Below are 144179 nucleotides of genomic sequence, written 5' to 3'. Positions count from 1 at the left end.
TGTTTGGTAACCTGGGGGTTTCTGAATTGTACAGTTTGAACTGACAGCCTTCAGAAAACAGAATGCTCCTGGACTGAAGAAGACCTCCCGTCTGTCTGCCTGCTCCCATCTCTTTCTCACAAGCCTCTGAATCCACTGAAGACGCATGAACCCCAAGAGAGAAAAGTCTCCAACAGCGAACGAGGTTTAAAAAGAACACTGGGCCCAAACGAAAAGCAAGATCTACCTACAATCAAGGACTCTACAGTGAACTCGAAGAACCGTAACAAAATCTCTTCAGATATTCCCTCAAACTCTTCCACTTTATTTTTCTTCTGCTCTTTTCTGTCACTATTTGCATGTGTATATCACGTATGCATGCTAACGTGGGTGCGTCGTGTATCCGTAGGTGTTAACCGAATTAGAGTTTAAGTTTAATAAATTTCAACCTTTAAACCTCAGAAAGCCTGTTTTTGCTGGTTTCTTTGCCTTATAATTGGAAAGCGGTGAACAAGGATTCACCAAGGGGGAGCTAAAAACACGGTGTGTTTAAAAATAAAAACCTGTTACAGTAAGACCAGGTGAAGGCTGAAAGGGAACCCTGGACCTCTTTCTCACCTGGTCGTAACACGATGCTTATCATTCCTGCAATTTCGTGTTTCGTGATTATGCCCCTATCACAGCACAAAATGTCTCTAACTAATGTCGTAAACAACATTGTCTGTTACCGTGCAAGTGTGGCATTATTCCCCCCTTGTCGTCCCCAATCTCTCTGCAACCTTTAAAATGGAGGATTACATCTTCCTCCAGCATCTCTGCTCCGTTGTCCAGCTCAGTGGACTGCCCTCACCTGGTTCCACTCTTACCTATCTGATCAAAACCAGCACATGTGCAGCAATGGCTTCTCTCCCTGCCAGCAGAGTTATTCCAGAGTCTCTGAAATATTTATCCTTGTTCCCCTCCACAATTCTAACTGATATCACATGCTGTCCCTTGACAATAGCTTCCGAAGACATAAGGTCAGCTTCCATATATACGCTGATAACTCCCTGCCCTACCTCTCCACCATCTTTCTCTATCCTTCCACCACCTCTGTATTTTCAGACTGCTTATTGAAGCCATCGTCTTCAGCTTCCGTCACAAACTCTGTACTTTTGCCACTTCTGCACTGACTTTATCCTCCTCCCTGGCCACTATCTCATACTGAACCAAACTATTTGCAACCTTGGCATCCTACTCGATCCAGAGGGAAGCTTCTAACACCATATCCTCTCCAACACAAAGATCATCTACTTTCACCGCTGTGCCATTACACACCTTTGTTCTGTTGAAACTTTCATCCATGCCTTGGTGACCTTTAGATGTGACCTTCAATGATCTCCTGGCCAGACTCCCATTCTTGACTCTCTAAAATTCAGCGAATCCAAAACTCTTTTGGCTATATTGCACAAACCCTTGCTCAGCGATCACGCCTGACTGTACTCACTGACTTATATTGGCTCCTGGTCACACAAAGTCTCAAATTTAAACAATGACTTGTATTTATAAAGCACCTTTAAGGTAATAAAACATTCCAAGGTGCTTCCCAAAAGCATTTTGAAGCAAAATTTAACACCGAGCCACTTAAAGCAATATTAATGCATATCGCCAATAGTTTCATAGAAACATAGGAGCAGGAGTAGGCCATTCAGCCCATCAAGCCTGCTTCACCATTCAATACGATCATGGCTGATCATCCACTTCAATGCCTTTTCCAACACTATCCCCATAACCCCTTCTGTCATTTGTATTTAGAAATCTGTCAATCTCTGCTTCAAACATATCCAATGACTGAGCTTTCACAGCCCTCTGGGGTAGAGAATTCCAAATATTCACAACCCTCTGAGTAAAGACATTTCTCCTCATCTTGATTCTAAGTGGCTTCCCCCTTATTTTGAAATTGTGTCCCCTGGTTCTAGACTCCCCAACCAGGGGAAACATCATACCTGCATCAACCCCATCTATCCTTTTAAGTATTTTGTAGGTTTTAATGAGATCACCTCTCACTCTTCGAAACTCTAGAGAATATAAGCCCAGTTTCCACAATCTCTCTTTAATTTTGCTAACCAACCTCTTGTGGGGGATTTTATCAAAAGCCTTCTGAAAATCCAAGTATATCACATCCACTGAGACTCCCCTTTATCAATTCAGTTAGTAACATCCTGAAAAAACTCCAACAGGGTTGTCAAACATGATTTCCTATTCATAAATCCATGTTTACTATGCCCAATCAGATCATCAAAGAGCTAAGTTTTAAGGAGCATCTTAAAGGAGGAAAGAGAGGTAGAGGGGTTTAGGGAGGGAATTCCAGAGCTTAGTATCTTGGCAGCTGAAGGCACCATCACCAATGGTGCAGTGATTAAAATCAGCCAGAATTAGAGAAACACAAATATCTGAGAGGGTTGTGGGGCTGGAGGAAATTACAAGATTAGGGAGGGACAAGGCTGTACAGGTATTTGAAAACAAGGATGAACATTTTAAAACTGAGGCTTCGCTTAACTGGTAGCCAATGCAGGTTGACGAGCACAGGTGTGGTGGGTGAATGTGGCTTAGGGCAAGTAAGGACAAAGGCAGCAGTGGTTTGGATCACCTTAAGTTTACAGACAGTAGAATGTGGGTAGCTGGCCAGGAGTGCATTAGAATAGCCAAGTGTAGACATAATAAAGACATGGATGAGGGTTTCGGTAGCAGATGAGCTGAGGCATGGGCAGAGTCAGGTGATGTTACAGAGATGGAAATAGGTGGTCTTAGTTATGGCACGATAAGTGAGTCGGAAGCTCATATTAGAGTCCAACAGTCTGTTCAGCCTCAGACAGTTGCCAGGGAGACAGATGGAGTTGGTGGCTAGGTAATGAAGTTTGTAGCAGGGACCAAAGACAATGGCGTTGGTCTTCCTAATATTTAATTGGAGGAAATTTCTGTTTGTCCAGTACTGGACAATAAGCAAATCTTATTGACGTTTTAGAGAGTGTTAAACTTATTTACTTGTAAAACAGACCACCTTAAGAGCTATAAGTTGTCACCAGAGGAAGTGATGTCCCATCACACATGACCAGAGAGTTGCGGGTGAAACCCGACAGAGTGAGTTGTCTTTAGATGTGGCTCGTGCAGTAACTGTTTGTATATATATGTTCTAGGTTCGTTTTCTTTGGATATTAATTGTAGTCCTGTGAGTCTTACAATCAATCATACACCAAAGTAATATTACACCAAGCTCTGCACAAAGCATTGTCCCAAGTTAGTGCCTGATGCCACCATGCTCCTTGACATTGAACACAGGCCTTCCCAATGCACAAAGCATTTCATTGTGCATACCCATCAGCCTTCTTTAGTACACTGCCCCATCAAAGTGCTCATCTGCATCAGAACTCATGTGTGACCTTACCCTCTAGCAAGCTGACACCTATGCTACACTTGCCCCCTGCCATGGCTGCAGCGTGCTTGAGCCTGGTGCCTTACAATGCGAAGATTACCATTAGGTTTAGAAACTGGAACCATTCCTGAACACCACTGTGTAGGTTCAGTGACAGGAGAAATGACTCCCATCCTGGTCAGCTCTTCTAGCTGAAGAAGGACATGCTTCATTAGTGGGTGTGGTATCTTCCGAGGTGTGAAAATATATTTTGGTTTAGCATCTTTTCGCAAAGTAATACTATATTCAGTCTTCAGTATTCCCAGACCAGTAAATAATTTTGGGAAGTCTTTTCGGAAGTGACTCTTGTATGCTTGTTACTTAATTTCTTGCACTTTTCTTATAAGATGTAGGTCAGTACAAGCTCTTCTACTTAAGAGAGAGAATTTCTGATTCTGTTGAAAATACAGTGTTTCTAATATCTGCTTTCCCTAGTACTGGAGTGTTGCCTGTAGCTTATTATTGACTTTCAGTTCAATCCATCCTGGGCGATGCAACTGAGTTTCTGTTGGTTGCAGGTAATGCATTGATAACCATGGTTCTTTGTTTGATAAGAGCATTACACTTGCTCGAGTGTTTAGTTTAAAATTGGTGATATGTCCGTTGACACATATATCTGCAGATCAAAATGCCTGATTAGGATCATTGATTTCACCAAGGAAGTTTTCTGATTTTTCACCTGATGGGGATTGTTCAACTTCATTAACAACTCTATGCTTGAAGACCTTTTCTTTCGAACTTGTGGGACTGGAGATCTTACTTTGGCATGTCTTCCCAAAATGGCTTATTTTCTTACAATGAAAGCATTCTGCTTTGTTTGCAGGACACTGTTTGCGCCTGTGGGTCTTTTTGATGGCACTGCACTGGCAGAGTTACATACGAACATACAAACATACGAATTAGTAGCAGGAGTAGGCCACTCGGCCCTTTGAGCCTGCTCCGCCATTCAATAAGTTCATGGCTGTACTGGTTACTCCACATTTCCACCTACCCCCAATAACCTTCCACCTCCTTGCTTATCAAGAATCTACCTACCTCTGCCTTAAAAATATTCAAAGACTCTGCTTCCACTGCCTTTTGAGGAAGAGAATTCCAAAGACTCACGACCCTCTGAGAGAAGAAATTTCACCTCATCTCTGTCTTAAAAGGGTGACCCCTTATTTTTAAACAGTGATCCCTAGTTCTAGATTCTCCCACAAGGGGAAACATCCTTTCCGCATCCACCCTGTCAAGACCCCTCAGGATCTTATATGTTTCAATCAAGTCGCCTCTTACTCTTCTAAATTCCAGTGGATACAAGCCTAGCCAATCCAATCTTTCCTTGCAAGATAGCCCGCCCACTCCAGGTATTAGTCTAGTAAATCTTCTCTGTACTGCCTCCAACATATTTACATCCTTCCTTAACTAAGAAAACACAGTACTCCAGATGTGGTCTCACCAATACCCTGTATAGCTGAAGCATAACCTTCCTACTTTTGTATTCAATTCCCTTCACGATAAAGGTTAACATTCTATTAGCTTTCCTAATTACATGCTGAACCTGCATACTAACCTTTTGCGATTAATGCACTAGGACACCCAGATCCCTCTGCATCTCAGAGCTCTGCAATCTCTCACCATTTAGATAATATGCTTCTTTATTCTTCCTGCCAAAGTGGACAATTTCCCACTTTCCCACATTATACTCCATTTTCCAGGTCTTTGCCCACTCACTTAACCTATCTATATCCCTTTGTAGCCCCTTATGTCCTCTTCACAAGTTACTTTCCTACCTATCTTTGTGTCATCAGCAGATTTAGTAACCATACCTTCAGTTCCTTCATCTAAGTCATTTATATGAGTTGTAAAAAGTTGAGGCCCCAGCGCAGATCCCTGTGGCACACCACTCATTACATCTTGCCAACCAGAAAATGACCCATTAACGCTGACTCTGTTTCCTGTTAGCTAGCCAATCTTCTATCTGTGCCAATATGTTACCCCTACACCAAGAGTTTTTGCTTTCCGCAATAAGCTTTGATGTGGTACCTGAGCAAATGCCTATGGATATCTAAGTACAATACACTCACCAGTTCCCCTTTATCCACAGCACATGTTACTTTGTCAAAGAACTCCAATAAATTGGTTAACCATGATTTCCCTTTCACAAAACCATGTTGACTCTGCCTGATTACCTTGAATTTTTCTAAGTGCCCTGCTAAAATGCCTTTAATAATAGCTTCTAACATTTTTCCTAAGTAAGTCTTAAGCTAATTGGCCTGTATTTTCCTACTTTCTGTCTCCCTCCCTTTTTCAATAAAGGAGTTACATTGGATATTTTCCAATCTAATGGGAACCTTCCCCGAATCTAGGGAATTTTGGAAAATTAAAACCAACGCATCAACTATCTCACTAGCCACTTCTTTTAAGATCCTAGGATGAAGTCCATCAGGACCTGGGGACTTGTCAGTCCGCATCTCCAACAATTTGTTCAGTACCACTTCCCTGGTGATTGTAATTTTCTTGAGTTCCTCCCTCCCTTTCATTTCCTGACTTACAGCAAATACTGGGATGTTACTTGTATCCTCTATAGTGAAGACCGATGCAAAATATCTGTTCAGTTCATCTGCCATCTCCTTATTATCCATTATTAATTCCCTAGACTCACTTTCTATAAGACCAATGCTCAATTTGTTAACTCTTTTCTTCCTTAAATATCTATAGAAACTCTTACTATCTGTCTTTATATTTCTAGCTAGCTTTCTCTCGTACTCTAATCTTACCTTCCTTCTCAATCTTTGAGCCATTCTTTGCTGTTTTTTATATTCTGTCCAATCTTCTGACCTGCCTCCCATCTTTGCGCAATTATAGACTTTTTCTTTAAGTTTGATACTATCTTTAACTGTTTTAGTTAACCACGGAATGAAATGTACCTATTCTGTGTAGTCTGAAATATCCCCTTAAAAGTCTGCCACTGCATCTCTATTGACCTATCCCTTAACCTGATTTGCCAGTTCACTTGAGCTAACTCTGCTTTCATGCCCTCATAATTGCCCTTATTTAAGTTTAAAATACTCTTCTTGGATCCAATCTTCTCTCCCTCAAACTGAATGTAAAATTCAATCATATTATGATTGCTGCAGCTTAGGGGCTCCTTAACTTTGAGGTCATTAATTAATCCTATCTCATGGCACAATACCAGATCGAGTGTAGTCTGCTCTCTGGTTTGCTCCAGAATGTATTGTTCCAAGAAATTATCCCGAAAACATTTTCATCCAGGCTACCTCTGCCCATCTGATTTTTCCAGTCTATATGTAGGTTAAAATCCCCCATAATTATCACTGTACCTTTCTGACAAGCTGCCATTATTTCTTCCTTTATACCCCATCCTAGTGTAGTTAATATTAGGTGGCCTGTACTCTACTCCCACAAGTGAATTCTTGCCATTATGATTTCTCATCTCTACCCAAACTGCTTCTACATCCTGTCTCCTGAACTTAGGTCATCCCTCGCTATTGCACTCATACCATCATTAATTAACAGAGCTACCCTTCCACATTTTCCTAGCTTTCTGTCCTTCCTAAATGTCATGTACCCTTCAATATTCAGGTCCCAATCTATGTCATCCTGCAGCCATGTCTCTGTAATGGCTATCAGATCGTACTTACTTATTTTTATTTGCATTCTCAATTCATCTGTTTTATTTCAAATGCTACGTGCATTCAGATATCATAGCATCATGCATGTCTTCGACCACCACCCACACCCCCCCCCCCCCCCCACCCCACCCCAACCCCAGTGTACCTTCTTTTCTGTGCTTATTTTACAGTCCTCTGATTAAAGTACTGTATGGTGGCTTGAGGTTTCCTGAAAAAAGGTCTTTCTTCACCTCTCAGGATTGATCTGTTCTTCTGGACCTCTGTTTGTCTCATCAGTTGAATTGTTTTGTCTAGGGTGAGGTCTTCTTTAGACAGCAATAAATTGAATAGGGATTCATCAGCAATCCCTACAACAATGCGGCCTCTTATTAATTCTGCTTTTAGGTCTCCATATTCACATCCTTCAGCTAGTCTGTAAAGGTCTTTATTAAAAGCATCAAATGTTTCACCTGGTTTCCGGACCCTGATGTTAAATCTTGCCCTTTCCAGAATCTTATTTATCCTCAGGTTGAGATATCTATCAAAAGCTTTTAAAACTTCTTCAAACTTATTTGCTGTCTCATTAATGCCTTGTCTGCTATTGCCCCAGTGGAATGCAGCAATGTGTTAACTTGCTCTGCTTCAGACTGGCTGTCTAACTTGGAAGCAATTCTATGGGCTGGTTTTTACCTTAGGCGGACAGCCACCGATGTGAAAGTTGCTGGAAAACCCGCTTCCACCTAGCCCAGGGATCCATCCCGCATTTTACAGGTCCCCGGGCTTTAATTGTCCTGAGGCAGGACTTCCACCCACTTGAGGGAGGAGGTCCTGCCTCATTGAGCTGCCAGCTAATTAGCAGGCCGGCAGCTCTTAGTCCCAGCAGCGCCACCTGGAGCGGTGGCCACTGCTGGGACTGCAGCCCAGCCGACACCATGGATCCAGAAGGGAAGGTAAGTAGGGATTGCCTCACCAGGGGGATCGGTCCTTCCTTGGTGAGGCTGGAGTGTACATTTGGGGGGGGGGCGGGGCGTCTTGGGTCCCGAGTGTGGGTTGGGAGGCAGGGGTAGCCCTCAATCGGGCACCTTGTGCCTGACTACCAGGGACCGCCGCCCCCCCCCCACCCCGGGGCACAGAAAGGCCAGCAGCTCTCGCTGGGCGGCCTTTCACGTCCCCAGCATGCCAGCTTGCCACGGCTAAAATACCCGTGGAGGCGGGCGAGGGCCCTTAAGTGGCTGTTAAGTGGCCACTTAAGGGCCTTGATTGGCCTCGGGCGGGCGGGCCATTTCCCACCCCCCGCCCGATGCCGTAAACTTGACCGGAGGCGCAAGTGGGGCAGGTAGGCCTCCTGGAGCCTCCTGCTCAATTTTATGCCGCCTCCACGCCACCATCCGACCTGCTGGGGCGACGTAAATTTCAGCCCTATATCTCAAAAGTCTTTTTCGCCAGCATGACCAATTTTGAGTTTGATTTTGTCCTCCCCTGTGTCCAAACTTCTCTGGTATTGTGAATTTAAGATCCATGGTTTTCTACTTTCTTTTTTAAAATGTTCCCTCCAGTATCGGAAGTTTCCTATGCTTTTCAGCCTCGCACTGACTCCCGCTATGGTCATCGTTTCTCTCTGTGATATCTTGCCGCTAGACTTTGGATTTATCCCCTTCTTTCTTTACATGCAGGTTTGTAGTGTTTCTGCTATACTCTATTTCACTCTCTTCGCATAGAGTATTGAGTATTTTCAGCCTCTTTTTATAAATCACTCGCTCCAGTTCCACAGATCTGCCCTCACTAAGGACCTTTGGTTTTCCTGGGGCTGCCTGCCTAGTGCCGTTAGGAACAAATTTTTTTTACCAGCTTTACGAGTTGCTCATTAGATCTCCGATCATTGCTTGGTTTTCTGACTCAAAGTCTGCAATCGCTGGACCAGATTTTTTTCCCAGACTACCCACTGTGGTGCAGCCTGAATGCTTCTACAAGCCGATTCCCCAACTCTCCGTGCCTCCTTTGTCCATGGAGCAGCTCTGGAGCTTTTTCTCAAGTTCTGCTGTGTTAGCGCTTTTTTCAAGTCAGCCTTCTTCAAAGTATTTCTTCAAATTCTTCTTCTGGATGTTGCACAGTAAGCACCACCATTGTTCACCATCCCACCACTGATCACTACGTTGTATGTTTGGTTTGTCTGCTACCACATTAATATACTTAGTTAGTCTAACTTTAGAGAGATTACTGAGTCGTCTGTACTTTGAACATTAACTCTCTGTTATATTCTAACTATGTACAGCTTCACACCAGTCTGTGTGACTCCTCTGAAGCCATGCTGCATCTCTCTCCAGTCTCTTTCACATGTTATCTCTTACATCATCATGATGGGAGATATTCCTTATACTGTCTCAACATTAATACTTTAAGACCCTTATACTACAGAAGGAAATAGACTTGCAGGGCTCTGGGGATCGAGTGGGGGATTGGGACTGACTGACTGAATAGCTCCATGGAGAGCCAGCACGGACTCGGTGGGCCGAATGGCCTCCTTCAGTGCCGCACGCCCAAGAGCCACCGCAATCCTTTGCATGGAGTTTCATTTAAATAGCTGGGGCAGCTCGTCCCCACAATCTTGTGGAGGAGTCGGGCTGTCCGTCCCCGGTAATGGCGTCAGCTGCCTGTGCACAGATGCGGACGCCATTTTTAAAGGGCAGTCAGCCCTGCCGTGTTATTTCAATTTTTAAAGAGCTATTCCCCCAGAATTACATAAATAAAATTTCAACGCCCCTTTCCCACCCCCCCATAACAATTACATTAACTATTTGCCGTTTTGCCCCCAAAATACTTACCTTTAACACCTGACCTTCCCCCCACAAACTGCACAAAGTTTAAAGTACAACCCTTCCCACCATCCCTTGCATCCATGACATTTATTTGACCCTGCTCCCCCGCCTCCCCACACTGATAAACTTACCTCCTGCCCCCTCCCCACCAGTGTCGCTCCTCATTTCCCTGGACAGGGATCTGAAGGTGCAGGAGTGCCAGCCACCATGCTGAAGATCGCGGTGAGCCCTCAAGATTTTGAGTATATTTAAATTAATTAATTTTATTGATTTAAATATTCAAATTGTGGTCCCAATGCCCAGTGGCAGGGGAGCTGCCATGGAGTCTCTCCACCGCCAAGAGAATCAGGCTGGACCCTGCCGGCGTCGAGGTCCGTGGCAGGCCTCATCCTAAGCCACCTTCATGTGCACACTGCACTTCCTTGGCACGATAATAGTAGAAACTGGATCCTCCCTCACATGCAATATGACATCGCCCTTGAAATCGCAGATTGCATCAAATCTGGGTAAAGTAGTTTTCGGTCTCTAAGCGACTCAATGCACTCCATGTTGCAACCTTTCGTATCTTTCAGTGTGGTGCTGACCTCATGTATTGTGACGATTTGTAAATCTTGGCATACTGTAAATCCTGAGACAGCATGTCCCGTTGTGTCTACAATATAAAACATTTGTGGTAGCCATTCGGAGCTCCCATAGCTGCACTGTAAGGTTATTGTTCCAATGCACTTGATTGGAGAACCATTGTAGGCAGACAGCCTAGCTTTGGTGGGTCGTACCATAGATTCCCATTTCTTTAAGTACATGTCGCACAGGGGCGGCACAGTCGCGCATTGGTTAGCACTGCAGCCTCACAGCTCCAGCGAACTGGGTTCAATTCTGGGTACTGCCTGTGTGGAGTTTGCAAGTTCTCTGTGTCTGCGTGGGTTTCCTCCGGGTGCTCCGGTTTCCTCCCACATGCCAAAAGACTTGCAGGTTGATAGGTAAATTGGCCATTGTAAATTGTCCCTAGTATAGGTAGGTGGTAGGGAAATATAGGGATAGGTGGGAATGTGGTAGGAATATGGGATTAGTGTAGGATTAGTATAAATGGGTGGTTGATGGTCGGCACAGACTCGGTGGGCCGGAGGGCCTGTTTCAGTGCTGTATCTCTAAATGTCCTTCACTATTCAAATGGCAGAATATTTGCACTTGCTCCGGTGTCAATTTTTACTTTGAGCTTGTGCTTGCCACTCTTCTACGGACATACGAACATACATATATATAATCCCGATCACAGCGAATGCCTCAGATTGTGTGATAGCATTGACATACTGAACCAAATTAACTGTGTGGAATGCTTGCTCGCTGTTCACACGAGTGCATTCTGCATCCTTATCCTCCTGGCAATCTGTCTCTCTGCTGACCTGATGTACCTGCTTGGGCTTTTGTTATGTGTTGGCATACCTTTTGTTGCATTTGCCATCCTGTCTTGCAGACATTCTGTCTGCATATGATCCGCCACCATTTCTGTGGGAGTATCTGAGATCAGCCTTCTGCACTGCCTTGCCCAATGTCCTCACATGCCACAAGATTTGCAAAGATTGCTGTCACCCGTACCAAGATGCTGCTGAACTGAACTTGGGCCTTCTAGGCCCAGAGCAGCTTAAGATTGTCCTCCAAGGCCATCTGTTGTTCTCCTCAGATTTCAGTGTGGACCTCCTCAGTGAAGTGCATACATCTGAAACATTGGTTGTTGCTGGTAGGTAGAAATGCTCCCTGAATACCTGGGATATTTGGCCTCCTGCTGAGAGCCCTTCTCCCTCTTCCAGCAGCTTGTCCTGCTCTGCATGACCTCTGCTCATTCTCCCAGTCATGTTGTATTCTAAGCAGAATGTCAACTAGTGCATCCATGTCTGGGAGCAACTGGTTTCTACAGTAGCCTTGAAATCAGCAAAAAAAAACTTAATTGCTTGCCACACTAACTGTAAACTTTTGAAACTTGAATCTATGGAAAGCAGCAAAAACATGTAGCAATATCCAGAAGAAATCTACCAGCAACTCACCTGTAAGTAGTTGATAATCCCTTTAAATAGCACTGGTGGGGGATCCTTCCTTCTGTTTAACACATTTTCAGTTGTGCGAGCTTAAGAGAAGGCATTAGCTGGAGCTTTGAGCTCCAAAATGGCACCACTTGCCGTCAAGTCAGCATTGCACACTGAGCGATGTCATGAGCTGCCTGCTCTGCATACTTCCTGCAGATGTTAACTGCGCATGCGCTACAGCCTTTACCAAGATGGCATTGGCATGCTTCACATCAGAACTGTGCACACACCAAGGACACCCTTTTAGAAACCCAAGGGCACTCATTGGCCCAATAAAGGGCAATATCAAGTACACTTTCTCACCTTATTTGTCCACAGGATTGGTCAGACACTGCATCACCTCGAATTATCCGACTTGATACGACTGCTCAATGGCACACAAAAGAAAATACATTTCTATTTCAGAATATTCCATGCTTTCAACTACAATGCAGCCAAATGACCATTTGCAACATGGCATCCTTTCTGGATGTTTTGTACCCTTTTAAATTTCTCCTGAGGTTCACCAGCGCTGTATTCTTTCTTTGCAGTGTATGTAATCAAAGTCACTGCACGTGCGCAAAGGACTGATTGCCATGGTTGGTTAAGCATATATAGAGTGTGTTTCACCTGGCAAAAAGATCATCAGGTACCACTGCTAGTCCATGGCACATGCCCGCGGGCTGGATTTTGTGGTGCTGGTAGGGCTCCCGGCACCGGGCCAAAAAGGTGGGGGAACCCCACTTTGGCCTTTGTGAGCCTGCCTGACGTGATCTTATGTTGTTCCAAGAGTTAAGTGCGGGGCACTGGGATCCCCTTCCCTTTAAAGATGGGTATCCCATCTCCAAGAGCTGCCTGCCAATCACAGGGCCAGCCACTCAGCAATATCGGCAGTGGTAGTCACTGCCAGTAACTCCAGAGACCTTGGACACAGGCCCAGCACTGGAGCCCGGACGGGAGGTAGGTGAGGTGGGGTCCCCGGGGCCAATCCAGAAGGCCCTGGCTAAGGGGTGGGAGGATGGGTGTTGTTCAGGGGGAGGGGGGTCCAGGGAGGTGGAGATTTTCCTGGCGGGGATCTTCTGTGGGCCATGGAGGAGGGCCCCCGTCCTCACCAAGACCGCGGGGGGTGGGGGAGGGCCCATAAAATCCAGCCTGAACTGACATGTGGCCACCTCTTAATGCTTAATCCTCACCTGGAATACAGGATTAAGCCAGGAGTTTGACAAGAAGTAAAAGAGAAACTTTAGATGTTGCATGTTGCTGTCACCCTGCATGTTCAGGGTTGGTATTGTTTGTGTACAACAGGTTTTACAATTTGTACACTGCTAGCAGTATGACTGTTTTAGTTTTGCCTATTCTTGAGTTTAACTTTTGAATCAATACAGTTTTATGTGTTTCTCCCATTTATTTATCGTAAATCATATTGTTTTTTGCTTTTTGGTACAGACTATAATTTTGGTTACTATTACACAACAGTACATGTAGCAATGTAGCTGGACTACGGCCTCCTCCCAACTGGTTTCCTCATCAATAGGATTTAGTCTGATAGACATGGTTCATATTGCCACATTTCAATTTTCTGAAGCTTGTTGTAAGATCATTGTGATGATGCAACTCACTGACACTTTTTTAAACTTCCACAATTTCCTCACTATAATTTATTGATCGAAACTAGTTCTTTTTTTAAAACTGGTAAATCTGAGGGCAATGGTTATGTATTAAAATGGTTATATAGTTTCTCCTGCTCTTGGCAAACATTTATAATATCACCTGAAGGAGAAAACTTCATGTTACTTCAGGGTTAAGTCAAATGTAGCCACTGGTCAACGCAGACATTCTTTACAAGGAAGTTTTGATCATGTGTGTCAGAATATTTTCAGAAAGGATCACAGCAGTTCTGCAGATTTTAAAATCACATTAAAACATCACATCCTATAGCAAACTGCTATAAACAATATAATTATTCAGAAGGCCAGAAATTTCCTAAAATATAAAGTGACTACATCATGCCACACTCAGCTATTTTGAACAGACCAAATCTGCTCATGTTCCTTCCCTTCTTTACAGTCTCCACCACTTGATTATTGTTTATATAATTGTAATTGCTCTATGGGCTACACCAGAAGTAAATTATTCTATTGGTATTGAAATTAATTTCACATCATTTGGTTCTAAAAATAGTTTGCCTATAATTACAATCATTTTCTGCAATGGATTGAAAGGACAAATATGGTGCTATGTTATTACATAGAATTACATAGAATTTACAACACAGAAACAGGCCATTTGGGCCGACTGGTCTTTGCCAGTATTTATGTTCCAAATAAGCCTCCTCCCACCCTACTTCATCTAACCCTACCAGTTTATCCTTCTATTCCTTTCCCCCTCATGTTCTTATCTAGCATCCCTTTTACATGTTGGCATCTAACTGTTCCTTAAATAATGCCTCATGAGTTTCTCCATCTGAAAGATCATTGGTATCCATATAGCAGTCTCAGTTGAAATATCCCTCATTCTGTCAACCATCTCCCAATCCCTCAACTCACCATTAGCTTAATGTAATTTTGTAGCTTCTCTTTCATCTCCCCATGCCTTCTTACTTTACAACTTGATCTCTTCCAGGAAACTCACCTTCTGCCCCCTTGATTCCTTCTCTGTCCAGCTCCTGACCTATCAGTTATCTCTTCTGGTCCCAGTGCTCACTGACATTATCAATAGCTTCCTTTATTTAGGTGCTACCCATTAAGCTATTAAAACTGCTATCATCAACATCAAAAGTGCCCCTTGCCCCTCACCTCCCCACCAACTGCTTTCCAATCTCAACATCACAAATGTGGCATTGCCAGACAGCTGCGTTGTCATAACAACTTACAATTGTAGAGCACTTTGATGTAGATAAAACATACCAGAGGTATAATGAGAGAAAATAAAGTTTACCTCTCCTACACCTCCCTGTTAAAATTCCTCCAGTTCAGTTTCTGCCCTAGCCACAGTACCAAGATAGCCCTGATCAAAGCCACCAATGATATATTGTGTAATTGTGAGCATTGTGCTTTATCTCTTCTCATCTTCCTTGACCTATCTGCAGTGTTCAGCATGCTGATCATGACATCCTGCTCTATTACTTATCCATAGTTGTCCACTTTAGTGGGAAAGGCCTTGCATGGTTTCATTCCTCCCTGTGCCAGTGCAGCCAATACATCTCCAGTAGTGAATTTTCCTCTAGTTCCCACATAATCATCCATCCTTGGTCCTCTCCTTTCTCTTATCCAGATGCTGCCCCTTGGTTACATCATTTGTAGATGTGGGGTCAACTTCCACACACATGCTGATGACACCCGGCTCTTATTTTTGAAATCATAAGCATTTCTGTTACCTGTATAACTACAGTATTTTTTTTGTATTTTTAAGGTTTAAAGACTAAAACTGTACTTATATATTGCATTTTACCACTGAGAGACAATGAATTAAACTTCAAATATACTGTAACTACAGAATTTAAAATCATCTCCATATCAGTACCAACGGCATAGGCGAAAGAGGGATGAGGTCCTGCAAGCAGATTTTAGGGAGGTAGAAACATAAGAACATAAGAAAAAGGAGCAGGAGTAGGCCATTCGGCCTCTTGAGCCTGCTCTGCCATTCAATAAGATCATGGCTCATCTGATTGTAGCCTCAACTCCACTTTGCTGCCTGCACCCCCGCCCCCCCCCACACCCCCCCCCCCCCCCCACCCCCATAACCCTTGACTTCCTTGTAGATCAAAAATCCGTCAAACTCAGCCTTGAATATATTCAATGACCCAGCCTCTACTGCTCTCGGGTATAGAATTCCAAAAATTCACAACCCTGTGAGAAAACTAATTCCTCCTCATTTCCATTTTAAAAGGGAGATGCCTTAATTTGAAACTGTGCTCCCTAGTTCTAGGTCCCCCCACGAGGGGCAACATCATCTTAGTATCTACCCTATCAAACTCCCTCAATATCTTATGTTTTAATAAGATCAGAATTTTACCTGCTGAAATTGGTGTCCTAGGAGTTGGCCGAGCCAAAAAATGGCAGGCAATGACATCGAATCGGGTCTTCAGCATCATTACGCACAATCCCCATCTTACGCAGGTCGGTTGGCGGGTGAGATCGAGGCACTGCTCACAGTCCAATTTACATCAATTAAGGGCCAATTGAAGTACTTGAAAATTCAATTGACAGTCATTTTATGTTGGCCATCACATTTTATGTCTGGCAAACAGGTCGAAGAGGGAGTCGGGAACCCGGCAGCTTTAAAAGAATGGCAACCAGTCTGATATTGCTGGCTCTCCAGGGTTCACCTGAGTGAGTTAAACTTCTGGTAGGGCCACAGCATAAGTGATTTATTGTGTAGGGGAGGGGGGTTGCGAGTGCCTGTCCTTGCAGCAGGCAGCAAATAGTTGTCCTCATTACATCTTTGGGACACTGCAGCCATGGGAATTGTCCATTTTGGAGGCGGCTCCTCTAGTGAGGAAGAGAACGCCACAAGGAGGGACAGGAGGACAAGTGGCCAGGGAAATCAGCAACCTGCTGGCCAAAGACAGCCTGATAATGAGGGAGAAGCAGAAGGTCACAGAGTGCGCCAGGAGCAACCACCTGTGAAGAGACGAGTCTATCCAGTTGGCAGGGTGTACCATAGTGGCTGAGCTTTCTGCAGATGTTGGAGCGTCAGTACCATAGAAGACTGCGCCTGTCCCGAGAGACTGTTACATCGCTGTGTGAGATGATGGCAGCGGAGGTTGCTTTCAACTGTGTGGGTGGCCATCCAATGCCGGTCACACTAAAAGTCACAGTCACTCTGAACTTCTACACATCAGGCTCCTTCCAGGCTTCCACAGGAGACATGTGCAAAATCTCACAATGATGACATCAGCCCAACACTGCATTAAGGTGGTAACTGATGCCATATTAATCGAAAGGGGTTTCACTCAATGAATGTGCAGATTGTCTGCGACAACCGTAAGAGTGTAATGCCGGTGTGTGCTCGTTATCCAGGAAGCAGTCATGACGCATTCATTCTCCAGAACTCCCAGTGCCAGCACTATTGAGCCCCCCCCCCCACCCCCCCCCCACCGTGAGAAAATTATGTAAAATTATGTGTAAGGAAATTATGGTGTTGCCATGGGATCCCCTCTAGGCCCAGCTCTCACAAACATCTTTGTTGGGTTCCATGAGAAACATATCTTTGAGGGAATGACACCTACCTCTTGCATATTTCCGATATGTTGATGATACTTTTGCTATATTTGAATCCGTAGTTGCATGCAATAATTTTCTTACATTTCTTAATGGGCTCCATCCTGCGTTCAAATTCACCTTTTAAATGGAGCAGTCAAATGAGCTCCCTTTTCTTGATGTACTAGTTGAGAAATTGCTAAGGGATTCTCTACCACAATCTACTGCAAACCTACTTTCATTAGTCAATACACGCGTTGGGATTCTTACAGTTCCACACGCTATAAGATTGGCCTTATCAGCAACCTCGTAAATAGGGCCCGAGCCATTTGCTCACCATGCAAGCTTGATGCTGAAATAGGGCAAATCAAAGACATCCTGCATGACAATGGCTACCCTGATCTGATCATTTCTCTCTGTATATCGTGCAAACTTATGAACGGGCCTGAGGTCATAATTTTCAGCCCTGAGAAGTCCCCAGTCTACCTCAGATTATCCTGGAAGTTTAATGTATTACAAACATTTGAGCAACAGGTAAAGCTAACTGTTTCACACTGCTACTATGCAGTAGCAACACTAACAGGGTGCTGCCGTCAAGCCAAAAAGACATCCTGCCTATCACACAAATGAGTAACATGATGTATGAATTTCAATGCCAGTGTGATGCTAGGTATATAGGCCGTACTCCCGAAGACCGGCGGATCTTATCAAACAACATGTCCCTTCCGCTGTTCGCAATGGGCAAGGTACAGACCGTACCCAACCAGACCGTGCTTGCAAAACTCAAAACACAGTGTCCAACATTAGATGTGATTCCGCAATTGGACAACATTTGCTAAATAATCTTCAGTGTGCTAAGAATTAAGCTGACAGCCAATTTAAGATTGTCAGTCGGGCTTGCATTTGCACATACTGGCAGCTACATATATTAAAACATAGACCTTGTTCTTTGCAGACAGAAAGAACATGTACAAACATTGCCCTTGTTTCAACTAAACAAAATAAGTGACAGCCATTCGCTGATTCATTCCTCAGGTCAATGCCTTGACCAATCAGAGTCAAGCTGCCTGGTTTAAATTTCAAACAAAGCTTGGCAGTTAACTGTCAGTCACTGTAAACTGGTGCATTCTCCATGGCAACGCTTCTACCAATCAGAGTTCACTTGCCAACCAATCAGCACTCTCTTCTCATACAGTATAAAGTTATGGTTTTCCCTTACATTGGTATTCTTACAGATTGTCCTGATGAGTGCAAGACAAAAAGCTTTGATAACATGTCTCTATTTTCAGCAGTACTCAAGTTCTGTACTACCAAACGACTAAATAGTAAGCTATTAGGTGGGGCCAGACTAAGAGAAAATGCAATAATGTCTAAATTAGGTTTATAATGTATGTATTCAAATTCACAAAGCTTGGTCATAGGATCATAGAATGGTATAGAACCACAGAAGGAGGCCATTCGATCCACTGGGTTCATGCTCGCTTTCTGCAAGAGCAACTCAGCTAGCCCATTCCCTGTAGCCCTGAAAATATTTTGTCTTCAGGTGCTTATCCATTTCCCTTTTGAAAGCCATGATTAAATCTGCCTCCACCACCCTCTCAGGCAGTGCATTCCAGTTCTTAACCACTCACTGCATAAAAGTTTTTCCTCGTGTGAGAAAAGATTTCTGAGTGATTCCAGAGTTCAGGGACTTCAGTTACATGAATAGATTGGAGAAGCTGCGGTTGATCTGCTGAGAGAACGGAAGGTGGTGAGATTTGTTAGAAGTGTTCAAATTCATGAGGGTTCTAGACAGAGTAGATGGAGAGAAACTGTTCCCATTGGTGAAAGGAGCAAGAACAAGAGGACACCAATTTAAGGTGATTGACAGAAGAACCAATGGCAACATGATGAAAAATACCTGGAGGGAAAATATTTGCAGGGCTATGGGGAGAGAGCAGGGGCGTGAGATTAGCAGTGTTGTTTTTGCAGAGAGCTGGCATGAACACGATGGGCCAAATGTCCTCCTTCTGTGCTGTAATCATTCTATGACTCTGAAATCTCAGACTTTCTACCTATAGTCAATTTTTTTAAAATTACAATGTCCCCATGACCATTGTGTATAAAGGCAGTGCTCAATGGCAGCATTAGCAGCTCTTAGAAGATCACTGTAACTATGCAGTTCCTGTTCCCAAAAATGAAAAGGGAAAGTCTTTTTTATTATTTTACTGTGGGGCGTTACTGCTTCATACATCATCTGTCACTGAAAAGACTGGCTTAGAACACATTACACTCAGGGGCAGGAGGACTCTGAGCAGGAGATGGGAAGAATTAAAGAGAGTCAGCAGAAGTACAGCTGGAGAATTCTAATGAGCAGAAACATAGAGACTGAAAGAATGACCTTTGATAAGTTCAAGGAGCAGGGATGGTCAGTATTCCAGGGTTGGCAGAATGAAGGATATAGGCTGGGGTAAATGGGTGGAGACGATCACTTTGATAAGGTGGTGCAAGACCATGGCAGGATTTGAAAATGAGGATGAGGAGCTTAAAGTCAATATAATGGTGGAAGGCGAGTCAGTGGGTATGAAATTCATCTTGGGCTGTTGTGCAAAAGAGGCAAAAGCGTATTGGCAACTCATTTTATACCCTGCACTATTTTAGGAAGATTCTACCAGACAAAGCTTAAATTGTGGTAGAAAACAGGTCAACTATTTCGTGGTATGAGAATGGTCTGCTTTTAACTCTTTGAGCTTTTGTGTAATGTAATGTATGCTGTATGGTTTATTTTACTGAAAGTTGACAAATGAGCTTGTGTACCTGTGATACGTAACTTTGTAGCTGCATTTCAGTGTCTATCACTACAGACATCGCCGTTTAACAAAAAGGGCTTGCTGGTTTGCGACTCGACTTATTAGATGTGGATTCCTAGGAAGGGCACATGCATGAGGACATGTTTGCATGTAATACATTCTTGTATATTTGAGCCTAATGATACTGTCACAAAGATTACAGCTACAACAGCTTCACAAAATCTACCATTGCTGGTAGTCTTGCCTCTTAATTGGTTGAATAAAAAGCCCAACACACTTACAATATACCTATCAGCTTATTTTAATCCCATATCTTATGCATTACTCATCAATTTACATGTTGCAAGCTATCCTTTGAAATCTTTTCCTACACCTAGATCCACATGAGGTGAAAATGGATATGGGTGCAGACGCAAAACAGGTGGTATCACATTAGTTACCTGTTCCATGCTTCTCCTGATATTCAGTTCCATTTACTTGAACAGAAATGACTATCAGGCCTGTCATATAATTGTTGGCAAATACAATTCTACTTGATTTGCATCCCGGCCAACATCCAATTTCACCCCCACTGTCGCACCTGCCTCCATTTTCACAGGACTAACCTGTTAATAATGACAACAAATGACAGGATATAACAATGATAGAAAAATCCATATGATTGAAAGACTTACATTTTGAGTGCATCCATACCATTGCATTTGAAAGGTGCCGCCACGCAAGGCATTGTAGGGCAGATTTTCTATTGGAGTTACACTGATTTTCAGGTAAGTCACAAAAAAATCAGGCAGAGAACTGTCTGCTGACTCCCATGGCTGACTGCCAATGCCACAATTTTGTGCTGGAAATTAACACACTACCAAGGTTTTAATTGCAGGGCAATGCATTTATTTTCTGCAGGATTTTTTTTTTTAAATGCTGCCATGGAGGCAGTCCACTGTGCTCTGTTGCTGCAGGTGCCCAAGAATTACAGCTCAAATTTTTTTTCTTCCCCAAGGTAGGTTCCCCAATACAGATGGGAAAGTACCCAGGCGTCTGCCCAGATGATTCAATAAAGGCTGACATTGGCACAAAGTCCATCCATAGCTTTATAATATCCATATTCACATCTCAAAGGGATCACATCTTAAAAGTGTCACATTTTTAAAGCATCTTATCTCAAAGCCATCATACATCCATGAGGGGAAATATGATTGTCTCAAATAGCTTTTTCTCCATCTGTGAATAAAAAAAAATCCATTTAATAGATAGGTAAAAACATTTGACAACAACCAGCCAAATTAAACATCCAAATGTTCAGTTTATTTTCAAAACTACCATTCACAAATCAGTCAATACCACAAAACCAAGCAATTAAATCACAGAAAATATTTACTCCAACTTCTTTTGAAGGTCATATTATTTTTTGAGCCATTGACTATAAATATCAAAAAATGAAATTGCATAAATAAAACTCTCAAAATCATTAAACTTTTCTAAATACATTTATAAATAACTCTTAACAAATCACTGAACTAAATATGCCTATTTTAGCTTTGAAATCCTTATGAAAGTTTTGCTCTCACAAGTCTGTTGCTTTCTCTGTGATCTGTGCTGGAGTTCATATCAAGGTCATAGGAGTGATATATCCTGCTGATATTTCCCAGGTTCTGACCATGGTCTGTCTCAATAAGCAGTCTGCTTTTGCAGCTGTGACAATTAGAGGGATGCCATTTTATACCTGGCAAAATCTTACTCTTGGCAAAATCTCATCCTTCATTCTGGCAAAAATAAGTAATTGAATAAAGCCAGACTTCACTGTAACAGTAAAGTGGATTAGCAGACAGTGTTTAGTATAAGAGCAAGCAGTGTTTAGCCTAGTAACAGAATTCTACTTGAGGAATGCTTTAAGGACATTTTGGATATCATCTGTAATGGAGATTGTTGCAGTTGGAAATGTTACTGAATTGAATAAGCTAGTTTTTTATTACTTCTCTGGTGAATTTGTTTTAAAGGTAACACCAGAAGAAAAACTATAACATGGCCAAACTTCTGACATTCTTATTTATTTATGTCAGCAGTGATCTTTCTGCCTTCCAGCCATTGGCCCAACCTTTCAGCTTATGAGCCCAGACCTGACTGCATCTGAGTCTAGGCATGAATTTTCTACTTTCCAGTTCCTAGCCTTGTATTAAGTCTAGCTTTACCAGGCCATATTTACCCACCTCAGTTCCTACACTTTGTCCCTTCCAGACAGAAGTACTACTACTGCTACTATTAATAATAACAATGGGCTGGATTTTTCTGTAGAAGTCACAGTGAGGCTAACAGCGCTCACCATTATTAAAGTGTAAATCGGACAACAATTTCCAGTGAGAGAACATGACCACTTAAATGTAGAAATGAGAAACTAAAAACAAGAAATGCTGGAAATACTCAGCAGGTCTGGCAGCATCTGTGGAGAGAGAAGCCAAGTTACCGTTTCAGGTCAGTGACCCTTCTTGTGTTCATGTTGCCCTACTCTTGTAGTAGCTTCGTTACACTGGTACCTTGCTGAGACAGTGGCATTGTAATACATGGAATGGCATGAAGCTGCTGTACCGATGTGATAGATACCCACTAAATCTGCCAGAAAAAGTTAGGGCTTGTCCATTTCAATGCTTGAGCACTGCACATGTCAGTCCATATGTTTCTACCCTCCACAAAATATAACTTGGTTGGTATGACATGGACCATGGTCGGTGTTGTATGCCCCCCAAATGAACGGGCTGATGGCGGGGGTGGAGGGGGGAGGTGCAGGGAAGGAGGCGTAAAATTGAGTGGGAGGCGGGGGGGATCGTTCCCGACCCCCTCCCACCCTTGCTGCAATTTTATGCAGTGCGGCAGCAGCGAGTAACGGCCCGCTTGCCCCAGGCAAATCAAGGCCCTTAAGTTGCTAATTAACTGGCACTTAAGGGCCTCCGCCCGCTGCCACAGGTATTTTACCCTTGGCCGGTGGGCAGCTGAGGCCTCAAAAAGCCCACCTGGTGAAATCAGCTGGCCTTCTTGTGGGCTGGTGGGGGGCCCTCCTGATCGGGCACCCTGTGCAACATGGAGGGCCGTACCTGAAGCCCCAACTGCCCCAATTCACAACACTCTCTCTGCCCCCCCTAACCGACCCCCCTTGCCTCGCCGGGGCCTGGCTGATCCTCGCCGGCGAGGCCCCAAAAGCTTACCTCCTTTCCTGGGTTGCCCTTCCTCTTCCTTCGATGGCTGGGTATAGTCCTAGCAGTGGCCATCGCTCCCGGTGGCGCTGCTGGGACTAAGAACTGCTGGACCGCTGGTTGGCCAGCAGCTCCATTAGGCAGGATTTTCTGTCTCAAGGAAGTGGATGTCCCACCCAAGACCAATTAAAGGCCTGGGGAGTGAAAAGTCCTGGTCTGGCTCCGCGGGCCCGATGTAGGTGGGCTCGCTACCGACTTTTCAGCCGGTGGACGGGCCTCCCCCCAACGAAAAGTTCTGTCCCATATCCTTTTTTGTACAAAGACCCATCACATCTGTCCTAGGTATCTCCACTATTTTCCTGTGATCAACAAATTGATTATAAGTTCCATCCAAGGCATTGCCCCACTCTATGGGCTGACTGGTGTGAGTTTCCCATGTCGGGATCCATGGTGTGGGGCGCCGGATAATCGCAGCAGCAGCAGCCCGCCACGGAGCCCGACGCTGGGATTGCTGTGCCCGATCTTCCCGGCGGCAGCAAGGCTCCATGCTGGCCCCCCCACCCCCACCGCTCAGTGACAGGACCCAATTTTAAATATTGAAATTAACTTTATGCATACATTTAAATACAATTCCCCATGATCTTATCACCGGATCCGGATTGTCAGTGCGATGGGCAGCACTCATGTGCCTTCACTTTCCTGTCCAGGGAAGGCTGGTGCCACTAAGGTGGGGAAGCGTGGATCAGAGCATTTTTATTGTAGTGGGGGGGAGATGGACTCAACACTGCATTTTTATTGTAGGGGGAAAGGATTGACCTCTGCACTTTGTGCAGTTGGAGAGAGATGGGGTCAACTCTGCAATTTTAGTGTATTGGGGCGTGAGGTGGAAACGGGCCAAACATTTATTTTTAGTGTAGTGGGGGGGGGGCGTAACGGGGGCAACTCTGCATTCTCTGAGCAGGGCTGGCAGTCCTTTAAAAATGTGATTGAGGGGGCAGCCACGCTGCATATTTAAATGAGCCGCCGCGCTCAAGATCACAGGCTGCCATTTTTTTCACCCATCACCGCTCCCAGCAGCGGGAAAATAAAATCCATCCCTATCTCTCTGACTTCCTCTGCTAATGCATTGCTATACACACTCTCCCCTCCTTCTTATCCTTTAGTCCCTCCAATCCATTATTAGTGACTTTTCCCTCAGCCGCAATGCCCTATTATTGGATGTCCATCCCAAATTCCTCTGCCTCGCTACCTCCCTGCCTGCTTTGAAAAGTCTCCTTAACACCCTTAACATGGACCATGTCTTCGCCTTCCTTGCTAACCTTTTTACTCCCTCTTCACCTTTCCTCTTCTGCTTAGTATCCACCTTTCTGTAAATCTCTCGGAATTATTGTTTGCCACATGAAAAGTGCTCTTTAAATATATAAGTTGTTACTGCTGTACTTCCAAAATTGCAGCCAAGTAATAGTAATGTGTATAACAGTAATAATATTAATGATGGAGCAGTCCTTATCCTAGATCCCTTTCTTTTCTATCCAAGCTCCAGGCTTCCAATTCCTACTCTCAGCCCTTAATTCCTTATGTAATATGCCAAAGATGACATATACTCCAATGCCCAATCCAAGAGAGATGACATAAGTTTTGTGACTATCAGAGGTTTTGGAACAAACTTCACCTCCAGGTCTCCATAACAGGTGAGATGAAACGGAAAGAATACAAGAAAGCACAAAATATGTAGAAAGACAGGTAGAAACACAGATAAATAGAAAGACAGTAGGATAATTTGGAGTTTTGCTGATAGTGTAAAACAGGTGATATCAAAGCAGCTGCCCATTATACAATTCTCCCAATTTTTATTTCCACAATAGAAATGAATGTTGGGAGGGATGTACAATGGATGACAATCTTGATATTGGCCATTTAACACTATAGCCCAAAGTCAAAATTACCCCCAGTGTGACAGGCAGAATTTTTTTTTTATTCATTCGTGGGATGTGGGTGTCGCTGGCCAGGCCAGCATTTATTGCCCATCCCTAATTGCCCTTGAGAAGGTGGTGGTGAGCTGCCTTCTTGAACCGCTGCAGTCCATTTGGGGTAGGTACACTTACTGTGCTGTTAGGAAGGGAGTTCCAGGATTTTGACCCAGCGACAGTGAAGGAATGGTGATATAGTTCCAAGTCAGGATGGTGTTTGACTTGGAGGGGAACTTGCAGGTGGTGGTGTTCCCATGCATTTGCTGCCCTTGTCCTTCTAGTTGGTAGAGGTCGTGGGTTTGGAAGGTGCTGTCTAAGGAGCCTTGGTGCATTGCCGCAGTGCATCTTGTAAATAGTACATACTGCTGCCACTGAGCATCGGTGGTGGAGGGAGTGAATGTTTGTAGATGGGGTGCCAATCAAGCGAGCTTCTTTGTCCTGGATGGTGTCGAGCTTCTTGAGTGTTGTTGGAGCTGCACCCATCCAGGCAAGTGGAGAGTATTCCATCACACTCCTGACTTGTGCCTTGTAGATGGTGGACAGGCTTTGGGGAGTCAGGAGGTGAGTCACTTGTCGTGGATTCCTAGCCTCTGACCTGCTCTTGTAGCCACAGTATTTATATGGCTACTCCAGTTCAGTTTCTGAAATTCAAAAATACAAAAAAGGAAACTCAAAGGTTTACAGAAAAAAAATTACAGAGGAAAATCGTGTGGCAACTACACAGAGTGAGTAGGAGACATACATTAGAGAAGAAACCATTTGGGAGAAGTTTACATAAAAGGACAGAGTAAGTGAGAATTAAAATTCTTTCTGCACACACCCAAAGGACCAGAGATGACCATGAAAGTGTATAGTAGTACAGAGAAAGAAAAAGGAAAGTGACCTAATAGCAAAATAAAAGCAAAGTGGTAGTGAAAGATAGTTCCACAGGCTGCAGTATAATGACAAAAAAAAATTTTTTTTTTTTTAGTTTAGAGATACAGCACTGAAACAGGCCCTTCGGCCCACCATGTCTGTGCCGACCATCAACCACCCATTTAAAGTAATCCTACACTAATCCCATATTCCTACCAAACATCCCCACCTGTCCCTATATTTCCCTACCACCTACCTATACTAGTGACAATTTATAATGGCCAATTTACCTACCAACCTGCAAGTCTTTTTGGCTTGTGGGAGGAAACCGGAGCACCCGGAGAAAACCCACGCAGACACAGGGAGAACTTGCAAACTCCACACAGGCAGTACCCAGAATCGAACCCGCGTCCCTGGAGCTGTGAGGCTGCAGTGCTAACCACTGCGCCACTGTGCCGCCCCACAAGACTTATTCTAAGTCTTCTATGAAGTGCACCTTCCACAGTTGATAGAAAGGAAGCTTGTTCAGAAGTGTCCACTGAGGCCTATCACTAGAAGGGTCATGACAGTGGTTTTGCCTACATTCTTTGCGGAGAAGTGCCTAATCTCTTTATGACTCCCTCTAGCAGATCAGCTAAGATCAGGAACTCATTAGTCCTGATATTTACTCAGGGCTGTCAAGAGAGAGGGGTGGGGGAGGCAGGTGATTTCCAGACTGAAAACCCAGAAGTACAGGTTTCCCTGATGTCCTGCAGAAATTAACTGCAGGACATCTTTTAATTGTTTTCCATCAGGTTTCATGTGATAGGCTGTTGTGAGGGAAAGCATTCGGGAGCTGACATTGGAGGTTGGGGATTGGGGGAAGATTGGTTCAACGGATGAGGGGGGTGGAAGGGAGTCTTAGATTACAGGGTTGTTGGAGATGGGGAGGGGTGTTGGAATGTGTAAAGAGGTTTGCTTGTTGGGCCAGGTGGTAACACTCTTGCGTCTCCTGGCCCTTAAGCAGTGTTGTGAATGCACTTACCTCATAGATCCAGCTGTTCTCTCCTCCTTTGACCTGTCAGGATTCCCAGGCCCTAGGAATTACAGTCTTCATGCATTAAAAATGAAAACTTGATAAAATGGAGATATGTATAGATTCCAGAAAAGATTTTACTGACCAACTGACCTCTTGAGAGCAATTGTTCGCCTGCTCCCCAATCTGCCTCCATTAAACCCTGGAGTGGGTGGATTTGAGGTGGTTTGGTGTTGGGTTTGAGATTTTAAAACTTTTTAATTTCCCACATGCCCAACCCACCTGTCCTTGATGGTTTAAATTACTTTGATTGTGAAATGAATTACAGGCAGGAATCATGCATCTCATCCCAAAACTCACTCCATAGCAAAAGTTTCTGTAGTCACAGATTACCCTTACAAAAATGTTTCGAATATAGCTTGTTCCCCAAAACAGGCTTTAGCATATTTTAGCATAAATAACATTCTTTGTTTTATTCTTCGATGCATCTCATAAAATTCTTTTGTGCAATGATGTTAATACTGAGAATAGATTATTTGGCAGTGTTTTGCTGATGGAATGTAGTTACATCATTTGGAAAGTTTGTCCAAATATTAAGATTTCCAAAACAGTGCGAGTATGTAAAACATTCTGATTACTCATTTGAAGTAAATCACCATTCTAAACTTGTAATAGCAAACTTTTAAAGTTCTGCAAAGAATAGGTCACACATATTAATTTTATGTTCAGAGCTCAGAATCCTGTTTATGTACTCCCAGGTGGACTGAAGGGGGAAATCTGCATTGCCCCTCACACCCAGTTGGGGACAGCTTCAGGAGAGGTACTGCAGCAGATCATCTGGCTGCTGCATTGATTGGAGTAGAATGACTTCCAAGGGATGGAGAAGGGGGAGAAAGGAAAGAAAATGAAAAGAAATATGTCACTATAATTACCAATTTTGCATTAAGCACGATTTATCACAGTTTACGATTAGTTATGCATCCCACTTTAAGTCTGTTTAATAGTTTGGTTAACTAGCCATTCTGGTCTGTTCAAACAACTAACTGCTTTCACTACCAATCAGAGATGAGGAATCTACTATCATAAAGCCAAAAAAATGCTGAAATAATTTCTATAAACTGCGTTTGACCATTTTTTCCTTCCTCACTCCACTTAGTACAGACAGCTAAAAATAACATTTTAAACATGACTTCAAAATGAATAGTTATGAAAATTAATTTCTAAACTTACCCACACAACTAATGAGTTAATTTTGAAAATGCTTCCAAGAAATTTTCCCTAGAATGGGCGACCCTTCTTTGTCCCACCTGCACCGGTTCTGCTTCAATTCCAGTGTTTGAGCCCAGATGATGGGGCATTCCAGCCCCTATTGCCAAGCTCTGTCTGTGAGACAGTTGCATTATATGTGTTTTAATTTTCAATCTGAATATATAATGCCAATGCCACAATGCCAAATGTGCAATTTAACGGTGCTAATTTCACAGAAGTGACAGTTTAGCACCAGATTCACTCAACCACCTGGAAAAGATCTCACACTGCTATTCTCACAGATCAGCTTCCCATTTTGCATAATATTACAAGAAATTACAAAACAGAAACAGACTTTTTGCCCTAACCAGTTTATCCTTCATTTGAGCAGTGGTCCCAAATCCCTTTGACCACCTATCTAACCTATTCTTCAATATTAAATTGGTCTCTGCTTGAAACACTATGGCCGGAACTTTAAGTTGGATGGGGTGCTCCGCCCACTGGCCAAAAAGTCAGCAGTGAGCCCGCCTCCGCCGGGCCTGGGAGCCACGCCAGGATTTAACGCTCCTCAGGCCGTTAATTGGACTTGGGCAGGACGTCCGTCCCACTGAGACAGGAAGTCCCATTTCCAAGAGCTGCCGGTCAATCAGCGGGCGGTAGCTCCCTGTCCCAGTAGTGCCACCGGAAGCGGTGGCCACTGCTGGGACTGCATCCAGCCAACATCAGGATTGTGGATGTTGGCTCCAGAAGAGAGGCAAGGGGGCCTCGCCAGGGACAATCGGCCGGGACCCGGTGAGGCAAGGGTCGGTTGGGAGGGTGGGGGGGTGGGGGGTGGTGGCGGGCGTTAATCCAGTGGGGATGGTTGGAGCTTTGGGGAGACCCTCCATGGGGCACAGGGTACCTAATCAGGAGGGCCCCCCCCCCACCAGCCCTCAAGGAGTGGGGCCAAGGCGCCTGCTGGCCGCTGGTAAAATATCAGCAGTGGCGGGAGGAGGCCCTTAAGTGGCAATTAATTGGCCACTTAAGGGCCTTGATTGGCCTGGGGCAGGTGGGCCATTTCTTGCTGCCGCCCCTGGTAAAATTGCAGCGGGGGCAGGAAGGCATTAGGAACGGCACCCCCCCCCCCCCCCCAACCCCCTCACCTCCCACTCAATTTTACGCCCCCTCCCCAGTACCAGCCCACTCCTGTGGGGGGCATAAAATTCCGGAAGTGAATTCCACAAGCCTCTGTGTATAAAAGATTCACCTGCTCTCTGTCCTAAATCTCTTACATTTATCTATTTCCCCTTATTCTAGACATCTCATTCACCAAAAGCAATCTGTTTCCATTTATTCTGTCCCATCCCTTCATAGTTTTAAACACTCGATCAAATCACCCCTTAATCTTCTCTGGTCCAAAAAAAAGTCCTAGTTTTTCAAATCTTTCTTTTATATTTATATCTTCTCATACCAGGCAACATCCTAGTAGATCTGCATGATACCTTCTCTAAAGCCTCAACAGCTTTTCTATACTGTAGCCTACATTTACTTGAGTTAGTTGTCTTCCTTTTTGAAAATAGATATTGGCCACTTGCCAGTCCTCCAGCACAAATCCTCTTTCAGTATAATTTCTGCCTTGTTTCCATCAGGATCCTTAGATGTACCCCATCAAGTCCCAAAATGGTGTCCTCCTTTGGATTAAATAGCTTCTCTAATCCTCTATTATATATCTCATTTTGCTTTTAACCAATTAAAGATTATCTGTACCCAATGTCCTTCTCTTTTGTAAACACTGAAGCACATACTTGTTAAGCATCCCAGCCAGTTCCTGCTTACCATTTGCTAACAACAACAAAAACTGACATTTAAATAACATCTTTCAGGACATCCCAAATCATTTCACAGCCCATGAAGTATTTTTGAAGTGCAGTCACTATTGTAACGTAGGAACCACAGCAAGGTCCCACAAACAGCAATGAAATACGTGACCAGATCATTTGTTTTTAGATGCTGGTTGCATACATTTATAAAATTACAGCATGGATATACAAACACACAAGTCCTAAATTGCACAATTTACATATAGAGGGCCATGTAAATAGCACTCAAAGGGTTAAGCTAAAATCGGTCACAAGTCTCAAAGCACTACCTGGTGCAGTTTAGCAAAAATACAAAATAAAACATTATAATCTCTGTTTTTAAAAATATTTTACAATTTCTGTAAAATTCTACTGATAGGTAATCTATTAAACATTTAGTTTAAGAAATATTTATGTAACATAGTTACAAGTGACATTTCTATTTTTCTAGGTATTCTTTTCACTACAAAAAGAAATGCATACATTAAAATGAACAATGAATCCTTTGAAAGGTGCAGAAGATTGAACTTTTTTTATTGCTGGGATCGATTTCAAGCAATGCTTCCTGCAGTTGACTTTATGCGGAGAGGCTCCTGGTGAATCATTTTGTCGAACAGCGGCCTCCTGTGGCAACTAATAGGGAGTCAGCACAAAGACAAGGCCTTGGCGCGCTCTGTAAAAAACAGGTCCTGTACCTCAGACTTGAGGAATTTTCGACCCCTGGAATGTCTGGAAAATCATTTTGTTTTGCAAACTTCTGCATTTGATTTATAAACCCTTTTCCGACTTTACAGTCCAACAATAGTCATAAATTTGTAGAAAAGTTTTCCTAATGCGTAATCGGCTTTTTTTTCTAGAAATCTATGGAAAAGTATAAAAAGTGTACACGTAAGATGAAATACAAAAGAGAAAACATCATAACAAAACTACTTCAAAGGATCACTAACACAAATCACTGTATTTCAAAATTATATAAGTACATTTGCTGGTACACTAAGAAAATTAGTATAAGATTAAGTGTAACACTGATACTCTATTCTCACCCCACAAGATAGGCAGAAAGAAAGATAACATTGTTCAACACACAAATGACACGTCAGACATTACCTGCCATGGCAACACCAGACCAAATCCAATGTCATCAGTATAAGTATCATGTTTCCTTTCATACTAGACCACAGGTCAATATACTTAGAAGGATCCACATTGGGAAATATTATTGCGAGAATGACATTTTGAATACTTAATAAATTGATAGGAATATTTGCACCTTCTAGCATGGTGGTATTAGCTTATTTCAGAGAATGAAGGGGAGTTTCTTATACTAAACAAAATCAAAGTAGTTTTATTTCAATATTTTTGAAGGGGTAACCGAGAGGATTGATGAGAGCAATGTGGTTGACGTGAACTTCCAAAAGGCATTTGACACAGACTTGTGAGCAAAGTTATAGCTCATGAAATCAAAGGGACAGTAGCAACATGGATACTAAATTGACTGAGTAACAGGAAAGAGAGACTAGTGATTAATGGATGTTTTTTGGGCTGGAGGAAGGTTTGTAGTGGAGTTCCCCAGGGGTCAGTGTTGGGACCCTTCCTTTTCCTGATGTATATTAATGACTTAGACCTTGGTGTACAGGGACAATTTCAAAATTAGCGGATTATATGAAACTTGGAAGCATTGTTAACTGTGAGGAGGATAGTCTAGAATTTCTAAAGGACATGGACAAGCTGGTGGAGTGGGCTGTGGGTGGGAATAGCAGTTGAAGCTCAGTGCAGAGAAATGTGAAGTGATTCATTGTGGTAGGAAGGACATGGAGAGACAATACAAACTAAAGGGTACAATTCTAAAGGGGGTGAAGGAACAGAGGGATCTGGGTGTATATGTGCGTAAGTCATTGAAGGTGGCAGGACAGATTGAGAGAGGGGCCAATAAGGCATGCAATATCCTTGGCTTTATTAATAGGGGCATTGAGTACAATAGCAGGGAGTTGAACTTGTATAAAACACTGGTTCGGCCTCAGCTCGAGTATTGCATCCAGTTCTGGGCACTGCATTTAAGGAAAGATGTGAAGGCATTGGAGAGAGTGCAGAAAAGATTCACAAGAATGGTTCCAGGGATGAGGAACTTCATTTATGAAGATAGATTGGAGAAGTTGGGACTGTTTTCCTTGGAGAAGAGAAGGCTGAGAGGAGATTTGATAGAGGTATTCAAAATCAAAAGGGGTCTGGACAGAGTAGCCAGGGAGAAACTGTTCCCACTCGTGAAAGGATCAAGAACAAGAGGGCACTGATTTAAGGTAATTGACAAAAAAAGCAATGGCAACATGAGGAAAAACATTTTCACGCAACGAGTGGCTAGGATCTGGAATGCACTGCCAGAAAGTGCAGTGGAGGCAGGTTCAATTGAGGCATTCAAAGGGGAATTAGATAGTTACCTTAAAAGGAGGAAAGTACAGTGTTATGGAGAGAAGGCGGGGGAATGGCAGTAAGTAAACTGCTCACTCGGAGAGTTGGTGCAGACATGATGGGCCAAATGGCCTCCTTCTGTGCAGCAACGATTCTGTGATTCTGTGATGTAAAGGATTTCCTTTCTGGACTATTTCAGTGTTTTTGCAGCAGTGTGATCTGTCAGTTCCTCAGCTTCATCCATATGTACATTGTTAATGTAGGTGTTTTGTCTTTTGAACTTCCTCTGCAGTAGCTTCTGATTTTCCGGTTGAAACCTCTGAGTCTGGTGCACAGTCAGCAAGTCATCCACTTCTCCTAAATTACAGTGCAACAATTTCACTTTCTGAAAATGCGGGGGTTACCATTATAATTGTGGGAATTCGAGTGCATTTCAGGAGATCTAGGGTAGTTGTGCAAATTAAAGATTAGTTGTACAAATTAATGGATTATTGCGGAAACACAGTGACATTTTGTGAACTGCAGAGGGTGTTTACTTTAGTCACTGCCTTTGGACTGTACCGTGTACTAAATTGACATGTAATATGTAATTGAAAAGAGGTTGCACGCCATTGTCCGTGAAATTGCTGTAACTTCTTCTTCCAGGATTCGACATGTAGACAGAATCCTACCAAATGCTGCTAAACCTATAACAAGGTAAATTGCTTGACTGAAACGGCCAACTTGGATATTGGGCAGGATTTTACCACAGGCTTCGGACCCTGATGCGGGGACCAAATGGGGGTCTTGAGCCCACACTTGCCAGCAGCAGGACCAGCTCAGCTGCCTTCAGCCTGGCTGTCCAATTAAAAATGGTGGGTGTGGTATAGATGCTACTGGTCCAATCACAGGGCTGGCAGCTCTAGATCCTCAGCAGCCCCACTGGGATAGGTGGGCGCTGCTGAGGCAGCTCTGGGATCGAGATGGCACCTGAACATGGAGGCACCCTCGGAAATGTAACTTTTAAAATTAAAGATCAGCAGGTCCAAGCAAGCAGGGCCCTCCAGATGGGCCATTGGGACCATGGGCTGGCCTTCCTTTTCTGCGGCCCCCTCTTTGGGCCATGGTGCCTCCAGCTCCAGTGGCCCCTGGCTGCCAGAGGGAAGTCGCCTCAATGTGGCAGGGGTCTGTTCCGCCACTGATTATGTGTGCCATTTATTATTTAAGTTGGCTGACCACCTCCGTTTGGTGGGCAGCTGCTGCACATTCAGTCCCACTCCTGGGAAAGTTCCCCAACAGTGGCACTGCATTGGGGAGTTATCCCAATGTAGCTCCCCGCTATTTACCCAGCCACCCCCCCCCCCCCCCCCCCACCTCCCAGTATACTACCCTGGGGTCTGGAAAATTCTGTCTATTGACTTATAGATTTAACTAAAGCACAGGTTAAATATGAGGCTAGAATTTTGCGCTGGTTGGACGGAAGCCGCTGGTGATGGGGATCCAGACCGGAGTTTACGGTCCCCAGGCCCTTAATTAGTCTTAGGCCTTGTGGGGCAGAAAGTCCTGCCTAATGGAGCTGCCACCCAAACAGCGGGCCGGCAGCTCTTAATCCCAGCAGCGCCACTGGGAACGATGGCCATTGCTGGGACTGCGGACCAGCATCAAGATCAAGATGATGGAGAGGATAGAAAAGAAGTAAGTTTTTGGGGCCTCGTCGGGGGTGATCGGTCAGGGCCTAGCGACGCTAGGGGTGTCGATTGGGGGGGGTTGGGGGGCATGTTGTGCGTTGGGGATGATTGGGGCATCATGGGCGGCCCTCCGTTGGGCACAGGGTGCCCGATCAGGAGGGCCCACCCACAGGCCCTCAGAAGGCCGCCTAATTTTTACAGGCGGCTTTTCTCAGGCCTGGGCTGCCCTCCTGTTAATGGTCAAATCCCCGTGGCGGCGGGCGGAAGCCCTTAAGCGGCTGTTAACTGACTACCTAAGGGCCTGATTGGCCTGGCGTGGGCGGGCCGTTACTCACCGCCGCCGCTGCCCCACATGAAATCGCGGTGGAGGCGGGAGCGGGTTGGAAAGGGTCCCTCAGCCTCCCATTCCATTTTACACGCTCCCCCCATCCCCCCTACCACCAGCCCACATTTTGCGGGGGCGTAAAATTCCGGCCTATATGTATATATAGTCTTGTTACAATTCTGGACTTTTGTAGGTACCTTCCCAGGTTCAGTGGCATCAGCACCCCCATGAACAGTCTGAGTGTCTTACTTATATGGAAGTCGATTCACATTGCCCTAGGTCTACTTGAACAATGTGGCACAGGAAAGGGAGGATGGATGAGTGTAACAATAATATCCTCTTATGACTTGTTCCAGACACTTGTGTTTTTTGCATGTGTACTTATTTTATCTCTCCTCAGGTGGACTGAGTAAACACTTGGAGGGAATTTTAAATCTCCCCACCTTCCCACCCCAACTATGACAGGCAGGAGAGCAGTTGGGGGCGGGCTGCTACTTCCTATTTAACCACTGAGGGGTTGGATGCATCCAAGTAACCCCCACTCCACAGCAGTGGGTTAGTGCTTTTAATATTTAAATTATGGTTATTTAATAAGATTTCTGCTGCAATTTGAACTTAATGCCTCATGCACAGGTTCCAGGGTTCGGGAAACTCGGCATTAAAGTGGAAGCAGAATTGAGCAGCACTTCATGGGGATGATTAAATGCCAGGAGTTTCAATCTGAATAAAGGATCAGTGCTCACAACTGCTTTCTCAGTTCACTGTGGAAGATGGTTTGGTGACATACTTGTTCTGAGATGTATTTGCACAGTTTGGAGTCTTCAAAAGAGAACTTTAGGATGGGTGGCACCATGGAATCGACAGACAGTCAGCATCAGCAGCAGCAAGGGCTTGACATGGAGGGAGCTTCTGGTGGACATCAGAGAAGGGAACAACAGTGGGATAACTATGCATTACACACCCAATAAGGTGTACAGATAGAAGCTCACCTTGACCTCTTGGAAGAACAGTGCTTTCATAGACAGAGGTTGTCACATCAGCTGGTTGAAGATATCTGCAGCCGTCTAGAAGAAGACTTGATCCCTGCTGGACCTAATGGATTTGATGTGTCCTGTAATAAAGAGAAAAGAATCCATTTCATAATGTGATGGATCACTGAATCACTGATCCATTTCTCTAATTATAATACTGGAAATTACCATGCAGCATCCTGTTTATCTGTGAAACTGGGAACTGTGACATCAGACTGATTCTGTAACTGTAGAAAAAGGAGAGAAAAGAATTCAAGATCTTTGTACTAACAAAAAAACAAGATAGGAAAATGTGGAAAACTTTAACAAAGACTAGTTTTAAAGAATAAGAGTTCAAGACTAAGACCCTAAACAGCATCTAAAAGGAAATGGAATTCAGAGCAATGACATGCAAAGGACTTAAAAGCACTCCTGGAAAAAAAGATTATAAGCAATGTTCCTGACCAATGACACTGTTTTTCACAACAGCATAGGGAAAAATATTAATAGTTAAGAACATGTGGGTTAGCATTCGAGACAGTGATTAAATTTGCCTAAACCGGAAATGTGCGACTGGAAGCCAGCTCCAACACTCCAATTTGCAGTTTTAACTCAGGGGTCTTCGGCTGCATGCAAGTAACCCCCTCCAGAGAGGCTGATTACTGATTACAGTATTTAAATCAGGCAATTTTAGGAGAATTTCATCGGCATTTAAATTTAAAATCACATGAATGGTTTTCCTGGGCTTCCTGAAAGTCGCTATTGAAGGTTGTATGGCAATTCATGGGGTTAATTTAGAAAGCTCAAATAAAGACATCAATAAATGCTCAGTGCTTACAGCTGCTTTATTATCTCCCACTGGGAAAGGGTGTTTTTTATTCATTCACAGGATGTGGGTGTCGCTGACAAGGCCAACATTTATTGCCCATCCCTAGTTGCCCTCACGAAAGTAGTGGTGAGTTGCCTTCTGGAACCACTGCAGTGTGTGTGGTAAAGATACTCCCACTGTGGGAGTGGAGGGAGTTTCAGGATTTTGGCCCAGCAACAAAGAAGAAGCGGCGTTATATTTCCAACTTAGGATGGTTTGGAGGGGAACTTGGAGGTGGTGATGTTCTCATGCTATTCTTCTAGGTGGTCAGGTTCGTGGGTTTGGCAGGAGTTGCTGAAGAGGTGAGGTGAGAGTGAATGCCCTTGATATCAATGCAGCATTTGACTGAGTATGGCATCAAGAAGCCCTAGCAAAACTGGAGTCAATGGGAATCGGGGAAAACCCTCCACTGGTTAGAGTCATACCTAGCACAAAGGAAGATGGCTGTGGTTGTTGCAGGTCAATAATCTCACTCCCAGGACATCATTGCAGGAGTTCCTCAGGGTGTGTTCTAGGCCTAACCATCTTCAGCTGCTTCATCAGTGACCTTCCCTCCATCATAAGGTCAGAAGTGGGGATGTTTGCTGATGACTGCACAATGTTCAGCACCATTCGCGACTCCTCAGATACTGAAGCAGCCAGTGTCCAGATGCAGCAAGACCTGGACAACATTTAGCTTGGGCTGATAAGTGGCAAGTAACATTCGTGCCACACAAGTGCCAGTGTATATCGCTGTTCCTTCACTGTCGCTGGGTCAAAATCCTGGAACTCCCTTCCTAACAGAACTGTGGGTGTACCAACCCCTGCAACGGTTCAAGAAGACGGCTCACCACCACCTTCTCAAGTGCAATTCAGGATGCTGTCACAAGAACAAGAACACAAGAAATAGGAGCAGAAGTAGACCATATAGCCCATTGAGCCTGCTCTGCCATTCAGTACGATCATGGCTGATCTTGGATTTCAACTCCACTTTCCTGCCCCTCCCCATATCCCTTGATTCCCTCCGAGACCAAAAAGCTATGTATCCCAGCCTTAAATGTATTTAATGATGGAGCATCCACAACCCTCTGGGATAGAGAATTCCAAAGATTCACAACCCTTTAGTGTAGTAATTTCTCCTCATCTAAGTCCTGAATGATTGGCCCCTTATCCTGAGACTGTGCCCCCACGTTCTCGATTCCCCGACCATGGAAACAATCTCTCAGTTTCTACCCTATCAAGCCCTTCCAGAATCTTGTATGTCTCAATTAGATCGCCTCTCATTCTTCTAAACTCCAGAGAATATAAGCCCAATTTACTCTCATCATAGGACAACCACCTCATTCCAGCGACCGATTTCGTAAATCTTCGCTGCACTGCCTCCAGTGCGAGTATATCCACTCTTAAATGTGGAGACCAAAATTGCACACAGTATTCCAGGTGCGGTCTCACCAAAGCTCTGTACAATTTTAGTAAAACTTCTTTATTTCTGTACTCTAATCCCCTTGCAATAAAGACCAACATGCCATTTGCCTTCCGAGTAGCCTGCTGCACCTGCATGTTAACTTTGTATGTTCCCTTGTACAAATACCCCCAATTCTTTCTGATCATCGACACTTACCAGTTTCACACCTTTAAAAAAATATTCTGTCTTTCTATTTTTACAACCAAAGTGAACAACTTCACACTTTTGTACATTATACTCCATTTGAAATCTTGTTGCCCACTCACTTAGCCTTTCCAAATAGCTTTGCAGCCTCTCTATGTCTTCCCCACATCTTACCTTTCCACCAAACTTTGTATCATCAGCAAACTTAGATACATTATTCTCTGTCTCTTCACCCAAGCCAGCGATGACCACATCCCATGAACAAATAAAATAAAAAGAGCTTCGCCTGTTGAAGTTGGACATTTCCGCCGTCCCATCATCTTCCATGTTTTGCACCCGCTATCACCCCTTCCCCCACTCAAAACTGGTCTCTACATTATCATTGGGCCCTTGGTGCAACAAGACTTTATACCAATTGGTAAACTGCTTTAAATCACACGAAAGTAAGTACAAAGAACAGCCATTATGAGTAGACTTCCTTAATTCATCCATACAATTTATTTTCACTTAATAAGACCAGAATAAAGTTCACGCCATACTAGCCCTTCTAGTGTGTTGGCTTACTTACATTTCTAGCTATCTTCCAGGATTTCTAACCTCCTTGCTCATTGAAAGCCCTCACAGCTTTCTCTTTTACAAACCTGCCTATCCCCACAGGCTGTTTCTAAAAGTGTGTCTGTCACTTGTAGTTTTTCTTTTCTCTCTCTATTCTCTTCTGTTCACAGACCAGCAGAGATCAAATGACATATCAACACAAAGGTGTGAGGTTTTGATGACCAAAATAAATGAAAAAAATGATTATTATTTTGTCACTGGGGAAAACAATTTCCATTTAATATATTAGCCACCTTTCATTTGGGTCCCTATTGAAAAGTTGCACAAATGTACTTTGCTTAAATAATCCAACATTAAAAGTGACTGTTTTTTCAATTGCTTTCTTTGGAAGAATGCTCAGAAGGTCCTGGATTGTGGCAAGTGTGTATGGCAACAGTTCCTATGGAAGTTGGGGAGCAATGTCTGAGCCATTCGGCTATTATTGCAAGTAAGTAATAAGACCTATATTTTTCTGTGCGTCATAACACAAAAAGTAAACAAGGCTTTAAGACTAGTATAAACAGTAACAAACTTTTTGTTTTTAACTCCACTCGGAGTCTTATTCCCATTATATAATGTGTTAAATGAAAATTAGCGAAAATAAAAATTTGCTTGTTAAGTTCTTGTCAAAGATCAATCATGAGAAGCTAGTGCAATAGCCCATGAGACAGGGAAATCATGATAAAAATTGTGTTCTGACTTCCAGGTCAAACTGAAAGGGCTGGATTTTGTGCCCCCCCCCCATCCCCCCCACCTCCCCCCACCAACTGAAGAAAGGTTGGAGAAGGGAGGCACAGTGGCGCAGTGGTTAGCACTGCAGCCTCACAGCTCTAGCAACCCAGGTTCGGTTCTGGGTACTAACTGTGCAGAGTTTGCAAGTTCTCCCTGTGACTGTGTGGGTTTCTTCCGGGTACTCCGGTTTCCTCCCACAGCCAAAGACTTGCAGGTTGATAGGTAAATTGGCCATTGTAAATTGCCCCTAGTATAGGTAGGTGGTAGGAGAATGGTGGGGATGTGGTAGGGAATATGGAATTAATGTAGGATTAATATAAATGGGTAGTTGTTGGCACAGACTCGGTGGGCCGAAGGGCCTGTTTCAGTGCTGTATCTCTCTATGACTGTAAGGGGGAGCCACCAGAATCATGATGGGTGGCAGGGGCTGGAGGGCCCGTCATCAAGTGATCTTGCTGGGGACGGGATAGGCTGACGTGACCTTCCCAATTGAGGCCCTTAAATGGCCTATTAAGGGCCTCTTCCTGCTGCTGCTGGGCTGTAACCAGCGGTGGGGGTGGGGATGTGCCTCTGCCACAACAACACAGTGAGGGCACCTTGTAAAACGAGGCGGCTTGCTTGGGGGTGGGGTCTCTCTGTGGCCCATGGAGGGCCCTGGCTGGGAGACAATGCACCTCCCAGGACCCCCCACCCTCAGGGCTTTACGACCAACCCCCTCGCTGGGACCTTCCAGACCAGCGATGCCACCTCACTTACCTGAAGTTTGGTGTTTCAGTGCTGGCCCTGCGTTCAAGGCCTCTGCTATACTGGCAGTGGTCACCGCTCCTGGTGGTGGTGCCAAGACTGCTGAACTGCTGGTCTTTTGATTGGCCGGCAGCACTTGGAGGTGGGATCCCTGTCTTTAAAAGGGGCAGGGATCCTGGCGCAGGACAACAGTAAAACACCAGAAGATGGAACCGGGGGCTGGGCACAAAAAGGCCGAGGTGGGGTACCCCCTGCCATTTTGGCACAGCGCCAGGACCCCTGCCTCCTCCACAAAATCCAGCTCATATGTTGCAACTGCTAATGAATAGCAACAGTTCAAAGTGCTGAATTTGAAGTGGGGAAATAATGTGTGCTGACTTTCATTGCCTTTTAAAACTTAACTAACCTTCACATAAGGCAAGAGAGAGGGTAGTCCAGTATGTTTTCAGACTGCTGGAACATTGTGTAGCCTCACAATCAACAACAAAAGCTTGCTTTTATGTAGTGCCTTTAATGTTGAAATCCATTTTAAGGCACTTCATAGACAATTAAGGAAAACAGATGCTGAGCCAAAGAAGGAGAGTTTAGGAAAATATTATCAAAATTTTAGTCAAAGTGTTGATTCTAAGGAGGATCATAAGGGAGGAGAGGGAAGTGAGGAGACAGTTGGGTTTAAGGAGGAAATTCCAGAGCATGGGGTTTAGATAGCAGAAGGAACAGTCACCAATGGTAGGGTGAAGGAAGGGTTAGGAATGCACAAGGCAGGATCATAGGATGGGAGAGTATGGGGGAAATGGGCTGTTAATTGTTTATCAATTGTTTAATGATATGCAGGTGGAAGATGTCAACTGGGGTCTTACTTGAGCACTTATAGGGAAACTCTTACTGAGACCGGTGAAGGGTTTGAGTGAGGAGCTACATGTTTGTAATCCTTTTACACCGTACAATAAATGGAAAACCGAGTAAAGATAGGCTCCAGCATTATCCTTCCACAGCTAGCTTTCTGGAGTTTAACATGGTAGCAGAGGATGGTTGCCTAAAGCTGAAGGTTGGAAACTACAACATTTGTTTTTGACATAGGAAACTAAAATCTCACTGGCTATTGTGGAAAATATGGCAGAAAGCAAGTGTAAGTTGTCAGGGTATGATTACCCTCCAATGTTCTGAGTCTGAACCATATCACCAGTGGGAGAATGAAGTGGATATGTGGACATGGGTTACGTCCCTACTGAAGGGGAAACAAGGTATGGCCTTGGTGTTGTCACTTCCTACCAAAACTAAAATCAGAAGTAAAGTGTTTTGTGAACTGGATGCTTGTCAGTTGGATACTGATGAAGGTTTGGATCTTCTGTTAGAATTCTTGGATGAAATTTACAAGAAAGATGACCTATTGAATGCGATTGAGGCATGGTCAGACTATGATAGACTTTGGAAAATAGGTGGGTATTCAATGGAGGAATATTATGGACTTTAACAGACTGTATAGAAGATTGAGGAAATTCAATTTTGAGATCCCTGGTTCAGTGCTGGCATTTAAATTGCTAGATTGTGCTAGGGTGTCACATATGGACAGGTTCCTGGTTCTAACTGGGGTTTGGTTCTTGGAAAAAAGACTCCCTGTTAGATCAGATGTCTGCTGCCTTAACAAAATCCCTGTGAATCAGTCATTTTCTGCAGCCATAGTAGAACAAACAGGACATTCTGCAGCGACACAAAGAATGGAGGACTCAATGCTAACTGGATTTTGAAATGGTCCAGATACTGGATGCAGGCATAAGTACAATGGAAGAGTTAAAGACAGAAGGAATGAGGATGAAAGCACCTTTAGCATGTCTGACTATTACAGTGGAAGACAGAATTGGGACAGCAATCATAAGCAAATGAATTCCAGGAATGTCCAAGGAACAGTTAGTAGGTGCTTCAGGTGTGACTCAAAGTATCATTATGCAATGAACTGCCCAAAGCAGAGGGGCAGAGTCCTTAAAATAACACATGACACATAGAATTCTGAGGCAGAAGAGGAAGCTACTAATGAATCTGAATGAATTGTACTAGTCACAAGGAGGTTTAGTCCTGTGATGAATGTGTTAGTTGTGGATTCCTTCAACTGTGCTGCATTTAATAGTGCTTTCACATCAACAGTATCTGGAACATATTGGTTACAATGTTCTCTAGATTCACTCAGTAGTGAGGATCAACATAAGGTTAAAGAGTACAAAAGCTTTAGGTTTGATGATGACAACACATTGAAGTCACTGAAGAGAGTAGCAATTCCTTGTAAAATCGCTGGAGTAAGCCACTTTATCAACACTGATATAATTTCTAGTGAGAACATTGAGTGAATCGTCAATGAAAAAGGCACAAATGAAACTTGATAAGGCAATTGCTTTTTTGGAAAGTCTGTGAATTTGCAGTTTACCCAGTCAGGGCATATTGGAGAGAGAGTCATACAGCACTGAAACAGGCCCTTCAGCCCACCAAGTCTGTGCCAACCATCAACCACCCATTTATACTAATCCTACATTAATCCCATATTCCCTACCTTCCCTCAATTCTCCTACCTACACTAGGGGCAATTTACAATGGCCAATTTACTTATCAAAGTACAAGTCTTTGGCTGTGGGAGGAAACTGGAGCACCCGGCAGAAACCCACACAGTCACAGGGAGAATTTGCAAACTCTGCACAGGCAGTACCTGGAACTGAACCCAGATCACTGGAGCTGTGAGGCGGTAGTGCTAACCACTGCACCACTGAATCCCCTTAACAAAACCTGATGTTTCTGATCAGAGCGTTAAAGAAGTATTAATGACATCAGGTGATAGGAATCAGAGAGATAAAAAGCAAATTGTCTTAACGTTACACAGACAAATTGCTCACCCTTCTTGTCAAAGATTAAAAGCCCTGCTAAAGGATGCAGGTATGATTGATAAAGAGTATACGAGGATAATAGAAGAGATTAGTGAAAAGTGTGAAATCTGTAAAATGTATTGGAGGGCGCCATCATGTCCTACTGTAAGCCTTCCTTTCACACGTGACTTTAATGAGGTAGCTGCCATGGATTTAAAGGTATGGGACAAAGTCAAGAATATTTTCATTCTATACATTATGGATCTAGCAACTAGATTTAGTCTTTCAACAATAATAAATAGCAAGGGCAAAAGGGTGATTACAGATAAAATCATGGAGAAATGGATAGGGATTGGACTTGAGGCACCAGCAAAATTTCTGACTGATAACGAAAGGGAATTTGCCAATGCTGAGTCCAGAGGCGTGTGAAAATATGAACATTATGATATGACTACATGTGGCTGAAAGTCCTTTCAGCAATGGGTGGTTCGTGCAAAGAATTTGCTTCAGTTGGTTGGGGGATATAGTCCCTATCAATTGGCCAATGGGTAGAATCCCAAATTGTCTTCTGTACTGTGGAACAGTCCTCCCACTCTAGAAGGTACTACAATTAGTTCTATTTGTTCTGCACATTTGAATGCTTTACATGCAGGAAGATGGGTTTTCATCAAGGCTGAGGTCTCTGAGAAAATTCAGAGAGCTCTGAGGCATCGTATAAGGCCATCTGAGGCTGAATTTAGTTCAGGAGATTTTGTGTATTATAAAAGAGAGGGAATGGAAGTGACCTGGTAAGGAAATAAGTCATGATGGTAAGACAGTAGTTAGCAAGCATGGAAATCAAGCTATTAAGGTTCATTCCTCACGATTAATCAGGGTTGATTACAAAATCTCCGAATCTGAGCAGCCAATAGAGGGAAATGAGGCACCTTGTACCTCAAATGATCATGTGTTTTGTGATGAAGGTCCTGAGGAACAGAATGAGGTAGATCAAGGGTTGGATAATAATGTGAGCATGTGAGCGATCAAGAAAGAGCTATTGCATCCAAAGAACAATTGTCCCGAGTAGGTACTCGGGTAACATATATTCCAGAGGGGTCTAATAAATGGGGGGATGCAACAATTGTGGGACGTGCAGGAAAATCTACTGGCAAGTTTAAATATTGGTTGAATGTTCAAGATGATGGCTAAGAAATAAGGTCCATGGTCTTGCAGAATGGGGTGAAAGAGTGGAGGGTAAGAAAGTGCTGTGCAAGTTCTAATAGTAGGTCTGGAAGTGACTCTTGCATCAGGAAACAATCCCGTACCGGAGAAAGAGCTTCCAATAGTGCGTGAGGGTGATCTTATAGTAGTAGTCCCAAAAGACATCAAAATGCAAATAGATGCCGTAGTTTGAAAGATTCCACAATGAAACGAAGGCTAGAGGGCAGTCTTGGAATAAAACCAGAAGCAGAAGTCCTCATGACCATGAAGTTTTAGTCGCTGCCATTAAACTTGAGGATAAACGAATAAGAGAAGCAAAACATAAGGAATTAGAGAGTTGTAGAGAGTTTGATGTTTACTCTGAGGTACCAGATAGGGGACAGCCAGCCTTGTCACATTGATGGATTTGTACTGAAAAAGTCCTTACTGATGGAACTTATAAGGCTAAAGCGAGGCTAGTTGCGAGGGGTTTTGAAGAGCGATTGGGTAGTTAGAGTGTTAGAGTGGACTCTCCCACAGCTTGTAAAGTGATCTTGAAAATCTTTTTAGCTCTTTTGGCCACATATTCATGGGAGTGTAGATCTATTGACATAAAAGCCGCATTTATACAGGGTGATGCTTTTCAGAGAAAAATGTACCTCAAACCATCTAAAGAGGCAGAAGATGCAGAAGGAAAAGTATGGAAACTGGACAAATGCGTCTATGGCCTTAATGATGCTTCCAGAGTGCGGTATTTCTCTGGTGAGATTTGTTTTGTTGAAAATTGGTTGTGTTCAACTAAAAGCAGATCCTGCAATGTTTTATTGGTATCATAAAGGGAAATTTTCAGGCATCTTCATGATGCACATTGATGATTTCTTATTGGGTGGTACTGCGGATTTTGAGTAATATGTTATTAATAAGATTAGGGCATAATTTAAGATTAGGAGTCAGGCTTGTGGGGCCTTTAAATATACTGGTTTAGATATTAAGCAGACTATGTCTGGAATAACTTTAAATAACAATCCTATTTAGAGAGTGGTTAGGAAGGCATCGGGGATACTTGCCTTTATTAGCAGAGGCATGGAATATAAGAGCAGGGAGGTTATGATGGAGTTGTATAAAACATTAGTTAGGCCACAGCTGGAGCACTGTGTACAGTTCTGGATACCACACTATAGGAAGGATGTAATTGCACTGGAGAGGATGCAGAGGAGATTTACCAGGATGTTGCCTGGGCTGGAGCGTTTCAGCTATGAAGAGAGACTGAAAAGGTTAGGGATGTTTTCCTTGGAGCAGAGAAGGCTGAGGGGGGATATGATTGAGGTATACAAAATTATGAGGGGCATTGATAGATTAGATAGGAAGAAACTTTTTCCCTTAGCGGAGCGGTCAATAACCAGGGGCATAGATTTAAGGTAAGGGGCAGGAGATTTAGAGGGGATTTGAAGAAAAAACTTTTGCACCCAGAGGGTGGTTGAAATCTGGAACGCACTGCCTGAAGAGGTGGTAGAGGCAGGAACCCTCACAACATTTAAGAAGTATTTAGATGAGCACTTGAAACGCCACAGCATACAAGGCTATGGGCCACGTGCTGGAAAATGGGATTAGAATAGGTAGGTGCTTGATGGCCTGCACAGACACGATGGTCCAAAGGGCCTGTTTCTGTGCTGCATGATTCTATGACTCTAAATGTGTACTGAAGTTCCCATCCTTAGGTAACCCAAAGAACATGAAGCTTGTCATTTTTAGTGATGCTTCACATGCTAATCTTCCTGATGCGTATTCGAGTGCAGCTGGTTTCATAATATTTCTCAGCTCCTGACCTCATTACATCCGTAGTTCAAACATGGACAAAAGAGCTGAACTCAAGAGGTGAGGTGAGAGTGACTACCTTTGACATCAAGGCAGCATTTGACCGAGTATGGCATCAAGGAGCCCTAGCAAAACTGAGGTCAATGGGAATCAGGGGGAAAACCCTCCGCTGGCTGGAGTCATACCTAGCACAAAAGAAGATGGTTGTGGTTGTTGGAGGTCAATCATCTGAGCTCCAGGACATCACTGCAGGAGTTCCTCAGGGTAGTATCCTCGGCCCAACCATCTTCAGCTGCTTCATCAATGACCTTCCTTCAATCATAAGGTCAGAAGCTGGAAACTTCACCGTCGCTGGGTCTAGAACCTGGAACTCCCTCCTGAACAGCACTGTGGGTGTACCTACACCACATGGACTGCAGTGGTTCAAGAAGGAAGCTCGCCACCACCTTCTCAAGGGCAACTAGGGATGGACAGTAACACTCCCAACCCATGAAAGAATTAAAAAAACCTTAGGATTGAGCAGAATACCAAGCTTGCAAACAGCTCATTTCATCCTGAGACATGATCAGGGAGGAGATGAGGTCAGTAGCAAACGTATGGAGTTTGTGAAGGGGGCCAAAGATAATGGTTGCAGGCTTCCCAATGTTTAGAAGAAAGAGTTCCAACTCATGAATAACTGGAAGTTAGATAAACAGTATGTCAATACAGAGGCAGTGGAGAGGTGATGCAAAACGGCATAGATATGGAAGCTGATTATGTGGTTTGGATAATGTTGCAAAGGGTCAACATATAGATGACAAAGAAGTGCGTGTCATGGATGGATCCAATCACACTTTAATAGTACTAATCAGGGAAGCACTGCAATTACTGTGCAAACTATTTGGCAGTGTAACCTTTCTTATCTACCTTTTATGATCTTAGATTACATCACCGCCTAGAATTCATTCTTTGATTTTAAGCCAAGCAGCTGAACACCCCTGTTTTATACCATGGGCCAGATTTTAACCCATTCAAAACCCACCCACTTGCACAGAGTTAAAATCAGGCAATGGGTCAAAGGTGACATACAGCAATTTTTTTCCCACAATTTTACCTAGCCTAACATCATTAAAGATATGTCATTGGTTGTGACGCTGACATAATAGGCACCAGTCCTCAGCTCCCTTTAATGAATTTGCTCTTGGAAGTGCATGTATTAAATGGAGAAGAGGGGGGCATGCATTCACATATTTTCCCTTCTTCAAAGACTCTGCATCAAAACATTTTTGCAGATGAAAAGACTTCCATTTATGGAGTTAAAACACAGAGAATCTAAAAACTGTCCATCCTCAGTAAAGCCAAGTATGATGATACAAGTTCTTGGCATTTACTAACAGGTTTCTAAGTATAATTGCACAACTGAACAGCATCAGTGAGCAGCTGAAAGATGAGACTGTTGAATGTGAACTGTTGTTGAAGACTCACAAAAACTGAAAAAAGACTTAGCAAGTGCTGGCACTGTGCCAGTGCGATGAAAAGTCTCACACACAGAATTAAGCCTGTCTGGATTCCTGATGTTGAGCAAACCAGGTACTGTCTGTGTCCCATGACAATATGGTCACTGAAAGCTTAGCCAGTAAAGTGAAGAGGACAGCAGCAGAGACATGAATCAGAGCTTAAATGCTTTATTGTACAGAGACTTTAATGAGATTGAGAATTAGTCTGATGGCTCAGACCGCCAGAGATCATTGTTTCACTCGTGAAGTCTAAAAAAAACCTTATAACATTGATAGAAGTGGAGCTGATTTTAATTCCTACAATGTTCGGCACTCCGGGTGTTGATTTCCTGCCTGTCAGAGGCAGCAGGAGGCTGAAGCTCTGTTAATTTTAATTGCTAGGCCTCATTTAAATTTTGCCAATCCACTTCCCATTGCAAAAGGGTGTAAAGCATCTGCTGGCAGGCAGTGATCAATCAGCCCTTGTCCAACTTTCAAGTTCCAGGTGAGTGGCAGGGAGAGGGATTGCGGAAGGACTGGTGAGATGGAAGGTGGCTAGACCAGGGCAGGAGAAGCAGCAACTTTCCTCAAAGAGGAGCACTTCCCTTCTTCCTGGCTCCACCAAGTTTCAGGTTCACTTGAAGGACCAGTGTAGATGTGCTTCTGCCTAGCAGGGTAGCTACAGTAGCACAGCTTCTCCAGTAAAGTCCCAGTTAGTGACATACTAGGACCCCAATTTGAATAAATTTATGAGGCTCTTGTCTGCATTAGGTGAGCATCTCAGCCACCTAGAAAACAGCTGGAAATGGTTGGCATCTCAGCTGATAAGTAATGTGCATGTGTTTACTGCCCACCTGCCCAATTTATGTCCGGCGGTTCAGATTATAATCATCTCTACTGTCTCAGTACCATAACCAATGGCGCTATTTTTTCTGAAAATTGTTGACCTGATAATTTATTGACACACAATAAACAGACTGGGATTGATTTTTGTTTGCAGTGCGCACCATGCAGATAGTTTGTAGAACGATCCTGCCGAACAGCATCGGTGCGAGATTAGATTAGATTAGAGATACAGCACTGAAACAGGCCCTTCAGCCCACCAAGTCTGTGCCGAACATCAACCACCCATTTATACTAATCCTACACTAATCCCATATTCCTACCAAACATCCCCACCTGTCCCTATATTTCCCTACCACCTACCTATACTAGTGACAATTTATCATGGCCAATTAACCTATCAACCTGCAAGTCTTTTGGCTTGTGGGAGGAAACCGGAGCACCCGGAGAAAACCCACGCAGACACAGGGAGAACTTGCAAACTCCACACAGGCAGTACCCGGAATCGAACCCGGATCCCTGGAGCTGTGAGGCTGCGGTGCTAACCACTGCGCCACTGTGCCGCCCTTGGTCGGAGCTATTTTCATGGTCAGGTTTCATTACAGTAAAAGAGGTGATCTGCCAGTGCGGAATGAGCACTGATTGAACGCTCACTGATCAGGGATCGGGGGTGGCAGAAAATCTGCTGAACGGAGTTGGAAGTGGGCATTAAGAGGAAGAGAAAACATCTCTGGTAGGAAGGCAAAGAAAAACTGGCAGCAGACAAAAGATATTTGTGGAGCAAGCGGGAACATTCATGCCCCACCTGGCTCCATGTAAAATTGGAAAAGCTGGATTCTGAATGGCCTGCAATGATCCTTTTAAGAAATGCTGCTTTGATTGGTCAATACTCAGTTCCTATGTATTGTGTATTCCATGCAGTGGAAGATGATCTTCTTCTCAGCTTTAAACTCTGATTTTGTCGTATGTGGGGTTTGGCACAGGCAAAAAGAGCTGATGATGGCGCCAATGTGAGGCCCAGGCCATTTAACTCCCAGGCCTCAGTAAAATGTTGGAGGATGGACTCTGGCCCAAAGCCAACATCTTCCTTGGTCCCCATAACCTTTCCAAACACAGCTTACCCTCATAATCTGCTTATATTTCTTCTGAACCCTACCTAACTTACACACCATTTCCCCACAGACCCCCTAATCTTCCCTGTCCTGGGTAAGAAAGACCTTGGGAGTAGATGCAAATTAGAAATTGTTGCTGAATTGACCTTTTCCTACTTCAGCCACCAGAGCAGGCCTTTTAGATGTTTAGCTTCCATGTCGAATGCAGCTGCTGGATGGAGGCTTTGTGAATTAATTTAACCTAAATGGTGGAAAATGACATTAGTAGGACAACTATATGCAAATTTCATTTGCAGTTACTAGGTCTAAGCTGTGGCATAGTGGTACTGCCACTGGATTAGTAACCCAAAGTCCCAGACTAATGTTCTGTGGGCAAGGGTTCAAATCGCACCATGGCAGATGATGAAATTTGAACTCAATTAATAAATCTGGAATTAAAATCTTGTCTATGAAACCATTGTCGATTGTTGTATAAACCCATCTGGTTCATTAATGTCCTTTAGGGAAGGAAATCCCTGTCCTTACCTGGTCTGGCGTACATGTGACTCCAGACGCACAGCAATGTAGTTGACTGTTAAAATGCCCTCTGAATGGCCTAGCAGGCCACTCAGTCATATCAAACCACAACAAAGTCTGTGAAAAGGAATGAAACCGGAAGGACCACCCGGCATCAACCTCGGCACTGGAAATGGCAACAAAGTCTTCCTTACTAACATCTGGGGGCTTGTGCCAAAACTGGGAAAGCTGTCCCACAAACTAGCCAAGCAAGAGCCTGACATAGTCATACTCACAAAATCATATCTTGCAGACAATGTCCCAGACACCACCATCACCATCCCTGGGTATGGCCTGTCCCAATGGCAGGACAGACCCACCAAAGGTGGCAGCATAGTGGTATACAGTCGGGAGGGAGTTGCCCTGGGAGTCCTCGACATTGACTCTGGGCCCCGTGAAGTCTCATGGCATAAACATCCTGCTGATTACCACCTACTACCCACAACCACCACCCCCCCCCCGACCCTCCGTGCTGATGAATCAGTGCTTCTCCATGTTGAACACCCATTGGAAGAAGCACTGAGGGTAGCAAAGGCACAGAATGTACTCTGGGTGGGGGAGTTCAACGCCCATCACCAAGAGTAGCTCGGTAGCACCGCTACTGGCTGAGTCCTAAAGGACATAGCTGCTAGACTGGGTCTGCAGTGGGTGGTGAGGGAACCAACAACAGTGATAAACCTACTTGACCTCGTCTTCACCATCTACCTGTTGCAGATGCATTGGTCCATGACAGTGACCACCGCGCAGTCCTTGTGGAGATGAGGTCCTGTCTTCGCATTGAGGATACCCACCATCATGTGGTGTGGCACTTCCACTGTGCTAAATAGGATAGATTTCGAACAGATCTAGAAACTCAAAACTGGCTTTCATGAGGTGCTGTGGGCCATTAGCAGCTGCAGAATTGTATTCAACCACAATCTGTAACCTCATGGCCCAGCATATCCCTCATTCCGAAGAAGGGTCACTGACCCGAAACGTTAACTCTGCTTCTCTTTCCACAGATGCTGCCAGACCTGCTGAGTGAATCCAGCATTTCTTGTTTTTGTTTCAGATTTCCAGCATCCGCAGTATTTTGCTTTTATCCCTCATTCTACCATTACATCAAGCCGTGGGGCCAACCTTGGTTCAATGAAGAGTGCAGGATGGCACGCCAGGAGCAGCACCAGGCATACCTAAAAATGAGGTGTCAGCATGGTGAAGCTACAGCACAGGACTACTTGCATGCCAAACAGCGGAAGCAGCATGCGATAGACTGGGCTAAGCGATCCCATAACCAACGGATCAGATCTAAGCTCTGCAGTCCTGCCACATCCAGTTGTGAATGGTGGTGGACAATTAAACAACAAACAGGAGGATGAGGCTCCACACATATCCCCATCTTCAACGATGGGGGAGCCCAGCACATCAGTGCAAAAAACAAGGCTGAAGTACTTGTATCCATTTTCAGCCAGAAGTGCCAAGTGGTTGATCCCTCTTGGCCTCCTCTTAAGGTTCCCAGCACCACAGATGCCAGTCTTCAGCCAATCCAATTCACTTCACGTGACTGAAGGCACTGGATACTGCAAAGGCTATGGGTCCTGCCAACATTCCGTCCAATAGTACTGAAGACTTGTGCTCGAGAACTAGCTGTGCCCCTAACCAAGCTGTTCCAGTACAGCTACAACACTGGCATCTACCCGGCAATGTGGAAGATTGCTCAGGTATGTCCTGTGCACAAAAAGCAGGACAAATCCAATCCAGCCAATTACCATCTATCAGTCTATTCTCGACCATCAGCAAAGTAATGGAAGGTGTTGTCGACAGTGCTATCAAGCGGCACTTGCTCAGCAATAACCTGCTCAGTGACGCTTAGTTTGGGTTCCGCCAGAGCCACTCAGCTCCTGATCTCATTACAACCTTGGTCCAAACATGGACAAAAGAGCTGAAGTCCAGAGAGTGAGGTGAGAGTGACTGGCCCTTGGCATCAAGGTAGCATTTGACCGAGTAAGGCATCAAGGAGCCCTAGTAAAACTGGAGTCAATGGGAATCGGGGGAAAACTCTCCGCTGGTTGGAGTCATACCTAGCGCAAAAGAAGATAGTTGTGGTTGTCGGAAGTCGATCATCTCAGTCCCAGGACATCACTGCAGGAGTTCCTCAGGGTTGTGTGCTAGGCCCAACCATCTTCAGCTGCTTCATCAATGACCTTCCCTCCATCATAAGGTCAGAAGTGGGGATGTCTGCTGATGATTGCACAATGTTCAGCACCATTTGCGACTCCTCGGATACTGAAGCAGTCCGTGTAAAAATGCAGCAAGTCCTGGACAATATCCAGGCTTGGGCTGATAAGTGACAAGTAACATTTGCGCCACACAAGTGCCAGGCAATGACCATCTCAAACAAGAGAGAATCTAACCATCTCCCTTGATGTTCAATGGCATTGCCATCGCTGAATCCCCACTATCAACATCCTGGGGGTTACCATTGACCAGAAACTGAACTGGATCAGCCATATAAATACTGTGGCTACAAGAGCAGATCGGAGGCTGGGAATTCTGTGGCAAATAAATCGCCTCCTGTCTCCCCAATGTCTGTCCACCATCTACAAGGCACAAGTCAGGAGTGTGATGGAATACTCTCCACTTGCCTGGATGGGTGCAGCTCCAACAGCACTCAAGAAGCTCAATACCATCCAGAACAAAGCAGCTCACTTGTTTGGCACCCCATCTACAACCCTCAACATTCACCTCCTTCACCACTGATGCAAAGTGGCAGCAGTGTATACCATCTACAAGATGCACTGCAGCAACTCACCAATGCTCATTCAACAGCACCTTCTAAACCCGTGACGTCTACCATCTAGAAGGACAAGGGCAGCAGAGGCATGGAAACACCACCACCTGCAAGTTCCCCTCCAAGTCACACACCATCCTGACTTTGAACTATATCGCCGTTCCTTCACTGTCGCTGGGTCAAAATCCTAGAATTCCCTTCCTAACAGCACTGTTGGTGTACCTACACCCCAAGGACTGCAGTGTGTCAAGAAGGCAGCTCACCAACACCTTCTCCAGGGCAATTAGGGATCGGCAATAAATGCTGGCCTAGCCAGCGATGCCCACATCCCACGAACAAATAAAATAAGGTAATAAAACATACACCTATTTGGTATAGCTATGTACGTCCAATAGGCAACATAGCTAATCTCACCAACCCCATTCCCATTCTGTTCCACCCACCCATCACTGCCCCTGGCCTTCGCCCATGGATCAAAATTATCACCACTCTCTGCACTTCCCTCCAAAATGTCCACGCATTCATGACCAAGGCCCTTAATTGTCATCCACAACTTTATTGTGGATGATTGCATTGATATTCTGGCTTTGACCAAAATTTGACTCATAGGTGGTGCCACCTTCCCCCTTACCAAAGCCTCCTCATTTGCTTATCATTTGCACCTTCTGTCCTGCTCAAAATGCCATGCTGTTAGCAATTGGATTACTGTTCTGAAGGGAGCAGTGATGGGTGACATGAGGGACCCGTCAGAGAATGTCTGGAGAGACAGAGTTGCCATGGGCTTATTTAAGGAGAATTCAAGCCTTGGATGGTGGTTGGAGAGAAGAAAAGTTGAGGCATAGGACTTGTTTGAGATAGCAATCAGGGGTGTGAAAACCATGGAGGGGAGAGATGAAAGGTGGTATGCTGGCTGACAGGAAGGAGAAGAATGAAGGGCCTGAGAGGGGTAGAAAAACAATAGAAGTGATGGCTTGTGTCCAGAGCAGCAGCCAAATGGACAGTATGGGGGGGAGTTTTTACTGACCTGTCTGGAGGCCAGCCTGATTGACAGGCTGGGTCTCCCATCGGGTGGGGAACTGATAAGTGAAGACCACAGCAGCAGTAAGTCCGCGGTGGAATCATGGGTGGCGGGAGGGTTGATCAAGGTGGGGAAGAGGGGTAATTGGAGTGGGGGGAGGAAGGTGGGCTGAAAGTCTCAGCGGGAATCTGGCAGCCTGAGGTGAGATGAGGTCGGAGGCCTCGTGGTGAGGGGGATAGTAGGCCTGAAAGGGGGATTGTAGGTCTTGGGGAAGAGGAAGGGAGTTGGAGCACTCACGGTTGGGAGGGTTGGATTTGAGTCCTTGTAGTGGGGGAATCGAGGTCCTGATGGTGGGGAATGGTTGGGGAGGTCAGAGGCTTCATGGTGGGAAAGAAACCTTGGGGGAGGCAGGAAGGTCGATGGGAGGGGGGAGTGCCCAATCATGGAGGCTCCTGGGGCACACACCTGGATCCAGGTGGTATGTGTGAAGGTACTCACCTCCTGAATATACCAAGTCCTCGCCACAATAATGCTGCTGGGTTTCCCAATGCTCAGGCAGTTAGAGATGAAAACCTGAATGACAATGAGGTTCACAGCCTCATTATTATGTTTCAAGCTCCAACCTGCCCCCTTGGAGCGGGTTGGTTGCCACCTAGCTTCCGACTTCACTTAAAGCCAGCAATGGCTGGATTGGAGGCCGGTTTGGGTCGGGAAACAGATTTTTCAAACTTTAACCACTCCCACACCTGATCAAAACCCACCAGTTTTTTTTAGGTTAAAATTCAGCCCAGAGGGTTCAGCCCAGGTGAGAAAAGGGTCTAGGGTTCCCTCTCAGCTTTCAACTGGTCTTAACATAACAGGATTTTGTTTTAAACACACTGTTTTTAGCTCTCCTTGGGGAATCCTTGTTCATGGCTTTCCAATTATAAGGCAAAGAAACCAGAACAAATAGCTTTTCTTTGGTTTAAAGAAGAAACGTTGAAATTTATTAAACTTAAACTCTAATTTGGTTAACGCCTATGGATAAACGACACGCCCACACTAGCATGCATATGCAATACACACATGCAGATAGAGACAGAAAAGAGCAGAAGAAAAATAAAGTGGAAAAGTTTGAGGCAATCTCTGAAGAGGGTTTTTGTTATGGTTCTTCGAGCTCACTGTAGAGTTCTTGATTGTAGGTAGATCTTGCTCTTCGTTGGGGCCCAGTATTCTTTTTAAACCTTGTTTGCTGTAGGAGGCCTTTCTCTCTTGGTGTTCATGTGTCTTCAGTGGATTTGGAGTTCCATGAGAAAGAGAGGGAGAGTCAGACAGGAGAGGCCTTCTTTAGTCCAGGAGCATACTGCAGTCTCTCTGGTCAAAACTCTCTGTACAATTCAGAAAAACCAGGTTGCCAAGCAGGCTAGTCATGTGACTAGCTGGTCTGACCACGTCTGTTTGTGTATTCCGTCATCCCAGCAGTCATCCTGAAATTTGGGCTCCCTCACCTTCAATGTCTGGTGCTCAAAGTCCATTGTGGGTTAAATTGGATAAGGGAAGTAACCCCTTTGTCTCCACAAGCACTGTCTGTTAATATGCAAATATTTTTCCAGCCAAGGGCCTGGTGATTTTTTTTAACAAGTCCTTTCTTCACTTCAGCAACAATTTTCAAATCAATGTTCATATGACAAAATTAATGTGCCTCATTCTTGGCAGGTGGGTGTCCTGCATGACAGGGTATTCTGGAGCAGGGTATCAGCTGGGACTGTCTGATGGATTCAAAGGGCCAAGCAGGAGAGGAGATTTAACCATAGGCCTGCAGAGGTTCATCCTGATATTGTGTTTCCTCTTAATCTCTGTGTTAGCTGCTATTATGCACAAAGCACTGACTACTCAAGATAGGATAAGCAATGCAGTTACGTGGATTCTTAATTTAAGGATGGTTCTGCATGTTCACACAGGTCTTCAATGTACAGATTCTTGCTTAAGACTGCCGCTACCCAGAAGTCACATTGTGTTACATCACATCTCTTACATCTCTGGCACAATAACACAGCCACATCTCTTAAAGCTGTATGCACGACATCCCCCTTTTCCCAAACAGCAAACTCCCCAAAGCCACAAGGCATAAGTCAGGAGTCAGTGATGGAATACTCTCCACCTGCCTGGATGAGTGAGCCTCCAACAACACTCAGGAAGCTTGACACCATCCAGGACATGGCAGCCCATTTGATTGGGACCCCATCCACCACCTTAAACATTCACTCCCTCCACCACTGATGCACAGTGGCAGCAGTGTGTGCCATATTAAAAGATGTACTGCAGCAACTCATCAAGGCTCCTTCGACAGCACCTTCCAAACCTGTGACCTCTATCACCTAGAAGAACACCACCACCTGCAAGTTCCTCTCCAAGCCTCACACCATCCTGACTTGGAAAGATATAGCCATTCCTTCACTGCTGCTGGGTCACAATCCTGGAACTCTCTCCCTAACAGCACTTTGTGAGTTCCCGCACCAGCGACACCCACATCCCATGAAACGAATATATCAAAAGATGGGCAAAAGTTGAAAACAACTTCTATCTTCTGGCCATAGTATGGGAAAAATTTAAAGATCATTCTGAGACCGCGGCCTTACTTGCACTCGCTTCAGGGCCTTTCTGAGTTGGTGTCTGAGGCCTGGAGGGAGGCAGTGCTTGGCGCTGCCCAATACCACATATTGTTACCAGGCTCAAATCCTGTAGTTGATCCTGGTGGACCCTAACCATTGGATCGAGGAACCATTGTATGTAGTTAGTTGGACACTCGTCAGAATTACCACGACTCGCCGTTTACCCGGATATATGTTTTTTAGGATGTGTAGAGGTAAAATATTTGCGCCGGCACCCGTGCCCACCTACACCCAGAGCACATGCGTGCCCTCCTTTTTTGGACATAGAACACGAAGAGATGCAAACGCCTCCAGTGGAGTGATCGAATCAATGCGTTTGGTGACGCTGACAACATGAAATGACTTCCTCTCACACATTTGAACTTGGATTCTCACCATTATCATCACTAGTGTTGACGTCATCCACAACCTTGTGGATGTATTGGTTGTGATGTGAAGTACAACTGCTAAGCTTGGCAGGGCATGAAGCTTCTTATGGTCTGTCTGACTGTGACTGTGGTCAGGACTCTTACCAGCAGCCTCTGTCTTGGCTTTCCGATACTGACTTTTCCAGTGATCCCTGACACCACATGCTTTGCAGATGTCGTTAATTGCTGGGCAACCCTTAGACGTTTGTAAGAACCCGCACTTTTAACATGGTTTCTTGTACTGGGAATCCTTACTCAGTGCACCAATAGAATTTGCAGCACATAGGGATTGTAAACTCTGTTGACCCGCAATGATGGACTCAAATTTTTGACCATCTTTGAGCAAAGTGTCCACTTTATACCCCTTGGGTTTCTCTAAAAGATCTCTCTGGTATGCCTCTATTGTTGTGGATGCAATCACAAGCTCAATGATATGGTCTGCCAGCTCAGTCTCAGTGAACTCACACTTGCGGCCCTTAGCTCGACATTGACTGACAAACTGTTCAATGGCCTCAGTTGGCTGCTGTCGAAAGGACATGAATTCGAGTCGATTGACCCAAAAATTGAGTTTTCAGATTTTCATAGTTAAGACCAGAAGTATTAAGGCAATATTAGCCTTCATTGCTAATGGCAATGCATTTTTCTTTCAGAGATACAGCACTGAAACAGGCCTTTCAGCCCACTGAATCTGTGCCAACCAACAATCACCCATTTATACTAATCCTACATTAATCCCATATTCCCTACCACACCCCCACCACCTACCTACTACACTAGGGGTAATTTACAATGGTCAATTTACCTATCAACCTGCAAGTCTTTGGCTGTGGGAGGAAACCCGAGCATCCAGCAGAAACCCACACGGTCACAGGGAGAACTTGCAAACTCCGCACAGGCAGTACCCAGAACCGAACCTGGATCGCTGTAGCGCTGAGACTGCGGTGCTAACCACTGCTCCACTGTGCCGCCCCTTCGCTGCCTGCTTCTGTGGATCCGTAACTGCTAAGTCCACAAAACATAGCTCGAGTCTTTGCCTGAGGAGCTGAAATTCTGATAGCAAGTCAGATGCTTTCCAGTTGATGGTAGGGAACTGTGCTGTCATTCTTGTAATGACTGTCGTTGCTGTTAAAAGAAATCTCCTGCTGTACAAGCAAAGGGAAATAACTGCCTGCGGTTCCACTTGTGAACAGTCTTGCAGGGTGTGGTCCTGTCTTCTGCTATACAGGCAAACAGAAATACTGCAGCAGTAACTGGCTGTAGTTCCACTTGGAGGATGTGTGCGATTCACACGCTTTTGACTTAGCCCTGCTCACGAAGGGTGGTTTTGGTATGGAAAATTCCGAAGACCCAAAACAGCAATTGCGATTTTTCCTCCGTTCAGTGCCTTAATCTTGCACTTTCCTCTGTTCATCATTGTATTGCAGCACTATTAGTTTAAAGCTGGCCCATTTTTGTGCTCAACCCAGTAGCCCACTATTGCTATGGTGCTAATATGTTTGACTCTGAACCGGGAGTCCGTTTAATCTGTAAAGTGTCCAGCACACTCAGACCTCCCCTAGTTGCTCCCAATACCAGATATCAGATCCTCAGAATCTCTTTGGATGTCGAGTCTAACTGGAGTCCGTAACTGCCCAACCTTGCAGCCGCAAGTGCACACAAGTTTACTCAGCTGCTACTTGCACTGCTGCTGCAGCATGAAGCAATGGAACCAATATTCAGGTCCTTGAAGTTCCTTTAGAATCAGCTGTGGCTAGCACTTCTTTGCAGGTAAGAAAACTCAAAAGATTGAGGTGTTGAAAATCCAAACTGCAACCACCATATTGCGTGTTTTTTAATCTCTGTGTTAGCTGCTACTATACACAAAGTACTGACCACTCAAGACGGGATTAGCAACGTAGTAACAAAGATTCTTTATTTTAGGATGGTTCTGCATGTACACACAGATCTTCACTGTACAGATACTTGCTTAAGACTGCCACCACACAGAAGTCACATGCTGCGTAACATCACAGTTCTTACACTGCTAGTATGATAACATAGCCACACCTCTTAAACGTGTACACACAACACCTGAGGTCCAGTGGAGATGTGTAGTGGCTGGTGCTAACAATGCATATCCATATGTGAGCCTGGAATATGGACAGTAAACCCCAGCGAAGACTGTAGAGTCAGGGAGGGTGAAGGGCAAATCCAACATCAGGTAAATGGTCTGAGCAACAGCTGGAGGAGGGTGAGGAGCACACAGAATTAAAACCAGGAGCCTGAAGAACTGGCCCAACCTGAGTGATGGTGAAGTTCTGAGGACAGAGTGAAGGAGAGAAATGTCAACAGTTACAGAAATAATTAGATAGTGACTGGATAGAAATCATCCAGCAGAAGGGGAGCTGCTTTTCAAAATGGATGAGAAAATGCCAAGCCAGTCCAGTGGTGAATGGAGAATCCCAGCTGAGGAGCCCACAGAAACCAGCAGAAACAGGCCTGTAACGGAGTGGAGGTAAAAAGAAAAAGACTTGCATTTATATAGTGCCTTTCATGATCTCAGGACACCCCAAAGAACTTTAGAAGTGTAGTCACTGTTGTAATGTAGGAAATGTGGCTGCCAGTTTGTACACAGTAAACTCCCACAACAGCAATGTGATAATGACCAGATAATCTGTTTTTGTGATATTGATAGTCCAACAATGAATACAATATTTCAATTCAAGAAAGCAGCAGCAAAGTAGAGGTTACAGGAAGCCCAGAAGAAACATAAAATTAATTCAAGGGCCCAGCACAGCAACAGAGTAAATTTGAGAAGCCAGTTTAGCAGTGAATGCTGCCCGGAGTCTCAGGAAGTAACAGCAGCATGTGGGGAGTTGACACTGGGGTCTATAGCAGGTTACCATAAAATTGAAGAATTAAATAGAAAAGCAGAGTTATGGTAACTGAAGAAAACAGCATAGTCTAACAGAGCAGCAGTGTCCTAGTGACAGAAAACAACCAGATAAATACAGAACATATAAAAATGATGTAGAGGCACTGGAGAAGGTACAAAAAGTATTTACTAGAATGATATCAGAACCGAAAGGATATAACTATCAGGAAAAACTGAACAGGCAGGGACTGTTTTCTTTAGAAAAGACACGACTGAGGGGTGATCAGATAGAGGGCTTTAAAATTATGAAAGAGCTTGATTGGGTAGACATAGAGATGTTTCCACTTGCAAGCAAGACCAGAATCGGGGCCAAAAATATAAGATAGTAACTAACAAATTCAATCGGAAATTCAGGAGAAACTTCTTTACCCAGGGAGTGGTTAGAATGTCAAACTCACTACCACAAGGAGTAGTTGGGATGACTGGTATAGATGTATTTAAGGGGAAGCTAGATAAGTCCATGAGGGAGAAAGGAATAGAATGATATATTGATGTATTAGATGAAGAAGATGGGAGGAGGCCCGCATAGACCAATAATATCAATATGGATTTATTGGGCCAAATGGCCTGATTCCGTACTGTAAATACGTTGCAGTACTTTATAATTTTGTAACAATGAGGGTAAAGGATGTGTAATGTGCTCTGGAGCAGGCTTTAATGTGAGTTAAGCTAAAATATATGCACTTGTTAGGGATGGGATCTTATGCATCAGTGTAGAGAAGACTAGGGTGGGAAAGGGGAGAGGATGGTAGAGAATGGCCAAAGCCAGAGTTGCAGAAGAGAAGAGAGCTCAGTAGGGAACTGCCGGGTTGGGAACTTTCCAAACTATTAAGGCCATAAAGTTAACATAGCCCTCAGGTAATTTTGAGTTTAATTGGTCTTTGGCCAGTGACCTTTACAGATTGGAATTTGCTTGTTTTCAGCTGCAGCTCCAACCACCCAACATTTTAAGATTATTTTGAATCAGTAACAAAGTATGCTGGCTGGAGTGCAACATTTATTGGCATGTTGTGGGAAGCATCTTTCTCTCACTCGGCACCTCCTCACCCGGTTACTGGGCTGCTAACCAGGTATGGACTGTGGAAATAATTCTATTACCCAGAATCTTGGGCAATGCTCAGCTGTACCATCATTTTCTGCAATAATAAATAGTTTCTGTGGCAAAGGTAAAAACTTGAGAAACATAGGCCAGAATTTTATGGCCCCCCCCAACCCCTACAAGCAGCAGCATAAAATTGAGTGAGAGGTGGGGGGAGGGGGGGGCCATTCCCGAACCCTCTTGCCCCCACTGCAATTTTACACGGGGCAGTAGTGGTGAGAAACAGCCCGCCTGCCCCAGGCCAATTAAGGCCCTTAAGTGGCCAATTAACTGCCACTTAAGGGCCTCCTCCCGCTGCTGCTAGTATTTTATCAGCGGCTGGATGGCAAAGGCTCCAAGAACCCCGCCTGGTAAAACCAGGTGGCCTTCTCGTGGGCTGTGGGGGGGGGGGCCTCCTGATTGGGCATCCTGTGCCCCACGGAGGGCGGCCCCCGAAGCCCCAACCGCCCCCAATGCAAAACACTACTACCCCCCCCTTGCCTCGCCAGGGCCCGGCCGATTTTTTGGGGCTTCACTGGGAACACTTACCTGAATTCTGGGGCCATCCTTCCTTTTGCCTCCAATGGCGGGTGTAGTCCCAGCAGTGGCCACCGATCTTGGTGCTGCTGGGACTAAGAGCTGTCGGCCCAATGATTGGCCAGCAGCTCTATTAGGCGGAACTTCCTGCCTCAAGGAGGTGGAAGTCCCGCCCAAGACCAGTTACAGACCTGGGTGAGAAAAATCCTGGCATGGCTTCCCAGGCCCGGCAGAGGTGGACTCACCAATGACCTTTAGGCCAGTGGGTGGGAGGCATGTAAAATTCTGCCATACATCCCATTATTGGGCAAGTGGGTTTAAACAGAAAACCAAAATTCTCAAAATTACAAAGTTTACATACTTTAGCAAAGTAGAGGTATCCACTGTGTGTAAATGTGTGCTGGTCTGGGACAGGTCAGCATTTCTAGGGGCCTTCAGTGTCCATATCCACACGTTAAAACCCAGGAGAAGAAAGATATGAATCGCACACTTCTATTCAAACTGGATTGCAGAATGTGAGCCCATAACCCAAATATAACCCTTGAAATCGAAAGTTAAAAAAATGAATTCAACTCATTCAGTTCCCTTGAAGCAGTGATCTTGGCAATAGGCTTTTACTTGGGTTGATGTTTAGTTATATGTGTAATGAATGCTTAAATGAGTTGCGTGGAGTCCAGTTGGTTGAAGATCTCAAACAGGTTTATTAAACAACTAACTTGGTATGTACAGTGCAGAGCTAACTAATTACAGAACTTGCCTCTAGGTGTTACAGTAGTAGAGTGACTCTGGCTCCAAGTCACATGATTGCGTCCTGGTATTTAGCTCCTTAGCATACTTAGATCTTAAAGGGACAGCACTCTTAAAGGCAATCACACAACATCCTCTTTCTTTCCAAAGATAAGTTTTGTATGCTAAAAGTAAAAATACATAAAATTACATAACATCAAAATTATTCACACATGGATAGAGATTGTGAAATTTAGATATAGATGCTTAAAAGTCCATATATTGTCTCGGTGGTTTGACAACTCTTTTTTGGGGAATTTGCGTCTCAGTTGTTGCTGTTCTTTCTGAAGTTTCTCCCTCTCTGCATTCAGTCTCCACACTGCCTTCAGCCTGCGAACATTGTTGCATTTCTCAGGGTGACTACTTTTGGGGCCTTGTCATTCTTGGAAAGTTCCAGCACCTCAACTCGAAGAACCAACAGACAATGCTTCAACTCAATCCTCCTCTGCCTCCTCAGGTCATTGCGTGTCCTTCGCTTCTCCACGTCCTCTGCAGCTGAAGGCTTGGAGCTCAAGGTCAAGGACTTGTTGGGGGAGGAGGACTCGGCCTCATGGATGTACCTGTCCGTTTGGCTCATTGTGGTGCTGGCGATTCTCTGAAGAGCAGAAGTGAAGGCGTGGCATAGTTGTGCTGTTGCTGGATTTCTGAACTACACCATTTGATGCTGTCTGGAGTCTGCAAGCGGGTTCCGGTCCTTGTAGATTTCCCCTTCGCAATGCTGTCATGGATAGTTCTGATGTTGCGGTCCTTACACGCTGGTAGTCCTGCCACTGCTGGTCCGGTTGTGTCTACTAGGTAGAATGTTTGTGGTTTCCATGCTGACTTGTCATAGCTGCATTGCATTATTGTGTGCCACTGCAAGAAATGGGTGACCCGTTGTATACAGATAACTTGGCAGTTGTTCGTTGTGTCATTGATTTCCAATGACTGCAGTACATATCTTTGTAGATTTGGACTGGCAGGATATTTGCATTAGCACTGGTGACAATCTTAACCCTGAGTGTATGTTTGCCAGCTTTCTTTGGGCTCATAATGTTAATATTGGCGAAATCTTCCAGTTGTTTGACTTCATCAACATGGAGTGTCAGGTTCACAATGTGGAACAGCTGTTCATCTTTTGGCTGAGTATTGCTTCTGAGTCTTGTCTCAGGTCTGTTTCGCTGTGGACTTTGTGTATTGGCTTGTGTTTACACCAGTCTCTGGAGCTTTCCTTGCTGCTGTGGCCCTGTTTCTGCACCTGTCGTCTGTTTATCTGTGTCCTGCTGTGACTTCTGGCTGCGACTTTGGAGCCAGATGTCTTGCACAGGCAGGCCCAGTGTCCTTTTGCACTGCAGAGGTCATGAAATACAGGACAACTTCGCCGTGAGTGGGACCAACCACGCTTAACACACAGTTTGCTTGCTGTTTTCAACCTGGTTATGGTGCCAATACTGTTGGCTGCACCTAGTGCTTGCAGGTCTTGTTGTCCAGCTACAATGGCTTCATATTTCCTGCCATCTTCCAACAGTGCATCAATGCTGTGACCTTTATTTTTCCCCAAGAGGTCCGACTGAAACGCTTCAATGGTGTTGATATGATCACCAGCTCAATTATTCGGTCTGACAGCCAAGATTCTGAGAAATCGCATTCGTTGCCCTTACTACGGCATCTACCTATTAACTGGTCTAGTGATTCCTGTGGCTGTTTCCTGTAGGACATCAATTCCAGGTGGTGAATTCTGAAATTCACCCTTAATCTGAGCTGATCTTCTAGCACTTTCCATATCTTTATGGGATCTTTCTGGTCCTCTTCAGATATGCCTGAGGTATTGATCCTGTGTAAACCCACATTCCCAGTTGCTATCATTATTTTTACAGCCTGTTTTTCTGGTTCTGTAATCACTTGGCTGGTGAAGCATAACTGCATTCTCTGTTTGAAAAGCTGGAACTGGGAGAGGATATCCAAGGCTTTCCAGTTCATGCCAGGACATTTGGTATCCATCTTCCTGCTGTTCCTTTGCTTTAAAACTTGCTTTGAGACTTGTTCTACGACCCTGTACTGTCTACCCTTTAAAAAAAACTCTCTTGGCTACTTTGATTGATAGGAGCAGGTATTTAACAGTGCTTGTCTGTTTATCTAGCTTCCAGCACTCTAGTCTGTGCAATAGGCATTTCAAGTGCATTTTTTTCTCTGTTAGAGTTTGTTTATACAGCTATCCAAGAGTCAATTCTTCACAGTTGAATTGTTTGGAGTTTTTTAAAACTCTGGCTGAGTGAATGAAAGGTCTTCATGCTTGAGTGGTTTGATGAATTTTTAAAAAAGCATTAACTGCAGGCTGCATGAATGGAGAATTCCCATGCTTTTTGCTGTTGGACGCCATTGTAATGGCACAGACCTCGGTCTGCCTGGAGGTGCCTTTGAAAACAATTGATCAGCCTGAGATAGGGATTGGGTTTTCCCTGTTTTTTCTTTTACTGCGCCTTTAAAAAAATCAACTTTGCAAGCATCTCGAAGCTTTTTTAAAAAAAACGGGGATTCCTGGACCATCAGGACACATACTCACTCGATTGCAGTGATTGATTGGGAGCCTGTCATTCAGCACTCCATCTTTTACAGCTTGAGGTAAGTGTTTTCTTCTTTCCCTGTTTGGGCCAATATTTTTTTTTAACTTTCTCTCTTTTAGCTGTAGGAAGGTAGTTTTTAAAGCTGTTTTCCCTGTGCTTTTCAATCTTAGATTCTGTCTTTTCACCACAGCTGCCACCATGTGCTGAGTTCTTTTTATGTTGTCTGATGCAAGATGAGATGCGTGGAGTTCAGTTAATTGAAGATCTCAAACAGGTTTATTAAACAACTAACTTAGTATGTACTATGCAGAGCTAATAATTTACGGAACCTGCCTCTGGATGTTACAGTGGCAGAGTGACTCTGGCTCTGAATCACATGGCTGCATCTTGGTACTTAGCTCATTAGCATACTAAGATCTTAAAGGAACATCACTCTTAAAGGCAATCACACAACAATATGTTGCTCATTGAGGTGTCGACTTTTCTGATTTTTGTAGGTTGCCATGTATATCAGTGGAGTGTTTAAACTTATCTAACCACAGTTCAAATGTTTACAGGGCAGGAATTCTCTCCTCTTACTTTCTAAATATTTACATTTTTAACTCTTGGGGCGAGAGCTTTGTCCATATTTCTTTGCAGGTAGACAGACATTCGCAACACACAAGTGCCAAGCAATGACATCTCAAACAGGGGAGAATCTAACCAACTCCCCTCCATGTTCAATGGCATTACTATCGTTGAATCCCCCACTATCAACACCCTGGGGGTTACCATTGACCAGAAATGGAATTGGATCAGCCACATCAATACTGTGGCTATAAGAGCAGGTCAGAGGCTGGGAAATCTGCAGCAAGTAACTCACCTCCTGTCTCCCCAATGCCTGTCCAACATCTATAAGGCACAAGTCAGCAGTGTGGTGGAATACTCTCCACTTGGCTGGATGGGCGCAGCTCCAACAACACTCAAGAAGCTCGACACCATCCAGGACAAAGCAGCCGCTTGATCGGCCCTATGCACCACCTTCAGCATTCACTCCCTTCACCACCGACGCACAGTGGCAGCAGTGTGTATCATCTACAAGATGCACTGCAGCAACTTACCAAGGCTCCTTCGATACCATCTTTCAAACCCGTGACCTCTTCCACCTAGAAGGACTAGGGTGGCAGGTGCATGGGAACAGCACCACCTGCAAGTTCCCCTCCAAGCTACACACCATCCTGACATGGAACTATATCATCATTCCTCCACTGTCGCTGGGTCAAAGTCCTGGAACTCCCTCCCTAACAGCACTGTGGGTGTACCTGCAGCGGTTCAAGAAGGCGGCTCACCACCATTTCTCAAGAGCAATTAGAGATGGGCAATAAATGCTGTCCTAGCCAGCGATGCCCACATCCCGTGAATGAATAAAAATAATGGCAGCTCTCCCCAGAGCAAGACCAGTCAGGCAGGAATATGTAAATATGGTTCTGCCTGGTTGGAACTGAAGCTGCAGTGTATTGTGTCTAGTCTAACACTCAAAAGTCTCATTCTAAGGCCCCCGTGATAATTTAAACAAGAGGAGACTCTCTGCCTTTGCTGAACTCTTCTTAAATGAAAAGTATTGTAAAGAAAAATATTTAAATCCTCTATCTCAAAAGTGGAAAATCGTTTAGCAGAAGTGTAGGTCCTTCATCAGTAGGTGGTGTTGTGCGGGAGTAGTGAAGTAAGTTCAGTTTTTGCTGCATCCTTCTTGTTCATTAGTATTTTCACTGTTTGTTTGGATCAACTGTAATAAGAGAGCTCAGTCGTGAAGCGGTTGCTGTCTGGGCTAGCAAGTGAGTTTTTCTTGCTTGTCATTGTGTGTATTTTATTTGTATATCATTATTCTTTCGAGAATGTTTGTCTTGTTTTTTAATGTTTATGAGTAACTCTATTTTACATATACTGTTTTAATTTGATATTTTCCTTGTCTCTCCTGTCTGATCTGATTTGCTGCCTTTTAAAATTGCACAAAGTGGAAAGTGCTAAATGGTACAGAACAATAATACATTTCATGGAGAGGTTACTTTTCAAGATTATTCATTTTAGTTTAAAAAGGCAATCATTGGACGTGACAGTTGACAAGACTGAAACAAATATTTTCATTTTCCCACTGTCTTATCTGCATCCTTTACTATCCAGCAAACAAATTAACTTTCAGATGAACGTTTTTCTGTGTTTTGCCTTTTTGTAAAAAAACATATTATTTTCTGGACAATTTTCTCTATTCAAAGCCTGGAATTATTCTTAGAAATCTTGTGATCAACAAAAATCTGTTGGAGATATCAGTATTTCACACCAAAGCAAACAGTTGAGAACTAATTGGTAACTTTTGTTCAATCTTTTTTCTTCTGGGATAATCTTGCAATTTGTGTGCTTGTGAAGCTGCTGCCATTTGAGAGTTTTCAGCAGCAATCTTAAAGGTTTTAAGGATAATTGGATTATTTCTATGCTAATTGTCAATAACAAATATACTCGAAGCAAATTGATGAAGTAAATCATAAGGTAACCAACTCGCAATTTCTAATTTTGGCATGTGTTTATGCTGTGATTGAAACGCTTTATTAATCAATGAAGATTTCTGTATAATAGTTATCTTTAGCAACCAGCTCAGTGGTTGATACAGATTTAATTTCATCTGCATACTTAATCATTCAAAAAATGGTGGCAAATAAAGGGTGGCGTAGTGGTTAGCACCGCAGCCTCACAGCTCCAGTGACCCGGGTTCGATTCTGGGTACTACCTGTGCGGAGTTTGTAAGTTCTCCCTGTGACCGCGTGGGTTTCCGCCGGGTGCTCCGGTTTCCTCCCACAGCCAAAGACTTGCAGGTTGGTAGGTAAATTGGCCATTGTAAATTGCCCCTAGTGTAGGTAGATGGTAGGAGAATGGTGGGGACATGGTAGGGAATATGGGATTAATGTAGGATTAGTATAAATGGGTGGTTGTTGGTCGGCACAGACTCAGTGGGCTGAAGGACCTGTTTCAGTGCTGTATCTCTATGACGATGACTAAATGTGTGTGAACAATTTTGTAAATGTTAGTGCTAAGAGGCATTGCTATAATTTTCACAAGATTACATCGTGCACCCTGGGGTGGGGTTATTGCTCCATTTTTTAATCTGTTCTAGCCTAATTCTGTCCTTATAGGACAGGCACAAGCACTTTTCAGCTGGGATTGTTGGATAGCAATTAGGAGCAAGAATGATGGGGCTAATTTCCCCCTCTTAGGCAAGATGGCTTACCCTAATTCCAATATTTTACTGTAGCCCAGGCTGAAGTAAGTTAACTCAACACCAATCAGTGAACAACCTTTGGACCTTTCTGATCTTTATGGCTTAGTTGTACAGAAGGTTTACTAACTGAGGCATACGCATGCCATATTGTCAATTATTTTTACAGTTAACCTTTGGGAAGGGGAGGAGACAATCATTGTGTTGTTTCGATAACCCCTGCGATGGTATCTATTGCAGAAGGGAGGGTAAAAAGTTCAGATATTGAATTACATTCTAGAGCTTCAAAACAAATTGACGTTGATGAACTTTTGGTATTAATGTTTACAGATGAGGAAGTGATTTATCGCCACTGCTCTCATTAACTCCAGCAGACAGTTGTCAGGTTAACTACTTTTTACAAAGCAATTGTGAAATAAGCTCTCACAATTACTGGAAGTATTTACTGGGGAGAAAAACAAATATATTATTGAGAATGTAGTGTAGAATTAGATTTATTTTTTAAAAACTGAGTTAAAGATAGAAAATAAATTGGGGCACCCCAACATACAGCAAGAAGTAATTAAATACAAAAAAGATTGTGTACTAGCAATATACTCTACTGTTAACCAAATATAATCAGATTTCTCTGCAAATTTGATGGTACCACAGTGGTGGTATGGAGCATTTGAGTACTGATATTACAGATTGATGTTAAAAGTGAATGTAGCAGCAAGGAGGATGGATACCATGTAGTCAAAATCCTGAATTCAATTCTACAGCTAAATGTTTTTGATTCGCACCAGTGGAACAGGTTAATGTTCATGAGCTTTAGCATTTGCTGATATTAATGTTCAAGATGAGGAACTGGTTTATGCTCACCTTTTAATGTCATGGAGAAATTGTATACCTAGGATTTTAAGAGGGACAAAAGTACTGCAATTGATGCTATGAGTTGGCTGATGTTTACGTAAAGCAGTTTCTCGAAGACACGATGCACATTCCTGAGGAGAGTGTGCCCCTTACAAGGGAACTGACTTCATTATCAGTGCTTGGAAAACCTTTCATTGTTCAGAGGGGAACAACAGATGGAAGAGTTGTGCATTATTTCTATTGTGATCATGTCACATGCAGGCAGTATTTGTGATCCACTTTCATTGCTCACAAGAACACAAGAAATAGGAGCAGGAATAGACCTTATAGCCCATCGAGCCTGCTCTGCCATCCAATACCATCATGGCTGATCTTAGGCTTCAACTCCACTTTCCCATCCACTTGCCATATCCCCTAATTCGCCGAGAGACCAAAAATCTGTCTATCCCAGCCCAGTTGTCGAGCAAGGGAGCCGTGGTTTACTCAAGAAGTTGAAGCGCTTGTCAAGAGGAAGAGGGCGGCTTATGTTAGGATGAGACGTGAAGGCTCAGTTAGGGCGCTTGAGAGTTACAAGCTAGCCAGGAAGGATCTAAAGGGAGGGCTAAGAAGAGCAAGGAGAGGACACGAGAAGTCATTGGCGGATAGGATCAAAGAAAACCCTAAGGCTTTCTATAGGTATATCAGGAATAAACGAATGATAAGAGTTAGAACAGGGCCAATCAAGGATAGTAGTGGGAAGTTGTGTGCGGAATCAGAGGAGATAGGGGAAGCGTTAAATGAATATTTTTCGTCAGTATTTACAGTAGAGAAAGAAAATGTTGCCGAGGAGATTACTGAGATACAGCCTACTAGGCTAGATGGGATTGAGATTCACAAGGAGGAGGTGTTAGCAATTTTGGAAAGAGTGAAAATAGATAAGTCCCCTGGGCCAGATGGGATTTATCCTAGGATTCTCTGGGAAGCCAGGGAGGAGATTGCAGAGCCGTTGTTGTTGATCTTTAAGTCGTCATTGTCGACAGGAGTAGTGCCGGAGGACTGGAGGATAGCAAATGTTGTCCCCTTGTTCAAGAAGGGGAGTAGAGACAGCCCTGGTAATTATAGACCTGTGAGCCTTACTTCGGTTGTGGGTAAAATGTTGGAAAAGGTTATAAGAGACAGGATTTATAATCATCTTGAAAAGAATAAGTTCATTTGCGATAGTCAGCACGGTTTTGTGAAAGGTAGGTCGTGCCTCACAAACCTTATTGAGTTTTTCGAGAAGGTGACCAAACAGGTGGATGAGGGTAAAGCCGTGGATGTGGTGTATATGGATTTCAGTAAGGCGTTTGATAAGGTTCCCCACGGTAGGCTATTGCAGAAAATACGCAAGTATGGGGTTGAAGGTGATTTAGAGCTTTGGATCAGAAATTGGCTAGCTGAAAGAAGACAGAGGGTGGTGGTTGATGGCAAATGTTCATCCTGGAGTTTAGTTACTAGTGGTGTACCGCAAGGTTCTGTTTTGGGGCCACTGCTGTTTGTCATTTTTATAAACGACCTGGATGAGGGTGTAGAAGGGTGGGTTAGTAAATTTGCGGATGACACGAAGGTCGGTGGAGTTGTGGATAGTGTCGAAGGGTGTTGTAGGGTACAGAGGGACATAGATAGGCTGCAGAGCTGGGCTGAGAGATGGCAAATGGAGTTTAATGCGGAGAAGTGTGAGGTGATTCACTTTGGAAGGAGTAACAGCAATGCAGAGTACTGGGCTAATGGGAAGATTCTTGGTAGTGTAGATGAGCAGAGAAATCTTGGTATCCAGGTACATAAATCCCTGAAAGTTGCTACCCAGGTTAATAGGGCTGTTAAGAAGGCATATGGTGTGTTAGCCTTTATTAGTAGGGGGATCGAGTTTCAGAGCCACGGGGTCATGATGCAGCTGTACAAAACTCTGGTGAGGCCGCACCTGGAGTATTGCGTGCAGTTCTGGTCACCGCATTATAGGAAGGATGTCGAAGCTTTGGAAAGGGTGCAGAGGAGATTTACTAGGATGTTGCCTGGTATGGAAGGAAGGTCTTACGAGGAAAGGCTGAGGGACTTGGGGTTGTTTTCGTTAGAGAGAAGGAGGAGGAGAGGTGACTTAATAGAGACATACAAGATAATCAGAGGGTTAGATAGGGTGGATAGTGAGAGTCTTTTTCCTCGGATGAGGATGGCAAACACGAGGGGACATAGCTTTAAGTTGAGGGGTGAAAGATATAGGACAGATGTCAGAGGTAGTTTCTTTACGCAGAGAGTAGTAGGGGCGTGGAACGCCCTGCCTGCAACAGTAGTAGACTCGCCAACTTTAAGGGCATTTAAGTGGTCATTGGATAGACATATGGATGTAAATGGAATAGTGTAGGTCAGATGATCGGCGCAACATCGAGGGCCGAAGGGCCTGTACTGCGCTGTAATATTCTAATTCTAATTCTAAATGTATTCAATGATGGAGCATTCACAACCCTCTGGGATGGAGCATTCCAAAGATTCACAACCCTTTGAGTGAAGAAATTGTAGTGAGAAGCTTCTTTTATGTTGTCTGATGCAACATAAATTATGTGCGTGGAGTTCAAGTTGATTGAAGATCTCAAACTGGTTTATTAAACAGCTGACTAATATATACAGCACAGAGCTGCTTATTAACAGGATTTGCCTCTTGGTGTTACAGTAGCAGAGTGAGACTCGCATGTAGTCACATGACTGCATCCTGGTACTCAGCTCATTAGCATACTAAGATCTTAAAGGTACCTTACTCTTAAAGGCAGTCACACAACAGTAATTTCTCCTCATCTGAGTCCTAAATGATCATCCCCTTATCCTGAGACTGTGCCCCGTGTTTTAGATTAACCGACCAGCAGAAACAATCTCTGTGTTACCCTATACAGCCCCTTCAGAATCTTGTATGTTTCAATGAGATTGCCTCTCATTCTTCTAAACTCCTGAGAGTATAGGTCCAATTTACTTAGCCTCTCATCATAGAACAAACCCCTCATCCCAGGGACCAATCCAGTGAGCCTTTGCTGTACTGCCTCCAATGCAAGTATATCCTTTCTTAAAAGTGGAACCAAAACTGCACACAGTACTCCAGATGTGGTCTCACCAAAACCCTGTACAATTGTAGCAAGACTTCTTTATTCCTGCACTCCAATCCCCTTGCAATAAAGGCATCATGCCATTTGCCTTCTGAATTTCTTGTTGTATCTGCATGCTAACTTTCTGCTTTCCTTGTACAAACACACCCAAGTCTCTTTGAACATCAACACTTACAAGTTTCACATCTTTTGAAAAAAATATTCTTTTCTATTCTTACAACCGAAGTGAATAACTTCACACTTCCCTACGTTATACTCCATCTGCCATCTTGTTGCCCACTCACTTAACCTGTCTATATCTCTTTGCAGCCTCTCTCTGTCCTCCCCACAGCTTATCTTTCCACCTATCTTTGTATCATCAGCTAACTTAGATACATTACTCTCTGTCTCTTTATCTAAGTCATTAATATAGATTGCAAATAGCTGAGGCCCCAGCACTGATCCTTGCAGCACTTCACTATTCACTGCCTGCCAACTTGAAAATGCCCTGTTTATGCCCACTCTTTGATTCCTGTCCATTAACCCATCCTCTATCCATGCGAATATATTACCCCCCAACTCCATGAGCCCTTATCTTGCCTATTAACCCTTTGTGTGGCACCTTATTGAATTCCTTTTGGAAATCCAGGTGTACTACATCTACTGGTTCCCCTTTATCTATTCTACTAGTTACATCCTCATAAATCTCTAATAAATTGGTCAAACAGGATTTCCGGTTCGTAAAACCATGTTGACTTGTTCTAATCATGCTGTGTTTTCCTAAGTGCATTGTTAAGACTTCCTGAATAATAGATTCCAGCATTTTCCCAACGACTGATGTTAGGTTGACTGGCCTGTATGAAGTTCACTGTATTCTCTCTCCCTCCTTTCTTAGAAAAGCAGTGTAACATTTGCCAACTTCCAATCTGGTGGGACTGTTCCCGAATCTAAGGAATTTTGGAAAATCATAGCTAGTGCATCCGCTATCTCTGCAGCTATTTCTTTTCGAACCCTGGGGTAGAGGCCATCAGGTCCTGGGGATTGGTCGGATTTTATTCCCTTAAGTTTCTCCAATACTTTTTCTCTGCTGATATTAATTTCCTCACTCTTTTTAGTCCCTAGGCTACCATCTATTTCTGGTATGAAACTTGTGTCTTCTACTGTGAATACAAACACAAAATATTTGTTCGATGCCTCTGTCATTTCCTCATTCTCCATGATAATTTCTCCTGTCTCTCCTTCTAAGGAACCAATGTTGACTTTAGCTACTCACTTCCTTTTTATATACCGATTAAAACTCTTACAAGCTCCTGTATTTGCTGATGAAACAAGGTTTATCAGACACCTTTTCATGACGGCAATATGCATGTAAATTAAACATTGTTTCACAAACAATAAAGATCAAGCTTGTGACAAAGCAAACTTCTGCACATCCTGTAGAGCATAGATTCTGAAAACACCTTTGGCTGTAAATAGAAAATATTGGAAACATAAGGGTCCCAACTGAAATATTGACTCATCTTCTCTCATTACAGTTCTTTGTTTTGATTTTAAATTTCCAGTGGTTACAGTTCTTTCCTGAAATTTTGGCTATGTAGCAGCAGTGCAGATAATTAATGACCATATTGTTCATTGTGTATAATTTCAGAATGGCAGCGAAAGAGAAACAGATCCTCTGTGTTGGGCTGGTCTGTTTGGATATTATTAATGTGGTTGAGAAATTTCCAATTGAAGACACAGACACACGGTAAATAAGATCATCAATGATTTGTGCAATGGGTTAAAAGAATGATTTAAGGTTCTTATTCAATTTTAAGCAATTTTAATAGACTCATTTAACTAATTTTTATTGCTTTTTGTCTGAACATTGACACATTTGCTACTCTCAAAGTTTCCAGATATCTGGAGTGATTTTGTTTTGTCTTGTCACTTCTTTCATTTGAACTGGAGATTAAACTCGTGTTTCCTATCAAGTATAAATGAAAAAGAAAAAAAGACTTGCATTTATATAGTGCCTTTATTGACCTCAGGACATCCCAAAGTGCAAAGAACCCATGAAACAACACGAGGGAAAAACATACTTGACCTCGTCCTCACCAATCTGCCTGCTGCAGATGCTTCTGTCCATGACCGTATTAGTAGGAGTGACCACCGCACAGTCCTTGTGGAGACGAAGTCCCGCCTTCACATTGAGGATCCTGTCCAGCGTGTTGTGTGGAACTGTCACCGTGCTAAATGGGATAGATTTCGAACAGATCTAGCAATGCAAAACTGTGCATCCATGAGGCGCTGTGGGCCATCAGCAGCAGCAGCATTGTACTCAACCACAATCTGTAATCTCATGGCCCGGCATATCCCCCACCCTACCATTACCATCAAGCTAGGAGACCAACCCTGGTTCAATGAAGAGTGCAGGAGGGCATGCCAGGAGCAGCACCAGGCATATCTCAAAATGAGGTGTCAACCTGGTGAAGCTACAACCCAGGACTACTTGTATGCCTAACTGTGAAAGTAGCATGCGATAGACAGAGCTCAGTGATCCCATAACCAACAGATCAGATCTAAGCTCTGCAGTCCTGCCACATCCAGCCGTGAATGGTGGTGGACAATTAAACAACTAACTGGAGGAGGTGGCTCCACGAATATCCCTATCCTCAATGATGGGGGAGCCCAGCACATCAGTGCGAAAGATAAGGCTGAAGCATTTGCAACAATCTTCAGCCAGAAGTGGCGAGTTGATGACAGAAAGCAGGACAAGTCCAACCCAGCCAATTACTGCCCCATCAGCCTACTCTCAATCATCAGTAAAGTGATGGAAGGTGTCATCAACAGTGCCATCAAGTGGCAATTGCTTAGCAATAACCTGCTCCGTGACGCTCAGTTTGGGTTCCGCCAGGGCCACTCAGCTCCTGACCTCATTACAGCCTTGGTTCAAACATGGACAAAAGAGCTGAACTCAAGAGGTGAGGTGAGAGTGACCTTCCTTGACATCAAAGCAGCATTTGACCGAGTATGGCATCAAGGAGCCCTAACAAAACTGAGGTCAATGGGAATCGGGGAAAACCCTCCACTGGTTGGAGTCATACCTAGTGCAAAGGAAGATAGTTGTGGTTGTTGGAGGTCAATCATCTCAGCTCCAGGACATCACTGCAGGAGTTCCTCAGGATAGTGTCCTAGGCCCAACCATCTTCAGCTGCTTCATCAATGACCTTCCTTCAATCATAAGGTCAGAAGTGGGGATGTTCGCTGATGATTGCACAATGTTCAGCACCATTCGTGACTCCTCAGATACTGAAGCAGTCCGTGTAGAAATGCAGCATGACCTGGACAATATCCAGGCTTGGGCTGAGAAGTGGCAAGTAACATTTGTGCCTCAGAAGTGCCGGGCAATGACCATCTCCAACAACAGAGAATCTAACCATCTCCCCTTGACATTCAATGGCATTACCATCGCTGAATCCCCCACTATCACCATCCTAGGGGCTACCATTGACCAGAAACTGAACTGGAGTAGCCATATAAATGCCGTGGCTACAAGAGCAGGTCAGCGGCTAGGAATCCTGAGGGGAGTAACTCACCTCCTGACTCCCCAAAGCCTGTCCACCATCTACAAGGCACAAGTCAGGAGTGTGATGGAATACTTGCCTGGATGGGTGCAGCTCCAACAACACTCAAGAAGCTTGACACCATCCAGGACAAAGCAGCTTGCTTGATTGGCACCCCATCTACAAACATTCTCTCCCTCCACCACCGACGCACAGTGGCAGCAGTGTGTACCATCTACAAGTTGCACTGCAGCAATGCACCAAGGCTCCTTAGACAGCACCTTCCAAACCCGCGACCTCTACCAACTAGAAGGACAAGGGCAGCAGATGCATGGGAACACCACTACCTGCAAGTTCCCCTCCAAGTCACACACCATGCTGACTTGGAACTATATCGCCGTTCCTTCACTATTGCTGGGTCAAAATCCTGGAACTCCCTTCCTAACAGCACTGTGGGTATACCTACCCCAAATGGACTGCAGCGGTTCAAGAAGGCAGCTCACCACCACCTTCTCAAGGGCAATTGGGGATGGGCAATAAAATGCTGGCCTGGCCAGTGACGCCTACATCCCATGAATGAATAAAAAAAAAACTATTGGAATGCAGGAAACGTGGCAGCCAATTTTCACATAGCGAGGTTCCACAAATAGCATTGTGATAATGATCAGATAATCTGTTTTACTGAGTTGGTTGAGGGGTGAATGTTGGCCAGGGCACTAGGAGAACTCCCCTGCTCTTTTTTTTTATCAAGTGCCATGCAATCTTTTCGCTTCCAGATATCTGGGGAGATATTGTTTTGTCCAGTCACCTCTTTCAGTTGAACTTGGAGATTGAACTCTTGTTTCCTATCCAGTATATCAGCATGAATGAAAAAGAAAAAATGACTGTCATTTATTTGTACCTTTTTTAAAAAAAAAAGTGCTATGGGATCTTTTACATTCACCTGAGAGGGCAGACGACCTCAGTTTAACGCCTCATCTCAAAGACGACGCCTTGACAGTACAGCATTCCCTCAGTACTGTGCTGGAGTATCTGGATTGGGACTTGACCCCATCTCGAGCAAAATTGCTACAAACTTATCAAAATAAAACTAGAAAAATATTTTTGAAACTACATAACCAATTCTCACTTGGATGTTTTTTTTAGATGTTTATCTCAGAGATGGCAGCGGGGTGGGAATGCCTCCAATTCATGTACAGTTCTATCACTACTTGGTGCTCCCTGTGGATTCATGGGCTCCCTGGCACCTGGACGTGTTTCGGAGTAAGTTAAAATAATTGTTTTTACCGCACCACTGGGCGTTTTTGTCTCTTGATAGCAGCGTGATACACTTATAACAGTGTTCTTTGTGGTTAATGAGGCTTTGTGCATATTCTTCAGTTGTGTGATGTTTGGTTTGTTTAAAATTAATGTATGGATAACTGTCATGGTGACATAGATCAACAGTGTCGTAATCCATGAAAAGTCTTTTATACAGATTATTAAGTGCAATGAGGTGACAAGTAAAATGCAATACTTCATTTATGTGCCAGGAGAATGCTGTAAAAACAATTTAAAAATATAGAATTTGATGGTGAATAGAGATAAGGGAGGGAATTTTGTGCTCTCCACCATGGCGGGTTTGAAGGTGGGAACAGCACATAATCAGGTGAGATGGTGGCGGGGGCGGGGACCCTGCCACCTTCCGACCTCCACTGAAATTAAGTGCAGGTTGGAAGGCATGTGAACAGCCTTCCTGCACCGCTGCCAATTGAGGCCCTTAGTGGGCAATTAGTGCCCAATTAAGTGCCTCATCCCGCCTCAACTGCAGTTAGCCCAGTGGCAGGCAGGCCTGTCACCGCACGGGGAGCACGGCAAAGAAAACTGTGTGGGTTGCTTGACGGCTCTGGTGGGGGTGGGGGCTGGTGGTGCCTTCTTAAAAGGCACTTAGTGCCTGATCAAGGGACCTGGCATCGGGTGTCTGCTGAGAGCCACCCCCTGGCCTTGCTGTCGACCCCTTTACACCCCCGCCCGCCACCCCCCCCCCCATGCCCTGTGATCCCCTGCCCCACAAAACCCCTCCCATACTGACCTACCTGTGGCCTAGGTCCAGCGCCACTCCTGGGCCTCGGGTGGGTGCTCCACCGGCTGCAGCCAGCACCTCCACAGTGGTGCTGCTCAGTTGAAGAGCTGCCGCCCTCTGATTGGCTGGTAGTTCTCAGGGTGGGATTTCCATAGTCGGGGTCCTTGATCCCGTGGAAGGCCCACCGCTGTCCAGTTAAGTGCCTAATTGGCACTTGTTTTTGTGGGCCTCCCACAGAAAGGGCGACACAGGGTTCTCGTCGTGCTTTTGCCGGAGGTGGAGACCCTGTCGCCCGGATAAAATCCCGGCCAAGGTGACTTTAACTGATCAAAAAAATTAAAGGAATTTCCCATTTTTAATTATTATATTTTTATTGGGGTCTGTCGTGCAGGATACAAATGAACCTGCAAATTTAAAAAATACAAAGTAAATCAGGAGATAATGATTAAATTGTTTGGGCTTTTCAAACACAAACTTTACCATAAGCTTGGGTTTTAAAAACCTGAGGGAGGCAAGAAGTTCCACAATTTTCAGATCTTAGGAAAGAATGACTGTTCGATGAGTCTTAATTTCAACACAACTGCAATGCAGTATATATGCAGACCATCATTGCTTTTTGAGTCATATCCATGTACTGTGTTTGCTAAAAGAATTTAGCACTTGCTATTACATAAGTCACTCCAGAGTACCCAAAATTTGCTCGAGTACATGTGACGAGTTTCTTGCAAGCACAGTTTTCAAGCACTTGTGCACTTGCCCAGAATTAGGGCAAGTGAGTGCCCAGAGTTTGGAATACTTGTTCCTTTACCTGAAAACTGGAAATTTATCCATGTATTCAGTGGCTGCACGTTTGTGAACATGTGGGCTTCACTTGTTTGGTTTCACCCAGTAACAGGCTGGTAAGAGAATTAAAACTGTAAAATTCAGTGTTATTTTTTCTTATGCTATTCTGCAATTCTCAAATGAGTGGTCTCTGCCCCATTAAGGAACCATATCAAATTTAGTTGCAATCAAAAGATATTGTCAAGTTAATAAGAGCTACTTGATTTTATAATTTCCTCATAACATCAAAATAACAAATTGCACAAACTAAACCCTTGATGCGTCTAATTTTACTTTTAAAGTCATTGTTCACGCGAGAGATTTCTTCCTGTACAGTTGTCTTTAATTCAAAATTCTATAGACAGTCTTTCTGTTTTAGCTGGATAGGAAGTCAAAGACTTGACTTGTGACCTTCTTCCATCTGTGTGTGTGGTTGGTTACTTGACCTGACAATCCACCCTGCTACCTTGAATCAGAAACCGGACATATGGTATCCACATGTTCAGTTCAGCTAAGATCCCATGCTGTGCTGAATGAAAAAGGCCATTCCGATGTTATGTCCAATCTCTTATCAGGCAAACCTCATTGCCTTAAACTAATATATGTGAGAAACACAATTCTGTTCAGGCACTTTGGCCTGGAATTTCCTGGAAGTTGCAAATGGATAATTACGTTGTTGTGCACTCTGATTCTTGATAACTTGCAAAATATCTTGCAAAAGTCATCTGCATATTCTGCACCAAGCTTAATGGCGGATCAGGGACCTCAAGCCATTGGCTTATGTGAAAGGAACAACTTGCATTTATATAGTGTCTTTAAAGTAGGAAAAGCAACCACATGACTCCATAAAAACTCAGAACTGGCACCAAAGTTCAGAACAAGGCTTGCAGTGGGAGGTAAGAGTCACCTTGGCTTATCTGTCTATTCTGAAATGACTTAAACACACTTTTATTTTAGTTAAATTTCTGGAAATCACTGCAAGAAGTAATTTCCAGTGTCTTCACATCCCCATTTCCGCAGATAAAGTTGCAAAATGAATCGAGAAGGAGTGCCTTGAACCTCAAGGGCAATGACCTGTGGGTTCTCCCCGGTGAAGTTCAATGGCACTGAGGGCAACTGCTGGAAACAGAAAGGGGGAAGGATCCCTGTAAGGTCACCTAACTGATACCAAAGTCGGTAGCAATGGTCCTGACAGCCACCTCACTGCGCTACATGTTGGTGACCAGTGCCACAAAAAGTACAATGACTATCCAGGGCAGACAAGGTAAGAAACTTAGTATTCTCTTCAAATGAATTAAAAGAAACTAAATAAAAATACTGCCATTCTATTGCATAGAATTTACAACACAGAAACGGGCCATTCAGCTCACTGGTCTATGCTGGTGTTTATGCTGTACACGAGCCTCTTTCCACCATACTTCATGCAACCCTATCAGTATATCCGATTCCTTTCTTGCTGTTCTACTTATCTAGCTTGCCCTTAAATGCATCTACACTCTTCCCCTCAGCTACTTCATGTGGTAACAAGTTCCACATTCTAGCTATTCTCTGCATAATAGTTGCAGTTGCTGCATATTGCAGTCTTGTTTCATGTTTATAAACTCAAGTGTTGTGATATACAGTTTTGAATACATAATCAAATAGTCAGTGGAAGATATATGATGCCTTTTAATAAAAGAATTTGCAAGGGGGGAACAGGAAGCTGCTTTCAGGCTCAAATGTGTTTATATATTCAGGTCAGTACCCAGTGTTAACAAACTCCTGTTGTCTATCTTTATTGCTAAAAGTGAGTGCCTATACCCTCATGTAAACAAGTAGCAGAACCCCAAAGCAAGCTGGCACTTTAACACCTGCATCTCTCACGAACCAAGCCAATGTTCTGTACACCTTACCTTTATCCATTTTCTCTCCACAAGGCAAATTCCTGCATAACGCACGCAAGAGGCAGCAGGGTGTCTATCTTCCTCAAAGTACGCACAATGCATGAGGAGAGGCCCCACTGCCTCCAAAGATGCCCATGTCTTGCCCATGGTGCCTACTGAGGTTGGCGATGTCAACACACCACAAGGTGAGTTAAAGAGGCTTTTTTTGTCTCTTGGGCAACAATCTGCCCCAAGACACTGTGACTGAAGTTGGGGAGAGGGGAGACCAGTGCTTCCTTCCTTGCTCCCCGGGTAAGAGAGATGCCTCATCATTGAATCCCAGCACCCCCACTCCCTGATTCCCCAATTACTGACAGCCACATGGGAAGAAATGGTGTACCCCCATTAATGCAGGGTCAGTGGTGGCTGAGAATTGAGGAAGCACGGGAGTGGGGGTTGGCAAAGGAGGATACTGCAGGAGCATTGCAACTTCTTGGGTACTCTGGGATCACTTGTGCTGGTTTACAGCTGTGGTCCATGGTGATTTTGAGGGCTTACAGCAAAAGAGGGGTACCTTTTGCTAAAAGGTTGCTTGGGGAATTAGTGATATGGCCTCCAATGGAGGAGGCCTAATAGCCACCCTGTAGCTAATGCCCATACTCCAGGCCAGTGCCACTAGGGATATTCATGGTCCTGGAGAATCCTTGGCATCAGGTGGCAGGACCGTATCTCCAACACAAGTCCTCAAGGCGGCCAACATCCCCAGCTTATACACCCTACTGAGTCAGCGGCGCTTGAGATGGCTTGGCCATGTGAGCCGCATGGAAGATGGCAGGATCCCCAAGGACACATTGTACAGCGAGCTCGCCACTGGTATCAGACCCACCAGCCATCCATGTCTCCGCTTTAAAGACGTCTGCAAACGCGACATGAAGTCCTGTGACATTGATCACAAGTCGTGGGAGTCAGTTGCCAGCGTTCGCCAGAGCTGGCGGGCAGCCATAAAGGCGGGGCTAAAGTGTGGCGAGTCGAAGAGACTTAGCAGTTGGCAGGAAAAAAGACAGAAGCGCAAGGGGAGAGCCAACTGCGAAACAGCCCTGACAACCAATTTTATCTGCAGCACCTGTGGAAGAGTCTGTCACTCTAGTATTAGCTTTTAAAGCCACTCCAGGTGCTGCTCCACAAACCACTGACCACCTCCAGGCGCTTACTCATTGTCTTTCAAGATAAGGAGGCCGAAGAAGAAGGAGGGACATGCTGCTGACTCTCCAAACAGAAGCACTACCCAGGGCTCTGGTGTACTTTCCCCAGGCTCTGTCATGAAACACCAAGCCTCTCAGGAGCAGTCTCCACTGATACAGCCAGTAACAGCCCCACTGCAGGAGGTCTGCAAATGAAACCCGACCCAAGCCTGACAGAACCACATCTGACCTGGTCCGAGTCCATTCATTTTTTCTCGCACCCGACCCGACTACCGGATTATAATCAACTTTATTGAAGAGGTTGTGCTCTACCTTGGATGGAATCACTCACTGCAGACTAGTGCGGAATGTTTCCCGCCGTGACGTCCTGGCTCGACCCGAGCCTGAATGCCAGACCCAGAAGAGCGACCCGATCCGACACGAACCCAGCACATGTCATCGGGTCTTGTCGGGTTTGGGTCGGGTAGCCATGCTCTGTTGTGGAGGGAAAGAAACGTCTACGCCTGGTGGGAAAGCAGTGTCTCGAGGGAATGCCTGCAGCTTCTACCTCCTGCGTCTGCTTCTCATCTCCGGGTTCCTTATGTATCCTTTGTAATAGTTAACACTGCAGAATTGTAAATGGTTTTATTTTGTTTTTAAATTAAGTAAGAACAATCAGGTAAACCTGTTTGAGAAAATTTTTTATTGCTGTTCAACATATATCTATTTAAAGTGTTGTCACAGGAAAATTTCTGTACAGTTTGTATAGTTCGATATTTAACTACATCACATGACTACATCCTTGTTTACAACTCTTTTGACAGAGTGTCTAAACTGTATCATTTCACCTCCTGCAGTGATGCCCAGTAATGCTCTCCTTTGTAGAGGGGTGTTGAGCACGCTAACTGTGTCTCTCGATTTTCTCTTGTTTCTTGAATAAAAAATTTGCTGCTTTTTGCGAGGATAAAAGTTTTGAACTGCTGTTTTTTGAATACTTTTTTTCATTGATTTTTTTTCTGACTGTACATTAAATTGCATTTTGTTTATGAATAAAAATTCTGTTTGTTACATTATCTTGCCTGTCATTTTCTGTGTTCACAGTCTCACAGGGATCATTGCACAACATGGTTCTTTCAGATTTCCTCATGCCCCTCGATTCATTGGGTTTGACAGGAATGTTATGAGTGTTGGGGATATCATTTGCCCAACATCTGTGCACTGTGTTAACTGTTTGTTTGTTTATTTATTTATTTTATTGATACAGCACTGAAACAGGCCCTTCGGCCCACCAAGTCTGTGCTGACCATCAACCACCCATTTATACTAATCCTACATTAATCCCATTACCCTCTCACATCTCCATCTTCCCTCAATTCCCCTACCACCTACCTATATTAGGGGCAATTTGAAAGCTGAAAGTCCTTTCCACAGTGGACTCTGTGAAAAAAATTATGCGGTGATTGATGAACTGCTGCATAAAACTTTAGCTGATCAACCAGACTGCTGCCCTGGCATTGACTGTTCATGCAAAGAATTCACTCCAGATGGTGGGAGGGTATAGTCCCTATCAATTAGTCTATGTGCGAAATCCTAAATTGTTTTTTGTGCTGTGCCATAGGCCTCTTGCTGTAGAAGGTACTACAATTACTTTCATTTTTTCTGTATAGTTGAATGCTTTACATGCAGGGACACAAGCTTTCATCCATGCTGACGTCTCAGAGAAAATTGGGGGGAGCTCTGAGGCATTGTATAAGACAATCCGAGACAAATTTAATTCAGGAGATTTGGTACCTTTATAAAAGAAGGCATCATAGGAAATGGAAAGGCCCTGGTAAGGTAATAGCTCAGGATGTTAAGACAGTACTTATCAAACAATGTAATCAAACTGTTCATTCCTCATGATTAATCAGTATTACAAAATCTGAGACTCTGAGCAGCTCTTAGAAGTAAATGAGGCACCTTGTACCTTACGTGCTCATGTGTTTTGTGATGAAGGTCCTGAGGAAGAGAATGCAGTAGATCAAAGGCTTGATGGTGGTAATGTGAGTGATCATGATACACATGACAGAGCTGTCACATCCAAAGGCTAACTCCCCAGAGTGGATACTTAGGGGACATATATTCCAGAGGGTTCTAGTGAAAGAAGGCATGAGACAGTAGTGGGACATGCAGGAAAAGCTACTGGCAAGTTTAACTATCAGTTGAATGTTCAGGATGATGGTCAAAAAACGAGGTCCATGGACTGGCAGAATGGGGTGAAAGAGTGAACATACAAACACACAAGTTAGGAGCAGGAGTAGGCCACTCGGTCCCTCGAGCCTTCTCCGCCATTTAATAAGTTCATGGCTGAACTGATACCCCCACATTCCCGCCTAACCCTGATAACCTTTCATCCCCTTGCTTATCAAGAATCTATCTACATTTGGAGAGTGGAGAATAAGAAAGTGAAGTGCATGTAACAATAGTGGGTCCGCAAGTGACTCGTGTGTCAAGAAAATGATCACATACTGGAGAAAGATCCTTCAATAATGCTAGAGGGCAATCTCACAGTATTAGTCCTGACAGACATAAAAGTGCAAATAGAGACCATAGCTTGAATAGATTACACAATGAAATGAAGGCCATAGAACAGTCTCAGAACAGAACTCGAAGCCGAAGTCCTCGTGATCGTGAAGTTTTGGTGGCTGCCAATAAACCTGAGCATTATGCCACCACACTGGAAGCACAATGATACAGCAATCATAGACTAACTGAAGAGTTATGAAAACTGACTGTGTCTTTCAAAAAATGAACAATGGTCCAAAATGGCCACCGAAGAAATAGGGATTGCCCTTTTGTGACAAAGACAAAGGACAAATCTTCAAAGCAAAGAGGTATCAATTGCACCCTATCCTAAAAACATTACAGAATTGAATGTCTTCTTTTGAAACAAAGAAGGCTTGAAGTAGGCACGTGCTGGGCCATTGTGCAATCACCATGGGGAACAGATAAGAACATCTCCTACCAGGCGGTGAGAGGTGTCGCAGTTTTACCTTAAACAAAAAGACAGAGAGAGAAGCAACATCCTAACAGCTTGTGTTCCGGCCAAGCCAGAAGGCATGTGCCCTGCTGCTGAATCCTACATCTATATTACACAGCAGTGAGAACTGGAAGTGACCCACTGTATTTAACTGAGCCATCAATCAAGAGAGAAATCTACATCATCTCAGGTCTGCACCCCTCGAGGACTGGATTTTGAAAAGAAACCAACAGGTTTACTGTGACCTTCCACCCCTCCCCGACCGACCAAAACTTGTGTGTGTGCGCGTGTGTGTGTGTGTGTGTCATACAGTGACAATTTCGGGATACGGCGTATTGATCAATAAACAATTGATGTTCTGTTTTTTAAAACCTGCAACAAAATTTGCCACCGTCTGTTTACTTGGAAAATAAAACACTAAGGGGATAAACTCTAATACAAATACACTTGCTGTGGTCAGATGGGGAGTTGGACAGTGTTAACCATCCACATCGCGTTGTGTGGCCATAACAATAAACTAATAAGGGAGGCAAAACAAAGGAATTAGATAGTTGGAGAGAGTTCGGAGTTTATTCAGAGGTACCAGAAAAGGGGCAACCTGCTTTGTCACATAAGTGCATTTGTATTGAAAAGGTCCTTGCAGTTGGGATTCATAAGGCTAAAGCAAGGCTAGATGCTCGGGGTTTTGAAGACTGACTGGTTGATGCTGATGTTAGAGTGCCACAGCTGGAAAAATGATCTTGAAAATCTTTTAGTTCTTTAGGCTACTTATTCATGGGAGTGTAGATTTATCCTCATAAAAGCTGCATTTCTTTAGATTGATACTTTTCAGAAAGAGTTATTCATGAAATCGCCCAAAGAGGTTGCAGTTGCAGATGGAAATTGTGGAAACTAAACAAATGTTTCCATGGCCTGTGTGATGCCTCCAGGGTGTAGTATTTTTCAGTGAGATCTGTTTTGCTAAAAACAGATCCCGCAATGTTTTATTGGTGGTATAAAGGAAAACTTTCAGGCATCTTCATGATGCCAGTTGATGATTTCTTATGGACTGGTACTGAGGAATTTAAGAAATGTGTTATTTATAAGATTAGAGTAGAATTTAAAATTGGGAGTCAGGCTTGTGAGACTTTTGAGTATATTGGTTTAGATATTAAGCAGAGTAAGTCTGGAATAACTTTAAATCAATGATCCTATTTAGAGAGTGTTAGTCCCATCCCAGTTAATTATACTTGGTCATCGCAGAAAAACTATGTTATATCTAAAAAAAGAGACAAAGCAATTGTGAAGCTTTCTTGGTCAGTTGAACTAGTTGGGCACTCAGACTAGACAAGATGCTAGTTTTGATGTATTGGAGTTAAATACTCCGAAGTGAAGAATGTTTAAGGGCAAATAAAACATTAAAGAAGTTAAATCTGGAAAAATGCATGCTTAAGTTGCCATCCTTAGGTGACTCCAAGAACATGAAATCCATCATTTTTAGTGATGCTTCACATGCTAATCTTCCTGATGGGTATTCTAGTGCAACTGGTTTCATAATTTTATTATGGATAAAAATGGGAAATATTGTCCTTTAGCTGGGACAGCTAAGAAAATAAAATGGGTTTGTAAAAGTACTTTGCCTGCTGAAATACTGGCTGGAATTTTACGCCACCCCAACGAGCGGGTGGCGGTGGGTGGCGTAAAATGGAGCGGGAGGCTTTCCCGACCCGCTCCTGCCTCCGCCACCCTTTACATAGGGCATGGGGTGGGGCAAAAAACAGCCTGCCCACCCCAGGCCAGTCAAGACCCTTAAGTGGCCACTTAACGGTCACTTAAGGGCCTTCACCTGCCTCCACAAGGGGCCTGATGAAGGGCTTCCCCCGCTACAGCAACCAGCCCCAGCACCCAACACGCCCCTCTTTCCCCCCAACCGACCACACTTACCTCGCCGGGGCTCGACTGATTACCCCCAGTGAGGCAACCAAAACCTTCCTTTCTTCCCGGCTCTACGTCTTCTTTATCTTTGGCTGGGCTGCAGTCCCAGCAGTGGCCACAGCTCCCAGTGGCGCTGCTGGGACTAAGAGCTGCCAGCCCGCTGATTGGCTGGCAGCTCAATGAGGCGGGACTTTCTCCCTCAAGCGGGTGGAAGTCCCGCCTCAGAACAGATAAAGCCTGGGGACCCATAAAATACAGAACAGATCCCCAGGTGAGGCAGAAGCAGGTTCGCCATTGACTTTTACGTCGGAAGCTGGCTCCCATCCACCCACCGTAAAATTCTGGCCACTGTCTCATTTTTTTTTTAAGAGATACAGCGCTGAAACAGGCCCTTCGGCCCACTGAGTCTGTGCCGACCATCAACCACCCATTTATACTAATCCTACACTAATTCCATATTCCTACCACATCCCCACCTGTCCCTATATTTCCCTACCACCTACCTATACTAGGGGCAATTTATAATGGCCAATTTACCTATCAACCTGCAAGTGTTTGGCATGTGGGAGGAAACTGGAGCACCCGGAGGAAACCCACGCAGACACAGGGAGAACTTGCAAACTCCACACAGGCAGTACCCAGAATTGAACCCGGGTCGCTGGAGCTGTGAGGCTGCGGTGCTAACCACTGCGCCACTGTACCGCCACTGTGGAAGCAGTGTATGGGGAATTCCATTTGTCAAATATTTTAAGTGAGATTCTGTCCAATGGGTGTACTGAAGATAGTGTATGTAGGTAATATGTAGATAATCGTTCATTTTGGGATAATGCAGCCTCTACAAAAAGTGTGAGTGAGATAAGTTTACAGATTGACCTTGCTGACTTGAAACAAATGCTGGAGTGAAAGGAAATCTCTAAAATTAAATGTGTAGATGCAAATCATCAACTGTCTGATTGTTTTACAAAAAGAAATGCATGTATAAGGAAATTGTTAGGGGTCCTAGAGGAGGGGCAGTTCGCAAGGTAATACTTTGTGCAGAATATGGAGGTTTTTGATTTACGTTTTAAGATTTTGTTTGTGCATATTAACGATAATTTTTATTTAAAGAAGGAGAAGGGAATCAGTTAATTGTATATTAATTCTTTGCAGGTGGTTGGCATTAACTGGGGTTTCACTGGAGCCTTATAATTGGACAGAGACTAGAACTGTGGTGGTCAGTTTAGGAGGTGTAAGCTTGTAATGTGTAACTTTATAAATATATATGAAAGTGCATAAAGATTGACTCCAGTTCTAGTCTTTACCAGCTGGCTTTCTGGAATAGAATATAGGGGGCCATCACCACCCCATCCCCCATCCTGGCTCAGCAACATGCAGGTTGAGGTTCTTCTTTTCCGTGGGCGTCTCATTATTGTGCAATATGCAGCACACCACTACAATATTTACCATGGAGGTCTACTGTATCACCTCACTCTGACCTGTCCAGGCACCTGAACTGAGCTTTTAACACCCACCTTGATTCCACCACCTGCCGGATCACTGTATGTGCACAATTGGACCTTGTCTCTGCTTCATTGTTTGTCACATGAAATGGTGTCAATGGCTATGCCTTTTCAACCAGGATCCATCTACTGCCTTGTTTGTCTTCCTGAACAGTTTGTAGCTGGTGCGGAAACAAAGGCATTTTGACAGCTTCCCTGACCTTCAGAGTTTACACGCCACATCCTTTGCTGGACATCGCAAGCAATTTGCACAGTTAGCATGTGGAATGCCTTAGCGCTGAGAAATGCAACTGGTACCTTGAGTGGAGCCTTTAGTGCCATATGGGTCAACTACCTCCTACGCCCTGGGGAAGCCAGAAAGGTTAATGGTCCTGCCTGTCTGTTTCATAGGAGACGTGTCACATTTTATTCAAGTCAGATGCTGTTTGGAAGAGAGCATGTGTCACCTGTCGAATGCATGTCCTCCCAGCTCCTTGCCTGATGTTACAGAAATCTCTCAGTGGATGACTGGAAGGCACTGGAGCTCTAGAAATTGAGGGCTGTGCACAGCTCATCTCAGCTAATATGGGTCTGGAATACCATGGCTTCAAGTCTTCCTTTCATCGAGGTGTTCAATTCCTCCCAGTGGCCAGAAATTACATTTGTTCCCTGTATATTCTCTGTGGAGGATGGGGATGGTCGAGCAAGGGAAATAGTAGCGAGTTTGTTGCAGTCTTCTTCCAGTCTTCTTCCATTTGCTATGCCTACTGCCTCACCTCCCCTTCCTGCTCATCTATGATCATGCAGAATAGGGAAATGTGCAGTGGAAAGGTCATTCCAACATTTTGACCTTTTGAATGAGTTGAATGGGTTGGAAGTTCTTAAAACTATTGTCTTCACTCACACAGGACTTTGGAACATTTTAGTAACCGAAAAGCAGAGGAAGGGAGGGCTTTAGATTCCTGGGATACTGGGACCAGTTCTGGAGAAGGTGGGACCTATGCAGGTCAGACGGATTGCACCTGAACAGAACTGGGACAAACTTCCTTGTGGGGTGATTTGCTAGTGCTATTGGGGAGGGTTTAAACTAACTTGGCAGAGATGTGGGAACCAGAAGATAATACAAGAGAGGAACACCAAGGTGCACGAAGAATTAGAAGAGACAGATACAACTAGAGTAGGAAATAGCAAAGTATTAGGTGAGAGTGTTAGACAGTACTAGAGAAGGGAGTAGTTCTGTATTCGATGGGAGTGGACTGAGAAGGACTACGAGGAATGCAAAGACAGGATTACAATGCATGTGTGTGAACACACAAAGTGTGGTGAATAAGTTTGGTGAGCTACAAGCACAAATAGCAGTATGGGAATATGGTGTAGTGGCAATAACAGAAATGCAGCTTAGAAATGGTGAGGTCTGGGTGCTTAAGGATATGTGTTTAGAAAAGTTAGAAGAGAAAAAAAAATGAGGTGGGGTTGCAGTCCTGATTAGGGAAGACGTTGCAGTGCTGCAAAGATAGGATGCCCTTGAAGGGGCAAAGACAGAATCCATTTGGCTAGAGTTGAGGAGCAAAAAGGGTATGATCACAGTACTGGGGGTATTCTATAGGTCTCCAAATAGTGAGAGAGAGAGAGATAGCGAAGCAAATCAGCAGGGAAATCAGAGATGTGCAAGAAATATAGTATGATGATATTGGGGTATTTTAATGGCATGCATACACGATACACACATGCAGATAGAGACAGAGCAGAGCAGAAGAAATAAAGTGGAAAAGTTTGAGGCAATCTCTGAAGAGAGTTTTTGTTACGGATCTTCAAGCTCACTGTAGAGTCCTTGATCTTGCTTTTCGTTGGGGCCCAGTATTCTTCTTAAAGCTTGTTTGCTGCAGGAGACTTTTCTCTTTTGGGGTTCATTTGTCTTCAGTGGATTTGGAATTCTGTGAGAAAGAGTTGGGAGCAGACAGGAGAGGCCTTTTCAGTCCAGGAGCAAACAGACATTCTGAGTTCAAACTGTTTGTACAATTCAAAAAAAAACTCAGGTTGCCAGGCAGGTTAGTCATGTGACCAGCAGGTCTGACCATGTCTGTTTGTGGATTCTCTGGTCTTAGCTGACCCTGGAATGTCTCTTTTTACTCACAGTACCTGGTGCTCAAAGTCCATTGGAGCAGGGAATAGCCCCTTTGTCTTTCCAAGCACTGGCTGTTGGGATGCAAAAAATGTTTTTCCAGCCAAGGGCCTGGTGATTTTTTTTAACAAGTCATTTCTTCACTTCAGCAACAGTTTTCAAATCAATGTTCATATGACAAAATTAATATGCCTCATTCTTAGCAGGTGGGGGTCTAGCATGACAGGTTGTTTTTCAGACTGGAGGGTGGTAGACAGTGGTGTTCCCCAAGGGTCAATGCTGGGACCACTGCATTTTTGCTTTCTATAAATGACTTGGTTCTTGGAATACAGAGCAGAATCTCAATATTTGTTGACAACACCAAACTTGGAGGTGCAGCAAACAGTGAGGATGATTTGAACTGCCTGCAACAGGACATAGATAGGCTAGCAGAATAGGCAGACAGATGACAGATGGAATTTAATATTGACAAGTTTGAGGTGATGCATTTTGGCAAAGAAATAGGGAGAGGCAATATATACTTAATGACACAGTTCTAAAGAGTCTTCAAGAACGGAGGGTGACACAGTGAAAGTTTGGGGCAAGAGATGCAGGGGAATATGAGGAAGAACTTTTTTTTGCAGAAGATGGCAATGACCTGGAAGCGGAGACGATCAATGACTTCAAGAGGAAATTAGATGGCCGCCTGAGGGAAATAGACTTGCAGGGCTATGGGGATTGAGCTGGGGTGTTGGACTGAGTGCCTAGCTCCATGGAGAGCCGGCATGGACTCGATGGGCTGAATGGCTTCCTTCTGTGTCGTAAATGTCTCGACTCCATAAATAGTCATTTGGTAGTGAAGAAACCTGAATATTGTTGAGAATAGAGACATGTTGTCGAAGCTTTTCATCTTGCACTCATCAGGACAATCCACAAGAATACCAGTGTAAGGGAAAACAACAACTTCATAGTGGATGAGAGTGCTGATTGGTTGGCAAGTAAAGTCTGATTGGTAGAGGCATTGCCATGGAGAATGCACCAGTTTACACTGACTGACAGTTAACTGCCAAGCTTTGTTTGAAATTTAAACCAGGCAGCTTGACTCTGGTCAAGGCATTGCCCTGATAATGAACCAGTGAATGGCTGTCACTTATCTTGTTTAGCTGAAACAGATGCAATGTTTGTACATGTTCTTTCTGTCTGCAAAGAACAAGGCCCCGTGTATTAATCTATGTAGCTTCCAGTATGCGCAAATGTGCCAGACTGCGAGCCCGACTGACAATCTTAAATTGTTTGTCAGCGTAATTCTTAGCACACTGAGGATTATTTAACAAATGTTGTCCAATTGTGGAATCACATCTAATGTTGGACACTGTGTTTTGAGTTTTGCAAACACAGGCTAATTGGGTACAGCCTGTTTGGCAACGATCTTGCCTGTTGCAAACAGTGGAAGGGGCATGTTGTTTGATACGATTTGCCAGTCTTTGGGACGTCAAAAATGAAAGAACTTTGCGCACATCAGACCAAGCGCAGCATAGGACACGGCGTAAATTCGTAACCCTATTACCAATTTGTTCAATCTCATCTCATGTGAATGCTCGCTCAGTTGTGGGACTGTATCTCACTTTAGTATTATCAATACATTCGGAAATGAAAACTGGCACAGCCTCAGGTTTAATACACTCTTGGAGAAATTCGATAGCTTACTTTTTCTTAATTTACCTGTAAGTCTAACTATGTTTTGATATCCCAAATGTGGTCTGATGAAAGGTCACAGACCTGAAACATTAACTCTACTTCTCTCTCCACAGATGCTGCAAAACCTGCTGAGTATTTCCAGCACTTTCTGTTTTTATAACAAGTTTCACAGGCATGCACAATCTTTATTTCATGTACCCAGACAACATAAACACAGAAAACGAAGGTTGAGATCGTGACCATGCCAGAGCTTTGACAATTTATGAACTGCAATATGTAACAAGTTGAGAGGAGAACACATTGAGACTGCAACTCCTCTTGCCCTTAATTAAAAACAGAAGCTTTATTCCTGGGAGAATACTGAAGAGATTTTGTGCAATGTTATTTTGATGTGCAACTTCAATTATCCAAATATAAATTGACTCAGAGCAACTTGGGTTTTTCCAGAGTTTGTAAATGTAATGCCTGACTGCTTTGTGAGCTGTGTTTAATGAAAGCCACATGAGAGAGTCCTCATTGCGACCTGGTACTTACAATGACCTAGACAAAATAGAGAAAATGGAACTTGTAAAATCCTAGGAGAACAGTGACCACAGAATTATTAAATTCAATATCCTTTGTGATTCAGAAATTCCAACGGTGAGGAACCAAATTATCACTTGAAGCAAATAAAAGCAAAATACTGCAGATGCTGGAAATCTGAAATAGAAACAAAAAGTGCTGGAAATACTCTGATGCAAGCTCACTGTCCTGAAATGTTAACTCTGCTTCTCTCTGCACAGATGCTGCCAGACCTGCTGAGTATTTCCAGCACTTTTTGTTTTTATATCACTTTAAGCAACTGCCTTCAAAGAAATAAAGAAATAATGCTGAGCATACCTAGCTTAAAAAAACATGACTAGACTCAAAGCTCAAATGAAACAAGTGTGACTCTAAATAGATCAATAAACAAATCAAAAGTGAACGAACAAGTAAGAGTAATCTGTTAAAATCTCAAAAGAAAAGGGGAGTTTACTGGGAAGAATATAGGAACATGCCAAAATGTGATAAAACAATGACCAGAGAGGCAAAGAGGGAACTAGAAATAACAGAACTACAGAGGCAAATCACAACAGCATAGAATTCTTCGAGTACATCAGCAGTGTTAGGGTAGTCAGAGAACAGGTGAGAAGCATAAAAGATACTTATGGACTAGAAACAGATGAGCATGGGGCAATAAACATTCCGAATGCTCATTTCCTCGAAACATTCTCAAGGGAAGATCATGAAAAACATACAATTCCCAAACAAAGGTAAATTGGGCAAAATTAATGACTGCCAAATGTGAGATGGAAGTCATAGATAGACTATATAGGCCCAAAATTAATAAATCCCAGGAATAAATTATTCTCTACCAAAGTGCTAAGACAAACAAGGGAGAAGATTTACAAGGCTTCACCAATCATTACAAGGGTTGCTGGAGAGCTGCTAGAAGATTGTAAACAGGACAATGTGGTGCTCATATTTGAAAAGGGTAACAACACAGACATTAGTCTGACTTCACTTCTGTGTAAAATAACAAATTTGGTGATCAGGAGTAAATTTGAGGATTAAAATTACAATAATGACCTAATAAACAGCAGTAAACAAGTGGAGGGGGGAGGTGGGGGAGATCCTGTCTGACTTAAACCCCTTCAACTTCTTTGGAGAAATGACGTCTCACAAGAACTGTGGAAAACCCAGTTTTATGTTGTACCTTACTTGCAGAAAGCATTTGACAAAGTTCCACATGAAAGGCCATTAGTCACACTGAAAGCCTTTTGGATTTGTGGAAAATCTTGGGGATGGATAAGAAATTGGCTAAAGTGAATTAAATGAGGTGCCCCAAAGATCAGTGTAGAGAACTCCGTTGTTTGGAATGACTTAGATTTAGACACTCGGTGCATCTTGGTATGATATAATACTACGAGTGCCCATGGAAAAGATACCACAAAAGCTACAAAAAGATATGGACAAAATAGAAGTCAGCAGAAAACTGGCAGATCAAATTTGGGTGCTTACAAGTGCATCACTTAGGACAAATAAACAGGAAACACATGTACTCTTATTAATCGTGTTGAAATAACGAAGGATGAAGTTAAAAGAGAACCTGAGTAAACTTGATGCTCAATATGTCCAAAATAATGCAGAACAATAGTCAACATAATCAATGATACTGAATGATATAGCTAAAACCGTAAAATATAAGTCTGAAGAAATCAAGATCAAACTGGTCAGACCAGTCCTTGAGTACTGTGTCTAATTCTGGACACTGAAGCACAAGGAAAACAGTTAATCATTAGAAGCAGTGTAGAGAAGGGAGGCAGAGCTGATCCTAATTCTTAGAGGGCAGAGTTATGAGGAAAGATTGGTGAAACTTGGGGCAGGACTTTTAGGTCCCGATGGGGCTGGGAATGGAGGTGGGTGGGTGCTAAAAATTGCGGCGCCGACAGGCGTGCCAGTTTCCCATTGCAGTTCCTGCCGTTGGCAAATTTCCTGAGGATGGGGGAAGGAAACCTGCCCAATTTGGGAACGAGGACAATTAAAGTTGTTAACAAGCTCATTGTCAGCTCGTTAAGTGCCGATTTGGGATTTTATTGGGGGCGCATAAGTTGCACACTGGACCTGGAAGAGACCAGGTGCATAGAGGTGGCAACACAGCAGTACAACCATGACTGGCTTCCCATCATTAGGTGGGCCCATAAAAGGGAGCACAGCTGAGAGTGGAACTCAGCCATTGGCACACAGGTGCCATCAGGTATGATACGGTTGCGGACAGAGTAGTCTGCATGCACTCGGGCAGTGCAGGGGGTCATCACCCTCCTGGCATGTTGGGGACATAACAGGAGGGGTTTAGGGTTCCAGACATTATTGGGAGTGCAGCTGAGTCAAAGAAGGTAGCAGCTGTTAATGAGGCCATAATTCCCAGATCTTGTGTCCAGTGATGATGAGGATCAACATCCTTAGCAGCAAAGGTAGAGCCTCGGGCATGAGGAGGGCAGAGGAGAGGGACGAGGGGCAGGAAGGCAACGGAGGCCATACCCTCAGCACAGGATCTGCCACTGAAGACTGAGCTAACTGGACATGTCGAAGTACTAATGCCGCAGGATACTGCCCCTATCGAGGCAGATGGTCACAGATTTGTGCCCTCGTGGTGAAAGACCTCACACCTCGCAGCACTGCTCACCATGTCCTTCTAGTAGCCATCAAAGTCTCTGTGGCCTTGATCTTCATTGCCTCTGGCTTCTTCCAAGGAACAGCTGCGAACCTTAGTGGCGTCTCGTAAATGGCTGCATTCCACTGTATCTCAGGTCATGAAGCCCTGTTCCCTGTGTCGCAAGAGCTGGATAGTACATTCAATTTCAAACAGATGGGGCCTCGCAGGCACAGAGGGCAGTAGGTTTCGCCTCCATCGTTGGATTCTCCCAGATGCAGGGCATCATCGATTGCATCCATGAGGATATCAAGGCACCGACTGACCAGCCAGTAAGATTCATCAACAGGAAGGGTTTCAACTTCCTCAAAGTTCAGCTGGTTTGGGACCATAACAAGAGCTATATGCACGTGTACGCTCACTTTCCTGGCAGCTGCCATGACTCCTTCATCCTTTGGCAACCCAGGCTGCTGTAGCTCTTCATTCCATTTCCCCCCCCCCCCCACCCCCAACAAACTACGTGGTTGGATTCAAGGGGTAAAGGGTTATGTCTTTAAGAAATGGCTACGCACCCCAAGATGGTGACAAGGACCACCATCGAGCAGGCCATCGGGCTTCTGAAAATGTGGTTCGAGGGCCTGAACCAGTCGGATGGTGCCCTGCAGTACACTCCTGTGTGGTCTGCTGCACTTTTCATATTATGGCTGTTTGGAGAAGTGTGGACCTTGAAGTGGTTGAAACGCTAGATCGACATGGGTCAAAGGAGGAGGAAGAGGAGAAGGACGAGTAAGAAGATGCAAAACAGAGAGGTACCCTGGCTGCACAGGGAGATGGCTGGGTCTGGTGCAGGACTCCAGGGTCTCGTTAGGATGTTGTCAACGTCAGGGATCATTTGATCCAGGCACATTCAGCTGAGCCATTTAAACCCAGAGGATGGCATGGTGTGCCTGTGAGAGCACTTCCATTGAAGACGCAGTCTTAAATGGATCCACTCTTACTGCCAATGAATGATGCTCACATGTCCAGAGGTTTCATTGTCCCTGTTCAAAGACCATGTTGCTTTCTTTCACCAATTCTTCCCTCTTTTTGAGTTTTGCTATTAAAGAATGGATTCCTGTGTCCATATTTACATTTTGTTCAAGAAGTGAAAAAGTGCACATTTAGAGGTGAGGCATACCACAGTGACCCACTCGGTGCTCTGCCTGATGTGGTGGCCACTTCTACGCAGTGCTCCCCTTGTGGCCTTGGATGAGGTAGAAGCACTCTACTAGCTTGGCTCTCCTTGCAGCTGAGATGCACATGGCTGTCATCTTCATCATGGAGGTCCCTATAGGAGCACCTCCAGAGGCTGCTGCATTGACATCAATGCAAGGGCAGCCTCCGTCACTGGGCCCTGCTGCATAGATGATCCCACAGGCAGAGGGGCCAAGGAGGCTGATGATGAATATGGTGGTGCCCCGTGAGGGGTAGAATCCTCATCCTCCTCACTGACTGTCTCAGCCCGAGGCTGGCACTCCAGATGGCTGGAGTGGCGCACCATTTGGGGCACAATTGGCATTCACTTCAAACATCTCTATGCCATTAGCGCCACTGCTACAGAGCATGGCATGCATTCTATGAACGTCAGTACACAGTTCCTGCATGCAGTCAAGAGTGCTGCTGCCTATGGCTCTCCATGAAGTTGGCTACATTCTCAATGGAGGGGCTCATGCGTTCAAAGCCCTGAGCCATGGTTGTGTACATGAGCTGACTGGACTCCTCCATTCTCAGCCCATGACCCCACATTGCCTCAGAGAACTTTGTGGGAACACTTCTACTGCTGCTGGTCGAAGTAGAACCTCCTTTCTTGTAACTCAAGAGGCCCTGCACCTTCTCCCAGCTGAGCACGGCCATGTCTCTCCTCCATCCTTCGAGGGGAACTGCCCATAGCTGCCCCTACTTCTCACCTTGTCCTGCTCACTTTTGATGTGCTCATCACCCAGTGCTACCCCTATCTAATTGCGCACGAGGACCCACTGATGTGAGTGTATTTGTGATGATGGAGGGTGTGCTTGTAAGATGTGACATCGCTTTCTCGGCTATCTGTTTCCTGTGATCGCCCCGGTGCCTTTACAGGACTCTGTCGCTGCCCCTCCATGTCAGAAGCTGCGGGAGGCACAAGAAGGAGATCATAAGGACTAGTCTTTGAAAGCACAAGCCTCTGCAGTGCTGAGGCGTCTTAGTTCAGCTGAGTCTTTGGCATGCTGTCAGACAGGGAGGAGTGCATTCCACAAGTTTCACCTACAGATTGCAATTTTGTTTCACCCTCTCCACTAGAAATATTCATCTCTCCTTCTCCGACTTGCTCCTGCAGAACTAGCCTTGTGATTTCCATGACTCTCCCTTCCATAGCAGACACTATATGGAGATGGAACACTCCTAGTACTGTCAGAGCCCTTTCTCAGGTATTGTGAGCCCTTTTCTCCTACAAGAATGAAAGAGAGCGCGAGATAAGGCACTGCTGATCTCTTTGAGCAATGCTAGCACTGCATTGACATAAGCTATATATCAATGCTAGCAAGTCTTCAACAGCATTATGGTTCTGAGCTTTGCTAAGGGGCCAGTACGTACCTGGGCACACATTACTCCCATGTTCAGGAGCAGCATGCACCCTCGGGCTCCTCAGCTGGTGTGTCTGCTGGCAGTTGAATACCCAGAGGCCTGTCATCAGGATCTGGCATTGGATTCATCTTGTCAGAGCAAGTAAGGTCATTGAACCTTTTCCGACACTGGATCCAGTTCCTCTGGACCACACTTCAGCTGCTGACAGTCTGAGCAACCTGCAGCCATGCAGTTTTGTTTGGGAGGGTGGCCTTCTCCTTCCACTCTCCAGAGAAAGGACCTCCCTCCTTTCCGTCACTGCCTCCAGAAGGACCTCTAGGTCGGTGTCAGAAAAGCAAGGGACAGACTTTCCCAAGGTGCCAGTCCTCTGCCTCTCTTCCTGGAGCCCTGGTGCATCGGTTGTTTCGGTGAAACAGTAGCCACAGTAATTGCTGCTGTGGTGTGTTTCAATGGGGCCTGCACTTTTTCAGTCCTGTTTCCATTCCCCCGCACCCCCCTGCAGCCACTAATTGGCTGCCCAACTCTCCCTCCATCCAATTAGCAGCCCAACTCCACAAAAATCGTGGGCTGTGACTGCTTCTCCCTAGGGCAGGTTCGGGACCTGGAAACAGTCCCAACATCGGTTTCCTGACCCCGGAAGGAAAATCCTGCCCCTGATCTTTTCAGCTTTGAAAGGAGATGTCTAAGAGGTGACCTTGTTGTGGCATATAAAAGAAAAAAAACGGAAAAGGTAAGTGCAGAAACTTACATTGAAGTAAATTGCGTGAATATGACAAGGTGACATGGGCTCAAACCAGAAGGCGGCAAATTTCGGACTGATTTCAAGAAGTTCTTCACACAGCGAGCAAGCAATACATAGAATAGAATTCCAGGGAACTAGTTTATGAAGGCAAAAGCATTGAAATCTTTAATGAATCAATTGGATACCATAATTGGGGGACTTTAAGATATTTCTGGATGCATGAACCAAGAGGAACCTACTGGCCTTCCTCGTCCTTAATTCTCTTGTGGAGGTAAGCGCAATCCTACATATGACAAAAATCCAGCCCTGCTGATTGTGCCGGGAAAATTCAAAAGATGACTCAGCTCATGATTGAATCAGATTACTTCACAGTTGTCGTTAGTGATTTTGATAAACCCCAAAATTGGTACATATCTAGACTTTCTCCCTATTGTAGCCGAGCAGTGTGGAAGTAATAAGAAGTTGCCCACCTACTTGGGAAATGTGGGTCAAAGGAGTGTGGGAAATGCTTTAATTGGGAAGAAAGTGATCTACTCAGACAGACTGAGCCTGAGGAAAAGCTTCAAGAACTAACCTCCATTCTTTTCCATTTGCCATAAAAAATAACATAAGTGTAAAGAGAAAAATATATGACAGCTTGCCAAACAAAATAAATACTGAGGATAATGAGGAGGGTTCAATCACACATATATCTATTTTGTTCTCTGTAATAACATAAAAAAGGACACGTCCTGACAAAAAGGGGCTGGAAGGGCCACTGACCATTCATGTAACCTACTATCATTGTTATTGCGGTAATGGGGTCAGATGCTGTTAACAGCTTATTCAAACTGAAATTCATCCTTTCGTTGATAGTAAGTGAACCATAGAAGTTTACAGCTCAGAACAAGAGCATTTGGCCCATTATGTCTGTGTTAACTCTTTGCTAGAGCAATCCAAAGATAATCTTCCTTCACAGCTCTGTTCTTCGTATATTCCTCTGTTTCAAATATTTGTCCAGTGTTTCATTGAAAGATGCAGTAGTCTCTGCCTATGACAAAGCATTCCATACTACAACGATGCACTTTGGATATAAATTTCCCCTAGTGTCTCTCACAATTCTTGCAGTGATAATTTGAAATGACTAACTCTTCACCACTTCCTCCCCAACTACCAGAAATAGTCTTTCCCCGTTCATGCTATCAATTTTTAAAATCTCGATTGAACCTCTTCTTAGCTTTCTTTGTTTTAGTGGAAATAATTTCAGTATCTCAAGTCTCTCATCAAAACTACATTTTCCCATCCCTGGCATCATCCTGGTAAATTAATGATGTGCATTCTATTGCGTTACTGTCTTTTCCATAAAGGGGTGCCCAAAACTGCACACTGTATTTTAACCATGGCCTAACCAATGGTTTTTAAGACTTCATTATTTCTTTACTCTTGCACTCATGTCCCTTTTTACAAAATACTGGGGTTTTTTTTTTGGCTTTATTTACCTGTACTCTCAGTTTTAGGGAATTATTTGTTTGACTCCTATTCTATTGGTTCATTCATACCCTTTCCATTAAGTGTGCAGTCCCATCCTTTGTTTTTTTTTTCTCTCAGAATATATGTTTCACTCTTACCACATTAAATTATATCTGCCACCCATTTGTGTTCATGACATAGTTTCTTACCTAAAAATAATTGCAATGCACTGAATATTTATTATGGCCCTTGATAAATTGATCAAATCCTCTTTCACATCATCTTCCCCGTACCTATTAGAACCTCAGCTAAGAAATTTCATTGGTCTTTCTCCTTCCAACCTGTTTGAAACCAATTTAGTCCTTTACAAAACTCTGACATGAATGGTGAAAATGAAATAATGGTGTGTGTTTTATGTTCATATAGAAAATAATGTGATTAAGGTATTTGTTATGGTTTCTTACAGTGCTTCATGTTCACATAATTAGTGTTGACATGAGCAACAAATAACTAATATAGCAAAACAGTTCTTTTGTGTTTTTGTATTCTGCTGTTTGAAAATTAAGTATTGAGCTCTCAATAGGTTAACATCCTTTTGGATTAATAGTTGTCCTATTGATGGTGACCTGTCTCTTTGAAGTTCATCTCTAAAATTTTTCCTCTATAAATATCTCACAGTTTTATTTACGATGACCTCAGACGATATGGGATTGATGTGACTAATGTGATTGTTCATGCAGAATCATCCTTCCCAGCCTCCATTGTCATCAGCAACATCAACAGTGGTTTGCGTACCATCCTTCACACAAACAGGTTTGTATGTGCAACTGTGAAAGTACCTCAAACTTAGTAACAAAACAAGGAAGAGTTTCAACTAGTGACATATTAACAGATTCTTGTCACGTGTTCAGCAGGTTGAGGTTGTGTTATGCAAGATTCCCGTTTCAGTTGTCTGGCAAGGATGGATTCCCATAGGGTTCAAGTCAGAACATACAACTTTTTCAGCATCTTGAAGCTGTTCACTGGAAAGGATTTGGTTAGATGTCCACCTATTGACTATGAATGGTTGGAAATCTAGACAATGGGACCTAACTCTCCTCTCATAATACTTCACTCATGTAGATTATTCTTTAAACCACTACATCAAATATAGAATTCTAGCTTTTCAATCATAGAGATCACGGACATTTTACTATGTTAAAGGCGCTATATAAATGCAAGTTGTTGTTGAAAAAAATCTGATAGTGTACATTTCCTCCACCAGGAGTAGGAGAGGAGTTAGGGTAAGAATAAAAACATTGTTCCAATCAAAGGTACATTTATGAGCCACAAAGGCTGCAATAGGTATCAGCAACCAGTTTTGGTATTACCAACTTCTAACATTAATTTTGCCTTTAATCACCACTGTCAGTGTTTGGACAAACAGGAATGGTTTCCTCAAAGGTAAGGAGGTTTTATGTAACCAAATGCGTAGACCCAGTGGTTCTGTATTTTCATTTTTATTTCACAAACTGCCAAATAACATCAGATTTTCCCCATCTTTCTGTTTCCTCCCTTTGCCATTTCACTTGGCAAAGCTTCATAACAGATGATTTTCAAAGCAGAGGTGTTTACATATCCAATGTTGTGTGGCAGCGCGTGGGAATCACACCTTGTGCTTGCTGCATCGTGAACCTTTCCAATGGCTCGCGAACGGTTATACTGTCTGACATGTAAGATTTGTGGACACTTCAATCTTGATTGCATATGTTTGAAAAAGTGCCAATGCAGAAATATTCCTTTCATGGTCTTTTAACATTTTAAGTAGTAAATAACATTGTTAATGGCTCAGTGAGTAAATACAGCGCAGGTTGTAGCATCAAGCTACACAGACAAAGAAGGCCCAAGTCAAATGCAAACTGTGTGCTGAATTTACTGAACGTGATTGAACTGGTGACAGGAGTGCTACAATGTACAGTTGGTCTCTGTCAGTAGATAAAAGAAAATCAAATTTCCCATTCATGATCATTGTCCTGTGACATCCTGCTAGAAAATGCACATATGTGAATGTTAGGCGAATACAGGTTTATGCGCAACTGTGATGGCCCCTATGGTGGAAGGATTTGTGACTACACAGCTGACTACAAGAATACTGTTTAGGTGAAACACCATAGAGCAGCTGTTGCCCTGAAACCACATTGCAACTTGAGATCGTGAGGTCAGCACTTCGAAGAGTACGAGGGAGGGGAGCACTACAGTATCAATTCTGATGGCCCAGTTTTTGAAGTAGTAATAGCGGTGAAACTATCAGCATTCGCTGTCATTACTCCTTTGAAACTGACAGCAACTTCTGGAGTCTGCACATGTACAGTTAAACATAGAAATCCAGAGGTTGCTGTCAGAGATTCTACACTTCTCCATAAGGTGTGCTTTTGAAGTTTCCCCAGACCACAATCAAGTAGAAATCACTGAACTGATGAGAGCTTCCACTTCTATGCTATTCATCTCGCTGTAAAAACCCTTTAAGAAGTTACACTTTGTTGAATGAGGTGTAATTGAGGTTTTAGCAGCATACTAAGTTCATAATTACTCTGAAAAACCTCTGCTCCTGGAAAACTGATTTTATACTTGCAGAATGTCAAATTTCTCCATTCTGATAAAGAATATTGCTGAAATAATTATTTTAAAAGTTTATTTATGACATTTCAGCTTCTACCTTAATCTCCTGTCTATGTCCTAATCATTAATTTTGCTATAAAATCTGATTAAAAGTGAAGGATAATCGGTGCGTTTTCCTTCCTGGTTTGTTTTCTGTGAGAATACTTCAATCTGATTGGCTGCTTACCCTGCTTGATGACATCACTGTTGCTGGGCACCTGCAGATCCCCTTGACCTGGTGCCAGATTCAAAATGATGTTGGGAAAGGTGAAATCCAGAAATTGTGGCCATTTTTCTTCGAGGTCAGTGGTGAGTGCCTTTACTTTGCCGCTGAGTGCGAAATCTGGGCAATTATCTGCAAACTTGTAATCCACCTTCCTGATTATCCACCAGAATATTTATCAATCAGAGGCTTACAAAGAAAAAATTCTTTTCATAAGGTCCCTGTAGCAGCAGCTTTCTTATGTTTGATAAAATACCGTAATCTCCCTAGAAAAATTCAGTTCAGTTTGAGATATTTATTTTGTACTTGTCTTTATTTGTGTACCTTTGGTATGACCAAAACTTGGAGACTAATTATCTAGAAATTTCCACTAACCGATGAGGTCCCCCTCCATTCTGATAAAAGAATATTGCTGAAATAATGTGTAGTCACACACATTGAAAGTGCTCACGACTTCTAGGCTGTATGTCTAGGGTTCCTCTGGAGAGTGTAGCGACAGTCATGCCCAAAGCACCATGGGTGCCTCAGCTGTGCAGGGAGAGAGGAGAAAAGACAAGAGAGCAATAGTGGTAGGGGATTCTAGAGTTAGGGGCACAGATAGGCATTTCTGTGGTCACAGATGTGATTCCAGGATGGCAAGTTGCCTCCCTGGTGCAAGAGTCATGGATATCACCAAGTGGCTACAAAGCATTCTGGAGGGCGAGGGTGCACAGCCAGATGTCGTGGTCCACATTGGTACCAATGATATAGGAAGAAAGAGGGATAAGATCCTGCAGGCTGAGTTTAGGGAGTTAGGAAAGAGATCAGCAAGCAGGATCTCAAAGGTAGTAATCTCCAGATTACGCCCAAGGCCATGTGCTAGTGAGTATAGAAATAGGAGAATACACCAGATGAATAGAGGAATGGCTGGAGAGATGGTGCAGCAGGGAGGGCTTCAGATTTCTGCGGCATTGGGATTGGTTCAGGGGAAGCTTGGACCTGTACAAGCCAGATAGTCTATACCTGAACAGGACCGGGATGAATTTCCTTGTAGGAAGGTTTGCTAGTGATGTTGGGGATGGTTTAAACGAGATTGGCTGGGGGATGGGAACCTGAGGGCAGTTTAAGATGGGACAAATTCAGAGCAGGGAACGGGAGGCAGAAAATTAGCGAGTGACTCTGAAAAACAGAAGAGGCAAAGGTTAAAAGGTGTACAGCACAGGAATTTGGCAGTGTTAAAGGGTATTTATTTCAATGCAAGGAGTATAGCAAATAAAGCCGATGAGCTGAGGGCACAGATAGATATATGGCAGCATGATATCATTGCTATAACGGAAACTTGGCTTAAAGAGGGGCAAAAATGGCAGCTCAACATCCCTGGATATTGAGTTTTCAGGCAGGATAGAGAGGGGGATAAAAAATGAGGGGGTGTAGCATTATTGGTTAAAGAATCAATTGCAGCTGTGAGGAGGGATGATATGCTAAATGAATCATCAAATGAGGCCATATGGGTTGAGCTCAGAAAGAAAAAAGGGGCAGCCACACTGCTAGGAGTGTACGATAGACCCCCAAATAGTGAAAGGGAGATAGAAGAACAAATATGTAGGCAAATGTCTGAGTGCAAAAACTATAGGGCAATGATAGTTGAGGATTTCAACGACCCTAATATCAACTGGGATACAAACAGTGTGAAGGACACAGAGGACACAAAATTCTTGAACTGCATTCAAAAGAACCTTTTTAGTCAGCACGTTACAAGCCCAACGAGAAGGGGCGCAATTCTAGATTTAGTCTTAGGAAATGAGGTTGGGCAAGTGGATGAAGTAGCAGTGGGTGATCATTTTGGAGAGAGTGGCAATAATACCGTTAGATCTAGCATTATTATGGAAAAGGACAAAGATAGAACAGGAAGGCAAATTTTACGAATCTGGGAGGTGATCTGGCGAAAATGGACTGGATACAGCTACTTGAAGGAAAATCAGTGGCAAACCAATGGGAGGTATTTAAAAGTGAGATTCTACGGGCACAGTGTAGACATGTACCCACAAAGAAAAAGTGTGGTACTGCTTATCTAGAAGCATACAGGGTAAGATAAAATAGAAAAAGAAAGCTTATGACAGTCACAAAAAACATAATACTTTAGAAAGCTTAGAGGAGTATAGAAAGTGCAGGGTGAAGTTTAAAAAAAAAAGGAAATTAGGAAATCAAAGAGAAGACATGAAAAAATATTGGCAGGTAAAATCAAAGAAAACCCAGAAAGGATTTATCAGTACATTAAGATCAAGAGGATAACTAAGGAAAGGGTAGGGCCTATCAGAGATGTACAAGGTAATAAAGAACAGTACAGCACAGGAACAGGCCATTCGGCCCTCCAAGCCTGCGCCAATCTTGATGCCTGCCGAAACTAACACCTTCTGCACTTCCGGGGCCCATATCCCTCTATTCCCTTCCTATTCATAATTTATGTGTGGATGCAGAGGATGTGGGCAGGGTTCTTAATGAGTACTTTGTCTCTGTCTTCGCAAAGGAGAGGGATGATGCAGACATTGTAGTTAAAGAGGAGTGTGAAATATTAGATACGATAAGCATAATGAAAGAAGCAGTATCAGAGGGCCTGACATCCTTGAAAGTGACTTCATCACCAGGGCCGGATGGATTGTATCCCAGGCTGTTAAAGGAAGCCAGGGAGGAAATAGCAGATGTGCTGAGGATCATCTTCAAATCTTCACTAAATACAGGCGAGGTACCAGAGGATTGGAGGTCTGCGATCGTTGTACCATTATTTAAAAAGGGCGCGAAGGATAGGCCAAATAATTATAGGCCAGTCAGTCTGACGTCAGTGGTGGGCAAATTATTAGAATCAATTCTGACAGACAGTATAAACTGCCACCTAGAAAGGCACAGATTAATCAGGGATAGTCAGCATGGATTTGTACAAGGAAGGTCATGTCTTACTAACTTAATTGAATTTTTGAGGAAGTAACAAGGAGGATTGATGAGGGTAGTGCAGTGAATGTTGTCGACATGGATTTTAGTCAGGTATTTGACGAAGTCCCACATGGCAGACTGGTCCGCAAAGTAAAAGCCATGGGATACAGGGGAATGTGGCAGGTTGGATCAAAATTGGCTCAGTGACAGGAAACAAAGGATAATGGTTGACGGATATTTTTGTGTCGTTCCACAGGGCTCAGTGTTGGGTCCCTTGCTGTTTGTGGTATATATTAATGATTTGGACTTAAATGTGGGAGGCATGATTGGGTAATTTGCGATTGACACAAAAATTGGCTGTGCAGTTGATAGTGAAAAGAATAGCTGCAGACTCTAGTATGATATCAATGGTTTGTTTAAGTGGGTGGAAAAGTGGCAAATGGAGTTCAATCCAGAGAAGTGTGAGGTAATGCATCTGGGGAGGGCAAACAAAGCAAGGGAATATACAATAACAGGAGGATATTGAGAGCGGGAGATGAAATGAGAGACTTTGGAATGCATGTCACAGGTTCCTGAAGAAGGCAGGACAGGTAGATAAAGCAGTGAAGAAGGTATATGGAATGCTTTCCTTTATTTGCCAAGGATTTGAATACAAAAGCAGGGATGTAATGCTGGAACTGTATAAAACGCTGGTTAGACCACAGCTGGAGTATTGCATACAGTTCTGGTCACCATATTACAGAATGGACATAATTGCTCTGGAGAGAGTGCAGAGGAGATTTACAAGAACGTTGCCAGGGCTTGAAAGTTGCAGCTATGAGGAAAGATTTGGATTGGCTAGGGTTGTTTTCCTTGGAACAGAAGAGGCTGAGGGTTGACTTAATTGAGGTGTACAAAATTATGAGGGGCCTAGATAGAGTAGGCAGGAAGGACCTGTTTCTCCCATCAGAGAGGTCAATTACCAGGGGGGCACTGATTTAAGGTGATTGGTAGAAGGATTAGAGGGGACATGAAGGAAAACCTTTTCACGCAGAGGGTGGTGGGTGTCTGGAATTCGCTGCCGGGATCGGTGGTGGAGGCGGAAACTCTCAACTCATTTAAAAGGTACCTGGACCTGCACCTGAAGTGCTGTAACCTGCAAGGCTACAGACCATGTGCTGGAAGGTGGAATTAGAATGGGCAGCTAGTTTTTTTCAGCCGGTGCAGACACGATGGGCTGAATGGCCTCTTTCTGTGCCGTAACTTTTCTAGGATTCTATGGTCTTTTTTTCCCCCCTCAGGAATACAATGAAAAATAGATTGGAATTAATACACTTTGTACTTTTTAACAGCTGATGCAGATCTAAGATTACAGGTTTCAGATGACACAGAAGTATGAATGATTGAGTGAGCTGAAATGTAGTAATACGATCATTAGAATTAGAACATTACAGCGCAGTACAGGCCCTTCGGCCCTCGATGTTGCGCCGACCTGTGAAACCATCTGACCTACACTATTCCATTTTCATCCATATGTCTATCCAATGACCACTTAAATGCCCTTAAAGTTGGCGAGTCTACTACTGCTGCAGGCAGGGCGTTCCACGCCCCTACTACTCTCTGAGTAAAGAAACTACCTCTGACATCTGTCCTATATCTATCATCCCTCAACTTAAAGCTATGTCCCCTCGTGTTTGCATTGATCTTGCTAGTCACTGATTCTTGGCACTGTATAAAAAAACCTCATTTAATGCCACCGAGGGGAAGGGAGGTCTAACTCTGGGCTTGTTCATGTGAATCTGGAAGTTCTTGCCACGTCATTGTCGGGTATAATTACATAGAATTACATGAAGTGTACAGCTCAGAAGTAGGCTATTCAGCCCATCTGGTCCATGCTGCTGTTTATCCTATCTTGACATCAAGGCAGCATTGAATTGAGTGTGACACTAAGGAGCCTGAGTAAAATTAAAGTCAATGGGAATCAGGGGGAAAACTATTCACTGGCTGAAGTCATACCTAAAGGAAGGTGGTTGTGATTGCTAGAGGTCAATCATCTCAGTCCCAGGACATTGCTGCAGGATCTCCTCAGGGTAGTGTCTTAGGCCAAACCTCCTTCGGCTGTGTTAGCAATGACCTTCCCTCCAACATAATGTCAGAAGTGGGGATATTCGCTGATGATTGCAGTGTTCAGTTCCATTCGCAACTCCTCAGTTAATGAAGATGTCCCTATGCCCGCATGTAGCAAGACCTGCACAATATCCAGACTTCAGCTGTTAAATGCAAATTAACATTTGCGCCATACGAGTGCCAGGCAGTGACCATCTCCAAGAAGAGAGTGTTTAACCATCTGCTCTTGACATTCAATGGCATCACCGTCGTTGAATCCCCCCATCAACATCCTGGGGGTCACCATTGACCAGAAAATTAAATGGACCAGTAACTTAAATACTATGGCCAAGAGAGCAGATCAGAGGCTGGGTATTCTGTGGTGAGCGAGTCACCTACTGATTCCCCAAAGCTTTTCCACAACCTGCAAGGCACAAGTCTGGAGTGTGATGGAATACTTTCCACTTGCCTCGATGAGTGCAGATCCAACAACACGCAAAGCTTGACACCATCCAGCATAATGCAACCTGCTTGATCAGCACCCCGTCCACCACCATAAACATTCAATCCCTCCAGCACTGGCGCAGTTTGGCTGCAGTGTGTACCATCTACAAGATGCACTGCAGCGACTCATCAAAGCTTCTTTGGCAGTACCTCCCAAATCCATGGCCTAGAAGGACAAGGGCAGCAGGTGCATGGGAATACCTCCATGTTCCCCTCCAAGTCACAGGCAATCCTGACTTGGAAATATATCACTGTTCCTTCATTGTTACTGGGTCAAAATCCTGGAACTCTCCATAACGCAACTGTTGGTGCTCCTACACCACATGCACTGCATCGGTCACAAGAAGACAGCACACCACCACCTTCTCAAGGGTAATTAGGGATGGACAATAAACGCTGGCCTTTCCAGTGACATCCACATCCCATGAACGAATAAGTGAAAAAAAATTAAATAATCTTCTATTCCTTTTTCCCTCATGTGCTTATTTAACTTCCCTTTAAATGTATCTATGCTATTTGCCTCAACTACTTCTTGTGAAATAAAATAAAGTGAAGGGTATTAAATGGCTGATATCATCAACCCATTACTTTCCCAGACTCCTGGCTTTACCTTCTTTCACTAATGTTCGAAAATGTCTAATATTCAGTTAATATCCTTAAAAGGAGTATTTCTGCTTTGGCACATGTAATAGTTACCCTGTGCATGGCACCAAAATCAAATAATTACATCATCTTCAATAATCAATTCAATAATGTGTTAAATTGTAATTTTTTAAAATGGTAAAACAAAACCTAATTGAGACATTCAATGAAAGAAAAAATGAAATCTGCTTCATTTTCAGATCAAATAATCCTTCCTTCATCTGTTCAATTTCTGACTCATGCAATTAGTGCCTGGTTATTAATTTATTCTCATATCTGTACTTTTCAGATTTTACATAAAGTTTTTTTTAGACTCCTAACTTAATTGAATAAATGAATATTATGTGTGGAATTATTCTCACCATGTGATTTCGGTTATCTACTCATCTCACTTCAGGCCTGAATTTCACTTTTCGTGCCTGTGATTTGTGTTTGGAAGGAAGTGGTTGGAGCCACTTCCAACTTCTTCCCGTTGACCTTTTTGTCAGGTGGGTTTTCACAATCAGCAAGCAGAACAGATGCCTGCAGGACGAAATTGGCATGACTTCAAACATTTAATAATTGAATGTTTTCTCAGAATTATTTGATAACATGACCTTTAACCACTGACTGAATGCCAGACTGAATGTGGTGTCCAAGTCCTTTGACTTTGTGTGTTTGTTCAGTGATAACAGGTCTAATAATGACCTTGGCACTGGAGGAACTTTGAAATGAGTCTAAAATCTAAATTTGGATTGCATTATGAGTTTGTGGAGTACAATAATAATGAAAGTGCTGACCACAATACATGTAGTAGAGTTTCTGTAAAGGACTGTGATAGAGTTAACATTTACCTCTAAAACAGATATTACTATCACATGAGTTTTGCAAATTAGATTCTGGATACATTCTGATCTGCCATCCTCTACGTGTGAAATGTTTGATCATTGATAGGAGTCATACCTTCATGTTGTAAACTGACAAGAATCCAGTTGAATAGACACTCATCTCTGAGCAGAAGTCTGCCTGCTTCCTGCCAGCGGATGAACAGTATAGCATGAGTGTTTAGGCACAGAGCCTTACCTTCCTGGAGAACACTGACAAGAATTCTGTTTTTTAAATATCTGCCTTTATGCAAATGCCCAGCTGCCGAAGGAACTATTTGCCACTGTAGCACGTGTATAGTGTGGAGCTTGAGGCTCTGCCTGCTCACTTGGAGGTTCACAGTGATTCAGATAAGGCATTTAAAAAGAGTGAGAGTTAAGGGGTGGGGGAAAGGTTCAAGAAGGGATTGCAAGGAAGAATCATAGAGGTAGAAGGAAACAAGATATTTTCAATTGGTAGAGCTTTAGTTATTCTGTGAAATTTAAAATTTTGAAATCAATGTTGCAGTAATTTTGTGCATGTAAATTGAATGTATAATGTTAAATTTGCATGATCCTTCTTTTGATTACAAGTTAATATAATGAATTTCTACTGTTCATGCATTTTACAGAGTGTTTTGGATATTGTAACTTTAATCTTTGCAAGCAAACATCTGGTGCATTCAAAAAATGGAACTTGTCCTATAAATCTTAATACCACTGCCACTCGCATAATACCTGTGTTCCAGCTTAATTTAAAATGTGATTATGTTTAGGAATTTACCTGATGTTACCTCAGAGGATTTTAGGATAATTGATCTTTCACTGTACAAGTGGATTCACTGGGAGGTGAGTAGTCGCTGAAATATTAAATATGTCTTATAATAAGCCCCTTTATGTTCTTCTGCTGGCATTGCTATAATGGTAATGAGAAGTTACTTTCCCAGGCTTCTGTGGAGCCGGCAGTACTGTATTTGTTAAAATGAGCTTCACTTTGACTAAGAGTTCTCTTATGATATGTCTGAAGGAGGAAAGAAAGAGGACACAGCCACAACTGGTTGAAGAAGAGACCCAAAGTGAAAATGTGGAGCTATGAGCTACAATTAGCATCACTTTAGTGATCCATGAACTGACATAGCCTGGACATTTTGTTGGTTAAAAACAGATTTTATATTGATGTGTTCTTTCTCTAACGTTATCCAAAGTGCCAATTTGAAATCAGCATTTGGTTTTGTGCACAATAATCCACAATATGTTTTTAAAAACACCATGATTTACAATGTTCCTAAACATTGCTGTTTGCTGTTTGAAATTGCCAATGGAAAACATTTCAGCTGTTCCTGTTTCTTTAGAAAAGTCTCTGTCAGTCCACATTTATGGGATCAAGTTCTATTAAAACCCACATATTAAATCAAATCATTATATTTTGCTGAAAAAAATGAGGCTGTCCACTATTATTTTCTTTTGAGTTCTGTGGAATACGGGAAATTCCACTAAATGTTGAGCAGCAGCTTTAAAAAGAATCACGGTCTATCAAAATTCCCTGTTTTCTATCCCCACAGCTTCTTGGTTGTGAAAAGAGTCTCTCAAAATTTGAAATCTCACCTCACTCTTCACAAATATTTATGCCCCTCCCCTGACAACAGGTTCCTAGCCCTGACCCCAAATTCTAGAAACTTTTCTCTATACGTATGTTCCCAAATGAACCCAGCCCAACTATTCCAAAAGGTTCTCTCCTGCATCTTCCCATCTGCGATCCTGGCCCTGACTCTGAAAATTTTTTCTTCAGTACTGACCCCAGGCCATTTTTTTTTTACATTTTATTTACACCTTTTCCCATTCTCAGTCTTAAAAAAAGTTTTCTCCACCCACCTATTTCCTGATTAGGTTCCCAGCCAAATCTTCCAACAACCCATGTGTAATTCCATCAGCAATCCAGTAGCCTTAGAAAAAACACACCAAAGTCTGAGATTAACTTGGAGGCTGAAATTTATTACTACTTTCCAATCTACAGTTCCCTAACGAAACAATAATTGAAGACTGATGTGAGCCTTAATAACAGTAAAATGTTGTGGTCATAGTCATAGAGATACAGCACTGAAACAGGCCCTTCGGCCCACTGAGTCTGTGCCGACCAACGACCACCCATTTATACTAATCCTACATTAATCCCATAATCCCTACCACGTCCCCACCATTCTCCTACCACCTACCTACACTAGGGGCAATTTACAATGGCCAATTTACCTATCAACCTGCAAGTCTTTGGCTGTGGGAGGAAACCGGAGCACCCGGCGGAAACCCACGCGGTCACAGGGAGAACTTGCAAACTCCACACAGGCAGTACCCAGAATTGAACCCGAGTCGCTGGAGCTGTGAGGTTGCGGTGCTAACCACTGCGCCGCCCCTGTGGTCTTAAGATGACACAGCTACACTTTAGCAACAGAATAATACTGCGGTACAATACATGGAATCGCACTTTAGTGCTTATCCGGCTCACTATGTGCAACATTGAAACAAGTTTGTTAGTTTAATTTTAAACACTAAAGAGTCGAACCCGCAACCAAATGAGTCTGATTCCTCTCCAGATGAGATTGAGGGTCAGGCCTAGTGAACAAAGAACCTCTTCTACCTGTCTTTGTTTTCTGTACCTGCTTGCAGGTGAATGGGAACATGCTTCCTGGGTATTTCCATCATTTTCTATTTTTATTTTAGAACTTCAGCATTTGCAGCTTTTTCTTATTTCTACACAAGATAATCTGTCATTGTTTCCCTAGGAGCTTACTATTTTTATGTGCATCACTGGTAAATAACTTAAGAATTATTAAACATGCAGTTTAAAAATTCACAAATCTTATTTTTGCTTGTAAAAGCAGATCTTATTCCACTAGGTACCTGCTGGTGGCACTGCTGAACTTGTTTTCTGTAGCAACATGAGCAGGTGATTTATGATCCTGCATTTTGCACATCTACCATCCATTTGGGAACTTATTTTAACTTTATATCTATAATGAACAGTGGACATTCAAATAATCAGCAGCTTTTTAACTGTGAAGGTGTCACTCCTTATCCATTTCCAATATTCTTCCAGGGTTACATCAGTAGAAATACATTAGGGACCAGATTTTGCTGGAGCAGGACATCTCACATCCCTGTGAGACTTATAATTGCATGTTTAGGTTTTAAAAAGTTTTGCCCGCAAAGTTGCTGGAAGTGTGAGTTGATTTTGGCGCAGTGAGGGCAAGAGGGCATTTAGGACCTCTGGGAACAGCAGGACCAATAGTGTATCTCCGCAACCAATGAGATTAAAAGATTGGAAAATAAACACAAGAAGTACTGAGGAGGTGAGTGAATTAGAGTGGGTGAAATCAATGTCAAATCAGGTACAGAAAGAGAAATTAAGAGAGGGAAAGAAAGTTGCATTAAGAGCGAGTTGAAGAGACAAAAGCAAGTAAGATAAAAAAAAAACCTTAAAATTTGACATTTTAAAAATCTCCGAAAATTCACAACATGAAGGAATGAGACACCACACTTGTAATCATTTTCTGGTGTTATGGCCATATGGTGCAACTTGGGTGGTTCCCACAGTTCTACTCCCCACCTGACTGCAGCAAGTGTATTTGTATTAAGAGTTTAACCCCTTGGTGCTTTATTTTTCAAATAATCAGACAACAACAGGTTTTCTTGTAGATTTTAAAAAAACAGAAAATCAATTGTTTATTGATCAATACGCCTTATTCCAAAATTGTTGGAACCTCATTCACTCACGTATTTCACTTGCGCATGCGCGCACACACACACACACACACACACACACACACACACACACACACACACACACACACACACACACACACACACACACACACACACACACACACACACACACACGGGAAAGAGGTAGGTGGGTTTTCATAGGGGAGAAGAGTTACGATAAACCTGTTGAATTCTCTTGACACTCAAAGTCCAGATAGTTGCAGGCCTGAGATGATAGATTTTTCTTTTGATTGAGGTTCTGTTGAAGATGGTGAGCCACTTCCAGCTCTCTCTGCAGTATTATGTAGATGTCGTATTTTTTCAGCAGGGCAGGTGCTTTCTGGCTTGCTGGAATGCCAGCTGTTACTAGTAGCTTCATCTTCTGGGACAGTTTCTCTCTGTCTCTCTCTCTCTCTCTGGCTGTCTTTGTTTTAAGATAATCTGTGTCATCTCTCACCTCCTGTTAGGAGACACTCTGGTTTCTTTCCCTTGGTGATCACAGTATGTCCCAGGACATGGTTACTTCATACCTCCTTTGTTTTAGAAGAAGACATTCAATTCTGGAATGTCTTTCGGATAGGTGTGAGATGCGTTTCATTAATGCCTTATGACTTTGAAGATTTGTCTTTTGTCTTTGTCAGACTGTTTGAATACCTAAAAGGCTAATCCCCTATTTTCTTCGGTGGCCATTTTGGACCATTGCTCACTTTTTAAAATAAAAGTTCACTTTTTAAAGACAAAATTTGTTTTCTCATAACTCTTCAGAGTTAGTCCATGAATGTTGTATCATCACACATCCGACGTGCGTGACACTGGGCAAGAAAGGTTGATTTCATTAAAAGGATAATTATGCTGTTAATTACTAGGCTTAGGTTTCTCTGGCGAGTTTAATTGGCAATTAATATGCAAATGCAGCAACTTGGTGAAAATCACGGAGAGGTTAAGGGCGAGATGTCATTTCTGAGAAGCATACGGTGAGCGGCGAAATCCAGCCAGCAATTCGTAAAATACTGAGTATCTCTTCCTTGCTACACGTTGCTGGCCAATTTGCGCATAATAACAGCATGTGCCATTCACATGCCATTGTTTTTTCAGCAAATTCTGGGCCAACAAATTATTTACTTCAATGACTAACCCAAATGTACCCAGATTGCTGCCTTTCTGTTTTGTTTGTTGGGCAGTCATGTTATTTTTTTAATGAAGACACACAACACCTTCTCCCCCAGTTTCATTTCTTTCCCCCCTCCAACATCTTTCATGTATACTGTGGGGTATGCAGCTCCCAAAGCAAAAAGACAATTGGTAACCTGCTTCTGATCTGCCATCCAAGCTCTTAAGGAGTTACCAGGAAGTGAATAGGGGTAACTTGATAGAGATACCCTGCAAGGTTTTTTTGCTCCATTCTGTGGGGATATATCTGGCCATTGGTCAGTGACTCTTAAGACATTATGCTTAAATGGGGGCCTCAACAGTATAGAGGACTGTATCTGTGTCACTCCACTTCTTGCCTTCAATATCTAGAACATACCCAATGACCCCTGTCATTTTCCCTTTTAAAAAGATAAGAGCTATGTTAGGAGATACTTCCTACCTCACCGATTTTGCCACTGCTAATGCTGCTCTTGATTTACGTTCTTTTTGATTATTGCCTTCTTCTAAGAGGACTAGCATCTAAATCCCATTTTTATTAAGATTTGAAACTTGGTGCATGGGGAAACCTAAATTGCAAATCTGGTCCATACTGTCCCAAGATGCAAATGGTAGTACTTCTGTGTGATGCTTTATTGGTGTATAAAAGCAGAAGAGTACAGCAATGGGTGGCATTGCTAGAGATTATTTGTTATCACAAGGTGTCCATTTTTGTGAATGATCCCTTTTTTCTAGGAAGTCATGTTAACTTTCAATGGATCCTTCTAAAAGTAGAAGCTTATCATAAAAATTACAAGCATTTTCTCTCATATCCTTGTATGTCAGTATGTTTTATTTTAAAATTACAAAATGTCATCAATAACAAATGTATTTGTATAATTATCATTGATGTCTAGGGCAGAAATGCATCTGAGCAGGTTGCTATGATACAGCAAGTTGAGCAGTACAATGCCACTGTGCCAGCAGAACAACGAATTACCACCTCTGTGGAGATTGAGAAAACTAGAGAAGAACTCTACCAGCTCTTTGGGCATGGAGATGTGGTATGTTTTACTTTAGAAATGTTAATGAATAGGCCATTATATGAACTGAGTAAATTAAACTGATCTGTTTATTAATGTTCATGACACTTGCATTTTTGTAACATCATATTGCAGTACATCTCAAAAGTACTTCACGGAATTAATAGCTTTTAAAGTCTGGTGATTGTCGTTTTGTGGGTGAACACAGCAGCCACGATGCACCAGCAAAACCCCATGATCAGCAATAATATGAGTGAGCAGTTGACCAGGGTCTTTTTGTTGAATTAGTTGATAGGCTGGACAGGATGGGGGATTTTCCTCCAGCCGTCAGATGAAATTCATGATCTTCTTGCAATTGCATCATTCATAATGCGCACCTCAATTGCCAGAATGGGCAGTTAACTTGTATCTCATCTGAAGGATGCCAATTTAGACAATGCAGCAATGTCATCTTATATTATGGGCTTTCATCCTGCTATGGGCCCAAACCTATAACCTTCAAGAGTGAAAGATCCACCAACTGAGCCAAATTTTGGAGAAGAGCCAGAATAGCCTTATCTTATTTTTGCCTTGGTGTTACATATCAATGGTGTAATAATTTTACAATGCAATAGTGATGGGAATGGGTGTTAATTGTGTGAAGTTTATGCCCAATATTTTCCATTTTGTTCGCACAGCTCTTCTTTTGTAAAGACTATAGAGGCTAAACTCGATAGCCCCCGAAAATGGGCATGGGAATCGCGATGTGCAATTAACCCGTGCCTGTTCAACATGATGCCATCTTCAAGCAGCCTGCTGATTAACATGATTGCAGTGTGCAACAGCACCAACCATGCTGTTGAGTGGCCACACACCTCAGCATGGGGCCTCAAATTGTGATAGGCTAGCACCACTAGCCTGCACTACTTAAAGGGGAGATGCAGAATGGCTACAGCATGTTCTGGAAGTCATTCTACAACTGATTCTGGCCTAGAAAAGAGAAGAATGGCACAACATGGAAGAAAGTAGGTTCCAGGGTATTTCAACAACGCACTGGAGGCCTTGCTGGAGGAGAAACGTCCTGTATCTGCCGGGGGCCAGGGAGCTCTCCAGATCATGCTTAGAAGGCAGTAGGAGCAGATAGTTGTGGAGGTCAATGCTAGTAGTTAAGCGCTGAGGACCTGGATGCAGTGCCACAAGATGTTCAGTGACCTCACATTGATGGTCAAGGTCAGTGAGTGCATCTTCAAATGTCATATCCCACTAACTCCAGTACTAGTCTCAACCGCTGCTCAAATTAGCCCACCCTATCACTCACCTACCAACAATCTCTATCAATCAGGACTCACACCTGACATTCCTGTGCTTCACCTCACTCACACACTTAGCACTGCTGCAAGCCTTACACCCACATCTCACAGGTTGCACACACTGCTAGCTATTTAATCATGCCAGCCACATCATCCAAACTGATTGCACAACACTCACTGACACACTTCCCTCTCTCTTGCAGGACAAGTGGCATACAGCAGGAGCTAACCAGAGAGAAACAGGCGCCTCTGCATATTCTGACCCTCACAGAGCTGGCCATTATTGGGACAGCCATTTCTGAGGCTGTAGCCAGCAGAGGCAGTAAAACCATCGAAGATGATGTATGCTCACACCTAATCCTCCTTTTCACATTCCACCTCCCCTTCCCCTTTATCCCACATTCTCTTCTGATTTATAAGCTGCAGATGGTGTATGCATGCACCTGTTACTTCCCGCTACCCCTGCACCACAACCTTACCCATGTGCCTTCTCCTTTCAGATGCACAAGAAGTGCAACCTGAGGAACACCAAGAAGATGATGATGATAAAGACATAGCATCCTCACTCAAATTCACACTGACACCCACCAGCTCAGATCCTGAATCTGCTCATAATTTAGAGGATAGGTTAGAGGCAGGATCTGCATGTGGTGAGACGCCAGGTATGAGTGAGCTTCGGCCGGGACAGGGGTCAAGGATAACACAAGTGCCAGCTCACCGGAGGGCAAAATCACACACAAGTACTGCTGCAAGGACTCAGATCAGCACTTCGATGGGGCAGAGTACAAAATAAGGCTGGTTGGTGTACACAGCTGAATGCTTCGTGCTTTGGGAAGCCTGATAGAAAGTTGTGTCAATGTCGAGGGGAATGGAGGAGTCCAGCACCAACTTGACTCAGGGCTTTGCACAGACTTTGGAGCCCATTCTTTCCAGCATGGAAGTGGTGGCTGACTCCATCAGTATTCTTTTGGGCCCAACCGTGATGAAATGTCTGATGGCTGATTTCTCAGCTTTTATTGTAGCACAAGCATCTTCCATCAGAAGGTTGAGTGCTGCAGTGGAAGCTCAGACTGAAGTCATGCAAGGTCAACTTGTTGCCATGCAGGCTCAGACTGCTGCCATCATGACTTTAGATTACAGTGTGCAAAGGGGCTTGCAGAATCTTACAGCAGTCCAGCAATTGGTGCTCCAATAGATTACTAGAATTGCTGAGACGCAGCCCCTGGGAGTGGCAGTGGCTTTGTGGAGCATGAAACTGCTGTCCTCTCAGAAAGACAGTATTTGAGCTCCCACACCTGCCACTCTGCCAGTGTCCTTGCTGTTGCCCCTGTCAGCCAGCCAGCCAACCCCGACTGCTGCTGCCCATGCTGAGATGGTGCAGTCTGAAGCCGGGCCTTCTAGGCTCAGAGTTGCTCAAGGATGTCCTGCAAGGCCATCTGCAAATTCCTCCACTGAAATACAGCAGGCTTTCACCAGCCATGTTGTATCTACTGGGGTAGAACCGAAGAAGAGCACAAGGCCAGGCAAAGGCACCAGGAAGACTGGGCACTAAGGGAAGGAACAAGGGTGATTAGTTAACTTTTGCATGCAATATGGCATGGTTTCTTAATCAATTTGGTTTGGAGTGTGCATTTTATGGAGGCTTTGATCTTTACATCGTGGCCAAGTGGATGCTGTGAATGTCAGTGACAGAGCAAAGGTAAGGTGTGGGACTGTTGGTGAATGGGGAATTGGGGTTGCTGTCAAAACCTGGATGGCCAGACAGTGAAGGATTGGACATTTAAGTCAAGTTTTTATTCACTTAGTTAGCTTTTATTTGCAGAGATACATATTACAAAAAATGTAAATGCACCTCCAATAGCCCAGCCCTCTTTCTGTCTACTCCTATGTATATATTTATACACAGGTGAGTTTATACTCTCCACCTGAATACAATTAACACCCATTTGATATACAGTTAACATTTGGAGTTACTCGGATGTGTTCTTCACGGACAGCCCAGCCAGAAAGGGGATGTCTAGATTGGCTCTCCCTTCCTCTTCCCCCTCCTTCTTATATTGCTGTTCCACAACTGCTTGCTGGATTACTGATAGCAAGGAATGTCTCCTCATAACCTCCAGGATAGTATGTTGCCTCCCTGGTGCTAGGGTCAAGGATGTCTCAGAGCGGTTACAGGACATTCTGAAGGGGGAGGGTGAGCTGCCAGTGGTCGTGGTACACATTTGTACAAACGACTTAGGTTAAAAAAAAAAGCAACAGGTCCTGAAAGCATAATATACGGAGCTAGGAAGTAAGTTGAAAAGTAGGACCTCAAAGGTAGTGATCTCAGCATTACTACCAGTGCCATGTGCTAGTCAGAGTAGAAATAGCAAGATATATCAGATGAATACGTGGCTGAAGAGATGGTGTGAGGGGGAGGGTTTTAGATTCCTGGGACATTGGGAACGGTTCTGGGGGAGGTGGGACCAGTACAAACTGGACGTGTTACACCTGGGCAGGACCAAGACTGATGTCCTAGGGGGAGTATTTGCTAGAGTGGTTGGGGAGGGTTTAAACTAAAATGGCAGGGGGATGGGAACCTTTGCAAGGAGTCAGAGGAGGGGGGAATCAAAGACAAGAACAAAAGACAGTAAGGGGAATAAGAAAAGTGATAGGCTGAGAAATCAAGGGCCAGAATCAAACAGGGCCACAGTGAAAAATAGTGGGAAGGGGACAAGTAATCTGAAAAAGCCAAGCCTTAAGGCTTTGTGCCTTAACGCATGGAGCATTCGCAATGAAGTGGATGAATTAATCGTGCAAATAGATGTAAACGGGTGTGATATCGTTGGGAATACGGACACATGGCTGCAAGGTGACCAGGGATGGGAAATGAACATCCAGGGATATTCAGTATTTAGGAAGGACAGACAAAAAGCAAAAGGCGGTGGAGATGCATTGCTGGTTAAAGAGGACATTAACGCAATAGTGAGGAAAGATATTAGCTCTGACGATGTGGAATCTGTATGGGTAGAGCTGAGAAACACTAAGGGGCAAAATATGTTAGTGGAGTTTGTATATAGAGCCCCAAACTGTAGTGGTGATGTTGGGAATAGCATTAAACAGGAAATTAGAGGTGCATGCGATAAAGGAACATCTGTAATTATGGGTGACTTTGATCTGCATATAGATTGGGCAAATCAAATTAGTCACAATACTGTAGAGGAGGAATTCTTGGGAGTGTATACAGGATGGTTTTCTGGACCAATACGTTGAGGAACCAACTAGAGAACAGGCCATCCTAGACTGGGTATTGTGTAATGAGAGAGGAATAATTGACAATGTAGTGGTGCGAGATCCCTTGGGCACAAGAGACCATAATATGATAAAATTCTTCATCAAGATGGAGAGTGATGTAGTTGATTCTGAGACAAGGGTCCTGAATCTTAGGAAAGGAAACTACGAAGGTATGAGGTGCGTGTTGGCCATGACGGATTGGGAAACGTTACTTAAAGGGATGACGGTGGATAGGCAATGGCAAACATTTAAAGAGCGCATGGATGAACTGCATCAATTGTTTATCCCTGTCTGTCGCAAAAGTAAAACGGGAAAGGTAGCCAAACCATGGCTTACAAGGGAAATTAGAGATAGCATTAAATCCAAGGAAGAGGCATACAAATTTGTCAGGAAAAACAACAGACCTGAGGATTGGGAGCAGTTTAGAATTCAGCAAAGGAGGACCAAGGGATTGATTAAGAAGGGGAAAATAGAGTACGAGAGCAAGCTTGCGGGGAACAGAAAAACTGACTAAAAGTTTGTATAGGTATGTGAAGAGAAAAAGATTGGTGAAGACAAATATCTTACAGTCAGAAACAGGGGAATTTATTATGGGGAATAAAGAAATGGCTGACCATTTAAATGCATACTTTGCTTCTGCCTTTACAAAGGAGGACACAAATATCATACAGGGCTTAGTGAGAGGGAGGAACTGAAATAAATCAGTATTGGTAGAGAAATGGCGTTGGGGAAATTGATGGGATTGAAGGCCGATAAATCCCCAGGGCCTGATGGTATGCATCCCAGAGTACTTAAGGAAGTGGCCCTAGACATAGTGGATGCATTAGTGGACATCTTCCAAGATTCTATAGACTCTGGAACAGTTCCTACAGATTGAAGGGTAGCTAATGTAACCCACTATTTAAAAAGGGATGTAGAGAGAAAGCAGGGAATTATAGACCAGTCAGCCTAATGTCAGTAGTGGGGAAAATTTTAGGGTCCATTATCAAAGATTTTATAGCAGAGCACTTAGAGAACAGTGGTAGAATCGGGCAGAGTCAGTATGGATTTACGAAAGGGAAATCATGCTTGACAAATCTTCCAGAATTCTTTGAGGTGTAACTAGTAGAGTTGATGAGGAGAAGCCAGTGGATGTAGTTTATTTGGACTTTCAGAAGGATTTCGACAAATCCCACATAAGAGATTAGCATGTAAAATTAAAGGGCATGGGATTGGGGGTAGTGTATTACGATGGATAGAAAATTGGTTGGCGGACAGGAAACAAAGAGTAGGGATAAATGGGTCTTTTTCTGAATGGCAGGCAGTGACTAGTGGGGTACCACAGGGATCGGTGCTAGGACCCCAGCTATTCACAATATACATTCATGATTTAGATGAGGGAAATAAATGTAATATCTCCAAATTTGCAGATAACACAAAAATGGGTGGGAGGGTGAGTTGTGAGGAGGATGCAGAGAGGCTTCAGGGTGATTTGGACAAGTTGAGTGAGTGGGCTAATGCATGGCAGATGCAGTATAATATGGAGAAATGTGAAATTATCCACTTCGGTAGCAAAAACAGGAAGGCAGATTATTATCTGAACGGCTATAAACAGAGAGGGGAATATGCAGTGAGACCTGGGTGTTCTCGTACACCAGTCGCTGAAGGTAAGCATGCAGGTGCAACAGGTGGTAAAAAAGGCAAATGGTATGTTGGCCTTCATAGCGAGAGGTTTCGAGTACAGGAGCAGGGATGTCTTGCAGCAATTATACAGGGCCTTGATGAGGCCACACCTGGAATATTGTGTGCAGTTTTGGTCTCCTTATCTGAGGAAGGATGTTCTTGCTATAGAGGGAGTGCAGCGAAGGTTTATCAGACTGATTCCTGAGATGGTGGGACTGACGTATGAGGAGAGATTGAGTCAGTTAGGATTATATTCGCTGGAGTTCAGAAGAGTGAGGAGGGACCTCATAGAAACCTATAAAATTCTAACAGGACTTGACAGGGTAGATGCAGGAAGTATGTTCCTGATGATGGGGGAATCCAGAACCAGGGGTCATAGTCTAAGGATACAGGGTAAACCTTTCAGGACTGAGATGAGAAAAATGTCTTCACCCAGTGAGTGGTGAGCCTGTGGAATTCGCTACCACAGAAAGCAGTTGAGGCCAAAACATTGTATGTTTTCAAGAAGGTGTTAGATTTTGCTCTTGGGTCTAAAGGGATCAAAGAGTTTGGGGCGAAAGCGGCAACAGGCTACTGAGTTGGATGATCAGCCATGATCATAAAGAATGGCGGAGCAGGCTCAAAGGGCTGAATGGCCTACCCCTCCTATTTTCTATATTTCTATAATGGTGAGCTTGTGCAGAATGCAGCAGGCCACCACAAATGACACCCATTCTTACCGAGTACTGCAAGGCTCCTCGAGAGCATTCCAGACAGTGAAAGCATTGTTTCAATATGATTATTTTAATCTACCAGCTGGAAACCTGAATATTAAACGGGTGGAGACGAAACACTCAAACCTTGCAAGCTTCAAACTCTATCTGCTGTCTGTGCTTACTTACTTAAACCTGAGGAAGGAGCTAGAGAGAGAGAGAACTTTCTGGAAAGAACAGACAGAGACCTCCCTCGAAGGAATTCAGTCACATTACTGTCTCCTGGAGAACCAATCAATCAGTGTCCAAGTCTTCAAATCGGAAGCCTCGGGACCACCAAATTCAGCCTGAAGCCAGCTGAGTCACCAGCCTCCACAGACTGTATACCCCTTTTATTTCTCTGGACGTTAATTTGACCAATCTATCCTTCTCCACTTTGTAAAATATTTGCGTGTGTGTATGTTTGTGTGAATGTTGGAGCATATTTTTTATTATTTTTACTTAGATCGGTTTAAGTACAATAAAGTTAACCTCTTTCTTTGTTAAACTCTAGAAAACCTGTCTGATTGGCTCTTTTATGATCAAACTGTTAAACGCACTGAATTGGCAAGTATATCCACTGAAAAGGAAATAAATCTGTTTTGGTCAAACGAGGGAAAAGAGGGGGAGCCCTTTGACACCTCCTCACCTGATCATAACATCTTGCAACTTGAAACGACTATAGAAATCACCAAACACAGCCAGAAGAAATCAACCAGCAGCTGACCTGTAAATAACATTGGTGGGGTTCCTTCCTGCTGCTGATTCATGTTCAGCCATGTGTGGTTAAAAGATACCGTTAGCTGGAGCAATGACCTTCAAAATGACAGTGCTGGCATTAAATCATCCTTTGCATGATGATTAACATCATGATCTGCCTCCTCTGCATACCTCCAGTGGGCGTTCACTGTGTGCACTCTAAAGCTCTCACCAATAGATGTACGGCACGCCTCACACCAGAAGTGGGCTAATGTACCTGGGACACCACTTTAGACCTCAAATGGCACCCATATTGCCCAAGCAACGGGTGCTCTGGTTCTGCATTTTGTGCTGTATGTCCCGATAAAAGATAGCTGTGCTATGGTGAGTAGGGAGTGAAGTGAAAACTGCTGCAGTATCATAAAAAGGAACAGAGAATATCGTCAGGAAAAATACCTTCAATGTCCTGTTTAATTTTGGACCTTTATAGGTCAAAGGAACTATAAAGAACCTATAAACTAAAGAAGAAGTAGGCGGTGCAGTGGTTAGCACCGCAGCCTCGCAGCTGCAGCGACCCGGGTTCGATTCTGGGTACTGCCTGTGCGGAGTTTGCAAGTTCTCCCTGAGACCACGTGGGTTTTCGCCGGGTGCTCCGGTTTCCTCCCACAGCCAAAAACTTGCAGGTTGATTGGTAAATTGGCCATTATAAATTGCCCCTAGTATATATAGGTAGGGGAATTGTGGGGATGTGAGGGGGTAATGAGATTAATGTAAGATTCGTATAAATGGGTGGTTGATAGTCGGCACAGACTCGGTGGGCCGAAGGGCCTGTTTCAGTGCTGTATCTCTAAATAAATAAATAAAATAAAATAAATGTTGTGAAGCTTAAACTGTATGAAGGCTACTATTCATGGTGTTCAGAAATGTTACTGAGATTTCCAAAAAGAATAGTGGCTGGAGCATAGGTTTTAAGAAAGTAGGAATATCTCTGTAACACAACAGAATGGGGAGTCAGTTGAGAAGAGCATATAGCCTGTACATTAGGATGCAGTTAATATCATTGTAGGGAGGCAGAGAAGAGTTAAGCAGCATATTTTCAGTTGTCCTTACTAAGTTTTTACGAAACATCTGAAACGAGCTTCAATAGAACTTTTTCGACAATAAAGAAAGAATAAAATCCATCAAACAAAACAATGTCTGCTTGATTCCAAGATAAATATACTTTTTTTGTGTGCATGCCTTAGGTTTTTGTCAGCAAAGATGTTGCCAGACATTTTGGGTTTAATTCAGCAGCAGAGGCAGTAAAAGGACTTTACAGCCGGGTAAAGCCAGGGTACGTACAACCAGAGATCTAAATTTAAGTGCATTTTCTGTCACATTGTTGATATAAATAGAATTTTAGAGTTAAATGCATAATGTAATCAAGGCTTTATTACCACACTGCCATTTGTTCTCAAGGCCATTGCTAGAGGCCTCCGTAGTGACAGTGTGAATGTGCTGGACTTCAGACCTTGTCTCAATGGAACCTGGTGCAAGCTGTATAGAATTGGACAGAATATACAGCAGCGCAACAGGCCATTCGGTAAAACCAGTCCATACCAATGTTTATGCTCCACTCAAGTCTCCTCCCATCCTTCCTCATCTAAACTCTGTGAGCATAACCCTCTGTTCCCGCTGCAACAGGACATGGATAGGCTAGCAGAATGGACAGACAAGTGGCTGATGGAATTTAATACAGAGAAGTGTGAGATAATGTGTACAGTATTGGTCTCCTTATTTAAGGAAGGATGTAAGTGCATTGGAAGCAGATCAGAGAAGGTTTACAAGACTAATACATAGAATGGGTGGGTTGTCTTATAGGGAAAGGTTGGACAGGGTAGGATTGTATCCGCTCGACTTTAGAAGAGTAAGAGGTGATTTGATTGAAACATACAAGATCTTGAGGGGTTTTGACAGGGTGGATGTGGAAAAGATGTTTCCTGTTGTGGGAAAATCTAGAACTATGGGTCACTGTTTAAAAATAAGGGGTCGCTCATTTAAGACAGAGATGAAGAGAAATGTTTTCTCTCAGAGGGTTGAGTGTCTTTGGAACTCTTCCTCAAAAGGCGGTGGAAAACAGAGTCTGAATATTTTTAAGGCAGTGGTAGATAGATTCTTGATAAGCAAGGGAGTGAAAAGTTGTCGGGGGTAGGTGGGAATGTGGAGTTGAGGTTACAATCAGATCAGCCATGATTTTGTTGAATGGCAGAGCAGGCTTGAGGGGCTGAGTGGACTACTTCTGCTACTAATTCATAAGTTCATATGATTCATTTTGGCAGAAAGGAGAGGGAGAAGCAATGTAGACTAAATAGCTAGTTCTAAAGAGTGTGCAGGAACAGAGGGACCTGGGGCTTCATGTATGCAGATCTTTAAAAGTGTCAGGACACATATTGAGAGAGTAGTTAGCAAAGCATATGGGATGTTGGGCTTCATAAATCTAGGTATTGAGTACAAATGCAGGAAAGTTATGCTTTTTTTTTCATTCATGGGATGTGGGCGTCGCTGTCTGGGCCAGCATTTATTGCTCAACCCTAATTGCCCTTGAGAAGGTGGTGGTGAGCTGCCTTCTTGAACCGCTGTAGTCCATGTAAGGTAGGTATACCCACGGTGCTGTTAGGATGGGAATTCCAGGATTTTGACCCGGCGACAGTGAAGGAACAGCAATGTAGTTCCAAGTCAGGATGGTGTGTGACTTGGAGGGGAACTTGCAGGTGGTGGCGTTCCCATGCATTTGCTGCCCTTGTAATTCTAGTTGGTAGAGGTCTTGGGTTTGGAAGGTACTGTCTAAGGAGCCTTGGTGCGTTGCTGCAGTGCATCTTGTAGATGATACACACTGCTGCCACTGTGTCGGTGGTGTAGGGAGTGAATGTTTGTAGATGCGGTGCCAATCATGCGGGCTGCTTTGTCCTGGATGGTGTCGAGCTTCTTGAGTCTTGTTGGAGCTGCACCCATCCAGGCAAGTGGAGAATATTCCATTGCACTCCTGACATGTGTCTTGTAGATGGTGGATAGGCTTTGGGGAGTCAGGAGATGAGTTACTCGCTGCAGGATTCCTAGCCTCTGACCTGCTCTTGTAGCCACGGTATTAATATGACTACTCTAGTTCAGTTTCTGGTCAATGGTAACCCCTAGGATGTTGATAGTGGGGGATTCAGCGATTGTAATGCCATTGAATTTCAAGGGTAGATGGTTAGATTCTCTCTTGTTGGAGATGGTCATTGCCTGGCACTTGTGTGGCACAAATGTTACTTGCCACTTCTCAGCCCAAGCCTGGATATTGTCCAGGTCTTGCTGCAATTCTACATGGACTGCTTCAGTATCTGAGGAGTCGCGAATGGTGCTGAATATTGTGCAATCATCAGTGAGCATCCCCACTTCTGACCGAATGACTGAAGGAAGGTCATTGATGAAGCAACTGAAGATGGTTGGGCCTAGGACACTATCCTGAGGAACTCCTGCAGTGATGTCCTGGAGCTCAGATGATTGACCTCCAACAAACACACCCATGTTCCTTTGTGTTAGGTATGACTCCAAACAGCGGAGAGTGTTCGCCCTGATTCCCATTGACTTCAGTTTTGCTAGGGCTCCATGATGCCATACTCGGTCAAATGCTGCCTTGATGTCACTGAGCAGGTTATTGCTAAGCAGGTGCTGCTTGATGGCACTGTTGATGACACCTTCTATCACTTTACTGATGATCGAGAGTAGGCTGATGGGGCGGTAATTGGCCAGGTTGGACTTGTCCTGCTTTTTGTGTACAGGACATACCTGGGCAGTTTTCCACATTGCCGGGTAGATGCCAGTGTTGTAGCTGTACTGGAACAGCTTTGCTAGGGGCGCAGCAAGTTCTGGAGCACAGGTCTTCAGTACTATTGCCGGAATATTGTCAGGGCCCATAGCCTTTGCAGTATCCAGTGCCTTCAGTCGTTTCTTGATATCATGCGGAGTGAATTGAAGTGGCTGAAGTCTGGCATCTGTGATGCTGGGGACTTCAGGACAAGGCTGAGATGGATCATCAACACAGCACTTCTGGCTGAGGATTGTTGCAAATGCTTCAGCCTTATCTTTCGCACTTATGTGCTGGGCTCCCCCATCATTAAGGATGAGGATATTTGAGGAGCCACCTCCTCCAGTTAGTTGTTTAATTGTCCACCACCATTCACGGCTGGATGTGACAGTACTGCAGAGCTTAGATCTGATCCGTTGGTTGTGGGATTGCTTAGCTCTGTTTATCGCATGCTGCTTACACAGTTTGGCACGCAAGTAGTCCTCTGTTGTAGCTTCACCAGGTTGACACCTCATTTTTAGGTAGGCCTGGTGCTGCTCCTAGCATGCCCTCCTGCACTCTTTATTGAAAAAGGGTTGGTCTCCCGGCTTGATGGTAATGGTAGAATGGGGGACATGCCGGGCCATGAGGTCACAGATTGTGTTGAGTACAATAAAAGCAAAATACTGCGGATGCTGGAAATCTGAAATAAAAACAAGAAATGCTGGAGCCACTCAGCTGGTCTGGCAGCATCAGGTCTTCTTCAGAACTATGATCACTGACCTGAAACGTTAACTCTGCTTCTCTCTCCACAGATGCTGCCAGACCTGCTGAGTATTTCCAGTATTTCTTGTTTTTATTTGTGTTGAGTACAATTCTGCTGCTGCTGATGGCCCACAGCGCCTCATGGATGCCCAGTTTTGCATTGCTAGATCTATTCGAAGTCTATCCCATTTAGCACGGTGATAGTGCCACACAACACGATGGACGATATCCTCAATATGAAGGCGGGACTTGGCCTCCACAAGGACTGTGTGGTGATCACTCTTACCAATACTGTCATGGACAGAAGCATCTGCGGCAGGCAGATTGGTGAGGACGAGTATGTTTTTCCCTCGTGTTGGTTCCCTCATCACCTGCTGCAGACCCAGTCTAGCAGCAATGTCCTTTCGGACTCGGCCAGCTTGGTAGTATCGGTGCTACCGAGCCACTCTTGGTGATGGACATTGATGTCCCCCACCCAGTGTACATTCTGTGCCCTTGCCACCCTCAGTGTTTAGAGATAAAGCACTGAAACAGGCCCTTCGGCCCACCGAGTCTGTGCCGACCATCAACCACCCATTTATATTAATCCTACACTAATCCCATATTCCTACCACATCCCCACCTGTCCCTATATTTCCCTACCACCTACCTATACTAGGGGCAATTTATAATGGCCAATTTACCTACCAACCTGCAAGTCTTTTGGCTTGTGGGAGGAAACCGGAGCACCCGGAGAAAACCCACGCAGACACAGGGAGAACTTGCAAACTCCACACAGGCAGTACCCAGAATTGAACCCGGGTCGCTGGAGCTGTGAGGCTGCGGTGCTAACCATTGCGCCACTGTGCCGCCCAGTGCTTTTCTAACTGGTGTTCAACATGGAGGAGTACTGACTTATCATCTGAGGGAGGGCGGTAGGTGGTAATCAGCAGGAGGTTTCCTTGCCCACGTATGATCTGATGCCATGAGACTTCATGGGGTCCGGAGTCGATGTTGAGGACTCCCAGAGAAACTCCCTCCCTGCTGTATACCACTGTGCAGCCACCTCTGCTGGGTCTGTCTTGCCAGTGGGACAGGACATACCCGAGATAGTGATGGCAGTGTCTGGGACATGGTCAGTAAGGTATGATTCCGTGAGTATGACTATGTCAGGCTGTTGCTTGACTAGTCTGTGGGACAGCTCTCCCAACTTTGGCACAAGCCCCCAGATGTTAGTAAGGAGGACTTTGCAGGGTCAACAGGGCTGGGTTTGCTGTAGCCGTTTCCAGTGCACAGGTCGATGCCGGGTGGTCCGTCCAATTTCATTTATTTTTATTGACTTCGTAGCGGTTAGGTACAACTGAGTTGCTTGCAAGGCCATTTCAGAGGGCATGTAAGAGTCGGCCACATTGCTGTGGGTCTGGAGTCACCTGTAGGCCAGACCAGGTAAGGACAGCAGATTTCCTTCCCTAAAGGACATTAGTGAACCAGATGGGTTTTTACAACAATCGACAATGGTTTCATGGTCATCATTAGACTAGCTTTTTAATTCCAGATTTTTTATTAATTGAATTCAAATTCCACCTTCTGCTGTGGCGGGATTCAAACCCATGTCCCCAGAGTAATACCCTGGGTCTCTGGGATACTAGTCCAGTGATAATACCACTACGTCACCTCCACCGCCTCCCCTGAACCTTTATAAAGCTCTGGTTAGGCTACCGCTAAAGGGGTATGTCCAGTTCTGGTCACCACACTTTAGGAATGATGTGAAGCTCTTTGAGAGGGTGCAGAAGAGATTTACCAAAATGGTTCCATGATGAGGGAATTTAGCCACAAAGTTAAGGTGGAGACCTGGAGTTGTTCTCCTTGGAGCAAAGGAAGTTGGAGGGAGGACTGATAGAGGTATACAAGATTATGACAGGTTTAGATAAGGTAGACAAGGAAAAGCTGTTCCAATTAGTTGATGGTACAAGGATTAGGGGACACAGATTTAAGGTTTTGGGCAAGAGATATAGGGGGGATGTGAGGGAGTACCTCTTTATGCAGCGAGTGGTACTGAACTGGAGCTTGCTGCCTACCAGGGTGGTGGAAGTAGAAAAAATTGACAATTTCAAAGTTAGTTGCGTAGGTTCTTGAGGGAAATATGTAGGGGAATGGGACTGACTGGATTGCTCTACAGAATGCCGGCATGGACTCAATGGATCAAATGGACTCCTACTGTGCTGTAACGACTCTAAGGGCGGAATCTTATCATCTTTGAAGATTGTCTGAAGTCAGGACCAAAAGCAGGTCCCCACCTCAGAGTATCTGGCCATCTGCCTGCATAATCTTACCTGAGGAAGCCAATTGAGAGGATGCCTCCAGGAGCACAGTCCAATTAGGACAGTGTGGGGGTTAGGGTGGTGGGGGAGACCGGCACCCGGCTGGCCCAGTGGGAGGGTCCGCAGAATTATCTTGCCGGCAGCCCCATGGGAGAGGTGGGCGCTACTGTGACAGGCAGGAGAATGCGTGGGCACCAAAAGATGGAGGTACCCTCGTAAAATGTTTGAAATGTATGGGCACAGCTGCCAGGCCATCATTGTAGAGGGGATGTCCTGTGGCCAACTTGTGATGCTGTGGCAAAAGCGGCTCCAGTAGGGGGGTCAGTACAGGAGGGCTCACAGGCCCTCTGGCAAGCCACCTCCAGGCACCTGTCAGGCTTTTCCCTCAGTGGGGGGCCCTTGCGCTGCCAGGAAGAACCCAGAGGTGTCACCAATCTGCTTACAAGTGGGCACCTAAATATTCAAATTGCTTTCCTGCTGCTGCTGGGCGGATAGTCCATACCAGTTCCACCCCACTTCCGGCAAGGTCAGCTGGAGACCGTGACTTGGCCCACTCCGATCCTACCTTCCTCTCAGCCTTCCTTTCAAAGCCACCTTGGCAGGACCAGTAAGATTCTGCCCACTGACTCTTTGACTCTATATCCTTCATATAATATGGTGACCAGAACTGTACACAGTACTCCAAATGTGGTCTAACCATGGTCTGATACAAGTTTAGCATAACTTCTATACTTTTAAATTCTATCCCTCTGGAAATAAACCCTGGAACACGGTTTGCTTTTTAAATGGCCTTATTAACCTGAATTATTAAGGTGATCTGACACCAATTTCTTTGCTTCTGGTACTCACAGTCCTCGTTATTTTGATAATTCTTTTCATTAAATGGTACTTTGTCAGAAAGAGAATTGGAATAGAATGACCAAATGAAGCACGAAATTACACCATTATGGTCTTTAAACTTGCTTCTCTTTTTGACCTTTAGTGCGTACCTAATCTGTGCCTGGGCTGAGAAAGGAGCTGATGCAATGGGTCCTGATGGAGTCTTTCATTCAAATGCCTTTCCTCCTGAAAAGCTCGTGGATACTCTTGGAGCTGGAGATACATTCAACGCGGCTGTATTATTTGCACTGTCTAATGGTGGGTCGGTGTTTGATGACGTTGATATCTAGTTTATTTTGGAGAGGTGGTTGGTCATATTTTGTTGGGGGGAGAGGGTGTGATTATGTTTTATTGAAGCTAAGTTAGCTTTAAGAAAAAAAACTATCTCCAAAGGTAGAATTGTTCTTTGTGCGCATTAATTTGCATTTACATTGTTCTACTGTTCGTCAAAACCACCAATTGCTTTTTAAAATTAATGCTGCACAGTGATGTCCATAGGTTTTTTATTTTTCCTCAGTAGATAGGATTACAATGTGCCAACACGTTGGGCTATGGACAGGTAAGTAGCACAAGTTGCACACTGTGAGTCATCCTTTGGTGAGGTCCCTATCTCAACCTGGCTACCAGGGAAGAGTGGAGGCAAGATACTTTCCCAGAGAGAGAGAGAGAGACAATCAAACAAATTATCTTATAAATTAAATAGGTTAGCAACTTCTCCCTGTGCTTTGGCTAACATTGTTTTAAATGAGGATGAGGAGGGCAAAGAATCCTTTAAAAATTGAGCCTTTTTACCGGCCCTTTTTCTTTCTTGAACGCACAGACTTATGGTGTGATATGGTTCCTTGAGTGTCACTTTGCTCAAATAAGCATTCTTCATGTGTAAGCTTTGAAAGTGGGATGAGTTATTTGGTTGTGAAAAACACCGCAGTCAAGCTTCGTCCTGTCCTCACTCACATGCCGATAGATACAACTTTTTTGATTTGAAATCACTGAATTAGAAGTGGAAAGGTGAATGAATGTTCCTGTCCTTCGCTGGAGTCACTTGTGGTTTGCTCCCAATACCACCTTGCCTGAGAGAAGTTAACAGAATACAAGCCAAGGCCTCAAACCTTCCTGGTTTAAATAGTTTAGTTCCATATTGTGCATTGTAATTACAAATTAAGCACTGGGAATGCTATTTTTGTGTGATTCTATAACACAGCCATATGATCTTGTTAATCTCAGGGTTTACATTGACAGAAAATGCCCTGAATTGAATATGACCTGAAAGTAAAAAGAGTGTTTTGCTTTTTAAAATTATGTGGATAAATTTTGATTCATAATGCTATGCAATGATTATATGACACTTTGTGCTGTATTTTCCTACAGGCAAGTCTATCCAGGAATCACTGACATTTGGTTGCCAAATTGCAGGGAGAAAATGTGGGATTCAAGGATATGATGGAATTGTCTGAAGACAGATGTTTTGGAGGAATGAATAGTCACAGATGATAGAAGTGAGAAAGGTCTGCAGAGGAACCTAGATATTCACTCATGCATCCATCTGATATGCAAATAGATAAAAATGGTTTTGATGATTTCCTTTCATTTTAAAACAATTAAAATTTCAAGATATTATGGGGAACAGTTAGGGTAGTTAGAAAGAAACTATTTCTGCTTGTTGGGCAGTCTAAGATTAATTATATATTAATTGTATTTAATTGTATGTAGGTGGCGGGCATTAACTGGGGATTCACTTGTGCTATATATAGGAACAGACTGAAACTATGGTTGTTTGGTTAGGAGGTGCATGTTTGTAACATGTATCTCTGTAAATGTTTTATACTTCACCACCTGGCTCTCTGCAGTATAACATCTAGGACTAGGGAGATAGTCTAAAAAAAAAAGTCAGACCTTTCAGGAGTGAAATTAGGAAATGCTTCCACATACAACAGGTAATAGAAATATGAAACTCTCCTGTGCAAATAGCAATTGATGCTAGATCAATTGCTAATTTTAAATTTGAGATTGATAGACTTTTGTTGACCAAAGGTATTTAAGGAAATGGGGTATATGGAGTTAGGTTGCAGATCAGCCATCATCTCATTGAAAGGTGGAACAGGCTCATGGGGCTAAATGGCCTATTCCTGCTCCTTTTTTCCTTCATATGAGAACAGAGAAATTGCTGAACAAAAAAGACCGTAATCTGTCTAGTTTGGCTTCGACCATCATAGTAGTCACATGATACAAAAAATAATGGAGTTGTTGACTAATCATAGCAATCGATCTCTATCAATTAGTATACAATAGACCCAGAGACGAGGCGAGGAAAACCCCTAGTGGCAGAAAGCTTTAGAAATCATGGTTTTAAAGCCACCTGTTTCTCCCAAGCTTGCTACTCTAAAGGTGAATATATGAAGATGAAAGTTTGCAACGTAGTAAATCCACTTAACTTTGGTCTCTGGACCTAAAGAAGTCATTGAATGACTTGATAGGTAGTTGGTTGCTGAAAACAGAGTTTAATATTTTAGTCCTGCATTATCAATTAAATACATGGTTGTGTGATTTTTTGTTGTTGTAAATCTTATAGTTCAATGAACTGGAGGATTATAATGAAAGTTTGTAAGATTTGGTAAATCCAAGGAATTATTTGGTACAAAGAGCTTCATCCAATTTTTTTTCTGTGGAATTTGAGTGTGGAAGGGTAGGAATGTTAGCAAGAACAAATTAACTAATTATTATGTTAAAGATTTGTTCGATCAATAGATGGAATTTGTGCATATTAGATTCTATTTTTACAAAAAAAATCATAGTCAAAGTTACAACTGCAGCCACAATAAACAATTTACAAAGCAGGGTAGTGGTCCACTGTGCTACATTCCTTATTCCTTATTTGAGATGCTGCATTGAAAATGTTAACTCTGTTTATCTTGTTAATAAATGAAATATGTCATTTATACTTTTGTTTTTACCTGAGTTCAGTTGACAATATTACAACATTTGATTTTCACCTCTTTTTAAGATGGGGGAAAATGCAAAGTAGAAACTTTCAGAAAAATTGTTAAAGGTATTTCTACAAAATGCAGCTGTCCAGTTCGGGTTGTACACTGTAATGTGCATTCACTGTTAAAATCTGTCTCCGCTCCTGGGGTAATCTGTAAGTACTATCAGTTCTGTGTACATCATATGCTTACGTTCAGTATGTAAGCCCACTTAGAGTGTACATGATAATGTCTGTGTTCACTTTATTGCCTGCTTACAACCAATGTATTGTGTGTACAGTATCAGTTTAGTCTGTATCCACTAATGTTTCCCTATGTGAGCTATGATGTCTGCATGCCAATTGCTGCCTGCGTACATTGTAATGAACATATGCAATGAGCATTTGTCTGCATACTTATTTATGCAGATTGTAATATAATTTTGGAGGAAACATTGAAGCTTTGGATTGAGACATTAGCTTCATTAGGATTGATATCTGAAAAGAAATTTATCTTTTACATTTACAATATTCATAATGCTTTTGGCAAAAAATGAGTCAACCAAAGTCAAAATATAATAATTGAACAGAATATATGTTTCAAAACCTCCTGAGACAATAACATGTGTATACGCATTTTGTGATCTCTTGCATTCACTATATTTTGTTTATAAATTGCCCTATCTTAATTCAACACTGGTAATGTCACTATAATAACCACTCAATAATGTAATTAGTTCGACAGCAGGAACAATGTATTTTGCTGCACTGACTGCACTTAAGTTTGTTTGGCTAGTGGGCAGCTTTGTTGGTTTGGATATATTTGGTTGTAAGGTGCTGTGATCATTAGTGTCATTATTTTGCAATCTGTGCACCGGGCAATGTGTCCCAATTTAAAAAAAATGCTTGGTGAATTTCCAATTCCAAGGCTGAGGTGCTTTTCTACAGAAGAGGATAAATTGTTTGGTAAGCCAACTCATGCAACTCAAACATACCTCTTAGAACAGTGTTGTCCAACCTTTTAGGGCGGAGGGCCGCATTGCGATTTTTGCTCAGCTCAGGGGGCCAGTGAGCAAATTTTGAAAGATGAAGGCATTAAAAATTTATCTTACTAATTAAAAGCCATAATGGAGATGTGGATATCACCGGGGCAGGAATGGATGTTGGATGTTCCAGGGTTTAGATGTTTCAAAAGGAATAGGGAGGGAGGTAAAAGAGGTGGGGGAGTGGCATTGTTAATCAGGGATAGTATCACAGCTGCAGAAAAGGAGGTCGTCGAGGAGGGTTTGTCTACTGAGTCATTATGGGTGGAAGTCAGAAACAGGAAAGGAGCAGTCACTTTATTGGGAGTTTTCTATAGACCCCCCAATAGCAACAGAGACACGGAGGAACAGATTGGGAGGCAGATTTTGGAAAGGTGCAGAAGTAACAGGGTTGTTGTCATGGGTGACTTCAACTTCCCTAATATTGATTGGAACCTCCTTAGTGTAAATAGTTTGGATGGAGCAGTTTTTGTCAGGTGTGTCCAGGAAGGTTTCCTGACTCAATATGTAGATAGGCCGACTAGAGGTGAGACTATGTTGGACTTGGTGCTTGTCAACGAACCAGGCCAGGTGGCAGATCTCTCAGTGGGAGAGCATTTCGATGATAGTGATCACAACTCCCTGACCTTTACTATAGTCATGGAGAGGGACAGGAGCAGACGGGATGGGAAAATATTTAATTGGGGGAGGGGGAATTACAATGCTATTAGGCAGGAACTGGGGAGCATAAATTGGGAACAGATGTTCTCAGGGAAATGCACGACTGAAATGTGGAGGTTGTTTAGGGAGCACATGCTGCGACTGCTGGATAGGTTTGTCCCGATGAGGCAGGGAAGGGATGGTAGGGTGAAGGAACCTTGGATGACAAGAGATGTGGAACAGCTAGTCAAGAGGAAGAAGGAAGCTTACTTAAGGTTGAGGAAGCAAGGATCAGACAGGGCTCTAGAGGGTTACAAGGTAGCCAGGAAGGAACTGAAGAATGGACTTAGGAGAGCTAGAAGGGGACATGAAAAAGTCTTGGCAGGTAGGAGTAAGGAAAGTCCCAAGGCGTTCTACACTTATGTGAGGAACAAAAGGATGGCCAGAGTGAGGGTAGGGCTGATCAGGGATAGTGGAGGGAACTTGTGCCTGGAGTCGGAGGAGGTAGGGGAGGTCCTAAATGAATACTTTGCTTCAGTATTCACTAGTGAGAGGGACCTAGTCGTTTGTGAGGACAGTGTGGAACAGGCTGATATGCTCGAACAGGTTGAGGTTAAGAGGGAGGATGTGCTGGAAATTTTGAATGATATGAGGACAGATAAGTCCCCGGGGCCAGACGGGATATACCCAAGGATATTACGGGAAGCGAGGGAAGAGATTGCTGCGCCTTTGGCGATGATCTTTGCGTCTTCACTGTCCACTGGCACAACATCATGGGCCGAAGGGCCTGTACTGTGCTGTACTGTTCTATGTTCTAAATGTGCATTTTTTTGAAGAAGCTTTGAATGAGAAGACTAATTTATTGACTTACTTTCTTGTCACTATATTGAAAACTGATTCGGTGACATAACTGGCATTGTTTTTGCTTTAACAAGTAGTCAGTCTCTGCCTGCACACTTGATGTAATGATGCAGAGTATTCTGGATAGATGTCCACCTTTCAGGAGAGATCTTGATCTCTCTCTTCCCCCTCTCCCCGCACTCTGTGTGTATGTGTCTCATTCTCTCATCCCTCCCCCCTCTCCGCTAGGACTAGGGTACACAGATTGAATGTTTTGTGCAAAACATGCAGGGGGATATGAGGAAGCACTTTTTTTTACACAGTGGGTGGTTTTGACCTGGAACTTGCTGCCCACAAGGGTGATGGAAGTGGAGAAGATCAAAGACTTCAAGAGGAAGTTGAATGGCCACCTGTGCAAAATAGACTTGCAGAGCTATGGGGATTGAGCTGGGGGTGGGACTGACTGCAGAGCTCTGTAGGGAGCTGGCCTGGGCTCAATGGAGAGAATGGTTTCCTTCTGTGCTATAAGTAATGACTCTTGGACTCTCTCTGCCCCACCCCCTCCCCGTCTGTCTTTCTCTCTCTCTCCCTTCTCTCTCTCTCCCTTTCACATCCCCCTCTCTGTATCTCTCCCCTTCTCTACCCCCATGTCTCCAGTGTTCCCCACTACCTGCTCACTGTCCCCCTGTCTCTCTGTTCCTCTCCCCCCCCCATCTCTCTGTTCCTCCCCCCCCCCCCGTCTCTCTGTTCCTACCCCCCCCCCGTCTCTCTGTTCCTCCCCCCCCGTCTCTCTGTTCCCCCCCCCCCCGTCTCTCTGTTCCCCCCCCTCTCTCTGTTTCCCCCCCCCCCGTCTCTCTGTTTCCCCCCCCCCCCGTCTCTCTGTTTCCCCCCCCCGTCTCTCTGTTCCCCACCCCCGTCTCTCTGTTCCCCACCCCCCATCTCTCTGTTCCCCACCCCCCGTCTCTCTGTTCCCCACCCCCGTCTCTCTGTTCCCCACCCCCGTCTCTCTGTTCCCCACCCCCGTCTCTCTGTTCTCCCCCCCCCGTCTCTCTGTTCTCCCCCCCGTCTCTCTGTCCCCCCCCCCCGTCTATCTGTTCCCCCCCCCTCTCTCTGTTTCCCCCCCCCCCGTCTCTCTGTCCCCCCCCCGTCTCTCTGTCCCCCCCCCCGTCTCTCTGTCCCCCCCCCGTCTCTCTGTCCCCCCCCCCGTCTCTCTGTCCCCCCCCGTCTCTCTGTCCCCCCCCCCGTCTCTCTGTCCCCCCCCCCGTCTCTCTGTCCCCCCCCCGTCTCTCTGTCCCCCCCCCGTCTCTCTGTCCCCCCCCCCGTCTCTCTGTCCCCCCCCCGTCTCTCTGTCCCCCCCCCCCGTCTCTCTGTCCCCCCCCCCGTCTCTCTGTCCCCCCCCCCCGTCTCTCTGTCCCCCCCCCCCGTCTCTCTGTCCCCCCCCCCGTCTCTCTGTCCCCCCCCCCCCGTCTCTCTGTTCCCCCCCGTCTCTCTGTCTCCCCCCCCCGTCTCTCTGTCTCCCCCCCCCCCGTCTCTCTGTCTCCCCCCCCCCCGTCTCTCTGTCTCCCCCCCCGTCTCTCTGTCTCCCCCCCCCGTCTCTCTGTCCCCCCCCATTCCCCCTCCCTCTTTCTCTTGCTATCTGTCCCCCTTTCTCTTTGTCTCTCTGCCCCCTCTCGCGCTTTGTCCCCCTGTTCTCTCTCTTTCTGCCCCCCCCCCCCGTCTCTCTGCCCTCTCTATCTCTCTCCTCTCTCTTTGTCTCTCTCTCTCTGTCCTATCCCCCTTCTCTCTCTCTCTTTTTCTTTCTCTCTCCCTCTGTCCCACTCTCCCATGCTCTCTCACACAGTTGCAGAGAGTGGAATACTCTTTTAAAGTTCTTTTAAAAGTTAGCACAATTTTTGAAAAGAACTGTCAGTTTCACAGGTGACAGCTGCTGACACCGGGAACAGCCGTTTCCCAACAGACATGGGGTTTTCCAGCCGGCTTTTTTAATAAAACAAAGTCAGAACCCGCCAGAAAATGCCAGGCCTGTTGGAAAATGTCTGTTCCCGATGTCAGCGACTGTCATTCATGACGGTGCAATAGTTTAAAAGCCGGACTGACAAAGGGAAGTTTCTCATTTCCAGTCACGGTGAGGATGAGGAACAGCCCCGCGAACAGTTTACATCCATGGGCCAGATGGAAACGTTTGGCTGGCCAGATCCTGGCCCGAGGGCCGTACGTTGGACAACCCTGTCTTAGAAGCTGTTTGTCACAACATGGTGACAATTATTGACATTTTGTACACCAGTGAAAAGTGTCAGCATTCTAAAGGGTTGGGGGAAGAAGGGAGGAAGCAGTGAATCCAGTGAACATAGTTAGATCTTGATGTGAACTGTATTTTTCTTTAGTCAAGAACTGTTGCCAGGGTAACTGTGGCCCTTTAAAATGTCAGCAGCTGCAACCTATTGAGTGGCTGACCCATTAGATCAGGTGAGTAGTGTTGGCTGTATTGAACTCTTGAGGGATCTTACCTGATTATGACATAGAATGAAATAGTTTGTTGAGGCATTTGGCTAATTAGTCACTACCAGATTTGTATATCTCAAATGGGAAAGCACCAAAACCAGGTCGCTTTCCATTTGACAGCAGCCACATGGCCTTTTTAGTCTTTGAGTTGGTGGGTTCTTCTGCGAGGATGCCATTGTCTATTGAGGCAGCTGACTGAAGGACTCCGCATTGATGCTGATTCCTTATTTAGAAGGTTTTGGAAATGGTCAGCCCATCTTTTCAGGATCTGATATCTATCTGTGAGAAGAATAGTTTCATCATTGTTCATAACACTAGACTGTGGGCCATGTACAGCCCCAAGCATATAGAAGTTGATTATGTTCTTCTGGGCAGCATTGGACTGCAATTAATTTGCCTTGTTGTTCTGCCAGGTGTCACATATGGGGGCTGAAATTGGTCGACACCAGTAGTGTAAATAGGCTTGTAGCAATTTGGCAGCCTGTTATAAACTGTACCAATTTTTTATTTTCCATTGACTTCAAAAATATTGACAAGATTTTTAACTGCAAACCAAGAAAAGTGACAGTGAGACTAGGAAATGAGTCTTGAGAAATAATTTAAACTATCATTCTGTGATCTTCAATGAAAAGATATGGTGAAAAATCAGCTGCCCATTCACTATGAGCTGATTGTGCACTGCTGGTGTAAACCAATTTCACCCCAGCATTCTTTAGTTCAGTTTGGACATGCTTATAAATTTACAACCAGCCCAGGCAAGGATTACATTCCATCTTCACCAAAGTTCTTAAAAAGGCTGACATGCCAAGTATAAAAACTCTGATCATGAAGGCACAGCTACACTAGTCAGGTCATATTCGGTGAATATCTGATGAACCAAGAAAATCATTTATGGTGCATTGACAACTGGGAAGCAATCTCAATGGACGGAACAGGAGATACAAGGACTGCTTAAAAGGGACTCCAAAACAGTTGAACAAGCCATTCCCGTTTATTCTCACGAATAACCATGTGGGTACCCATCGCAATATGTTTTATTTGAAGGAAGTGAGTGGGGTTGATGGAGAAGTTGTTTAATGTAAGAGCAAGTTCAGCCAGGCGGAGGTGGGTGGTGGTGATTGGGGACTTGTCCAGTCTTTTACGACCTACACTTGTGACTCTTCTGATACCCTATGTCATTTCAACAATTTCCGGTTTCCTGGCCCTAACTGCCTCCTCTTCACTGGATGTCCAGTCTTTCTACACCTCCACCCCCCACCAGAATGGTCTGAAGACTCCGCTTCTTCTTTGAACAGAGGTCACAGTTATGCCTATCTTTTTGTGGGATATGTTGAACATTCCTTGTTCTAGTCCTACTCAGGCCCCCTCCCTCACCTCTTTTTGTGATACATTGATGACTGTATCAGTGCTGCTTCCTGCTCTCTAAGTGACTTTGCTAGCGGCTTAGGATGGCCACCTAATTTGCAATACTCTATCCTATATTCCAAGGCCTGTGAGATGGAGATAAAGTGTCTGCCCTGCCCCATCCCAGCAAGAACCAAGACCTGGGAAATTTAAGGGAACTGCTTGTTCCCATTAGCAAGGCATCAAGACTATTACTTGAACAATGGGACCCTGGTTGTGAGAAAGGAATTCCCCAGAATGGGCTGTTTTATTTGCACGAAGAAATACACTGCTAACTACCATGCTCTCACCATCACATGGTCTATCTCTGACGCTTGAATCATTGGGTGACTGTCATGACATGCCCACCCCCCCCCCCCCCCTGTCTGTATGTTTTTAAGCTGGTGTTTCTCTGCAGTTAGGTTAACAAGCTTCTGCACTCTGACAAGAGCATCCCAAGTAGGGGTCCCTCCTTTCTCTCTCCATTCCAGCTTGCAAGCTTCAAACCCTGCCTGCTGACTGTGATAACCTCTGCATACCCCAATTGCAATCAGAGACCCCTTGAAGGAAATCATCTGCGTCGCTGTCTCCAAGAGACCCACCGAATCAGCCATCTATCTCGTCAAACCAGAAGCCTCAGGAGCACAGAATTCATCTAGAAGCCAGCTCAGTTGCCAAACTCCACAGACTGTATATGCTTTTTTTTGTTCTATGGACTCTATAACTCAACCAATCGACATTTCCCAGCTCTGTAACCTATTTGTGTGTGTGTGTGAACCTCAAGCATGTGTGTGTGAAAGTTTTACTTAGATTGGTTTAAGTCAAATAAAGCTAACCTCTTTGTTTTTTCAAGAAAACCTGTCTGATTGGTTCTTTTTATGATCATTAGCAAGGTAAATAAACAAACGCCAACTGAATTGGCAAGTCCATCCACTTTAAAAAAAAGAATTAAACCTGTTGTGGTCAAAAAAGGAGAGGGAAAATAGGGAATCCCTTTGACCCCTCCTCACTTGACTGTAACAAGGAGCACAGAGTACAAGAGCAAGGAGGTTATGTTGAAATTGTATAAGACATTATTTCAGCCTCAGTTCTGGGCGCCGCACTTTAGAAAGTCGTGAAAGCATTGGAGAGAGTGCAGAAAAGAATCACGAGAATGGTTCCAGAGATGAGGAACTTCAGATATGAAGATAGATTGGAGAAGCTGGGACTGTTTTCCTTAAAGAAAAGAAGGTTGAGAGGTGATTTGATAGAGGTATTCAAAAACATGAGGGGTCTGGACAGAGTAGATAGGGAGAAACCATTCCCACTCATGAAAGGATTGAGAATAAAAGGGCACAGATTTAAAATAATTGGCAAAAGAAGCAATGGTGACATGAGGAAAAACATTTTCAGGCAACAAGTGGCTAAGGTCTGGAATACGCTGCCTGAGTGTGTGGTGCAGGCAGGTTCAATTGAAGCATTCAAAAGGGAATTAGACAGTTATATGAAATGAAGAATGTGCAGGGGAAAGGCACTAGATGAATTGCTCATTCAGAGAGCCAGTGCAGACACAATGGGCTGAATGGCCGTCTTCAGTGCTGTAATGATTCTGTGAAACCAAGACATTGCTTGACCGGGTAGCAGTGTAGGTCAGCAAACACAGGGCTGATAGATGAATGGGACTTGCTGTGAGTTATGACATGAGCAGCAGAATTTCAGATGATCTCAATTTTACAGAGGGTAGAAAGTAGGAGACCAGCCAGAAGTGTGTGGAAATAGTCAAATGTAGAGGTAACAAAGGCATGAATGAGGGTTTCAGCAGAAGATGAGCTGAGACAGGAGCAAAGTTACGGAGGTGGAAATGGACGATTTGAGTGCTGGCACGAATATGTAGTCAGAAGCTCATCTTGAGGTCAAATATGCACTCAGGTTGCAAACAGAATGATTTAATACCAGACTGTTGCCAGGGACAGGGATGGAGTTGGCAGCCAGGGAACAGAGTTTGGAGCGGGGATCAAAAACAATGGCTTCAGTCACCCAATATTTAACTGGACGAAATTTCTGCTTATCCAGTATTGGATGTCAGATAAGCAATATGAGAATTTAGCGACATTGGAGGAGTTGAGAGAGGTGGTGGTGAGATAGAGCTGAGTGTCATCAGCATACATGTGAAAACTAACACAATGCTTTCTGATGATGTCGCCGCGGGGCTGCATGTAAATGAGAAATAGGAAGTGGCCAAGGATAGTTCCTTGCCGGACACCAAAGTTAACAATGTGGGGGCAGGAAGAGAAGATTGCAGGTGATACTCTGGATACGATTGGATGGATAAGAATGGAACCAGGTGAGAGCAATCCACCCATCTGGATGACAGTGGAAAGGTGTTGGAGGAGGACGGTGTGGTCAACCATGTCAAAGGCTGCAGACAGGTCAAGAAGGAGGAACAGAGGAGGTTTACCTTTGTCACAGTCACATAGAATATCATTTGTGACTTTGATGTGGCTAGGGCAGAAACCTAATTGGAGGGATTCAAACATGGAGTTCCGGGAAACATGGGCATGAATTTGGGAGGCAACAACATGTTCAAGGGCTTGGAGAGGAAAAGGAAATTGGAGGAGGGACAGTGGTTTGTAAGGTCAGTGGGGTCATTTGGGTTTTTGAGAAGAAGGGTGACGAAGGCACATTTAAAGGAGAGAGGGACAACACTTGAGAGCGAACCATTAACAATATTAGCTAACATGGAGACCAGGAGGGGAAGGTGGTGGTCAGCAGTTTAGTGGGAATAGGGTTGAGGGAGCATGAGGTGGGTCTCGTTGACAAGGTGTGCTCAGAGAGGGCGGAGATAGAAGAGAAACTAGAGAAAGATGTGAGTTCAGGGCTAGGGTGGGGGTAAGCTACAGAGGAAGTTTGACCCAGTGGGCTTGTGGAAGGGAGGAATGCGGCAGAGGCAGCTGATTGTATGGTCTTGCATCTTAGAGACATAGAAGTCTATGAGCTCCTTGCACTTATTGTTGGAAGTGAGGGTAGAGGAGACAGAGGGGATTAAGAAGTTGGTTTACAGTAGAGAAAAGAAGTTGGGGGTTATCTTTGCATTCCATGATGATCCTAAAATAATGAGTTGTTTCAGCAGACAAGATCAGGACACAATAGTGCTTTATGTGGTCCAGCCAGATCTGGCAGTGAATGGCTAAACCAGTTGTCTGTCATATCCTTTCAAGTCTGCATCCCTTGAATCTAAGAGAGCAGAAATGAAGGCTGCACCAGGGGAACAGCCAGGATGAGAGAGAGTAATGGCTTTATTATAAATTGGGGCATCGAAGGGGGAGATGAGGGTTCGGTTGAGCAAATCAGTAGCTGCAGAAATGTTGTGGCGAACAGAGGGCCAAAGGCTAGAGAGTTGGGATTTTGAAAGTTCAATTGTAATTGGGCAGCACAGTGGCGCAGTGGTTAGCATAACAGCTCCAGTGACCCGGGTTCAATTCTGGGTACTGCCTGTGCGGAGTTTGCAAGTTCTCCCTGTGACTGCGTGGGTTTTCGCCGGGTGCTCCGGTTTCCTCCCACATGCCAAAGACTTGCAGGTTGATAGGTAAATTGGCCATTATAAATTGCCCCTAGTATAGGTAGGTGCTAGGGGAATTGAGGGAAGGTGGGGATGTGGTAGGAATATGGGATTAATGTAGGATTAGTATAAAATGGGTGGTTGATGGTCGGCACAGACTCGGTGGGCTGAAGGGCCTGTTTCAGTGCTGTATCTCTAAATAAATAAATATAAATAAATAAATAGGAAAAGGGTGATGCATGAGTGAGATTTGGTGCAAGATAGAATAAGGCAGCAGCATTATGGATGTGCTTAAGGTAAATGGAGGATGGAAGATCAACAGAAGGGCAATGGAATTGATGAGTCTAGAGGTGAGGGTTTCAGCATCAGGCAGGCTCAGGAAGAAACAGATGTGCAATGTTTTGAAGGCAGAAGTGGGCTGACTTTGTTATGAAATGGATATGGGGTGGAAAACTTGGCTCAGGGTTCAATAGGATGTCTCAACTCTGTACAGTCATTACATATTTGCATATAAAATATTTTGTGGCAATTGGGAGTTGTGACTGTTTCATCATAGTGAAAGATAAGCTGAATTCAAAAAAATAGATTTCTTTAGTTTGTTTTTATATCTGTAATTTTGAACTCTTTCATGGTAATTATTTTGTGTTGAAATAACAAATGAACATTTCTTCAGTTGTGCTGATGCCTAATAGCAAAGTTTGAAATCCTGTGAAGAATCATCCTATATAGTGTGATGGAATCTGTGGTTTGTAGGAACAGTGGGGGAGTGTGTGAGAGCTCTTGTCGGAAC

At 44.0% G+C, this 144179-nt stretch overlaps 1 protein-coding gene across 7 annotated transcripts; it reads left to right on the top strand.

Annotated features, from left to right (window-relative positions):
• Positions 1–66243: 66243 nt before the first annotated feature.
• On the top strand, positions 66244–133421 carry khk (ketohexokinase). 7 transcript variants are annotated; one of them, XM_068034048.1, is made up of 10 exons: positions 66244–66298; positions 73318–73416; positions 76361–76477; positions 100056–100128; positions 100893–101027; positions 109932–110004; positions 114957–115103; positions 123981–124069; positions 130589–130743; positions 131854–133421. In XM_068034048.1, the coding sequence occupies exons 2-10, from the start codon at positions 73377–73379 to the stop codon at positions 131937–131939; spliced, it is 915 nt and encodes a 304-aa protein (XP_067890149.1). In that variant the 5' UTR covers positions 66244–66298; positions 73318–73376; the 3' UTR covers positions 131940–133421. The 7 variants fall into 7 exon arrangements, with proteins under 7 accessions (XP_067890149.1, XP_067890147.1, XP_067890151.1 ...); XM_068034046.1 differs by having other exon boundaries at positions 66250–66298; positions 99994–100128; XM_068034052.1 differs by lacking the exons at positions 66244–66298; positions 73318–73416 and adding exons at positions 78923–78994; positions 79119–79362 and having other exon boundaries at positions 76460–76477.
• The last annotated feature ends 10758 nt before the right edge of the window (positions 133422–144179 follow it).

This window comes from Heterodontus francisci, chromosome 6, assembly GCF_036365525.1.
Source record: "Heterodontus francisci isolate sHetFra1 chromosome 6, sHetFra1.hap1, whole genome shotgun sequence".
NCBI lineage: Eukaryota > Metazoa > Chordata > Chondrichthyes > Heterodontiformes > Heterodontidae > Heterodontus > Heterodontus francisci.
This window is presented reverse-complemented; position numbering and strand designations above follow the sequence as displayed.

Bases quoted from the DNA above. Each gene is read 5' to 3' on its own strand.
- khk (XM_068034046.1), top strand. From the start codon at position 73,319: ATGGCAGCGAAAGAGAAACAGATCCTCTGTGTTGGGCTGGTCTGTTTG. The intron at 73,417-76,360 runs GTAAATAAGATC...TGTTTTTTTTAG, and splicing joins ATTGAAGACACAGACACACG to ATGTTTATCTCAGAGATGGC. The intron at 130,744-131,853 runs GTGGGTCGGTGT...ATTTTCCTACAG, and splicing joins ATTATTTGCACTGTCTAATG to GCAAGTCTATCCAGGAATCA.